Here is a 122,752-nt window from a genome sequence, read left to right on the forward strand (position 1 = left end):
TCGTTCTCCAATACCTTCCTAAGCTTGTTCTTAGATGTGTTCTTGAGAAAGGTCCTAAGAAAAAGTCTACGTCAGATTCATGACGTGTTCTTAAAGCGCAGAACTGTTCTCACCTTTGTGCTCTTGAGTGTGTGTAGATTCTGTTCTTACCTAAGAACAAATCCCAGACAAGAAAACATGGGTGAATGTCAGAATCTTCGTGAAAACTGCTTAGAGAGTTTTAAGGAGAAACTTCTTCTTAAGAACGTTTGGTGAATGAGGCCCAGTGTTAGCAGATGAAATGTAAAGAGAAGGAAAGAAAATGTCTGGAGCACTTTTTGATTTTAAAGAATGATCTTTCTGCACATAATCCCTTTTTTTCTTTCCCATGTTCCCATTTTCACTGAATGTTTACAAATTTGAACAAGTCACAAAAACTGTGAATCTCGTGTAAATAGTAAATGCACAGAAACTATATTACAGACGACTACATTTGTGGACTCTTTTGTCGACAGCTGTCGAGCCATTTGAACGTTTTTACTTCTTACTTTGCCACAAACAGAAAATGGACACTTTTAAGATCACATTTGACCGACAGCCGATTTGGTCAGACTCTGAAGGTGAGACAAACACTAAATTCCCAAACTGTCATCACCACTGAGCAGCTTTCAGTCGGCAGCTGAAACAGAAGAACAGCTAAACAACCTGGAATCAGCCAGAAATGAACCCAACACCATTCGCCAAACAAAAATGGGCTGTAAGATGCTTTACAGACTGGCTGGAATAAAACAACATTAATACTGATCTGGCAAAAAATGACAAAACTGAGCTAAACCTGATATTGCGGCAGTTTTATGGCTCAGTCTGTACTTCAAGGCGAGGTTTACAGCAGACTGTGCAGTGAGTGAGCGGAGTTCTTTACTCTGACATAGCAACAAGCTGCTTTTTAAGGAACTATAATTTGGCGGAAGGAACTGCGAACATTAAAACATATTAAATGCTGCGTTCACAGCCCAGTTTATTAATTTCTTACTTTATTTATTTAACTGTTGTGTAAAAGCAATAGAACACTCAAGGTTGTGTGTTATCGCGAATAACTTCACGTGATGATCTATGACACTTGCCTTCGGCTTGTGCCTACGACCAAATCACAGCCGTGATGTTATTTTGGAAAAAACACACTCCCTGTGTTCTATTGCTTAATTGAGTTCTCGTCAGAAACAGTAGAAAAACACAAAACCTCTTAGTTTCTATAAGGAAACAGAAAAACAGAACAACAAATGTTCTAATTAAATTAATAGATAGAAATATAGACTTGAAATGACAAAAACAGCAAAAATCTCTTTACTAAAAACATGAAACCCTTTAAACATGTTGTAATAACTGCTATGATTATAATTTTACACTATGAATTACTTCTGTATCCACCAAAACATGAGCAGTTTTGCTACACACACACTAGTACTCACTCAGATGTGTCCTTCAAACAAGATCAAATCTAGCACTGGACCTACAGGGGCTCTCTATGCTTTTAGCTCACCACACAGAGTCTGCTACAAACGTGCTTTTTGTTGCGAGCAGCAGGTGGAGGTTCAGCTCCGTCGGGCCCGCGGCGGACGGCGTCCTCATTCAGCTCAAACGGCTCATCTTCAGACCTGTTTCCGCTGTGCAGACTCCCGTAGCTCTCAGAGTCCCGTGATTTACCTGTTTTTTGGATATAACTGCACATATTGTTGCTGTTGGAACAAAACCTTGTGTTTAAGTTATTTTGGAGCATTTCTATTGGACACAATGTAATGGGGCAGTTAGTGATTTCAAACTATGTCAAAATTTGAAAAACGACAAAACTGGAGAAACGAGTTTTTTTTCCTGAAAGCAACAATATGCAAAAAAATCTGATAACTGCAAAAAATGAATGCAACTCATCCATACAGCTCTTTGCACTTTGAGTCAGTCAATAACCAGATTTCTTTCTAAAGCCAGTCTGGGCAAAAGTTTGAACACCCCCTGGTCACATGACATGTTTTGTTGATTTCCTAAATGAAAATAAGTGAATACATCCTCTACAGAGAGCTCACTTTAAAATATGGAATTTTCCTGTAAATTTTAGTGCACAATTTCTATTTATTTGCTCAGTTTACCATATTGGGAAAAAGAATAAAACATAACATTTAAAATGTGCCATAACATTTGCACAGGCCACATTTTAGGTTAGATTTTTCCCAGTGTGTTAAATTCAGCAAATAAACAGTAATTGTGCAATAAAATGTGCAGAACTGTGTCTCTGTAGAAGATGTGTGACTTATTTTCACTCAGAAAATCAACAAACAGATGACCATAGTGCCCAAACCTTTGCACACGACTGTATATGGTGTGAAGAAGAATGTGACATATTGGTGCTGATGTAGTCTCAAAAATTGTGTCCTAGAGAATAAATAGAAAAAAAAAACAAATAAAAACAAAATAAGGAATGAAAAAAATATAATAAAACACAGCTTAATTGAGAAGTGTGTGGGCGTGGCCTAATATTCTAATGAGTACCTGTGACTGACCACCCAGCTTGCTACGCCAATGAAGCAGAACTAAAAACAACAGCACAAGCTGGAAGAAATTAGCAAAGGGGGCTCTATATTTATATATATTTATATAGACCTATATACACCGGTCAGGCATAACATTATGACCACCTCCTTGTTTCTACGCTCATTGTCCATTTTATCAGCTCCACTTACTATATAGGTACACTTTGTAGTTCTACAATTACAGACTGTAGTCCATCTGTTTCTCTGCATACTTTGTTAGCCCCCTTTTACCCTGTTCTTCAGTGGTCAGTACAGCTGGAGGTGGTTCATATTGAGCACTTGTAAAATTACATAATAAACTTTATGCTCAGTTAAACCATTTACAGTTTACTGCATTGATCTATAATGATTTACAGTGATTTACGGTTTTAAAATCGAATGAATCTTTTTGAATCACCCTGTAAAATGGGCTTTTCTTTGCCAACCCTCATTTGGAGAAGACCACCTTACTAGAAGCCCCCAGGTAATTTGAGTTTGAGACCCCTGCTCTTTCTGTAACATTTAATTTGCAAATAAAGTGAGATGTTAGAAAGATACCTGTTAGGCTTTTAGCACTGGGCAGGGCTTCAGTAAACGGAGCTGGAGGCTTGTCGTCTGTCAGGCTGTCGCCGTATCTCATGGCTACAGTGGGCCGTCTGTCACTGCTCTGTATAGCTTTAGGAAAGCAGGGAGAGAGAGAGCTTCAGTAGAGCAGTTACTGAACCCATTTGAGAGGGAGAGGAAAACAGTGACAGGATAACACAGAAGCAGTGGCACCTTTAGGATGACAATAATAAATAATAAAAGAAAAAACTTTAAAATAAAATATTTTGATTGTAGTGAAGACCTATGTGTGCTATTGAAGGGTGGAGCTTTTATTTTCTTTATTCAAAATCTGATTTAGCCTAACGCTTTCCTGGACAATAGTCAGGGCTGGTTTACTTATTATTATTTATTTAACACGGGCAGATACATGAGCATAGAAGGAGCATAGAACAGTTTGAAACAGGTCAAAAAAGGTTCAAAAGTAATACATATATTTTTAAATAAAAAAATCTACTCAGTGTATTTATCTTATATCATATGTTAATATTTTAGTATAAATGTTTTAAATGTTTATTTTAGCCACTGTAACTACTCCCTCTTGATGTCTATTTAAGTTTAGACCTCTGAATCTAAGCCATTCTTCTCTATGGGCAAAATTGACAGCATTATTAAAAATCAGCACTCTGTGGTAAACAAAAATGTTTTACACTTAATCATTTTTGACCTATGTACATTTTTCCCTGAATCATCACTGGATCCTCTGAATTGAGTCAACATATGAATTTTGCTAACTGACAAGCTAAAGGCTAAAGAACATCATGCAAATAAACAAGACAAAAATGCTAAATATTGTGACAATTTTTTGTTTTAAAGCTATACACATCAAATGTGACCTTTTTTATTTTTGCTGTGTTGTTTAGTAAATGAGCATACAGGCTGAACCTTCAAACACAAAAACAAAATTCTTTGCCCCTCACAACATGAGCAAATGGAAACAACGGGTGGGCTGTTTACCATTTTTGGAAAAGTAAAAACTTCATGTCGAATGTTTGCAAACTAAACAATGTCACACACTGCAAAAAATGGTATCTCGTCATGTAAAATTATCTTAATAATCTTAAACATAATCAATAAATCTAATATTTCTCCTGTTGAGATTGTTGTAAACTTAATTTAAGATTATTTACCTTATTTCTGGACATTTTGGTTTTAAGCAATCGGTTTTAAGTAGTTTAATTAAGTAAAATTATCTCACTATACTGGCAGATAATTGTGCATATTTTAAGAAATGTGCTTGAAACCAGCAAAATTATCTGCCGCTGTAGTGAGATAATTTTACTTAATAATCTCAAAATGGGAAATGTTAGATATATTGACTAGATTTAAGATCATTTCACTTGATAAGATACCATTTCTTGCAGTGCATTTTTCATTAAATACAGTCATGTGTTCAAATTTGGGCACCCCTGGTGAAATTCCATATTTATGTCATATTTTGACCACTAAACCACATCGTAATTCAGTGGATCCAGGGAAATTTGTGGGAAAAATATAACAGCTAAGAGAAGAAACATGACCTACGTTCTAAAGAAGGTCTAAAGGAAGGAAGCTCAGAGCTGCAGTCAAGGCCGGAGTGAACCGACTCCTGACCTGAGCCAGCCTCCCTCGTGCAGCGGCCCATAATCTCACTGTCTGTAGCTCTCAAGTTCTTCAGGAGGAAGTAGGTCCGCATCCTGCCTTTACCCTTCACCTCGATCTCCCCGCGCTCCTCTAACTGAAAGCCCTTCTCCCGCAGAGCGCTGGAGAAACAGCAAGGAGGGAAAACAGGAGTTTGTGGCATCAAGAAGGATCTTAGGTTTCGTATGTGTCTATAATAACAACAATGATTAATCTCATTTTAGCTGTATTATTATTCAGCTATGTTACCATTTTTATTATAACTGTATTAAGCAAAAACTAGTTGCTTGCTGGTTAGTGTTATGCAAATGAATTCACATTAATTGGCTCCCTCTAGATCACTCTTATTGTTTGACAAGGCAGCATATTTGAGAGAAATGTGCCTTTAAAGGGCTCATATCATTGAAAACTGAATTTCCCCTTATAGAAAAGTTTGATGTGGTATGTAAACATTACTGAAGTTTCAAAAAGTGCTGTTCACTCCTCAGTCCATACAGTCGATATATAGACACTAAACTAAAAAACACCGTTTTGAATTCACTGCTTTTGTGATGTCACAAAAACCAAAGCATTTACATACATCTGTCTATTCAACCTACAGCAGTTTATCCCTGCCCATTCTCGTAGATGTTATAAGGAGTGTTTCAGCCTGAAAGAGGCACAATACAGGGCAGCCAATCAGAACAGAGCTCATTTACATACATCAGTCTTAAAGGCACTGTAACAAAAACAGCCTGTTTAACCCTTTAATATCCTAGGCTTATTACATACCAAGGCATATTATTCAGTAACTACAGGGACTTTAGTCTAGAACTAGTTTAGCTATTCCTGGGTTATAGAAGTGTGTAACAAAACTTTGGGCCTGTCGGCCTGTTAAGGGGTTAATTGTAAGGGATAAAGATGTAACAATTAATGTAAAAATGAATTGTGACTGTTTTTGGTACACTTTAGTGGATCTCTGGGGGAAAATCTCAAATGCAAAAGTAAAATATGATACGGAGCCTTAAATACACCTGAGAATGTTAACGATAGTAATAGAGGCTTTAAACAGAGACTTTAACTCACTGATAAACGGTGGGGCTGAGGTGGATCCTGTCAGGCAGGCCATGGCTCTCCATGCGAGAGGCCGTGTTCACCGTGTCTCCGAACAGGCAGTAGCGCGGCATTTTCTCCCCAACTACACCTGCGAGCACGGGACCACTGTGCAAGCCCACCCGAATCTGCAAGCAGCAAGACAGAAATCTTCACACCACACACATGACACCAACGTCATAGTCATGTCTACTGTTTTATTCATTTGTATATATTTAATAAGTCTATTGTATAACACTGTTCATTACACTTGAATAGAAATTTAAAGAAATTTGTGAATCATGTATTATTGTAACAGTTATATTCATATATCCGTTAATAACCATTATATCTATATATCATTGCACAGAATGTTGTGGAAACTCCCTAAATGTCAGCATTCAGACTATTCCACTCATTTTTCAGAATTTCAGCACAATTCAATTAAGATGCCATAGGAATGCCACAGGAAACAGACATCCGAAGAGTTAAAAGTAAAAGGAATGAAATTCATTTTTTTTTATTCCTGCATTATTAGATGGTTAAGATGTAAACAGAGTCGTTCAGAGTGGTTTAGTGCAAAATGCTCTGTTCTAGAGAAACTTACTGAGTCAGCATTGTTCACAGTGGTGGTGATAGGAACCAGACGTCCACCTCTAAAAGCTCCATCACATAAAGTTATTACATGAAATGGTTATAAATACGCTTTTTAAAAGATTTTCCACTAGTTAACCATCATCGACATTACATATAAAACATGTAAAGACATCTGAACCATTTCATACCAAACCACTCTGAATCACTCTGTTTACCTCTCACACACTTAATTATGCAGAAACCTTGAAAATTCTGAGGAATTCCCCTTTATAACCTGAGTACTACTTGAACCAAATTCCATCTGACCTGAATAGGGCCTCCTGTGATGGGGTTGGTGACTTCCTTAGCTGCCATAATCATGCCAAGGGCAAAGTTAGCCACCCGCTCTGCATGACTGGACACTGGGATTGGCACGCCACCCACCACCATGTAGGCATCACCTATTGTTTCAACCTATAAGATCAACAAATCTATAGTCAGAAGCAAATTGCTGACCACTAAGGGTGGTAGAACATTGTGGTACTCAAAGGCATTTTCACAATGTGTCTTATGATACTTTGTTTTTCTAAAAGTGGTGAAGATGTTGGAATGTAAAAAAATCGCCAGCATAAATGAATAAAAATACTTATTAAGGACCAGAAGGAAAATTTTAAACCAATAGTAAAAATAAATTAATAAAATAAGAAAACAGGATCATTGGTTGACATCCAATCAGCTACTTGGTACTATGCCGTTTATGCAGGTACTATTCACTGGTTGTTGTTGTTTACAGGCTCTCTATACTTGGTCTAAATCTGTATTTGCTGTTGTTCAGCGTTCTACATGTACTAATCATACGCAACATATACTTATAAGAATATCATGACATAATTTATCACAATAACATGATCCTCATGTTGCACACCTCTAATTGTTACTATATGAGGATCACAGGTTTACCTTGTAAACGTTGTGTACAGTGGTGAGGCGGTCGAACCTCAGGTACATGGAGTTGAGCATGAAGACGATCTGAATGGGCTCACACTGGGAGCAGATGTTGGTGAAGGTGACCACATCACTGAAGAGGATGGTGCACTCCTTAAACTCACCTAGAGAGAAGCACAAGACCAGAAACTATCAATTAAACTAAGGTATTCAATGTGACGGAGAACGGTCTAGAATATGCCTGTAATAGTAATGGCTTATTTTCTTATTTTCTCAAGATTTAGACTGATTTTGTCAAAATAATGACTTATTTTCAAGAGAGTGTGACCGATTATATTGCATTGTCTTAACCCTTGTGTGGTGTTGATGTGTTTGTTACTCCGTGGTCTGGTGGAGCCACTGCATTATTGTTTTTTTATCAATACAGCCATAACAACTTATGTAAAAATACCAGAGTCCAGCGTACGGTTCTCCTTTAGCAGCTGTAGCCAGTCAGCAGCCTGTTCATGTTGTCCATCCTCACGCGCACACACACACACACACACACACACACACACATATACAAATACATGCCAACAGACCCCAACACCACACCAGATTTTGAAATCTCGTCAAAATAATGGCTTGTTTTTTTCAAAATCATAACTGATCTACACTACTGCTCAAAAGTTTTGCACTTGTCATAGTAATAACTGTTATTCAGTAATAACTGATACAGTGGAGACTGAAATGCAACAGACATCAAAGCTTAAACCAACACTTTCTTAACAGTTTACAGTATTTTGGGAAGTTATGACATGAAAAAATGAAAGTGTTATTTTCTGTTTATTGGAATTTGTTGTCATTAAAACACTACAAATATCTGTTTAATTAGCGAGATTTGGTTATCATCTTTCAAATATGAGTCATTGTGGGTGTCAGTTTCTTTATCAGTTCGTTCTCAGTGCTGTACAGATTTCTCACTTATCATGAAATCACTTACGGTTCCGTTTATTATCATGAACGTCTTAATTTTTACAGCTTCCTACAAACTGTTTGAACCTTGTAAGAAATTAGATTCATCCTAGAATCATTTTATATGAATGAAATCAGTGACTTCAAACTTTTGAGCGATAGTGTATATTGAAATAATGGCCAAGATTGTGACTGATTATAACAAAGAAAGTATTATTTTCTCAAGATTAAGACTAATTACATCAAAACATCTTCCTTTCTTAAGATTTTGACCAATTATGTTTTTGAGAATTTGACTAATTCTCTTTGACTAGTGCACCAGCTCACCTCCAGGTACAATAACAATAAGACAATGCATGTAACAGATAATTATACCCCTATATTGTCAGACCACAATCATGTATGAATAATTATAGCTGACTAATATTTAATAGTTCACACGTTTCAGCATCACATCAAACCCACACTTTCATCCAAAAGCAGGTGCTCAGGTCTGTATCCCTAGTTTCTGTGCTGAACTCTGTTCTGGAGACTGTTTGTGGTTTGTGTTGTGGGGTAAGTGAGTACGTCAGTCTGTCGTTCGGTGCACAGAACGTTTCTCAGTTCTATTCTTTAAAGTTCTGTCTGGGAGCCGCAGGCTTCCCTCAGTGAGTTAGAGCTTCAGAGACGAGCCTCCTGGCTTCATTAATAATGAATGAGTCTGCGGCAGAGTCAGAGAAACAGCCAGCATCACTACACTTCACTCAGCTCGACTTTAGATATACAGAACACTCCCCAAGTGAAACGAGTGAATGTCCAGACATCTTCATCCTACTTTACTAAATGGCCTCCTTCTCTCTGTTAATGAACATTTCCTAATGTTGCATAAAGCTGTTCTTGCTGTTGTTTTGTTTGGTTTGATTTGCACTGAAACCAAACAAAGCTAACGTACAACCTTAAAAACGATGGTTCTTCACAGGTTCTTTAGTAAAGAAAACAGTTCTATACAGAACCATGAACACTCAAAGAACTGTTTGAGCCTGATTGAAATTGTTCTTTGCATGTTTTTTTTAGACTGATGGAGAATGTGTTATATATGGTTCTATGTAGAACCTTTTTGAAAAGGGTTCTATATAGCATCCAAAAGAGGTTCTACTATTGTTACGATGTCAAGTTTGTAACAATAGAAGAACCTTTTTGGGTGCTATACAGAACCCTTTTCAAAAAAGGTTTTATATAGAACCAAATACACTGATCAGGCATAACATTATGACCACCTCCTTGTTTCTACGCTCATTGTCCATTTTATCAGCTCCACTTACTATATAGGTGCACTTTGTAGTTCTACAGTTACAGACTGTAGTCCATCTGTTTCTCTGCATACTTTGTTAGCCCCCTTTTACCCTGTTCTTCAGTGGTCAGGACCCTCACTGGACCACCAGAGCAGGTACTATTTGGGTGGTGGATCATTCTCAGCATCGCAGTAACACTGACATGGTGGTAGTGTGTTAGTGTGTGTTGCGCTGGCACAAGTGGATCAGACACAGCAGTGCTGCTGGAGTTTTAAACACTTTGACCACTCACTGTCCACTCTATTAGACACTCCTACCTTGTCAGTCCAGCTTGTAGATGTAAAGTCAGGGACGATAGCTCATCTGCTGCTGCACAGTTTGTGTTGGTCATCCTCTAGTCCTTCATCAGTGGTCACAGGACGCTGTTGGCTGGATATTTTTGGTTGGTGGACGATTCTCAGTCCAGCAGTGACACTGAGGTGTTTAAAAACTCCAGCAGCACTGCTGTGTCTGATCCATTCAGACCAGCACAACACACACTAACACACCACCACCACATCAGTGTTACTGCAGTGCTGAGAATGATCCACCACCCAAATAGTACCTGCTCTGTGAGGGTCCATGGGGGTCCTGACCACTGAAGAACAGGGTAAAAGGGGGCTAACAAAGTATGCAGAGAAACAGTAAGTGGAGCTGATAAAATGGACAATGAGCGTAGAAACAAGGAGGTGGTCATAATGTTATGCCTGATCAGTGTATATAACACATTCTCCGTCAATCTGAAGAACAATTTCACCATGCAAAGAACCATTTAATGCTGAAAAGGGTTCTTTGAGTGTTCATGGTTCTATATAGAACATTTTTCTTTACTAAAGAACTCTTGTAGCTAACCAGTAATAGAAGCTTATATCCCTCCAACAAGCTTTCCTTTAGCCTCACTTTGAGATGTTTATGAAAGGTAATGCTATTTGAACATCTAGAAAATCTATATAGAGGAAATATATGTTTTGAATGCATTCCACATAATTAATATTGTGCTGTTAAAGACATAAATTCATATGCAAATCTTTGGGCACCCCTGGTCAAATGATATGTTTAGTTGATTTTACTTATTAAGTGTAAATATATCAACACATCTTTAATGGAGAACATTTCCTGTACATTTTAAACACACAATTGCTGTTTACTTACTGAATTTAACATTTTTGGGGGGGGCAGGGAATAGAGGAACCTTTTTTGGTGCTATATAGAACCATTTTCAAAAAGGTACTATACAGAACCAAATGAAGAGTTAATTTGCAAAAAACAATAAACGCCATCCTTTAAAAAAACGAGCTGTGGTAATTCTTCACACACAGCTCATTCTAACCCCAAATAGGTTTTCGTCACAAAAGCCATGACTGTCCGTTGTCCAGGTGTTTTAAGTTCACATTTTACAGCAGAAATGGTCAAATGCCAGCGCTGTTCTCCAGCAGAACCCAATAAATCCGTTCAGTCAATCAGGTCAGGTGACGCAGCACTGCTGCCAACTGTTTTAGGCAGAATCTCAAACGGCTCCCTGCTCCCTACAAAGTGCAGCACATAGGTCTTAAAATAACGGCTACTGCATCTGAACAGAGCACAGTGAGTCTAATAAAGAACCTCTTTGGATTCACCCATGTGTGCACAATTCGTATAGGTCATAAAGCGCAATATTTGTTTGTAAAAGCCAAAATTTCATAGCTCACATAGTGCACTGTATAGGGAGCGGTGAGCCTGTTGAGATTCAGCCTTAGGATTTTCTGAGGTATGATCTTGTGGATGGTTAATATTGAACATTTCTGTTACAGTTTATCTCTTAACCTTTTTGGTTTATGTTAAAGAATGTTAAATATTGCACTTAAAAGAAATTTATATCTAGTTAACAGCTTTCTTTGAAACATGAAAACACTAAAACATGAAATTACCATTGGAGTCATCTGCTTTTGCCAAAAAACAATATTTAAATTACAAAAAAAAAAAAAATGAGTAAAGTTTAATTTTACCTATATCTTGTTGTTGAGTTATTTTAACTTAATCAAAACAACTGCACTTTGATTGATATTGTCTGGAATGCACAATAAAAAAAATAAAATAAAATGCAAATGGTTCTATATAGAACTCATATCTGTATATACCCCATTCCCTTTACTAAAGAACCCTTGAAGACCCATCTTTTTTTAAGTGTGTAGTTCACCATAACAGTAATATTATTATAATATAAAAACTGTTGAGGGGATTTGAGCCTGTGTACCCTGATGAGCTGTAGATAGACCTGCAGACATTCTGCAATGCCTTTTCTTTGTTTACAGTAACCTTCTCCTCTCCTCCGCGTCTCATTCACCTGCCTCCACTTTCTTGCCCTCCTTCAGCTGGTTGGCCACGTGTTTAGGCAGCATGGCGTACAGCAGGTTCTCCGTCTTCTGCTTCTCCTGCTCCAGGTGCTGCGAGAGCTGCCGCAGCTGCTCCTTTTTGCGCTCCAGCTGGCTGGACAGCTCCATCTCAGCCAGCCGCTGCTGGTTGAGCAGGATGAGGTGGCGCGTGGCGTCGTGCGGGGCGATGTCGGACAGGTACATGCGCCTCTCCTCCAGCTCCTGCAGGCTGCGCAGCAGAGGGGACGCCTGGTACAGCATGCAGCGCAGAGAGGCCATCCACAACATCTGACCTGAGAAAAGAAAGAAAGACATATAAAAGAGTGCAAAGGGTGGAATAAAGGGGTTTAAATGTCCAAAAGTTTGTAGACACCAGTGTTTCTTCTGAAATGAAGGGTATTAATAGGTTGTTTGATCCCCCTTTGCTGCAGTAACAGCCTCTACTCTTCTGGGAAGGCTTTACACGAGATGTTGGAACACTGCTGTGAGGATTTAATTGAGCACCAGTGGGGTCAGGTACTGATGTTGGATGGTCAGTTCTGGATCACTCCAACTAATCCCAAAGGTATTGGATGGAGCTCCATCACTCCAGAGAACACAGTTCCACTGCTCCACAGCCCAATGCCCGGTGGGCTTTATACCCCTGTAGCCCACACTTACCATTGGACATGGTGACTTTAGGCTCATGTGCTGCTGCTCCAGAGCGTCCAATTCTATTTGCTCAGCGCTTTTCTATGCCGATTATTTGAGCTGTATGCCTAGTTGCACCCTAACATAGCTGAATGCAATCATTACAAGGGTGGTCCACATACTTTTGGACACATAGCACACACATAGAGTTATCAGTGGGCAACATCAGTCAGAACAAGACCTAATTTACAAATAAATAACTGTATGTTAAGGTATTAATTCAGCTACTTTAAATTCACCCATCTCCATAGAAAAGCAGTGACCAATAGAATGGGATGCTCTGGAGCAGCCGCACACTCATGTGCCTAAGGTCACCATGCCCAAGGTCAAGTTTCGGCTTGTCAGATTACTGTTCAGAAACTGAAAAACAAATCAGAGCAGTGAAATTATTGGCCACAGTTTGTGGGGATCCTGTATTAGACTAGATTTCTCATATCACAGCCTTATATGACCACATACCTCCAAAATTTTGACGAAACCATATTTTATATAAGTAAATCACATAGGTTCATTGCCAGATATGGTATCTTGGCAGCTTAATTCTAGTCGATATATCTAATGTTTCTTATTTAAGATTAATGTAAGCTTATTATAAGATTATTTAACTGATTTCTAGTCATATTTTACTTGTTTTAAGTAATTTTATTAAGTAAAATTTTCTCACTGTAATGGCAGATCATCTTGCTTGTTGTAAGAAATATGCTTGAAGCAAACAAAGTCATATAATTTTACTTGTCATATAAAATTACTTAAAACAAGAAAAACATCTAGAAATAAGTTAAATAATCTTATAATAAGCTTACATTGATCTAATAATAAGAAATATTAGATATACCGACTAGATTTAAGACGATTTCACTTGCCAAGATACCATTTCTGGCAGTGAACCCATACGATTTACCCATATAAAATATGGTTTCATTGAAATTTTGGAGCTATGTGGTCATACAAGGCTGTGATTTGAGAAATCTAATACAGGTTCCCCACAAACTGTGGCCAACAATCCTGCTGCTCTGATTTGTTTTCACTTTCATTTTTATATGAGTTCACTGCCAGAAAAGGTATCTTGGCAAGTGAAATCATCCTAAATCTAGTATATATATTTAATATTTCTTATTTTGAGATTAATGTAAGCTTATTATAAGATTATTTAACTTATTTCTAGACATGTTTTACTTGTTTTGAGCAATTTTATCAAGTAAAAGTCTCTCACTGTATTGGCAGATAATTTGCCTCATATCTCCAAAATGGTAACTTTACAGGAGAAGGAAAAAAACCTTCTTTTCTTTAAATATAAGTCAATGGAACCAGAATTTTTTCCAAGTAATTTTGGGCCATTTCCTTTAATTCATTCTTCATGAAATTACACAATGTGGGTACAATTGGTATTTTCAAACTATGTCAAAAACTGAAAAACAACAAAAATGGAGATACGAGGTTTTGTTCCAACAGCAGCGATAATTTTTACAGCAAGCAAAATTATCTGCCAACACAGTGAGAGAATTTATTTGATAAAATTACTTAAAAGTAAAGATTAAATAAAGTTAAGTAAAAATGTCTAGAAATAAGTTAAATTATCTTCTAATAAGCTTACAACAATCTCAAGATTAGAAATATTAAAGATATTAATATTTAAGATTTCACTTGCCAAGATCTAAGTTTTTGCACTGTTGACGCCCATGTGTATGTTGCGTTTTTATCGAATACAACCGAAATGAAAGAAAGTGTTCAAGTTTTCAGAAATTTGAAAATGGCCAAAAAAGAAATAAATGTAGGAGTAAATATTGTGTTAATGTATTTGTATATTAGCCTAGCCTAGTTCCAACTTCCCATAAGAGTAAAGGCTGTTATTGCAGCAAAGAATATCTTTCATTAAAACGCTGCAGAAACTGGTATCAAATGTTTGGACATGCAGTGTCTGTTTCTCCGTAGAAAAGATCAAAGTTGACCACATAGCTAAGGCAAATAAAGGCTCAGCTAGTGTTTATTCCTCATCTCCCACCTCTGAGCTCAAGCATGGGTGTCTCCTTCCAGCACTCGGGCATCATGTCTCGACGAGTCTGCAGAACAAAGTGACTGTTGATGAACTTGCGGATGCTGGTGATGGTGAAGGTGACCTCTGGGTGCAGGATGGTGAAGTACTGGTTCAGTTGGATCCCCATGGTCTGTAATCCTGGCACGATCTTCTGCACCGTCACTCCCGCCTGCCGCACCCTCAGCTGGATGGCAGGAAGAATAGCAGAAGAGCTCTAGTGCTATTCTCTACATCAGTAGTGTAGAGCTCGTCTTAGGTGGTACATTCAATCATATACATTCAATCAAAAGCTTTAAACTCTCAGCTATCAGTCTGAACAAACACACGTTACATGAGATGCTGTCTTACTTCTTCATCAAACACAATATGAAAAGGAAAGGCATTGCAGAAAGTCTTCAGGTCTATGCACAGTTCATCAGGGTACACAGGCTCAAATCCCCTCAACAGTTTACCTGAACAGAAAAGAGAAATATTCAGTACTGAACACAGAATGACATATGTTCATTGTATGTTACCGCTGTGGTGAACTACACACTTGGTTCTTCAAGGGTTCTTCAGTAAAGAGAATCATTTGGATGCTTAAGTGGTTCTTTGCATGATAAAACTGTTCTTCAGATTGATGGAGAATGTGTTGTATATGGTTCTATATAAAACCTTTTTCAAAATGGTTCTAAATAGCACCAAAAAAAGGGTTCTGCTATTGTTACAAGCTTGATATCATGATAACTATAGCAGGACTCATTCTGGTGCTGTTTCATCATGCAAAGAAACATTCAAGCATTGAATGGTTTTATAGAATTGTTGCCTTTACTAGGGAGCCCTTGAAGAACCGCACAGCATGTTTTTTTTTGTTTGTTCAGGTATATCATGTATTTAGTAATATATATAAATATATACTTATCATAAATATGTCTTAAATTGGTTAAATGGTTAAAATGCCAATTCTTTACCTAGATCTTTTTAAATTATGCATTATACATTCAAATTAAGTACTATCTAAGACACAGCATGCACTGGCTTTTACCTTTTCCCAGCTGCACCAAGCTTCTGACGGTCTCCCAGTGGTTCCTCCGTGCACCTGTATGTTTTTTGGTCTGCCTTGATTTTTCCACCTCCTGGGAAGAACAGTAGTGTAGAATAACAATCAGGGCTTAGAACAGTTAAATGATTCACTGAACAAAATACAAAGTAAAAATATTACATGCATGTCTTTACAAGCTGAAAGAGTCAGGTAGAATAGTTTTAAGCTGCTTTAAGTAGCATTAAAGGGCCCGTAACATGAAAAACAGAATTTTTCTTGTTTATATTATTGTTATTTTGTTTTATTGAAGGAGTTTGATCTACTTTTACTGCCCTGTTGTGGCTCTACAGCAGAATTACATTTATAGGTAAAAATAAAATAATCCTCCTTCAGAGTAAAATAAAACTCTGCTGATCGTTCAGCACAGTTTAACAATAAATAGTCTTAAACGCTGGAGTTAATGTAGAACTGCTAATTCACCCTTTAACTCTGAAGGTTGGTGCACAGACTGCTGGTCACCATAGCAACACAGACAATAATCTCGCCTAGCTAGTAGCTTACGAATCTTGCCTAGTTAACGAAAAGGCAGACAGAAAGATTTAAGATGAACACTGATAATTTGGAGACAATCAGACTTATTTGCATATATAATCACTCCAGCTGGTTTCCTGATACGTTTGATCTGCAGTGAGAAACTGACAAACACTAAAAAGTCACGAAGCTGAGGTCAGTTTCTCATTCGCCAGCTTCTCCTTTGAATTCTCTCGTTCCACCTTAAATGGTGCAGCAGTTACATTCCGGCGCCTCATGCACCACTTAAGGGGTAATGGGAAAATGTGAAGAAGAAGCTGGTGAATGAGAAGCGACTTCAGCCTCGTGAGAAGTCAAAGGTTTTACAAGAAACTGTTCTACCTTTGCGGAAAAGTTTCCTGTCAGAGATGCGAGAAAAGCAGCTATAGCTGAGCTAAAGTTTAAACCAGAGCAAAGTAAGTCTGTGTTTTTGTTTATATTATACTTTTTATCCTATACTAGTACATTAACACATACTGAGACATATTTACAGCCAAAATGGTAAAATGGACATAAAATGTTGTGGCTCTCAAGGTGGTTTGATTTTTGTTGCCAACCCCATTCACTCCCCAGTGCATACAGTCCATATATGGACACTAGGCTGCAAAAGCAGAGCCATTGTCTTTGCGATGTCACAAGAGCATACTCATTTAAAAATATCCTACAGCAGCTTCTGAGGGTCTCCCTTTGGTTCCAATAACAGTGTGAACACTGAACACACACGCACACACACACAAACACATAAACACACATTTTCTAAGCCGCTTATCCTTCTGGGTCATGGGGGGAGCTGGAGCCTATCCCAGAGGTCACTGGACAGTCATTCACACTTACAATTGCAGGACAAGCAGTACACCTGTAGGATGAAAACAATGCCTGAAGACTCAAAAGAGGTTTTAAAATCAGCCTAATAGTACCATGACGGCAGTCCAGGGGCCAATAGCAGCTCAATAAAGAGTGGTCAATCAATTCATGGCTTTAAATTCAATAAGAGCATTTTAAAGGGAACTCCAACTGTTAAGACCTGCATGCCTTTAAATACTGTCAATGTGTTCAATACTATTAAAATGTGATATATAAACCAAATTGAAATGTTTTATTATAAAATAAAGACAAATAGTTAAAATCCCTCTGCTAATAGGCTACCGCTGGCTCAGTGTGATGTCATATGGCTGCACAAGACTCAGTACATACTGAAGATCTTAAAGACAGCATTATTGATTTATGCAATGTTGACATATTGTCAGTTTTGCTCTACCTGTTTGTTGGTGCGTGCTGCGCCGTGTGTGCAGCCCGAGGCCTGAGCGCGCTGTGAAGGTGACGCTGCGTTTCTGCTGCACATTTTCTCCGAGAAGGCTGGGTGGTGGGTTATCAGGAAAACAACATGCTCCTTTTTCCCCGTCCTCTCCACCTCCTCCATCTGATTCACCACCTCCATCTCAATTCGACTGCTGAAGAAGTCTTTCGCTACGGCTCCAATGATGCCTGCAGTCATAATTGGCACGTAGTGAAGTTTGACCCAAAGATGCTTCCAGATACACTTTTAACCCCTTACCAAGCCACAGGCCCACCAGCAGGCCCAAAGTTTTATTGCACACGTATATAACCTAAGAATAGCTTCATTAGTTTGCATTGAAATCCCTATAGTTACTGAATAATTCGCCCTTGTATGAAATAAACCTGGATTGTCGAGGGGTTTAAGAATAACGGCTACTGAGTGGATCTTCACTCAGACTTTATTTAGTATAGAATCTTTACATCATGATACACTTTTTTTCAATCATCATGCAATTAGAAAGAAGTTAATCTCACCTGGCACAATGTGGCAGAGACCCCTGCGGTCAGAATAATAGTGTAAGAGCATGGTGCTGTCGCTGTTCTTTTCCACACGAAACGATGGAGCATTCATCTCCTATAACCATATAATGTAAAATATGTAAAGTATTCTTGCAAAACATCTCAGCGTTATTATATCATTATGATCTGAAAAAAAAAACAATTTTGAACTATAAGGGGAACATTTGTGAATGAACTTTAAGTTGGCTTGATAAAGCTGTTCCTATAAAATCCCAGCTGGTTGTCCTATGAAACCAGCCTTGTGACTGGAAGGTCACCAGTTTGATCCCCTGGGCCGACAAGTATGTGACTGAAGTGCCCCTGAGCAAGACACCTAACCCCCAACTGCTCCCCGGGCGCTGCCCCCTAATGTGTGTGTTCACTAGTGTGTATGTGGTGTTTCACTGCACAGATGGGTTAGACTGTGGAGGTTAAATTTCCCTGTTGTGGGACTAATAAGGATCACTTAATCTTAATAAGATTAAAAGAACAGTGGTATATATACATATTTGAATATATAAAAACTCATTTTATTATCTTATTTAGTGCTTTTGTTAATAACTGTGTGTATGTCTTATATGTGAAACCCGCACATTTAAATCAAGTAAATTCAAAAATCAAAAAACAAATAACATTCTTTTGTTCAGTCCATTATAAACACCCATCTTCTGATTAATTCTTTATAATATTAGCACAGGGCTAAATTATTCATCATTTCATCTGAATGCATCACTAAACAATAAACCTTTCATTTAAATTCTCCTCAAGACACAGAGGAGTGACCCCACACCTGCGCACGGTGCTCACCTTGTACGAAAGGGACAGGTAGCCGTGCAGAGCGTCCAGATTCTCCATAAACTCGAAGAGATTTGCTCCCAGCGTGCGCAACATGTGGTCATAGCCTGATCTTTTACAGAACTCGAAGAAGTATTCGCCAAACAGTCTCAGCACCACACTGGCTTCCACGTCTTTAAAAATGAAGAAAGAAAGCGGATCCATAAGAAAAGAGGTTTACAGAAATGCAGGGATTAAGCAGGTTTGAAAAGCAGAGCTCAGACTATTACAGTCCAGGTGAATCATCCTTTGAAACTGTCTTGGGGCCCAAAAAATGTTTTACACAGCAAACTTAAAAAGTACTTAGACATTTGTGCCATACTTAAGGCCCAATCCCATTTCACCCCTCGCCCCTACCACTGAGCCCTTAGCCCCCTGTTTTGTGCGTTCACGTCTAGGGGTAGGGAGTCCCGATTTTTGTTGAAATAGAGGGGTAGGGCGAAGTGTTAGGGCTACATGGCCCTCCAAACTGAGATTTTTCAAAGGCAAATGGCGTGATACGAGAAAAAAAGAAAAACTGGCGAGATGGCTGAGCAAGAGACCAAAGAAACCCACAAATGTGAGAATTTTCTCTGTTAAAAATGATCAGATTATCTTAGTTTAATGTAGTTTCAATGTATTATGATCCTTTTCTTTATAACAAGCATAAAAAATCGCTAATAGTATGCTAATGTCTCAGTAGCTAACTAGCTAAATTTCCCACTCCACCTTAAATAGTCCAGCAGTTCTGACGCCTGAAGCGCCAGAAATCTAACTGCTGCTTCATTTAAGGTGGAACCTTTTTGTGTTCCACCTTAAATGTTAATTCAGTTACATTTTGGCACCTCGGACATCAAAACTGCCACACCATTTAAGGTGGAACGGGAAAATTCAAACAAGAAGCTGGTGAATATCTGACTTCAGCTTCATATCACTGAAGAATTAGGGGTGGGTGATAATAAATAAGTGCCCTCTTTGTAGGCATATGACGCCCTAAATGTAACTAAAGCCCAGCAGTGAGGAGCTGAACTTTACCCTCCTCTGCTGTCACTGCAGACTGGCAGGGTCGCCTACAGAGGAGCGCTAGTAGCTATTAATGAAGTAATGCTCTTTTTTATTTGAGGGTCCCATTTCAGAGGGAAAATTTCAACCATTACCCCTGTAACTCAGTTCTAAGGAGCAAGGAGACACTCGAAAACAAGGGGTAGGGGTAAGAATAAGAAATGAGATTGGGCCTTAATAATGTATTGAGTTCACTGTATCAGGAAACAATATGTCAAAGCAAGCATCATTTATTTTCCTTTCAGTAAAGTTTCCTTTCAGAAAGCAGCTGGTGACTTTCAGACTTCTGCAAGTTTTCATCCAAAATGTCTTTTATCATTTATCAAAAATTGTAACTTTTTTGTGAAGTCCCACAAGGTCCAATCTTAGGGCCTTAGTTGATGTGATCAGGAAATATGATATCAGTTTTCACAGCTATGCTGACGGCAATTATACATCCCCATTCTGTCTGAAAATGAGGACTCTGTTGACAGGCTTACCAGCTGTGCGTCAGATATTTGAGTCATTCTACAGAAACTGTAGAATGTCTCAAATATCATTCTCAGCACTGCAGTAACACTGACGTGGTGGCGGTGTGTTAGTGTGTGTTGTGCTGGTACAAGTGGATCAGACACAGCAGTGCTGCTGGAGTTTTCAAACACGGTGTCCACTCACTGTCCACCCTATTAGACGCACCTGCGTTGTTGGTCCACCTTGTAGATGTAAAGTCAGAGACGATAGCTCATCTGCTGCTGCACAGTTTGTGTTGGTCATCCTCTAGTCCTTCATCAGTGGTCACAGGACGCTGCCCACAGGACGCTGTTGGCTGGATATTTTTTGGTTGGTGGACTATTCTCAGTCCAGCAGCGACACTGAGGTGTTTAAAAACTCCAGCACCACTGCTGTGTCTGATCCACTCAGACCAGCACAACACACACTAACACACCACCACCGCATCAGTGTTACTGCAGTGCTAAAAATGATCCGCCACCCAAATAGTACCTGCTCTGTGAGGGTTCATGGGGGTCCTGACCAGTGAAGAACAGGGTAAAAGGGGGCTAACAAAGTATGCAGAGAAACAGATGGACTACAGTCTGTAATTGTGGAACTACAAAGTGCACCTATATAGTAAGTGAAGCTGATAAAATGGACAATGAGTGTAGAAACAAGGAGGTGGTCATAATGTTATGCCTGATTGGTGTACATATTATCTTTATATCTTCAACAATACATTCTTTAAAAAGAAAGATGGTTCTTCAAGGGGTTCTTTCATAAAAAAAGGTTCTATAGAAAACCATAGACCATTCGCATGATTAAGGGTTTTTTGCATCATAAAGTTGTTCCTCAGATTGATGAAGAACGTGTTGTATGTGGTCCCATATAGAACCTTTTTAAAAAGGGTTCTACATAGCACCAATAAGGGTTCTTCTATTGTATACAAGCTCGACATTGCAACTATAGAAAACCCTTTTTGGTGCTATATAGAACCCTTTCTAAAAAGGTTCTATATAGAATCATAAACAGCACATTCTCTATCAATCTGAAGAACAATTTTATTATGAAAGAACTCTTTAAACATGCAAATGGTTCTTTGAGTGCTCATAGTTCTATACAGAACCACGTTCCTTACTAAATAACCCTTGAAGAACCATCTTTCTTTTCCAAACTATTGTTCAAAGCACACATATCATATATTGTTTAAACACTGACATATCATAAAATATTTTTGTCTATTTATTTATTTCTGTTTTGGACCCCAAGATTCACATGTGTATTTTTACTCCTTAGAAACAAGTTTAAAGCGTAAGTCTGCGGCACAGACTGCTTTACCGAGGAGCCTGCAGGTCTCCGCTACCAGCCGCATGGTAATCTCATCTTTGTACACTTCGTAAGTCATGAAGGTATCTTCAGCACCTGCTTCCTCCCTGAAAAACAGCAAAGGGGAGTTTCACCAATTTTTCAAAGTATCTGCATAATTCAGTGTGTGTAATGTAAACAGAGTCATTCAGAGTGGTTTGGTGTGAAATGGTTCAGATTTCTTTACAGTGGTGGTGATGGGAACCAGGGGTTGCCATGACTACAACACAAATATAGCCATTTTATCTACTATCCAAAACCACCAGTGAACCTCTGTGTCTTCTGAGTTTTATATGAAATGTTGATGATAGGAAAATAGTTGAAATCTGAAATAATAAGTTTTTTGGGGGACTATCTTGCCTCACAAAACCCTGCATGTATCCCTCCACCATGAATTAATGAAAACAATAAGCTTGAAGCTAAAAGCTTACCACATAACTATCATAAAATAATGTCTCAGACATGGTGGACGTCTGGTTCCTGTCACCACCACTGTGAAAAATTCGGATTGAGTAAGTTTCTCTAGAACGAATATTTCACACCAAACCACGCCGAATAACTCTGTATACGTCTTAACCATTTAATTACAGAGAAATTCTTAAAAAAGGGTGGAGTTCCCTTTCCAATTATTCAAATAATCAACTATGTGTACAAGCGGTGCATTCGGTTTTACTCCTACTTGAGTCAGCGATGACGCGGCCACTACCGCCACCTGGTGGACAGCGAGAGTAACTACAGCGCGTCATGAGTTCAAAAGGGAAAGCAAAAAGAAATTCACCTGAGTTTATTCCAGGTTTCTTCTCCAAACTTATCGATCACCAGCGACTTCAAACATGTGTTGATAAAACCGTACTGTCGACATTTAAGTGATATGTTAAGTGCAGTGAATAACAACACAGTACATATTCCATACTGAAGCAAGAATTGACCAGTAAAATGAACCAAATTCACTTAAAACTGAACATAAGCAGGTCAGTAAAGCTTGATAAAGAGATAATCAGGCTTAAACATTAGCCTGACTGAAGTAAATGAGATACACACCAGCGTTTATGTTTGGAATCACTTGTTTTTGCTTCTATTTTATTCAATATCGACTTACATATATATTTAATAATATATTATAAATATAATAATATTATAAACCAGATACCAAAATGTGTTTTAAGATTTTTATTCAATATTTCAATCAGTTATTAAATTTATAAACAACATTCTGTGATTATTCATTTGCATTTTGGGCTATGTTGAAGGATAAAGGCTAAATATTGGGAGGAAAAATAGCGAATCTTACCATTTCTCTGCCTTCTTCTTCAGTGATCTCTCCTTCCACACGTTACAAAAAAGTTATTCATATTTATTCTGTGTTGATATTCCGTCAATAAAACAATATAAGCCAAAAAATATCTCTAGCTAACATTACATCCAACAAGCTTCACAGGACACGCAGCACGCAGTGCTAAAAAACAATATTCCGGCATCAGTGGACAAATAAAAGTCATTTTTTTGTCCTTAAAGTCGAGAAATATGACGTGGAAAAATAAATATCCTGTTTGAGATTATTTCCCTGGACGCCTGTTGAGGTTTGTGTCCAGCAGTGGACGCTGAAAGCCCGAAAATGAGGCTCAAGTTGGCCAGTTCTGATCTAATTGTCCGTTCCACCTTAAAACTGAAGCACATACATTTACACTGGCGCCTCCATTTAAGGTGGACCGGAAGAAGCTGAGTTCAGCTTCGTACCCCGAAATGTGTGGCTCTGATTTTGATTATAAAATAAATTTCACTCATTTTGTGTTTATAATCACATTTTAGTGAAAATATTAGCAGATTAGCTGTTATAAACGCGCGGTCAGACTGATCGCCCTGCTGAAAAAAACCCATAGAAACCATTAAGTGTTGCTGTTGGTTCCTGATGTTTTTTCTAATGGGTTAACATCACAGTGTAAATGATCCTAATGGTTTAACAGGTGACCATTGACTGATTTTAAATGCATTTAATTGTTTCCTAATGGGATTTAAAGGTGTTCTACAGGAAAATAATGTTCACTATTGGAAACTATTAAACCAATTCCCATTAAAAGGAAAATCACTGGATTTTAATCCTAATGGTTTCTAATGGTCTTTTTCAGCAGGGTGGGGATATTGAAGGGGAATTCCACCGATTTTTAAAACATTTTCCTAATTCAGTGGTTGATGTGTAAACATTGTAGATGTCTTTACAGTGATGGTGATAGGAACCAGGGGTCGCCATGACTACAACACAAACATAAACTGAAACAAATCGATTAAAATATGTTTTAGGCCAAAAAATGTCTCAGACATCAGGCAGTGAATTCATAACCATTTCATGTAGTAACTTTCTGTGAGGGAGCTTTTAAAGGTGGACGTCTGGTTCCTATCACCACCACTGTGAACAATTCTGACTCGGTAAGTTGCTCTAAAACAGAGCGTTTCACACCAAACCACCCTGAATGACTCTGTTTACATCTTAACCATTTAATTATGTAGAAATGGTTAAAAATCAGTGGAGTATGTCTTTAATATTCACATATGAACATCCATTAAACCCATAGGGTAACGTTAGACCCAAAAGGAAACTCAAATAAAATATTAAATAAACAAGCTCTCATTTGGAATTCAACAACATGAAGTGACATTTACTAAATTATTAAGAAATAATATTAGTTTAATTATTAATCATACTATTTTAAAAAGCCACACCTTTCCACAGCCTGATGCTCCACCACACTCAAGTAGCCACATTCACAATCCCTTAGCTAACTAGCTAACCTTACAGGCTATTTTCACACCCTTACTGAATCCTTAACGTTACCATTGAGGGTAAAATTAGCTAATTAGTGAGGCTACTAATATTTATTTGATGCTTTTTGTTCTTGTAAAATGTTTCTTGCAAGAAAATAAGTAAAATATGGAATTTGTCTGTCTTGATGGCTAGCAAGCTAATTAGCTAGCTAGCGCAGTTTGGAGACTTACAGCTAACGGTGTTAGCCAGCTAACTGGCAGTTAGCTTTGGAGATTGGAGATAACATTTCACATCGCTGTTGTGTTTATTCTCATAAAATTTCATAAAACCATGAACATTAGAAGAGTGAAAATGTTACATGACTGAGGTATTGTAATATTTTATTAGCCATTAGCTACCTGCTATCAGCATTCATATGAGTTGGTAATGGTGGGTAATGCATTACAAAAGGTTAAAAGGGTTTTAATGTATATATATATATATATTGATCTGGATGGGTGAGTGAATACTTTTGGCAATATAGTGTATATACAGATCATTGAATTCAGGTGTTCCAATCACTTCCATGGCCACAGGTGTATAAAACCAAGCACCTAGGCATGCAGACTGCTTCTACAAACATTAGTGAAAGAATGGGTCGCTCTCAGGAGCTCAGTGAATTCCAGCCTGGTACCGTGATAGGATGCCACCTGTGCAACAAGTCCAGTCGTGAAATTTCCTCACTACTAAATATTCCACAGTCAACTGTCAGTGGTATTATAACAAAGTGGAAGCGATTGGGAATGAAAGCAACTTAAAATGACAGAGCAGGGTCAGCAGATGCTGAGGCGCATAGTGAGCAGAGGTCACCAACTTTCTGTAGAGTCAATCACTACAGACCTCCAAACTTCATGTGGCCTTCAGATTAGCTCAAGAACAGCGTAGAGAGCTTCATGGAATGGGTTTCCATGGCTGAGCAGCTGCATCCAAACTTACATCACCAAGCGCAATGCAAAGCGTCGAATGCAGTGGTGTAAAGCGCCGCCACTGGTCTTTAGAGCTTGTCACTCTCTGGAGTGACAAATCACGCTTCTCCGTCTGCCAATTCGATGGACGAGCCTGGGTTTGGTGGGTGCCACTAGAACGGTACTTGTCTGACTGCATTGTGAAAGGAACTCTTAATGCTTCAGCAGACCAAGAGATTTTGGGCAATTTCATGTTCCCAACTCTGTGGTTCCCAACTCTGTGGGAACAGTTTGGGGACGGCCCCTTCCTGTTCCAACATGACTACGCACCAGTGCACAAAGCAAGGTCCATAAAGACATGGATGAGCGAATTTGGTGTGGAAGAACTTGACTGGCCTGCACAGAGTCCTGACCTCAACCCGATATAACACCTTTGGGATGAATTAGAGCGGAGACTGCGAGCCTGGCCTTTTCTTCCAACAACAGAGATATATACATATATATATAGAATACAATTAGTTACTTGTTTTTAGGCAGCTGTGTAAGGCAGCATAGTTCACTACCAGCATAATGAGCTACGCTAAAGCGTTTGGGAAATGGAGACTGAAACTGGGTAGCAGCGACACTCTGATAACCAGCAGGGGGCGCTCTCACAGTATTCACAACTCACAGTTTATCACATTTTAGTTTTGTTTCTTTTTTACTTCAGTAACGGTGGCTGTAACTTAAATTTAAATTTTAAGGAGCAGAGGTCATATAGGACAGGGTGTTGGCTAATATAAAATAGGACATGTGGGACAGTTTTTTTATGGTAATGTATGCCCTAAATGATAAAGCAATTTTCATATTTTTATTCACTAAAAATAATAATAATAATAATAATTCTTATTATTATTATTATTATTGTGTTATGCTTTAATGACCTTATTTAGAAAGATTATGTAAGTAAGCATCATATGAAGGTTAAATATACAGCAGTTTATTAAAGAGAGCCCTTTTACCAGAAGGCCCAGAATACCTTAACATATATACCTTACTTGTGAATACCTTATTTGTGAATAAAGTATCGTCCAAACTGATTCTGCCCACTAATAACTTAAGGTTCTACTATATGTCCAAAAAAATTTTGACAACCCTTGACTAGTAAGTGAAGTCAGCTACTTTAGGGTACACCTAGGCATACAGCTTGCATAATCTCCATAAGAAAGCACTGACCAATAGAGACCATTGTGAAAGCAATTTACATATAGTACCTGTCTTAAAAGTATAGCAACAAATCAGCCTGTTTAATTCTAAAGAGTAAAGAGTGGTTGGAAAATGGTCATGTAAAAATGAATTATGACTTTTGTGGTACAAAAAATATAATAAATGTCATAAATAGACTCAGAGAAAACAATAAAATACAAAAACAATACAGATGCAGGATAAGGGCACCATGATTTCAGATGAAACGCTGTGTGTGTCTACAAACCTTTGGACCTGTTGTATAATCTAAAGACAACTTTCTTCATTTAATTGTTGCGGTGAAGCTGAGGGGAGATCACCTCTTCTTCTCGCATGTGTTGTTGTGAGTGAGATCTAGCAGCAGTGTTGCCAGATTGGGCAGAATTCCACCAAATTGGGTTTGGTTGGATTTTGTGGGGGGCGGGAGTGCTTTGGTGGGTGGACAAAATTTGACTGGTATGTCATTATCTGGCATGTTAAAAAAGAGTATATAACATATTTATAGTATTAATGTACTGAATTACTTAATCATACAGGTGAAATTTTAATAGGCCATACTCAGTGTATTACTGATCTGTTGGATGAGCATTCAGGAACAGATTATCTAGTTCACTCTGCATTACTGACTGTACACAGTTCAGCAATAATGGAAATTATAATGGCCAGTGATCTGTTCAACAGAACCTATAGGCTGAAGGTAAACAAGTTTTAAACATGTGCACGAGGAATAGTTAGGTTGGCAATGCTGTTACTATTCATTTGCCTTTCTGACTGTATGGCTTAATGGGTACTATCAGTTACAACACTTACAACAAATTATAATACTGTCAAAACTCTTAAAACTTATTATCTTATATTAACGAGGCAGACAGCATGCAGCCCGAGTTATGGAAAATCAAGTTATTTAATTATTTAATTTAAACTATTCATAGGTTATTTGTCCAGGCATATAGATGAAAACAAGGATACAAAAAACCTAGAAAAACAATAAAAACATTTTTTTCTTTTAAGCAGTGTACAATAAACACATTTGATAAAGACCAACTATTTTCAGAAGGTAAATTATTGTTATGATAATTGCTTTTCAGCCGGATTTTTAACAGCTAACTCATTGCTAATTTTTTGAGATTATGGACACCGTTCCAAATCTGGAATGTTTGGTGTGATCAGGAATGGCGTGCTCGCATTTGGTCCAATGTACAGTTTTTGTACAGTCAATGTTAAATTTTTCCCCCCATTGGAATGAATGGGGAGCGAATGTTTGCATTTATATCACAACCACACAAGGCCATTAGCATAACCCTATTAACTATGTGGGGTACTACTGCCACCCAGCAACACCCTAGTAACCACCCAGGATACCATAACAACTACCTATCAAAACCATAGCACCCACCTGGGATATCATGGCAACCACTGAAGTAGCAGCTCCTTACAAATCAGCTGGGACAACATAGCAAGAAACTAAAAGACCATAGTAACTACCTGGAAACAGCCTAGCAACCATTAGCAAATTGATTAAGATGTGCAATCACTCTGGGTTTTTTTCAGCAAAAGCACTTTTCTGGTTGATGTCATGTTGGTAAATTTCTCTATTAACGCAACACTATTGTTATCCAACAGTGTGTTCTTCTTCCTCTTCTGATTTGTCCTATTTTTCTGCCGCATTGTTGTCCGCTAACACGTCCTGCAGTTTTCAAGATATCAACACTGTTCCAACTCCAGAATGTTCGGCCTGATTTGGCCAGAATGGTGTGCTTGTATACAAATTTTTGATCAGACATATGTACAATTTCGTACAATTAAAGTGTGTGCAAAAGTGTGTGCACCCAGCTTATGATACAAGCCCATTAGCGACACCCTACTGAACATGTAGGGTACCATTAGCACCTGGGATATCGTAGCAACCACCTTGAAACACCCTAGTAACTACCTGGGATACCATAGCAACCACTTATCAACACCCTTGCAAACACCTAAAATGCCATAGTCAATCTGCATTTTCTTCAGGAAATTCACTCTTCTGGTTTCCTATTGTGATTAAAATGACCATTTGGTGTAATTTGGGCGTTTTTCCATGCGTTTTGGTGGGTTTTCAACATTTTCTAGCTGGAAACCGTAGCTAAAAGCAATCTGGCAACCCTGTCTAGCAGTGAGCGTCCGCCATCATTGGAGAGCAGCAGAGCCGAGGCGCTTGTCAACAAGTCCCGAACTCCTGGGATCTTCCACTGTTAAAGAAGGTCAAGTGGAGGCTGATCAGCAGCTCCACGGACTTACTCCTCCACCCCCTTTACCAGGACTAGACTTTCATGTGAGCGCGGAGGGAGAGGAACACCGGGGAGGCAGGCAAACATGTCAAATCTCAGCAAAGGCGGCACCAAAAAGGACACCAAGATGAGGATACGAGCCTTTCCTGTGAGTACCGACCGGCAGCGAGGCGCCGCGTCCGGCAAGGCCTTCACTCGAGCACCGAGGATCCGGTCTTTGACGCTGAAGGCCTGTGTGCTCTCAGCCAGGCTGCGCTAATGTTGTTATGTTGTCACCAATCCAAGAGCCACAGAATTATGAAAGATATAATATCCAAGTAATTGGCTGTTAAGCTTCTTCACAGCCCTTACTCGCCCCATATATAGGTTAACGTGAATCTGTTTAGCCCTCATTTGTTTTTGTCTTCCTATTCGAATTACCCGTTCCACCTTAAATGGTGCGGCAGTTGCGTTCGGCGCCCCGAGGCGCCAGAGTATAACTGCTGCACCATTTAAGGTGGAACGGGCAAAATTCGAATAAGAAGCTAACTTACGACGGCTAGTCTATTAGCTGCTGTTTTCACGAAGGTCATATACAAGTTCCCTACAACCTGTGTGCAAATAAAACGCGAATAATCATTCCTGACTTTTATAAGTCGGACTTGTTTCCAGTAAATGTAGCTGGACAGTTTATCTAGGAGGTTTGGTTAGCTTAGCTAACTAACGTACGCAGTTCGGAGACTTCTAGCCCCGTTAGCTAACTGACAGTTAGCTTTGGGTGTTTCAGTCTCAATTATTACGTATTTACTTTTTTAAGAATAAAAAGCTGCGTAAACTACGTATTTCATTAGCCCTTTGCTGTGTGCTAAGTTAGCAGCTTTGCCAGCAGAAACATATCGTTTGTTAACAGAAGTTCTTGGTAACATGCAGATTAGATTAGTGCTGGGCCGTATTGATAGCACTCAGTATCACGATATTTTCCAAATGTATCACGATATCAGGTTATGTTTAAAGGGGAATTCCACCAAATTTTGCTAAATCTCCGTATATTAAAATGGTTAAGAGGTACACAAAGTCACTCTGAGTGGTTTAATTCTTGAAAAACTTAAATTAAATGGTTGAGATGTAACCAAACTCGTTCCGAGTGTTGTATTTGGTGTGAAACGCTCTGTTCTAGAGAAACTTATCAAGTCAGAATTGTTCACAGTGGTGGTGATAGGAACCAGATGTCCACCTCACTCACAGAAAGCTATTTCATGAGATGGCCAGATATATGATGCCTGATGTCTGAGACGTTATTTTATGATGGCTTTCTGATAAAGTTTTGGCTTAAAATGTGGTGCACCATGCAGGGTGTTGTGAGGCAAAATAGATGTGTGTGTGTGTATGTATATATATATATAGTGTAAATTATATATACACACACACACACATATATGGGTTGTAGAGGTGGTGACCCCTGGTTCCTATCACTGTAAAGAAAGCTGAGCCTCTACAATGAACCATTTCACACCAAACCACTCTGAATGACTCTGTTTACAAAAATCGCTGAAATGCCCAAATTTCATAACGTGTAGATTAGATCGGCGCTGGGCTGTACCGATAACGCTCAGTATCATGATATTTTTCAAATGTATCACAACCATAATATTAAAGATAAATAAAAATAATATAAACGATAATTAAAGAGGAATTCAACCACAATTTCATATTCTTTTTTTACATCTACTACTATTTTGGCAACATCAACATACAAAACAATGTTGACATCTCGACTCCTGGTTCCTGTCACTGCCACTGTAAAGAAATCCAATTTGACAAATTTCTCTGTGTGAACCATTTGACTACAAATCACTCGAAATGACTTTGTTCACATCTCAGCAATTTATATATGCAGAAAGAAGTGTGAAAATCCCCAAAAATGGTGAAGGTCCCTCTTTAAGTGAGCTTTAGCGCAGTCATGGGCTGGGTTAGGGAACCAGCCCTGTGACCAGAAGGTCGCCGGTTCGATCCCCTGAACTGACAGTACGTGACTGAGGTGCCCTTGAGCAAGGCACCTAACCCCCAACTGCTCCCCGGGTGCTGTGGATAGGGCTGCCCATCGCTGTGGGCAAGTGTGCTCACTACCCCCTAGTGTGTATGTGGTGTTTCACTGCACGGATGGGTTAGATTACGGAGGTGAAATTTCCCCGTTGTGGGACTAATAAGGGTCTCCTAATCTAATCTTAATAAAGTTAATGAAGCCATGCTGGTAGCATTGTATGCGTAGTCATGCTTAGTAGTAGTCAACCAGACAGAAACACTTTTTATAGAAAGAAAACTTGCATATCAAAACAATCTGAAGATCTCAGATGACATATGACAAACATTGTTGTGAAATCTTGGAGAGCATTTATAAATTGCACAAAAGAAAATGGGCACAATGTTCATTATCTATTAACTATATTAGTGGCGTCACTGTAACTGAAAAGCAATGTATACTGGAATAGACGCTATGTCACCCAGCGTTATCAGCATTATCAGATATAAAAATGTTATTACTGTCATGAATGCGTTTAGTGCAGAGATTTAAGGCGTGCAGGCTGCATCTAGAACCACATACTGCTATACTACTGTACTACTATTCTGATGAATGCACTTCTGATGGTGCGGTGCTGTTTTTTATGGTAATATGTAGGTTTGGATGCAGCCTCAGTCGTTGCTCATTACGTACTGCAACTTCTGCCTATGTGGCGTTTAACATGCGTCTTTCAGGACAGAAAACTCAACATCATACAGAGAACAAATAAGGATCTAGGAGTGAAAGAATTTGACGGTGTGAACTGTTTCTAGTGATACACTTTGCTTTCTTGGCTCTCAAACTGTGAAACTGACAGGTTTCACAATACTTCACCTGAACCACTTCACCCTATTTTTCCTGAAACTAAGTTCCCGTGAACAGTACTGACATGTAACGTGCCGTAGTTTGCCTTTCAGTCGGCTTTGCCACAGTTTTATGTTAAGTTCTGCTGAACAAATAAGATCTTGGGTCAGAAAATGTGTCCCCTTTGCTTCCTGTGTAACCAGGTCTTCGTACTGGGTGATATTGACTAACATCGCAATCATTTCTGAATATATCTTATCCGATGATATTTAAAGGAGCATTAATAAATTTTGATTAATAAAGTAATTTAATTAATAAAAGTTAATGAGCCGGTTCTTCATTAATGCTGCTACTTTGTGCTGTAAGAACTTAACCCTCTACTGCATGCATTATAAGAGCAAAAAAATAATATTCAGTTCACTTTACATGCATAAAATGATCCTTGATTAATTTTTTTGGACATGATTACTAAATTCAAACATAAAAAAAATAATAATAATAACGTGTACAGGGGTCCTTTTGGAGTATGTTGCCTTTAGGCAACATTGTGTGACAATGGGAAGAAATGATATAGAGTTGTGTTCCCTGAAGTGGTGAGACCTGGCTTGTGACTGGCTAAATCCATTCTACTTGTAGTTGCCTCTAAGCCACAAACATATTTCTGCAAATTCACATAACAAAAAAAATTGATACTGAACTTAGGTTTAAAAGTGCTCACTAAGACAGAGTATGACCATGCTTTTTATTGACTCAGACTCCCTTTATTCGTAACCATATTGTTGTCTTTAAATATGTATAACGTTATTGTAAAGTGAGGAAAATGAGTTTGTTGTCCTGAGGCAACATCATGCAATAGAGGGTTAACAAGCCTTAATAAATTACAGATTTGACGGAGTTTGTTTTGACCTATTTTCTTCTCTTGAAATTGCACCAAAGGAAACCTTACACAGTGTAGGAGACGCTAATCATTCAGAAAACATGTTCACAGAAAGGAAACTTCCTATTTATTTCATTTTTAAAGCTTTTAAACAATTTTTTACGTTTTTCAAAACAGTCTGAAGCCCCCAGTAAATGAAAAACGTTCCAAGAATCCATAGATACCACAACTAAAGTGCACAAAATAAAATAAAGTAAAAACTAAAACTGCTTGGCAGCAGAAACACTCCTGTTTCATAATCACTGCAGTTGCACAAAAGTTTGAACGCCCTCAGTCACGTGACACGTTCGGTTGATTTTTCTAAGTAACACAATCTACAGGGAGAACACTTAAATATGGTATTTTTGCTCATTTGTGAACAATTTCTATTTATTTGCTGAGTGTAACATCAAGATATTAGGATAAAGCACAAAACTATATGCCGTAACTGCACAGACCACTTTTTTCAACTTATGTTGGTTATATTCAGCAAATAAACAGCACTTTTGCATTAAAATGTGCAGAAGTGTGTCTCTGTAGAGGATGTGTTCACTTATTTTCACTAAACTCAACAAATGTCATTTGACCGGGGCACCCAAACTTTTGCGTGCGACCACATACACCGATTATCATCATCATCACTTTTATGTAGCGCCTTTCCCATGCTCAAGGACGCTTTACAATCAATACATAAGGCATAACATTATGACCACCTCCTTGTTTCTGCGCTCATTGTCCATTTTATCAGCACCACTTACTATATAGGTGCACTTTGTAGTTCTACAATTACAGACTGTAGTCCATCTGTTTCTCTGCAAACTTTACGAGAAAATCTCCATTTTTGTCGTTTTTCAGTTTTTGACATAATTTGACATAGTTTGTTGCCCTTTACATTGTGTAATGAAGAATGGACCAACAGAAACGGCCCAAAATGACTTGGAAAAACATCTGGTTCCATTGACTTACATTAAAAGTAAAGTATGTTTTTTCCTTCTCCTGTAAAGTCGAGGTTTTCTTACAACAACAGCAATATGTATATATGTATGTAGCTTATTTCTCTCTCTCTCTCTCTCTCTCTCTCTCTCTCTCTCTCTCTCTCTCTCTTTTTCCCCTCTCTCTCCCCTCTCTTTTCTCTTCTTCTCCCTTTTTCCTCCCTCTCCCTCTTTTTCCCATCTCTCTCTCTCTCTCTCTCTCTCTCTCTCACCCCCTCTCACCCCCTCCTACCTCATTTCTCTCTCCCTCTTTCCCCCTCTCTCTTTTCTCTTCTACTCTCTTTTTCCCTCTCCCTCTTTTTCCCATCTTTCTTTTTCTCTTCTCTCTCCTCTCTCTACACACACTCTTTGCTTTTGTATCTATTATATCTCCTTCTCTCTCTCGTGCATATACTCTGTCTGTCTGTCCGTCTCTCTCTCTCTCTCTCTCTCTCTCTCAGATGACGATGGACGAGAAGTACGTCAACAACATCTGGGACCTCCTCAAGAACGCCATCCAGGAGATCCAGCGGAAGAACAACAGCGGCCTGAGCTTCGAGGAGCTGTACAGGAACGCTTACACCATGGTGCTGCACAAACACGGCGAGAAGCTCTACACGGGCCTGCGGGAGGTTGTCACCGAGCACCTCATCAACAAAGTAAGAGACTGGAGTGCGGAGTTTGAGCTCGGTTAGATGACAAACGATCCTCCATGCGAGTTTTGAAAGTTGCGTTAAGCAGTTCTGCAGGTGCATCGGACCTGCCTCATCAGCGGGAGCAGATATGGTGCTGCCTCATCTGTGAAATGCAGTTTATGGAAGCTCCTTCTTTTGACCCTGTAGGATCTGGAGTTATGATTTGATTTTTCTGTGTAGTGGAAAATGCATTTAGGACACACTGTATGTTCAGAAATTTGTAGATACCCACTCCTTCACCTGCTCCTTCCTGAAATTAAGGGTATTAATAGAGAGTTTGTCCCCTTTTGCTGTAGTAACAGCCTCGACTCTTCTGTAAAGGCTTTACACTAGATGTTGCAACCTTTGCTGTTTTTTAAAAACATTAATTTAATTTTGTTATTTCCCTCAAAACAATAGTTTTGGTTTGTATATGCAGGTTTGTTGATCAATTTGGAAATTGTTAAATCGATAAAGTTATATAGAAGGGCTTGGTGGATGACGACGACTTTGTAGAGCTAGTGAAGCTCACTGAGCCAAAGCTAGAACTGGTCATGGCAATTATGTGTGTTATGAATGATATATATAACTTGAGACTAAAAAGCTTTCAGTAGACTGTCCTTATATCGTCTCTGTCCAATGAAAAACAAGTATCTCCAAAATAACAACTTTACAGGAAAGGGCAGAATCGTTCTTTACTTTCAATGTAAGTTAGTGGAAAGAGTTTTTATTCTAAGCAATCTTGGAGCATTTCTATTGGTCCAATCATCATAAAATGTTCACACAATGTAACTGACAGCTGTTGAGCTAAAATGATACAGAAAAGTAAAAATCGCAAAAAATGGAGGTACATGTTTTTCTTTGGACAGTGACGATATGTTCCAGTTCGTTTTTGCTCACATAATCATGAACACTTTATAGTTCTGAGCCCCTTGGTTTAAACAGAACTAGGTTTTCTGTGTGGTATGTTTAAAGCTGTATACTTCATATACACACTGATGCACATACATTCCATACAAAGAAGACTTTTTCATAGCTATACACAATAACATCAGAATTATTTTGATTTCGGCAGATATTTGCTAAAGAATAATATCAGAATGGCACAGAAGTTTAAATTTGGCCAATATTTTAAACTTATAGTTGATGATGTATTTATTTTATGCCAGAAGAGCAGGATGTTAAGGTGACGCTGGGATGCTGAGCTAAAATATCTGATTGTTTTAACTTTCCTCAGGGTTAAATATTTAGACATACATCTTATATATGGTGATTCAAAAAGATTCATCCGATTTCAAAATGATTTATTTCACTTGTAAATCATTACAGATCAATGCAGTGAACTGTAAATGGTTTCATTGAGCATAAAGTTTATGTAATTGTGCAAGTGCTCAATATGAACCTCCTCCAGCTGTACGGACAACATCAACACCATAGTCAAATTCATCCCATACTCGATTGAGCATGTTGGGTGTTGCTGCACTCGCGGCTCTTTCAGTGCGATTTCGGAGATCACTCAGTGATGTGGAACCAACAACGAACACTCTGAGCTGTTGGAGGTTCACTGCTCACGAAAATCATGCTGCACAGTTATGACGGATTCACTCTTATTGAAGTGGAGAACACAGAACGCTTTCTGCTCAGGGGTCTCATCTCCTCACAGACTGAAGGGAGCCATCTTACGGTGACTGTCAGAAACTCTATGACCCCTTCTTTGAATTGGATTGTGATTGGCTCCTAGACGCCTCATGGTTTTGAAAATATAGTGCTTTGAAATCGGACGAATCTTTTTGAATCACCCTGTATTTTTCTTAGTTATATTCTCAGGTGAATTTAGTTCAAGTTTCTACTATTTAATGTGTCAGAATTCAGCTGTGTGTGGATTTCAGGTATTTTACCACAGTTTTGAATGTGGCTCAGCCAATCAGATTTCAGACCCAGAACTATCTGTTTTATAATTCAGATTTCGATTGGTTGCATCCTTGATTTTAGGCTTGCAGGCTAACAGGTATCAGTTAGAGGAATTGGCCAAAATTACTGTCCCAATCAGACACTGGTTGGATGGTCAGTTCTGGATCACTCCAACTCAACCCCAACGGTACTGGATGAAGCTCCATCACTCCAGAGAACACAGTTCCACTGCATTACAGCCCAATGCTGGGGGGCTTTATACCCCTCTAGACCACGCTTGGCATTGTGACATGGTGACTTGAGGTTCATGTGCAGCTGCTCCAGAGCACCTGATTCTATCAGTCAGTCCTTTTCTATGGAGATTATACAAGCTGTGTCAGCAGTGAGTGACCTTAAAGTTGCTGAATTCACTGGGCAGTCTGGATTCTTTTGTACATACATTGCATGGCATAGGTTTTTTTGATGTACATATCCTTTATCTTTTGAAGGTGCGGGATGATGTACTAAACTCCCTGAACAACAACTTCCTTCAAACCTTGAACCAAGCCTGGAACGACCACCAGACAGCTATGGTGATGATCCGAGATATCTTGATGTACATGGTGAGGTCCTCTCAGTAGCTGCCCTGTGGTCTTTTGTTTTGATTAAAAGGAACAATGAGGATCACACCTCTCTCTTTCTCTCTCTCTCTTGCTCTCTCCCCACAGGACCGAGTGTATGTGCAGCAGAACAACGTGGAAAACGTCTATAATTTAGGTCTCATCATTTTCCGGGACCAGGTGGTCCGTTACGGCTGCATTCGGGACCACCTGAGACAAACGCTGCTAGATATGATCGCCAGGGAGAGAAAGGGAGAGGTGGTGGACAGGTGAGATCCAATGCTGAAAAAGATCCTGAAATTACCTTTCAGAAATATCGGATACGGTTCACTTGAGTTTGCAGTAGATTACATTTTGTGTTGTTTGCATTATTTTGAGAAATAGTTCAAATTTACAGAGTTTACTTTAAATTTAGTGAATCACCAAAGACATTTTTGGTATCTAAAACATCCAGTTGGCACCAGGGAAAGTTAATACCCAAGTCATTGCTCCTTTCCCATAAACCAGGGGTGTCAAACTCAACCACTAAAAGAGCCATATTAAAATATCCCAGCAAATCTGTGGGCAAGTTGTGTTTTTATTTCGTTTTTACTCAACAGTTTGCCATGACCCCAACTGGCCACTGTTTATTCAAAATAGGCCAAAACTGCATCAGCACAAATAAGCATTAAATACTTATTCAAAAATAATTCTAAATAAAAATAAAATGTTTTAGGTAGTATTTTTAAAACTACCTGTTTGCTTGAACTAGATGCCTGCCATCTTTTCTTTTTGTGTAAGCGCTGGCTCATAGAGTGTTGTTGGGGAAGGGGGTCAGAACGCACACTATGTTGCAGTGCATGCTGGGGAATGTAGTGCATTTCAGGGTGAAACAGGCTAATAAGAATAGAAAATTAAAATAACTTCACGGACTGAATAGGACTGTGTCACGGGCCTGACTTGGCCCGTGGGCCCTGTGTTTGACACGTGTTGTGATCATATTCTTTGAAGAAGCACCACAGCATATTAAAGATACCCTGTAAGCAGCTAAGTTTGAAGTGAATGTTTTTCCTTTATCAGGGGGGCCATACGTAATGCCTGCCAGATGTTAATGATCTTAGGCCTCGAAGGCCGGTCAGTTTATGAAGAGGACTTTGAGGCTCCATTCTTAGAAATGTCTGCAGAGTTCTTCCAGGTTTGTAGAGACTTATCGAACAGTGTCACATATAATTCGGTCTCCTGGATAATTATTTGATCATAGAGTTTCTGAATGTTCTCCGGGTAGTTTTTCAGTCTTTGTCTTTTCTGCGTCGTCAGATGGAGAGTCAGAAGTTTCTGGCGGAGAACAGCGCGAGCGTGTACATAAAGAAAGTCGAGGCGCGGATAAACGAAGAGATTGAGCGGGTGATGCACTGCCTGGATAAGTCGACGGAGGAGCCCATTGTAAAGGTGGTGGAACGGGAACTCATCTCCAAGCACATGAAGACCATCGTTGAAATGGAGAACTCGGGCCTCGTCCACATGCTCAAGAATGGAAAGACGGAAGGTACGGTCAAGACATGGCTTTCAGTGGGTTTTTTTTTATTTTATGGTTTCGTTGTTTGACTCTTGAGTCAGAAACGTGGTTTCTTTAAATTATGTAAAAGGAATTGCACATTTCTTCTTACTCCAACTGCATTCAGTCAGAGCAGAACGCTTAGGTGATGCTGGGTTACTGAATTAAATATCTGATCGTTCTTACTGCATTTGTAACCCTCCAGAAGTAAATGTTATATTTCTTTGTATTGCTGATTACAATCCAGGTGGATTTAGTTCCAGTTTCTACTTTTTACTGTCTCAGAGTTCAGTTGATGCTTGCAGATATGAAGTACTTTACCACGGTTATAAATGTGGTTCAGCCAGATTTTAAAACCAGTACTATCTGTTCATAATTGAGATTTTGGTGTGTGATGTAGCTAACAAATAACGGACGCTCATAACCAGTAGCAGCGCCAGGACTTCAGTTTTGGATGCGCACTACGGATTCACCAGTGGGCTGAATCTCACTTCCCTTGATGGGGGGAGTTAAGCACAAAACACAAAGGATAATAAGTGAGGCATTTGCTAAGTGTCATTTAAACACTGCAGTAGGGAAGAAACTGCAGAAGTAGACCCCCCCATTTACTAGTCGATCACAGCACTGTGCTTACCACAGCTAAACTAAAGCACCGACACTGGTTTTGATGATAATGATTTACGTCTGAGGGAGTGAATTCAAGCAGCTGCAGCTACAGTAGTGCCACACAGCACAGTACAGGTTTTATTCTGACTGAGTGCTGCTCTACTGACACAAGTGTAGATGATGAAAACTAATGTCTGAGAGAGTAAAATTGGCTGGTGTTGAACCAAACGTGTCACACAGTACAGTCTCGGTTCCAGCTAACTGAAGCTAAAATGACCCCCCCTTCAGAGGACATCAGAGGTCGCAGAGTCGAGTGACTGGCTTTAGAAAGCCCAAATCAAGTATGTTCTGTGGTTAGTGGAGCTTTTGAGCCGCTATGATGCTGAGTTTTGCAGACTTTTTCCCTGTCTCAGATTTTTGATGTCTTTCTATTAGCAGCACTTATTAGTGAGCTCCCACACCGCCAATCAGTGACACTTCTAAAATATAAATGAGTGGAATGTGTTGTAAGTATTTGGCCATTCAGATGTGAAGACAGTTTGACCTTATATTTTTAAAATGCTGTGACCGTGTTTAAAATTTTCAAGCATGTTTATTTTACAACTCAAAATATTAACAAGTCTTATAGTGCGAGATGGTCAGAAGGAAGAACATGCTGTAGTTTACCAGAAGCAAACAAAAGAGGTTGTTTTGGGTTTATTAGAGTTCTAATCATATAGGAATATTTGCAAACATTCAACCATTTTCATCAGCTACTTAGCATTTATTAGCATTATGCAAGTATTGGTATTGCGGGGTGTGTTTCACTTCATGTAAATACAAACATACTTTACTATTCAAAATGTTAACGAGTCTTAGTGTGAGAAGGTCAGAAGAAAGTGTTAACCGGTCAGAAGGAATGCTAACATTGCGCTTTGAGTGCCCCATCATGGACAGCTGCACACATGCATTTGTTGAGCTGAAGAACACATAATCCGCTCCGCATGCACGTGTGTCACACAGGCATATGGATGCGACAAATTACACTCAGTTTTGGTTGATTCTATGGGTAACTAACCGAAATTGTGAGTGTAATCTGAGTTACAAGGGGTAGTGGTTGAAATCTTGCCCTACGAAATGGGACCCTCAAAAAAAAACAAAAAAAAAAAACATTGCTTCATTATCAGCTACTAGCACTGCTCTGTAGGTGACCCAGCCCGTCTTCAGTGACAGCAGAGGAGGGTAAAGTTCAGCTCCTCACTGCTGGGCTTTAGTTACATTTAGGGCATCTTATGCCTTTAAAGAGGGGGCAATTATTTATTATCGCCCACTGCTAGTTCTTCAGTGATATGAAGCTGAAGTCAGATATTCACCAGTTTCTTGTTTTTTCCCGTTCCACCTTAAATGGTGCAGCAGTTACATTCTGGCGCTTCAGGCATCAACAGTGCTGGACTATTTAAAATGGAACGGGAAAGTTAGCTGCCGAGATACGAGCGTGCTATTAGCGTTTTTTTCTTGTTGACAAGAAAAAGAACATAACACATTGAAACAACATTAAACTAAGATAATACAGTGGTTATCGTAATTTTTAACAGAGAAGATTCTCACATTTGTGGGTTTCTTTGGTCTCTTGTTCAGCCATCTTGCCAGTTTTTCTTTTTATCTCATAACACTCTGTTTGGAGTCTCTGAAAAACCTCCGTTTGGAGGGCCGTGTAGAACACCTCTCCTCCGTTTGGAGGGCCGTGTAGAACACCTCTCCTCCGTTTGGAGGGCCGTGTAGAACACCTCTCCTCCGTTTGGAGGGCCGTGTAGAACACTTCAAACAGAGGGCCAAGCACTAAGTGGTAGGGGCAAGGGGTGAAATGGAATTAGGCCGAAGAGAAGTGGGATTCTGCCTGAAGGCCAGAATTCGGCACAACACTAGCAAAGACAACATCAGAAGAGACACGACCATGTTGATTTACTCCATAGGACAGGAATGACGGAGAGGGTTACAGCCTACGTCGCAGTGTTTCATAAATAACATTGGCAAGGTTGAACACTCTGCTGTCAGATTTTTGTTGTTTTCCCATTAGCTGTGAGACAGATCAATACAGCTAACATGGTGCCATAAAGCATTATGCAATTTTTTTTGAGGTCTTGTGCCTGCTCCTCCAAAGCTACATAGGACTATAACAGGCTAGGAGTGGAAGTTCTCCCTATTGTAAGTCAGTATATCATCATAAATGATTTTGAATTTATTTTAAGGTAAACTTGTTACATAGTGTTGCTTTAAGGAGCAATAACAGTAAATAAACAATTTTGTTGTGGTATTGTGATGCTGACCGTTTATGTTTTGTTTTGTTTTTCTGCAGACCTGGCGTGTATGTATAAGCTGTTCAGCAGGGTGCCAAATGGTCTGAAGACAATGTGTGAGTGCATGAGCTCCTACCTGCGGGAGCAGGGCAAGGCTCTGGTGTCTGAGGAGGGAGAGGGCAAGAATCCAGTGGACTACATCCAGGTATAAGCAACCAGGCCGAAGGACTTACTATAGAAAGCTTAGTCTTAGGGAATTATCTCCAATTTTGAATGTTCTCCTGAGTTTAACTCGTGCATTTTGAGCTGTGCGGTCCAGTTTCTTAAAGATCTCTCTTTTTCTCTCTCTCAAACAGGGCTTGCTGGACCTAAAGTCTCGCTTCGACCGCTTCCTGCAGGAGTCCTTCAATAACGACCGCCTGTTCAAGCAGACCATAGCTGGTGACTTTGAATACTTCCTCAACCTGAACCCCCGCTCGCCCGAGTACCTCTCACTCTTCATTGACGACAAGCTGAAGAAGGGCGTGAAAGGAGTGAGTCAGCTCTTTCCTCTGAACCCGGCCAGCGCCCATGCGTTATATATCTTTATCGATGTGAAATAAAAAGTCTAAACTAGACTAAACTACTTCCTTGTGGTTGTGTAAAGATGACCAAGCTAATGTTCTTTTATTTCACCACTGACTCACTGAGCTTCTAGAGACCCATACTTTCATACAGTTCACTAACCTTGTAATGCTCACTGTCCACACAGTGTGAACTGGTTTATCAGCTCCACTTACTATATAGGTGCACGTTGTAGTTCTACAATTACAGACTGTAGTCCATCTGTTTCTCTGCATACTTTGTTAGCCCCCTTTTACCCTGTTCTTCAGTGGTCAGGACCCCCATGGACCCTCACAGAGCAGGGACTATTTGGGTGGTGGATCATTCTCAGCACTGCAGTAACACTGACGTGGTGGTGGTGTGTTAGTGTGTGTTGTGCTGGTCTGAGTGGATCAGACACAGCAATTCTGCTGGAGTTTTTAAACACCATGTCCACTCACTGTCCACTCTATTAGACACTCCTACCTTGTCGGTCCACCCTGTAGATGTAAAGTCAGCTCATCTGCTGCTGCACAGTTTGTGTTGGTCATCCTCTAGTCCTTCATCAGTGGTCACAGGACGCTGCCCACAGGACGCTGTTGGCTGGATATTTTTGGCTGGTGAACTATTCTCAGTCCAGCAGTGACAATGAGGTGTTTTAAAAACTCCAGCAGCACTGCTGTGTCTGATCCACTCAGACCAGCACAACACAGTGGAGCTGATAAAATGGACAATGAGCGTAGAAACAAGGTTTTGTTATGCCTGATCAGTGTATATATATTTCTGTTATATATAATTTTGAGAATGGTAGAATAATGGTACATCTGAAAAAGTATGTTAAATTTAGGAACTATCTTGCCAACCAGCTGTTATCCCTTCGCATGGAAAGATGCTAAATATTAGAAATAGGCATCACATACAGTTCCCGTATCTGTGCATCTCTAGTTATGAACCACTATTATACTGCATAGGCAAGTAGAGTGGCTTTAGGTTTATATGAATTTACTGCAGAAAAGGTATCAGCGGTGTTCTCAAACCTTTTGTCTTTTTCTCTCCCATAGTTGACAGAGCAAGAAGTGGAGTCCATCCTGGATAAAGCCATGGTGCTGTTCAGGTTCATGCAGGAGAAGGATGTGTTTGAGCGCTATTACAAACAGCACCTGGCCAGAAGGCTTCTCACCAACAAGAGCGTCTCTGACGACTCTGAGAAGAACATGATCTCAAAGCTGAAGGCAAGTTCTGACCATTCACATCTACTGTTGTGCTGAACTGTGTGGAGGGAAAGTACAGAACTACATCATATGCTGGGTCAAAACATTTTTAATCTCTAATCATTTCACCAACATTTTTGATGAAAGATTGAAAATTACATAAAGCTGGAACGTTGGTGAACTATATAAACACAGTAGCTACAAATACAGTGTAGTATCAACATATTTTGCCACATAACTAAAAATTAAGGTACAGTTGAGCTACAAAAAACATGGTTTAGTGCCGACACCGCTTCCTGGAATACGTGATATTTGTCATTTGAGCGACAGACGTCAGAGTCAGAGTCCGCACTTCATTTAATTAATTTACAGTCAAACAGCCATTAAGTACAAATTTGTCAGAGAGATGTTTCTTGGGAGATTAGATATAAGTTAATCCGCTTGAGAAAGGAAGGAGACAGTCGAAGGATAATAAGTAGGAAAAATAGCAGCTTCCAAAAATGGTCCTCCTAACAACCACCTGGAAGACCTGGTAAACACCAAAACTGCCCCCACCAGATAAACAGCACTTAAAGCTTTCATCTTTGAGAGACAGGTGAAAATCAAGCTGCTTCAGATCTGAAAACATCCACAGGTGTTTCTGTCCATCCTTCCACTGTGAGAAGACGACTCAGCGCTATGGTCTGAAAGGATGTGTAGCTGTCAAGAAGAACCTCGCTGAGAAAAGGAGACGGACACACCAAACAAAGAAGCTGAACAATGGACTGACCACCCCAGAGTCCAGACCTCAGCACCACTAAATGTGTTTGATTACTTCAGAAAATGATCAACCAGCTTCTAAGACTGAACTTTGGAGGTGTGGAAAAGTATCTTTGCCGGTTCTTAGGAAGAACAAAAGCTGTAATAAAGGCAAAGGGGAGTGGACACACTAAATACTCGGAAATTTGATATTATATTTAATGTAGGCTTTTCTGTGATCATCTGTTAATTATGTTTTCTGTTGTTTCTTGTGATGCTGAAAAATGAAGAACTTGGACTTAATTGCTTTTCTGATTGTAAATTAAATAAGAAAAAAGGTATTTCTGCACTGTAAATCTGACTAGATATCTCTCTGGCTGTGTGCTGTTTTGCAGACGGAGTGCGGCTGTCAGTTCACGTCCAAACTGGAAGGCATGTTCAGGGACATGAGTATCTCAAACACAACCATGGATGAGTTCCGGCAGCATCTACAGTCAACGGGGGTAAGAAAAAGAGCACTTTCTCACTGCTTAGCTCACCCAAGTAATGATGTACAACAGAAGAGGCACTGCAACGAAATCCCAGCCTGATAGAAGATATTAATTTTTATTTTATTGGAATTCTGCAGAAAGATTGCCGAATAGTGATGTCATTTTTTTCTTTCTAGGTCTCCTTGGGTGGTGTTGACCTCACCGTCAGGGTGCTGACGACAGGTTACTGGCCCACTCAGTCCGCCACGCCCAAGTGTAACATCCCTCCATCACCACGACACGCATTCGAGGTGTTTAGAAGGTATATACACCAGTGTTGTAACTGGAAAGGAAATTGTTCCTGTCTTATTTATTTCCAAAAATAGCATTATCATTTTTACTCAAAGTGAAACACTAGAGACTGTGGAGAGTGCGATTCTGTATGAGGTACATTGATTCTCTCTGGGTTTCTTCAGGTTTTATTTGGCCAAGCACAGCGGCCGGCAGCTCACACTGCAGCACCACATGGGCTCTGCAGACCTCAATGCCACCTTCTATGGGCCAATCAAAAAGGTATTAGTGACTGATAGAACTGGGTGATTCTACAAATGTAAAGAGCTTAATATTTTCTTGTTAAAAATAACATACACATAAGATCTACTGCAACTTAGACCTACTTTCTATGTTATTTTTAGCGTATGTGCTTTTTTATTGTTAACTAGTTTAATGAAAAATAGTAAGTACATTGTAAATAAGGCTTAACATCACTTTGAAAACTGTCCCCAAACGTTTATAGGGTTACTGGACACTCATGTTCATGAGCTCCTGTTGGATATTTGCGTTATAATAGCACCAAAAGCCATGTCTGCAGTTTTTTTCTGATTTTTCTATCTTTTTTTGTGATTTTTCTATCTTTTAGGAGTAAATAAAACATATTACCATCTAGGCCCAATCCCATTTCACCCCTTGACCCTACCACTTAGCCATTAGCCCTCTGTTTTGCGAAGTTCATGTCTAGGAGTAGAGTGTCCCGACTGTTGTTGAGATAGAGGGGTAGGGTGAAGGGTTAGGGCTACATGACCCTCCAAAGGTTTATAGAGACACAGTCCAAACAGAGAGTTATGTGAAAAAAAGAAAAAACAGTAAGATGGCTGCGCAAGAGACCAAAGAAACCCACAAATGTGAGAATTTTCTTCTGTAAAAAATTATAATAACAATTGTTTGGTCTTGGTTTAATGTCATTTCAGTGTATTATGGTCCTTTTCTTCATAACAAGCATAAAAAATTGCTAGTAGTGCTGATGTCTCGGTAGCTAGCTAAATTTTCTGTTCCACCTTAATTATTACATTCATTTACATTCTGGCACCTCAGGCATCAAACCTGCTGCACCATTTAAGGTGGAATGGGAAATTCGAACAAGAAGCTGGTGAATATCTGACTTCAGCTTCATATCACTGAAGAATTAGGGGTGGGCTCCAAGGTTGCAATTGAAAACAAAGGATAGGGGTAAAAATAAGAAATGGGATTGGGTCTTAGACAAAAATAAATAAATAATAAAAATAATTTTACATAACAGTGGAGCTTTACAATTCAGAATTTAACTGTTTCTAATTAAAGCATGACAGTAAAACAAAGACATATTTGACTTTATTACAGTCTGTAGTCATTTGTTAATTTTAAAGTAAATTTTCTTTTTAACTTAAAGCTTATTTGTCCTTTTTTATTTTGTTTGTTATTTGTTGTGACTTATTGACTTTTTGGACAGAAATGTGTGTGTTTTTGCTCTCAGGCTTAGAACAGCTGAACAGTTGACCTAAAATCTCTTACTGGTATTAAATTCTTTTTGAACGTTGTTAGTTGATATATATCTACAGAAATACTGAACTCAGTTTGTTTGTTTGCATATTATTTCTTGAGGTTTTTTATGTTGATAATCCAGGAAATATTTTTTCCTTTGAAACATTTTGCATTTGGTGCATCTCATGTTTGTCTTTTCTATGTTAAATCTGTAGCCCTGATGTTGTTCTCTGTTAACCTCTCATCTTCCTCTTCCTCACCAGGAGGATGGCTCTGACATGGGTGTGGGTGGCGCCCAGGTGACCGGCTCCAACACCAGAAAGCACATTCTGCAGGTGTCCACTTTCCAGATGACCATCTTGATGCTCTTCAACAACAGAGAGAAGTCAACCTTTGAGGTATTTATTAATGTGATTCAGATGTAACGTCAGGAGACAGTTTCCCCAAAAGTAAAGCAGCTCCTCACTCATACGCTTTCTTTCTGTCTCTGCAGGAGATCCAGCAGGAGACGGACATCCCGGAGCGAGAGCTGGTGCGGGCGCTGCAGTCTCTTGCGTGTGGGAAGCCCACCCAACGAGTGCTCACTAAGGAGCCCAAGTCTAAGGAGATAGAGAACGGCCACGTATTCACTGTCAACGACCAGTTCACTTCCAAACTGCATAGAGTAAAGATTCAGACAGGTAAAGATAGACAGATTATATCCTTGTATTCAATCCTTAGAACATGGTTTGCTATAGAAAATAAAGTCAAGGCGTATCATAATTTTAAAAACTTGTGTAGGCATTTTATTTGGCCTGCCAGAAAGCTGCCATAACCCCACCCCCCTCATCCAGTTATAGAACAAACGTATTTTAGTGCTTGATGTAACTTATTAAATTCATATTTTCCATTTCCATTTTTATTTTTGAAATATTTCGTTAACAAAATGTAGTGGAATGTTATCAAACTCTGAAACCTACAGTAGTTACTGAATAATATTTTAATTTCTATTTTGCTTTCTCTTTTTGGCCCTCGGGCCACCACAGACATTGCATTTAAATGCAGTTATTATTGTAAATTATTCAGTAACTACTGTGAAACTAATGCAAGAACTTGCAGCTTTTAGTCTATTAATATTTTTGTGCTGTATGATTCAAACCTGCCCTTGTCTGTCTTTGCTGAGCATGTAAGTCTGAAGTAAAAGCTGACAATATCAGGTCAGAGTAACAAGTTTTGTCCTTAATATTGTGACCTGGTTGGGTTATGGCAGAAAAAACAGTCCCCATATAGATATGCCACAGATACGTGGTGAAGGGTAGTAGAACTTTGAAATATGTTTTAAAGCTTAGCTCAATGCAGTGGAACAGCAAACATATCTTTAAAGCTCATCCAGGTGGGCGATTTTTATGATATTTCATCACTAGTGTGATAAACTACGTCACAACATGCTGTTCTGAGCATATTGTGGATAACACTAGTTCTTAAAAGGCACCAACTGGCTGCATGTTTTATTACAAAGAGATATATATAATCAGTTGTGTTTGAATTTAGTTTTTAGAAATTATTTTGTCACTTGTGCCTTTAATGTCTTTTCCAGCTTATCAAAACATTTTAATGGTTATTATTGTAATGTATATTGTGTGATGGCATATCGAAGATATGTGTAAATATATGTAGATGTATGTACCTTTTGTACCTTTTCTACTTCTGCATACTCTTCCAAAGCAGTATTTGTGATGCAGTATTTATAATGTAGCCCCAAGCTAAGGATTTTTTATCCATTATTATCTCGAATGCTTGGTTTTTGAATTTCAATGTGACAAACCTTTCCATACACATCTCACTCCATGCTTTTCTCATGGTTCCACAGTTGCTGCTAAGCAGGGTGAATCGGACCCCGAGAGGAAGGAGACACGGCAGAAAGTGGACGACGACAGGAAGCATGAGATCGAAGCGGCAATCGTCCGCATCATGAAGTCCAGGAAGAAGATGCAGCACAATGTGCTAGTAGCAGAGGTTAATAAGTGCTTTACAGTACACAAATTTGGGAACTTGCAAGTTGAAAATCTAATTTACACTGTTTTCTCCTTATCCTGGACGTAATCGATCGGCTAAGACATGTTGAGCGTCTGAAGTTTGCTTGTTTAGCGTTACTATTAGAGTCTGTGTTACCTGAAATGACTGCGGTGAGGTAGACTTTAAAACAGGGGTGTCAAACTCAACCAGTAAAAGGGCCATATTAAAAAATCTCAACAAATCTGTGGGCCAGAAAAAAAAAAATCTTTATTTTATTTTTAATTAATGTTGTGCTGTGACCCGAACTGATCACTGTTTATTCAAAATATGCAAAAACTCCAGCAGTAAAATACAAACACTTGTAGGAGACCTTAAAATATTACATGGACACTTAAAATATCTAAAATTTAAATGTCCCCAGGTGCTCAGTCTTTTAAACCTACCTATTTGCTTGAACTAGACACCCGGCATCCTCTCTTTGCTGCAAGTTTATTATAACTTGGGCTCAATTTCTGAGCTGCTGAGCTGACATTTGGTGTTTATGTTGATTAAACTGCAGCTGAAATGCATTTGGTGATATGACTGGTGTGGAATTGTGTAGAACTGAGGTGTAACCATCCCATAGACTGTTGTTGGGGTCGGAGAGTCAGAGCACACATTACATTGCAGTGCATGCTGGGGACTGTAGTGCAGCGCATTGTGAAACAGGCTAATATTAATAGAAAATCAAACTACTTTTGTGGGCCGGATAGGATTGTGTGGTGGGCCTGATCTTGTATTTGACACATGGGCTTTAGAAGCTCCAATACAAAACTACAGAAGCAAACTTTAGACACCAGACATGCCACGTTTGGGATAAAAGTGTCAATTTTATTGTTCCTAATAATAATAATAATAATAATAAATCTAACTAATAAACACTCTTTGGGGCGAAAAAATAAAAAGCTTTTAATATTTGGTGTAGCTCATTATAAGCAATAATAACATTGCCCTGAGGGGATGTTTGAAATTAAAACCAGTGAACTTCACCAAACAACAGAAACATTTCTCGTGCCTTGCCCCTCCCAGCTTAGTAGCTGCGGTGATTTGAGGGAGCTATCGGGTTGAACCGGACACAATCAAATTTAGTGTGTCCCAATTTAGGAGCTGGATCCTTTGAAGGACGCTGCCTACAAAGGCTGCTTAGACCCGTGAAAGCTGAACTGAAATGAGATGGTCTGCCCTACGGCGGATTTCCTGTTTGCGTCACAGCATAGCTGTTTCTGTCCTTACCGCTGTATCACAGAACACCACTCCTGTGAAGTTCTTTTGAAGTTCTTTAAAGATGGAGCCAGAAACTCTGATTTTAGTTTTTATTTTTTCGTTTATTAGAGCTGGAGATGCTTCACCGTCGGCTACTGATGGGATTGTTATTTTTATTTATTTTTATTTTTTTTATGTTTGTATCGTTAGCCATTCCACTCAGTTTCAACCCAATGCTTCCATTTAAAAGTGTCTCTTCAGCCGCCGTTCGCTTCTCTGTTGATGCCGCCATGTTGTCGAATCCTCGCCGGCACGCAATGAACCTCGGGATATGTTGGCTGGCAAAGGACCCACCCAATGGATCCTTCATTCCCATGGAAAAGAAGACCCCGTTTCTCGGCCACGTATGAAGGAGCCTTCGAAATGGGACAGCCTAGTCGCGCCAATGTGACGCACTTGGCCTTCAAATGCAGCCTCTGAAGGACGCAGCCCCTGAATTGGGACACACTGATTGGCTGTAAATTAGATTGGAAGAAAATATCTATATGTTTGAAAGACATCCTTTGAGCAGCTCTTCGGAAGCATGGGCTCATTAACGTTATTAATGCAAATTATTAATGCAAAATATCCTATACTGTGATATATTTGGAAAACGTCATCAAATTTAAATTGAATCTAGTAAACAAACTCCATTTGGTAGCCAGATGTGACTGCATGTAATGTTGTACTGGTTGTGCTGCGTCAGACTGAAACGTTTTCTCTCTTTTCTTTTCTTTCTCTGCAGGTCACTCAGCAGTTGCGGGCACGGTTCCTCCCAAGTCCAGTGGTCATTAAAAAGCGCATTGAAGGACTTATTGAGAGGGAATACTTGGCGAGAACGCCAGAAGATCGCAAAGTGTACACTTACGTAGCATAAACGTGGCGTGAATTTCAAACGAAAACCTGGTGTGGTGTGAAAGGGAGTGAGAGAGAGAGAGTGAGTGAGTGAGAGAGAGAGAGAGAGAGCATTATTTTTGGGACTTGGTCATGCGCATGAAGTGGGAGGTTGTCTTTTTTTGGGTGTTTTTTTTTTCTTTTTGTTTTGTTTTTTCCATCGTTACTGGGGAAAACTGAGAAGTTAACCTTTAACCTTCCGTGTGGACTCGTTTTAAATAGCTCTTAGCGATTCACACAAAAGCCTTCCAAAGCCCCCCCCGTAGAGCTGGATGAGATTCGGCTCTGGGCTGGTAGACGAGGTGTCCGTCTCTGTGAGAGAACTGTGATAGAGTCGCGCGGAAGCCTATAAACCTAACCTAGAAATCCAACAAAAGTGCCCAAATAAAACAAGAGTGATGATGCGTTCCAGCGTGGGACGGATCCTGAAGACCATTCAGCTCACAGTGAAATACGCGCACCTTCCCAGATTTAGTTTTGTTTTTTTTGTTTTTTTTGTTTAAAGCTTTTTTTTCCCTCTCAATGTCAGTGTAAACGTGTTTGTAGTCTGTGGCACCATGTCGGTTGTACAGGTCGTTTAACACTATCGGCTGCCTGCAGAGGGTTTTAAAACGGAGGTTGGTGTTGTTGGGTAAGAGCCATAGTCGCTTTTGGGGGATGCCTTTTTGAAGAGGGGTGGAATAACTTTTTCAAGGTTTATTAAAGAAGTGGGTTGGCCGTCTCTTATTTTTTCTTTTGAGATTTGGCATGGCCAAATGTAAAATTTAAATATTAGCTTTTTTGTAGGGAGTCCTTCCAATGCAGTTCTTTAAGAGGGTTTTTTTTTTCCTTTTTTTTCTTCTAGCAAAAGAAGGAACTTCTGGAGCACCATGTCTCAATGTGTAAAAATTGTAAAATAATTGTTATTGTACTCACTGAAGTGGACTGTACAGGGCCTTGTTTTCATCATTATTAAATGTAGAAAAAGGAGGAAAAAAATAAATGGATTTGCTGCTTTGAGTCTTCCTTTTTGCTTTATGATGAATCTCTATACGATCTTTACTGTCAAACATAAACAAAAATATGAATTAATGAAGCCGCCCAAACGTCCTTCCCTGAGGTTGGTAACAAATAGAGCAGCAATTTTAAAGCACTGCATATCAAGGAGTCGGTTTCAGTTAAACAGTACTGTGCAAAAGTCAAAGACCACGCTTCACATACAACTTCAGGAAACTGATGATCAAACCTGCAGAGAAAGTGTGCCTCCTAACAACCACCTGGAAGACCTGGTAGACACCAAAACTGTCCCCCATCAGATAAACAGCACTTAAAGCTTTCATCTTTGAGAGAGAGGAGAAAATCAAGCTGCTTCAGATCTGAAAACATCCACAGGTGTTTCTGTCCATCCTTCCACTGTGAGAAGACGACTCAGCGCTATGGGTCTGAAAGGATGTGTAGCTGTTCAAGAAGAACCTCACTGAGAAAAGGAGACGGACACATCAAACAAAGAAGCTGAACAATGGACTGACCACCCCAGAGTCCAGACCTCAACATCACTGAATGTGTTTTATTACATCATAAAATGATCAACCAGCTTCTAAGACTGAACTTTGGAGGTGTGTCTGCAGATTTACTTGAGGAACTGAAAGTGAGTCTCCTGAAAAGAATGGAAGCTGGAATAAAGGTGAAGAGTGACTCACTGAACACTCAAACAGCTGATAGTAGAATTAGGTGTTGAGGCCTCTTTAATTTTCTGCTGATTGTATGTTGTTGCTTTTTTGTGAGGCTGAAAATGAGCTTGTACTTGGCCATTTTGACTAAACTTAATAAATAAACATTTTTAAGCCTGTGAAGTAACTTAAGTTCCAATTTAAATATCACTGAATAAAACTGGAATTAACATTAAACCTTTGCCCTGCTTAAATGTATATCTTATTTCTACATCAACACAAAATACATTGATTAATTATGAAAACATTATTAAGCAAAATCAGTCACACTGACTTATTTAGCCATAAAATGAATGTAGTGTCACATTAAATGATGCGACGGAGGAGGTGGCATCATTTAGGGCTTTTTTCATAAATGTTGTATTTACTTAGCATTGATAATTTTGTTGTTTTCTGCATCTGTACCTGGGTGTCAAGCACTGTCATACCATATATATATATATATATATATGTATGTATGTATATACATGTGTGTGTGTGTATATATATATATGTATATGTGTATGTGTATATGTATATATATATATATATATGTATGTATATACTATTGAGCAATATTCACAGTAAAGTCGTCATTTACTTGAAGAACTAATGTTACGTGGCTTTTTTTAAAGCAATATTTAGTTGAAACTATTGGAGTACAAACGTTCTTTACATGAAGAAAGTTCAAATTACTTGGCACTTAGCCTGTTTTGTGATGTCATAAACATCAAAACACTCATTTTTTTCTCTATCAACCTAAAGCGGTTTTAGCTCTGCCCACTCACACTGAAGTTATAAGGAGTGTTTCAACATGGGCTTTTTGAACAAAGCAGGTAATCAGAACAGAGCTCATTTACATATATAAGAGTCTTAAAGGCACAGTAACAAAAACAGCCTGCTTAATTCTAAGAGGTAAAGAGAGTCATATAAAATTTGGTTAATGGCAAAAAAGTGTGTAGGGAGAAAAATAAAATGCAGCATAAACAATGAGATTTAAACAGAGTGATTCAGAGTGGTTTGGTGTGAAATGGTTCAGATGTCTTTACAGTGGTGGTGATAGGAACCAGGGGTCACCATGACTACAACACAAATTTAGACATTTTATTTACGATCAAAACCACCAGTGAACCTACACGAGTCTTCTGAGTTTATATGGAATGTTGATGATGGGAAAATAGTTGATAATCTAAAATTAAGTATATACAAAATAATAAATAGTTGATAATCTAAAACTAAGTATATACAAAAACAAATGTTATAAGTGTTTCAGGCATGGTGTTGTGTATTTGTTAGCATTTTAATGTAATACCTTTCTGTGAGCTTTTAGAGGTGGACGTCTGGTTCCTATCACCACCACTGAGAACAATTCTGTAAGCTTCTCTAGAAGTTCCTCTTTAGCTTGGCTATAATGTTGTGGATTCATAGCACTTTTTAAGAGGAACTCCACCCATTTTTAAAAATTTCTGCATAATTAAATGGTTAAGATGTAAACAGAGTCATTCAGAGTGGTTTGGTGTGAAACGCTCTGTTCTAGAGAAACTTACAGAGTCAGAACTGTTCACAGTGGTGGTGATAGGAACCAGACATCCACCTCTAAAAAGCTCCCTCACAGAAAGTTACTACATGAAATGGTTATAAATTCACTGCCTGATGACTGAGGCATTGTTTTATGATATTTTATGATCTGTTATTAACTTATATTAACTTATATATTCATCAACATTCCATGTAAAACTCAGAAGACTCGTGTAGGTTCACTGGTGGTTTTGGATAGTAAATAAAATGTCTATATTTGTGTTGTAGTCATGGCGACCCCTGGTTCCTATCACCACCACTGTAAAGATACCTGAATCATTTCACACCAAACCACTCTGAATGAGTCTGTTTACATCTCAAACACTGAATTATGAAAAAATTCCAGAAATTTTGAAAAATTGGTGGAATTCCCCCTTAATGGGACGGCTCCTCTGCTTGTGTGTCTATGTAAGGGGGGCGGGTTTAATCCAGCAGACAGTGTCTAAAACTCGTCAGATAAATAATACCTCAGGTCATGTCACCCTACTTGTACTTTAAAATCTATTTAAGTCCAGTCTGCTGCCCTTTTGTCTCAGCCATCTGCCTGCATTGTAATTCCCAGTTTGGGAGACTGGGGGTACCCTTTCCCCATCCAGCTGGAAAACTTCATTTTTTGGAGCTGCGGTGTAGACTTTGCATCACGCAGGCTGTTAGAGAAGCTTATGAGAGGTTATATCCATATTTTTGGGCGATAGCTATAAAGGCGCCTCTAAACTGAGGCCCATTAGGGCTCATTAAGCGACAAAAACAAGCATAGTGAAGAGCGGAGCGCTGAGACCGCTTGGCTACTGTTATTCCGCGATGGAAAGTTCGTGTGTCACTTAAAAAAGGATCCAAAAAGGGGTTAAATGGTGGAATAATGCTGCGAAAACCGTGTCTGTTCCACCACAGGGGGGATGATGAGACCACTGACTCTGGAGCGGAGACTGCGGGGTGAGTACGAAGCTGAAATTAGCTTCTTTTTCGAATTTTCTCCGTTCCACCTTAAAAGCTGCAGCGGTTGTATTCTGGCGCATGAGTCGCCAGAACGTAATCGCTGCAGCACTTAAGGTGGAATGGGAAAGTTAGCTTTAGCTTGAAAATGCTACAGAGAGCCGCTCGGTCACTTTGTTTGTGGTTTCCAAGAGGACGACGGAGGAGCTGAGAGAGAAACGGATAAACTCTGAATTAGCACTATATGCAGTTTTCAGCAGCATTTAATGATTTATACTGTAAAAAGCGGACATTCTGTACAAGAAAAGGAAGAAAAGAAGGGGTTTATACGGTTTATACACGATAACAAGTCTCAAGAGTCTTCTTCATAGAGCCCGCACACAAACTTAAAGGGGCATTCCACCGATTTTTCAGAATTTCTGCCCAATTTAATGGATGTAAACAAAGTCATTCAGAGTGGTTTGTTTGGTGTGGAATGCTCCGATTTAGAAAAACTTACCAAGACAGAATTGTTCACAATGCTGGTGATGGGAACCAGACGTCCACCTCTAAAAGCTCCCTCACAGCAAGTTATTACATGAAATGGCATTTTTTCCATACTTACCACTATTTCACCATCATGTAAAGACATGGAGATTCTTGTTTCCTGTCACCACCACTGTAAAGATCGGAGTATCTACAATGAACCGTTTCACAACAAAGTACTCTGAACGATTTTTACATTTCATTTTTGTGAATTCTGCAAAATCGGTGAAATTGCCCTTTAAGCCAAGAACATTAGGTCATGTGTTCCACTGCAGTAAACTGTAGCTGAAACTTTCATGTTCTATGTTATAATGTTATGGTTTGGCAACACTATTTTCAATAATATTAAATCAATGTTGTTGCTATTTGTTAGCAACATATGAATATGATGCTAATATTAAGCCAAAAACATTTAAGCCAAAAACTTAACAGTCCATTTTCAATGATGAAAAGAGCTGTAAATAATTCCATAATCTTTGAGACAGCTGAATAAATTTATGATAAAATTTATGTCCCTCATATTTGAAAGCGTTCAGCAAATTATTATTCTTCAAAAATTATTATTAATTAATAACCATTACTCATAATTTCTTGTAATTTCATTGTGAATAGTGAATAAACCATCACTTCCTGTTCATTACAGTTTAATCTACACTGTATGGATTATTATTGAATAACATTTGTGTCTGTGTGTGTGTGTGTGTGTGTGTGTGTGTGTGTATGTGTGTGTGTGTGTGTGTAGATCGGACTGCAGCAAAATGTCCGGCAGCAGCAGTGAGTACAGTTTCTGCTCATTTTTAAACTGGATTATGAACGTCAGTCATGTGTATATTGCAGTAATCAGCTTGAAGCCACAACCTGTTTTTATGCTTCCAGCACTTTCTATAATCCTCCCTCTTCCCCGCCTCTGCCTCTTTGTGCCTTTCGTGATTAGTTGACCTCATGGCGGGCTTGGGTCAGGAGCCCCCGCTGGTCACCATGCACCTGCTGGCCAACCCTGGAGACTCTCTCCTCCTGCAGCACACCCTGGACCGCCTCCTTAAGTGGGTGTGCCCGGGCCTGCGCCTCTTCCACGTGTCCGAGCGCGCCTGTCCGGTGCGCGATTACACCCTGCCGCCCGTGGCTGGCTACCCGTCGCTGGCGGTCACCCTCTTCCTGCACGAGTCATACGGAGAGGAGCGGATCCTCCGGGTTTTGGATTTCCTCCAGTGTCCGCCGTGGCAGTACCACCACACGGAGAGCTGCGGGAGCAGGGCGGGGCAGGGCGTCCACATCAGCTCCGCCGGCTCGCCCTCCAACGCCCTGCTACGGCCCTACCTGCTGCCCAGTCGGGACTTCTACAGCCTGGGCACGGGCATGCCGGTGTGGGGGGTGCGGCCGGTGCACTGCGGAGGGGAGGTGGTGCGGCTGACGCTGCACAGCAGCTACGACAACTTCGAGGACGCCGTGCGGCTCTACGAGATGGTGTTGCGGAGGCGGGCTGAGGAGCAGAAGGCCGGCTTCTGCTGGTTCACCCTGTTGACAGAGAGGGGGCTCAGTCTGCAGCTCGCCCTCAAGCAGCTCTCGCCCGGGGTCAGGGTGGAGCCGTGCCACTCCGCCGTGCTGCAGTTCAGGGTGGGCGAGATCGGGCAGCTGGTGCCTCTTCTGCCCAACCCCTGCTCGCCGATCAGCGCCACCCGCTGGCAGACTGAGGACCTGGACAGCAACAAGATCCTCTTTCAGGTAAGATTTGGGAATATCCATCTAGAAAGCTTACTGAAAGCTCATATCAGGCCAGGGAGCAAGTTTCAATAGGCACCTTTTCACAAGAAACAGAAACGCCTAGATGGCGGGTAAAACCAATTCCACACTGCAAAAACACTGTCCACTCTATTAGACACTCCTACCTTGTCAGTCCACCTTGTAGATGTAAAGTCAGAGACGGTAGCTCATCTGCTGCTGCACAGTTTGTGTTGGTCATCCTCTAGTCCTTCATCAGTGGTCAGAGCTCGCTGCCCACAGGACGCTGTTGGCTGGATATTTGTGGTTGGTGGACTATTCTCAGTCCAGCAGTGACAATGAGGTGTTTAAAAATTCCAGCAGCACTGCTGTGTCTGATCCACTCAGACCAGCGCAACACACACTAACACACCACCACCATGTCAGTGTTATTGCAGTGGTGAGAATGATCCACCACCCAAATAGTCCCTGCTCTGTGGGGGTCCATGGGGGTCCTGACCACTGAAGAACAAGGTAACTAGTATGTAGATAAACAGATGTACTGTACTGTAACTGTAGAACTGCAGAGTGAGACTATATGGTCAGTGGAGCTGATAAAATGGACAGTGAGTGTAGAAACAATGAGGTGGTTTTAATGAAACCGGTCAAGTGTACAGCTAACTTTATCTCCCCTAACCAACCCAGTCTTTACACAGTCAAAATACAGTGAAAACACCTCATATTACTGCATATTATTTCAGCTAACCCTTAGAAACCTAAAATTTTGAGCATTTTTTGGGTCAGTTACAATTATAAAGTATTTACATGTGACAGTCACACCTGCCATATGTTGTTATTTTCAGGAGACCCTGGGCTGCTCAGATATGCCATCGTTTGGCATGTAAATGCTAACAGAAATTTGATTCATCTTTATGAATTTGGGTCATTCCTGATCAAAAATGTACCTAGTGCCCGTTAAATTTAGTATTTTTTTAATTATAGAGATCTTGAAAACAAGTGTAGTTGTAGTTATCTTTTCAGAACTTGTTAGTCTGGAGTGTCTGTGAGCTGAAAGTGCAATCATTTTGATGGTGATTCATTTTATTAGTTATTATGAGCAAAAATAAACAATTAGCATGAGGCAGACATTTTTTTTTTTTTATTGTTTTTCTGTCCTCTTGGATTCATGCTCAGTGCTAAAACTCTGATACACAGCAAGACAGGCATTATTTTTAATTACAAATTGAGTTGCACATTTGATATCAGATATTTTTAATACTCAAAATCAATGTAAAACTGAAAGTCCTTTGTTTATAATATGAAGGTTAAAAGCAGAGATGTAATATAACAGTAGCGAGTGGGGTTTGGGTGATTTTGGAGCTGGATTGCTGGCTGATGGATGGTCACAGATGGAAGAAATCACTTTGGATGGTGAGGCAGAGTCTGACGAGTGATCTGGACGGATGAATCATGTCGCTGTTTTAACCCTTTGTTGCAATATGAAGGCCAAACAGCAGAGCAATAATATATATGGATTTTAGGTGATTTTCTGAGCCGAATTACTCACTGATGCTGACATCACAGCTCGATGACGTCATGCTTGCTTGTTAGGGGCGGGTCTGCTGAATGTCCTGATATGTGGATCATATTTGTATCTTAATCCGTTCTGAAGTTATGAAAGCTAGAAGTGACCCACCGTCTCCAGATCCCAAGGCCTAACAGAGCTGGCTGCACATTGTTATCTGGTGCTGGAAGTGTGTTAGTTTTGTATGTATGATTCATTACATCTACTTTTCATCCTTTACTTCACAAAGATAATTACTGTGTTGAAATCTACTCTGATGATACTGTTGAATGTTGCCTCACTAGAGTGAACCGAACCGCCTATAAATGTTTGCATATCGTCACATACCAGTCAGCATCGCTGTTTGTGCCCCCAGAATCTGCCTCAAAGGACTGTTTGGCCCACCGACTTGTTTTTGCGAACATAAAACCGTCATGTTGAAAGGATGCGAGCAGAACCCCAAACAGCCTCTCCTCTCAGATGTAAATACGCAGTCTTGTGGGTAGTGGGGGTTTATGGTAAACGGCTCACCAGAGTGAGGCCGCTGTGGTTTTTCGTGCCGGGCTGAGCTGCCAAGAATGATCCTGAGTGTCTGAGAAGACCCAGAGTGCTGGACGACAAGCTGTAATTACTCAGTGGGTCTGCTGGGATGAACCTCTACGTCGGTTCCCCTCCATTCTGTCTCATCAAAGCGTTCCAGGATGGAAAAGGGAAGAAAAAGATTCTCTGGAAATCTACCAACTCGCAGACCACCATAGAACCCGAGACTCTGCAGCAAGCATGAAAAATGTATGAAAGCGAATTTCAGGACGGATTCTCACCGCAGACCTCAACCACTGGGAAGGTTCTATTAATGAGTTTTGAGTTTTGCTCCAGACATTCAAGCCCTGGTTTACTAAAAGCTCAGTCAGAGTCAACTTTAAGTGTAATAATAAGATTCATGACTGTTTTTTCCCCTGATTTCAAGAAGGCACGTGTTTTTAACTCTTTACAATCACTGCAAAAAAAGTGACTGTTATATCGTTAATCACAGGCGCCTGAGCAGTCGAGCACATGCACCCCTACCCCCACCCCAGTTTTTCATCAAATGAAAGTTTGACTGCCAGTGGAAACAACAAGTTTAACATGTGTTTATATTTTTGTGTAATTTGTTTTGCCTCCTGTAAAACAAAGCCGTTAAGAGGAAGATCCTCCACATGTGAGATGCCTCACATTTAGCTGAGATATTTAAGCAGGAAGGCGCAACACAACACAGAAGAGTTTATTCATTTGCAAGCCCATTCCTGCCAGCTAGAGGAGGAAACACTTCAGCTAGAGAAGGAAAAAAATCAGCGAGAGGAGAAAAAGTTCAGTGAGAGGAGAAAAAGTTCAGCGAGAGGAGGAAAATTTTCAGCTAGAGGAGGAAAAAATCAGCTAGAGGAGGAAAAAAATCAGCGAGAGGAGAAAAAATTCAGCAAGAGGAGGAAAATTTTCAGCTAGAGGAGGAAAAATTCAGCTAGAGGAGAAAAAAATTCAGCTAGAGGAGGAAAAATTTCAGCTAGAGGAGAAAAATCAGCTAGAGCAGAAAAAAGTCGGCTAGAAGAAATAATTTCAGCTAGAGGAAAAAAAATTCAGCTACAGGAGGAAAAAATCAGCTAGAGGAGAAAGAAAATCAACTAGAGGAGAAATAATTTCAGCTAGAAGAGGAAAAAATCAGCTAGAGGAGAAATAATTTCTTGAGATTTTGTTTGATGGTGAAATAATGGCTCATTAACCCATTAACATTAAGAATTTGACTGGCTATGTCGACATAACATCTCATTTTCTCAAGATTTTGACTGACTATGTTAAAATAATATCTTAATTTCTCATGATTTTGACTATGTAGAGATAATGTCTCATTTTCTCAAGATTTTGACTGATTATGTTGAAATAATGTGTTAATTGAAACAGGACATTTCTTCAGTGCCATAAACAGTAAATGTAGTCTTACACCCCTAAATCATTAAACACAAAAATATCTACAAATAATTAAGTTACTAATAGATAGTTACACATTTTACCATCAGTTAACACCCTCATTCCAACCTCCACCCCCCCCAAACAATTGCCCCCCTTCGCTTTAAAAAAAAAAATCATCGTATTAGTCAAAATGTTATAGTTTGTACAGGATAGACAGTGTTGTTTAAAAACAAACCTGTCAAATCTCACAAACTGAAATGAAATTTGTTAGTAGCACAATTTATCAATTCATCATATCATATATAAAAGACCAAGTTCATGTTAATCTTCTACCCAAATGTAGTGATTCAAGCCTCTAAAACACCTGATTTTTGATGACATAACTGTGCATCAGTGGGTGGGGCAAAATAATATTAACCATCAAGTATCATGTATCACATCCCCCTCCCTCCCCCAGCTGTCATGTAGAGAAAACGCTCAGCCTCTCAGAGACCCTCTCTGACCCGCGATCCGCTCACAAATATGACACGCAAAATGAGTTATGATTTTATATTCACACTAACTATAAGCACCAGTGAGACCCGTCTGACCCAGTACTACTACAGATCTACTCTGATTACTGTCATTAGGCTCATTATACATTCGATTTACATTACTTAACAAATTACATTTATGTTCAATTTATGTTCTGTATAAACAGCTTTTAACATAAGGATGACAAAAAAAATCCAGGATGATTTTTCATTTTGGCTAAACAAGACTAAACAATAACCTTTCTTTCAAATACAAAACATAATAAAATATCTCCTCTTTTACTTGTCACTTATACTTTCGATTGAAAGTGTAGAATCTTCATTTCTCCAGTTTTTTCTGTGAGCTTTGGATCAGAAATAATTCCTTGATTTCAAGGCGAATGTGAATTCTTTCTGATCAAAAAGTTGCATAATAATAGCACAAAAATGCTTAAAGGGGAACTCCACTAATTTTTCAAAATTCCTGTATAATTAAATGGATAAGATGTAAACAGAGTCATTAGTGTGAAACGCTCTGTTCTAGAGAAACTTAGTCAGAATTGCTCACAGTGGTGGTGATAGGAACCAGACGTCCACCTCTAAAAGCTCCCTCACAGAAAGATATTAGATGAAAGGGTTATGAATTCACTGACTTGTGTCTGCGTTTTAAGTTGCTTTAAGGTAGTTTTAAGCTATGGTTTGGCCTTTAAGTCATGATGGACTTAATATGTACAATTTTTCTTTTTACAATTTCATTTGGTTGTGTTGGTTCAGCTCCTGCTTTACTGTTGCTCTCACTTTGGAGCTTTAGCGTTTTACTTTAGACCAAAAAGTGAAGAAAAGCCATTCCTGTACTGACAGACGCTGTACAGACCAAGACGTTCCACTGCAGTTCTCAGTACTTGAGTACTTTTTTGACCTTCTGGGTTGCAAAGTTGTTTTTTATGGAAGGTACTTTTACTTCTGTGTGAGTCTTTATTTGCCTGAATTAACAGTATTTTATACTGGAGTCTGTGTTTAGGCTGCTGTCCAGGCCTCTGTCTGAGAACGAGCTGTTAAATTGGGTCGCAGTTTAAAGGGTTACCGCTCACCTCTCTTTTGCAGGTTAAAGGAGCAGCGCAGCCGGCGAGACTCTTCACCTCAGCCTTTCCCCTCAGCTGCCCCAGCCTGCCGCCGCGATCGCTGCTGAGGTGCCCGGTGCCCACCCAACTCCACTCGGCCCCTCCCGGCTCCTTCAGCAGGCTGTCCCAGCTGAAGGAGCGCACTCTGACCAAACTGCCCTCAGACGGCTCCCCTGGGGTTCAGAGACTAGGAGGAGAGAGCCTGGGCTCGGGCAGCGCCTGCAGCACCCCTCCAGGGAGCTCCTGCTACTCCTCCCAGCGCAGCAGCCCCGCCGCCCTGTCCGTCAACCCCTCCATCACCCGCCTCCTGCTGGAGGAACCAGAGGAAGATGAGGAGGAGCCGGAGACCAATGTGGATACGGGCCGAGCTGTCAGCCCCCAGGTTCAGAGACCCGCCGCCGTGGGGGCGTCGGCTCTGGAGACGCTGGCCAGGGACCTGCGGCGCGGCCTGGCAGAGGCACCAAGGAGTCCGCCAGAGCCGGCAGCCCAGATGCTGGAGCCTGCAGAACAAGTGGACGAGTTCTTCATCTGACCAAACTACGAATGTAGGAACTACGTGTCTGTTTTTGACCTCTTTAGCAAACAATTCAGTGCACCATTAAAAGTCTTTAAAGGCTTAGTTCACGCAGCAGGGCAACAAACATGATTCTTACATCTGATTTGTAAACTAACTGCAACTTAGAAAAACATACAGAAAAACTATATAATTGAGTAAAAGTCAAAAAGTAGTTGCATTTAAACATATTTATGTAATACAGTATATTTTAGATTGAAGTAACATTAATGCTGGACATAAAACCCAAGTAGCGAATCTGCTGAACCCTTCAAAAATCTATGTGCGCTGTGGGGAGTAATGGACGTTCAACGTATATTTTTCGAGATAACAAAAATAAGGAGTGCCTGAAAACGTGCTTCGTGTTCATGTGTTCATGTTAATATCGTAATGTTTGCACCAAGCAACACAATTTTCAGTTCTGAGGTCAAGATTCATTTAGATTTTCGATATTCTGTTTGTTATAAATGGTTCTACAAAGTTCTAATTCTATTCTACACGGGTTGATTTGGTTCTCTAATAGAACTTTTTCAGCGCCCGCCCTCTAACAACATAACCCCCAAAAATCACAACCCTGAGAATTTATAATCGATCTGTAAGTCATTTGAGCGAGCATAACATAAGCCCCGCCCTTCCCCGCCCACTTTACACCAAGACTACGTTCACATTACCAGGTCAAAGTGGCACAAATCTGATTTTTTGCGCTGATGTGACTCAGATCTGATGTTTTCAGGGCTGTGTGGACACGCAAATCTGATCTTTTCAAATCCAACCTGAGTCACTTTCATATGTGGTCCTAGATTGGATACGTATCTGATTTGTGGCCATGCGACCTTAATGTGATGCTCAGATCGGAATTCATGTGCTCTTTTTTCACTGTGCATGCGCCATCATTCAGCGTTACCATGGCAGCAGCACCAAACATCTCACATCTCATATCACATCACATCTCACCTTTTTCTCCTTCATCTTGCTCTAATAATGAATCTGAGAGCTGATCAGAGTTAATTATCTTCTCAGCGAAGCTCGTTCTGCTCATTAGTTTGTTGCTGATGATGCTCGTGATTCATTCATGTCACGTTACTGAGTAGGATGTGCTCATGCGGGTCATTTCAGGACGCCGGTTTGTTCACATTAATGACAGATTTGAATCACTTACCTAAACGAGTGTGAACCATCGTGTCAGAGAGATCGGATTTTAGCAAAAAAACAGATTTGAGCAATGAGGCTTGTAATATAAACGTTGCTCAAGATGCCTAGTTTTCGTGATGAACAGTGGCTACAAAGGAGCCAAAGTACAAGTCTTCCAAATTTCTCAAGTATAGTAATGCAGTAGAATCCGTATTTCAGTATTTTTCAGCCCTGCAAATGACCAAATCTAATTTGTATGGTCACATCTGTTCCCATAGAGTGGGATCCAAAAGTCTGAGACCACATTGAAAATCTAAGATATTTATTTTTTTAAATTAAGAAATATTCAAGATTCTGCGCTGTTTCAAATGTAAGCAATTGTGTGAAATTGACCGTGTTGAGGCTTTTATCTGAAAGGCTCAGATTGTCTGATTTCTTCCAGTGAAGCTCATGTTCAGACTTTTAGTTGGATTTGATCTACTGATCAGAGTTTTTGCACAAACTTTTGGCGCCCATGCAGCTCGAGTGCTCACTGTCACTGAAGCAAAAGAACATATCACCAAAAACTAAAATTCTGAAATTCATGCTAAAGTTTTAGAGATTCCACTTTGCACTCAAATTGTCATGCTGATAATAGAATTTCTAATGAAAATATTTCTATTAAATATTAATAAATTAGAAACAAAAAAAAGCAGAAGCGGAAGCTTTTTCAGTGGTGGTCCCAGACATTTTGATCCCACTTTGTCCACACCGGTTGTTAGTATCAGCTGGACACTGATTATGTCTGGGCTGCAAACACATGATTTTTGATTAAATGTCAAAGAATAACATGAAAAAAAATCTGGTCAGCTTGAATCTCATGTCCAGAGATGTGGTTTGAACCTTTGACGTGGCTTGAATCCGATTTGATGTCAGATTGCATGTAGCTTTTTGCTATTCAGACAAATTGGAAATCCAGAAAAGGTGGAATTGAGCTGCCGGTATTAACAATTATTGTTAAGATTAATTTGGCACAATTATTTTTACAAAAATACTAAATGCACAAGACCAAGTAAACCAATATACAAATTCTTTTTTTTTAATTTTTATGTTTAGAGAGTGTTTTATTTTGGCCAAAAAATCTTTATTATTATCTATAATAAATAATTATAATTGATAATAATCAATACTAATGTTCCAAAATCAATGTTAAATCACCAACTTCAGGTGCGTCGGTGCATTTTTACTCCACTAGAAGGAAGATAACACAGTCAGCTCTGTGGACACTGTTTGTGATGTAATGGCTTTGCACAAAAAGGATCAACAAAGGCTGAAATATAAGCCCTCATTGCTCCACCTGTGATAAAGACTGCAGATCAGTTTCTTTATCGCCCACTGATGACATAGCAGTTCCCAAAAGAATGGGGCTGTGGTGCAACCTAAGGTTACATGAGTCTAAGGTCTCCATGTCCAATGCCAAGCATGGGCTACAGGGGTATAAAGCCCCCCAGCATTGGGCTGTGGAGCAGTGGAACTGTGTTCTCTGGAGTGATAGAGCTCCATCCAGTACCTTTGGGATGGGTTGGAGTGATCCAAAACTGACCATCCAACATCAGTACCTGACCTCACTAATGCTCAATCAAATCCTCACAGCAATGTTCCAACATCTAGTGTAAAGCCTTCCCAGAAGAGGATGAGCAGGTGTCCACCAGCTCTTGGACTAATAGTGTTCTAGTGTTCTTTAAATATAAAAGGCAAAATCAGATCTAAAATCAGGACTCTTATTCTGAAAGGTCTGATGAAGCTTGTTTATTAAACAGTATTTCTCTTGTAATTTAAAATTTGAGCATACACAATCAGGCACTGTACAGTCGTATGCAAAAGTTTGTGCACCCCTGGTCAAATTCTATCGATTTATTGATTTTCTAAGTAACCGTAAGTGAAAACAGCCTCTACAGAGACACATTTCTGCACATTTAAATGCACAATTACTGTTTATTTTGCTGAATTTAATATATTGGGAAATTTTTTTCCAAACGGTTTTGTGCATTTTATATTCTAGATCGTGTTTTTTTTTTCCAGCAATAAAAATTGTGCAGTAAAATTAGCAGAAAAATGCCATATTTAAGTGTGGTCTGTGTAGAAGATGGTTGTTTTCCTCTTAGACTGGACGTTCACACTATTGCATTCGACTGTATGTATCAGTGAACTAAATAGAGTAATAGTGCCCACTTGATGTTTTCAGTCTGTTGAGAGATAATAGACCTGTGTTTTAGAAGAATTTACCTCAGTATTGTAGATAGATGAAGGTTCTCTAGATTTACAGCACTATACTGTACCTTAACAAGAAACTATGTATTTAAAAGTGAGCTGAAAAGCAACGTATGTGTTCTTTATTATTATTTGTAAAGAGTGAGATCTTTAATGTACTTAATCTATAATGTATTACATTAACACAGCTTTGCCAAACACGCTGTACCAGTATGTGGTGTAGTTTAATAAATCTGGAAGGATTCTCATCTTCTATATTTGTGATTTTGAAGTTGAAGGCGTACGTGTATCACATTTAACCTTTTTTAATCTCTCAGCTTCTACTCCCTCTTCCTTCACCACAGGACAGAGGAGTTTCAGTCCAGCTCCAAACTGTGTGACTATTCAAATACTGATTCAGTCAAACTGCAGCTTTTTTGGTTTTCAGGGCTGCAAAATGTGGCATGTTTGTATTTGTTTCTATTTGTGAGTAACTGTGTGTTGTTTTAAAGTTCGCTACTACAAAACACGAGTGTTTTAAAGGGGAATTCCACCGATTTTTCAAAATTTCTGCATAATTCAGGGGGTTAGATGTAAAAAGTTATAGAGAAACATTTTTAAAAATCCATTCACTGGGGATACATGCAGGACCTTGAGAGGCCAAAAACACTTTTTTCAGATTTTCCACTATTTTCCATCATCAACATTCCATATAATCTCAGAAGACTCGTGTAGGTTCACTAGTGGTTTTGGATAATAAAATGTCTATATTTGTGTTGTAGTCATGGCGACCCCTGGTTCCTATCACCACCACTGTAAAGACATCTGAACCATTTCACACCAAACCACTCTGAATGACTCTGTTTACATTACACACACTGAATTATGCAGAAATTTAGAAAAATCTGTGAAATTCCCCTTTTAAAATTAGCATCTTGGAGATGGAATCCATTTTGTATTATGTCCAGCAGAGGTCGCCGGTGAGCTTCAGCTTATCTTTCCGTTACAAACAAGGCCCACTGTGTTCCTTCACCAGTTCAGTAAATGACCTCCTTCATGTGATGTTAATAATCATAACCTGCACACGGAGGCTCAGACAGCATAATAGCATCGTAGTCTCTGCACTTGCACAATCTACATTTACAGGTGTAGAAATGAGGCAGAGGCAGGACTGACCGTCTTGAGTTACAAAAACTCACTCTGTGTATCGCTGCTGTCAGAAAAAAAAGTCCAAAATTGTAGTTTTACAGGAGAATTAAAAAAATTCTTAATTCATAATCGAAGTTAATATAACAAGCTTTTTTTCCAAGTAGTTGTAGACAATTTTTGTCTATTCATAATTAAATTTATACAGTTTAAAGGGTAGACTGAGTTTTCAAAATATGAAAAAACTCAAAAACGTCAAAAATGGAGATACAAGGTTTTCGGCACAACAGCGACGATACTGTAAATACAATATTCACATTAGTTTTTTAAAAACTACCAAAACTAAACTGTTGCACTCATACAGCACACTTACACTGATCAGGCGTAACATTATGACCACCTCCTTGTTTCTATGCTCATTGTCCATTTTATCAGCTCCACTTACTATATAGGTGCACTTTGTAGTTCTACAATTACAGACTGTAGTCCATCTGTTTCTCTGCATACTTTGTTAGCCCCCTTTTACCCTGTTCTTCAGTGGTCAGGACCCCCATGGACCCTCACAGAGCAGGTACTATTTGGGTGGTGGTTCATTCTCAGCAGTGCAGTAACACTGATGTGGTGGTGGTGTGTTAGTGTGTGTTGTGCTGGTACGAGTGGATCAGACACAGCAGTGCTGCTGGAGATTTTAAACACTGTGTCCACTCACTGCCCACCCTATTAGACACTCCTACCTTGTCAGTCCACCTTGTAGATGTAAGGTCAGAGACGATAGCTCATCTGCTGCTGCACAGTTTGTGTTGGTCATCCTCTAGTCCTTCATCAGTGGTCACAGGACGCTGCCCACAGGACGCTGTTGGCTGGATATTTTTGGTTGGTGGACTATTCTCAGTCCAGCAGTGACACTGAGGTGTTTAAAAACTCCAGCAGCACTGCTGTGTCTGATCCACTCAGACCAGCGATTACCAGTCTGTAATTGTAGAACTACAAAGTGCACCATATAGTAAGTGGAGCTGATAAAATGGACAATGAGCATAGAAACAAGGAGGTGGTCATAATGTTATGCCTGATCGGTGTAGATTACACAGCTCTCACATATTAGCTTGCATTATTTAAAATACATCAGTTTTAAACTGGAATTACAGTACAGTTATGCTCATTATTGAGATTACATATATGCAACAAATGCAAATTTTCATAATAATACTTTTACAGTCCTATACACATGAACATTTTTTTATATTTTTAGGCTGCAGTTCACAAACAAAACAAAACTGTCCAGGTTGTTCAGACAAGGAAAAACATGGTTTTCCATGACAACTTTCCAAGAAAGTCTCAGGTTTTTACTGAATTGCACGTGGCCCTCTCCTTAACTGGAGATTAGAAATGACTTAACACAGGACAAAAACAGAAGACCAAAGAGGAACAATACTTTGTTTTAAAATGAGGTTAATAACATTATCATTTCTTGTTCAACTTGATTTGGTGTTATTGTGTTATACGCACAGTAGGCTTTATTAGAAGAACATTATTAGCTGTATTTTTAATTTTATTCTGATCAGAGTGAATAGGGAAGGTGTAGAATGCTGGAGCAGAACTGACAAAACACTGTTTCTTTTTAGTACGAACCAATAAAATCATGGATCCTATAAAAATAACCTGTAACAAACTTAGAAAGCTATTTACTAGCTGACCAAGTTTGTAAAATAGCTTGATTTTGCTGCTGTTCTCAGTTACATTCTATGAAAAATATTGTTCTTTTTCAGTTTTCGATCCCTTTTATTTCGTTCTAATCAAATCAGTCTTCAGTCCGGATCATCAGAGCCTCACAGACAATCCACATTTTTGCTACAACCTAATTCGTAAGGATGATAAGCATAAGGATGAATGGAGACCATCTGGAGGACCACTGCCTCAAGTCAATAGCTGTTTCATGTCTCTGGCTCCCCCTGCTGGTCACAGTGTGTCATTGCTTTGTTCTGAGAGAGTCCTGTGGCAGCCGGTCCACTCTAACGTCTCGGCCCACTGCCCGGTCCGAGTGACCCGCACCTTCCCTGGGTCGAACCTCCAGTACTTCTGCTCTCGGAAGAAGTAAAGGCGGCCGTCCGGCCTGGTCAGCACCCCGTTAGCCCCCCTGGGGACCCCCTTCCAGTCTGCAAGGCTGCGTGGATAGTACGGCTCAGAACGAAGCGTCTCTAGGTTGAGCACAAAGTAGCGTGAGCCTTTAAAAAGTACCATGCGGCCCAAAGGGCTGTAGAAGAAGGCACAGTCCAGGTGGCGCGGCAGGCCCAACTCGCTGCTCTTCCTGGGGAACCCCGGGTCCAGGTTGGTGCCGGAGTACCGCCACATTCGCTTACCTGGGAAACAAAGAGTAAAGATAAACATGTATATATAATGTAGATGGTGATGACATACGCACCACACAACTTTAGAGTCACTTATGATTTTATGTACTTGCGGTGGATCATTCTCAGCACTGCAGTAACACTGACGTGGTGGTGGTGTGTTAGTGTGTGTTGTGCTGGTACGAATGGATCAGACACAGCAGTGCTGCTGGAGTTTTTAAACACTGTCCACTCACTGTCCACTCTATTAGACACTCCTACCTTGTCAGTCCACCTTGTAGATGTAAAGTCAGAGACAATAGCTCATCTGCTTCTGCACAGTTTGTGTTGGTCATTCTCTAGTCCTTCATCAGTGGTCACAGGATGCTGTTGGCTGGATATTTTTGGTTGGTGGACTATTCTCAGTCCAGCAGTGACACTGAGGTGTTTAAAAACTCCAGCAGCACTGCTGTGTCTGATCCACTCGTACCAGCGCAACACACACTAACACACCACCACATCAGTATTATTGCAGTGCTGAGAATGGTCCACCACCCAAATAGTACCTGCTCTGTGAGGGTCCATGGGGGTCCTGACCACTGAAGAACAGGGTAAAAGGGGGCTAACAAAGTATGCAGAGAAACAGATGGACTACAGTCTGTAACTGTAGAACTACAAAGTGCACCTATATAGTAAGTGGAGCTGATAAAATGGACAGTGAGCGTAGAAACAAGGAGGTGGTCATAACGATATGCATGATTGGGGTATATATCATAAGGTAGACACCATTCAGGTTATTTGGGAGATGTTAGATGAAATAAAATGATAAATAATACAAAAATTATGTTTACAATTTTAGTTTTATCCACATTTAGTTTGTCCAATTTTAGTTTTATCCAGATTGAAATATGAGGCATTCTGGATATTATTATTTTTTTAGAACATAATCTCTGTCGGGGAGCGGCACGGTGGCGCAGTGGGTAGCACTGTTGCCTCACATCAAGAATGGCCTGGGTTCGATTCCCAGCCAGGCGACCGGGTAGTTTCTGTGTGGAGTTTGCCTGTTCTCCCCGTGTCTGTGTGGGTTTCCTCCCACAGTCCAAAAAACATGCAGTCAGGCCAATTGGATATGCTAAATTGCCCCTAGGTGTGAGTGAGTGTGTGAATGTGTCTGTCTGTCTGTCTGCCCTGCGATGGACTGGCGACCTGTCCAGGGTGTATCCTGCCTTCCGCCCAATGACAGCTGGGATAGGCTCCAGCACCCCACCGTGACCCAGAAGGATAAGCGGTTTAGATGATGTATGTATGTATGTATAATCTCTGTCATTTCAGAGTCTTTTACAGCTCTGTTTATCATTTTAGATGTTTATACAGCCTCCAATTGATTATCTACAATCTCTTCATCTAAGTTGTTTAGATGAACATATTAGAATCATTTCATATATTTATCTGCAACTAAATTGTTTTTTTATTGTGGAAAAATATGATTCCAAACTTGTACACTATACACTAGTGTACATATGACATTTGACCTCATAAAAAAAAATTATCTGAAGTAAAAATTGAACTCTTTAGCCACATTTAGGCCCAATCCCATTTCACTCCTCACCCCTACCACTGAGCCCTTAGCCCTCTGTTTTGCACATTCATGTCTAGGGGTAGGGTGTCCCGATTCCTGTTGAGATAGAAGGGTAGGGTGAAGTGTTTGGGCAACATGGCCCTCCAAACGGAGGTTTTTCAGAGACTCCAAACAGAGTTTTATGAGAAAAGAAGAAAAACCAGCAAGATGGCTGAACAAGAGACCAAAGAAACCCACAAATGTGAGAATTTTCTCGGTTGAAAAATTACGATAACCATTGTATTATCTAAGTTTAATGTTGTTTTAATGTATTGTGTTCATTTTCTTCAAAACAAGCATAAAAATCGGTAATAGCATGCTAATGTCTCGGTAGCTAGCTAGCTAACTTAAATAGTCCAGCAGTTCTGACGCCTGAAGTACCAGAATGTAACTGCTGCTCCATTTAAGGTGGAACAGGAAAATTCGAACGAGAAGCTGGTGAATATCTGACTTCAGCTTCATATCACTGAAGAATTAGGGGTGGGTGATAATAAATAATTGCCCCCCCTCTTTGAAGGCATATGATGGCCTAAATGTAACTAAAGCCCAGCAGTGAGGAGCTGAACTTTACCCTCCTCTGCTATCACTGCAGACTGGCAGGGTCGCCTACAGAGCAGCACTAGTAGCTGTTAATGAAGTAATGCTCTTTTTATTTGAGGGTTGTTCCATTTCGTGGGGAAGATTTTAAACACTACCCCAGTTCCAAGGGGCAAACAGACACTCGAAAACAAGCATTAAGCATGTTTTGCATGGGTAGATAAATGAATGGATTCCACTAAATATCAAATCAAAATAGCAAATTCTAGAAGCAAATATGACAGTCAGTCAAAAAAGACTGAAGCTGAATAGTAGCTGCCTTCTAAGCCCTGCCCTGCAAAGAAGGGTGGGGGGGGGGATTCTTAAACAAGATTAGAAAAACTGAGTCAGCAGACATCTGGGTTGTTGTGTTTACAGCATTAACAGCAGTATTTTACTCTCCCATGATTTAAATAGGAGAGCAATTTAAGAACGTAGGAGGCCTCAGCCAGTTGCTTGTTTCTCAAAGCTGTTTGAGGGTGGGAAACACTCTCTGGATCTCATATTCGAGCCTGCTTTATGTGTGGGATGGAATAAAGTTAGGACACCTGCAACAGTAATGATAGCCCACCTTTAAAAAAGTACAGCTTGCCGTCCAATGGGGAGAAGGCTGCAGCCTCGATGGCGAATGGGAGGTGAGGCCAGCGCTGCTGAAGAATAAGGGGGCTGCTTACATTTCCCTCAGATGACACCGTCCAGAACAGCCCACCCCTAAAGACCAGCACTGTCCCATTCCCATCTGTAATAAGAACGTGTGAACATGTAAAATCAGGGCCATTTTTCAAAGTTTACTTCTTCGGTCTTTCACAGCTACAGTACTGCTACAGTACAGTACAAAAGTCAAAGACCACCCTTCATTCAATTAATTTACAGCCAACACAGCCACTTATTCATTTTTCAGTGTTCAGAAAAAAACAGAAAATATACTGTATATTTAAGAGAAAATGCCTTTTTTACAGCTCCCATTCTTCTGTTTTTCCAAAGTTCAGTCTCAGAAGTTGGTTGTATTTTCTGCTTCTCGCAATCTAATTACAACTTTAAACCTGTTGAACTAAAATCTTAATCCACATCTCAGATGTCCAGTTTTCGTGTTCTAGTGCAGATGTTCTTCTTTTGTGTCCGTCTCCTGAGGTTCTTCTTGACAGCATGTATCATCTATATAATCGCCTCAGAAATATCTCTTTAAAATTGCTTGTACTCATTGGCTGTTTAGACTGGAAATAAAATAAACGAAGGATGGTCTCTGACTTTTGCATAATACTTTATGAGGTTAGTGTAGCTAAACAGTAATGAAAGTGTTTAGCCACTAGTTAGCATTAGCAATAACAATGTCAGAAACTACAAATTCAAGTCAGTTAGAAATTACTGAAACAACTTTGCATAGTTCGAGGCAAGTATGTGATGATTTAGGCCGGGGCCATATTAAAAAATCTCAACATGTCCATGATCCAGAGAATAAATAATGTTTTGCTATAACCACAACCCAAACTGGCCATCGTTTATTCAAATGATGCCAAAATGTCACCAGCAAAATTCGGGCACTTACAGTAGTCTTTAAAATCAATATCTGAAATAAATGAAAAAATTATACATACATATATATATATATATATATATATATATATATATATATATATATATATATATATATGCATATATAATTTTATTGGGCAGTACAATGCTAACTTTACTGCTACTGTGTGCTGATTGGTTGGTGAGCGGAGCAGCTCATTGGCTGTTCATGCTGACCAATGTCATGGACGTACATGAGACGCCGTTCTAAACTCCTGCAACTCGAGTTTAAATGCTCTTAAAAACATAACAGCAGTGTTAAAATGTTTTATGCTGTTCTGTGTTCAGGAACAAATTGTATTCTGTAATATTAAAAAAGTTTAAGCATTTATGAACTATGATTTTGCTCAAATGCTCCATCTTAACCCATTCATTTTGGACTCTCTCAGGAGCGCCCTCTAGTGTTTGAGAAACCCTGAAGACATTACAGAGCAGTAACTGTCCTGTCTACACGTTCTCTGATATGACAGGTGTTTTAGAATTGTGGGGTAACTGCTATCCCATTGATTGTTGCTGGGGAGAGGGGGGTGGGAGTGCACATTATGTTGCAGTGCATGCTGGGGATTGTAGTGCAGCACACTGTGAAACCGGCTAATATTTATAGAAAAGTAAAATCATCATCTATAAGCTTCCATTACCTGTTATCTACATTAGCCTCATTAGCGCCACTCCAAGACACGAAATGCCTTAGCTGATTCACTACATTGGGGGTAAAGCAGTGGTGTAAATTTGGTGCCTGTCATGTTCATGTTATAGCCTTACCCATTGTGATGGCATCGAACAGGCCTTGGCAATAGTGCGGCTGGGAAAGGTTCCTGTCTGTAGGTTCCTCAGCTAGTTCCCAGTCCTGCATGGCCCAGCTCAGAGCCCGGCTTGGTATCTGCACCGCAGCACCACCAGATGGCTTACCTACACAAACACACACAAACAGAGCTTGAAACTGTAAATCAGAAATGTAGAGTGATACAGTGCAGCTCTCATGCGACTGATATACTCTGTGAGACATGTAATCTCCTGATGATTGAAAGAAACTTTCAGCTATATTTAGTATGCAGGGGAAGGCCTGCACTGTGGGAAAGTAAACTTAAAGGCAACATCTAAATATCTTTGACTCTGTAGCTAAGCAACAGCTAGAAATTTCCCATAATACTCACTCATATATCTTAACATACTGTGAATACTGTAACATTTACAATGATAGTCAATGACAATAATTTTAGAAACTTAAATTTAAAAATAGATATATATTAAAAAATATGTTGTCAATGTTTTGGTATTTGTTTCATGGCTTTTATATTGCTAGAAATTTATGAAACAGGATCATCAGTTTTACCAAACGCAACCAAACATTAATAAAAAATATTGTTTTATAGAAAACGTGTATACACTAGTCTTTGTACTTAGACACCTGTATGAACCTCTATCCTTGAACACAAGGTTTTACATTTTTAAATAAACAGACATTATGATCATTCATCATAACACATAATACATAAAAACAAATTTTCATGTTTTTTTCTGGGGTCACACCACCTGGATGAACCTTAACCATGACTAAAAAGTGACTGCTGACTTTGGCATTGCAGCATGAAGGTCCCTTGAGGTCTTTTTTATGATGCAACATCCTGCCCACTCACTGTTTGCTGAATTTAACAAATTGGAGAGAAAAAAAAATCATACATACGAAAATATGTATGTTTCAATCAAATAAACAGAAATTGTGCATTAAAATCTTCAAAAACACCATAGTTGTGTAGAAGATGTGTTATTTGCAATTTGTTGTATAAAATATGCATGTATACACTATATGGCCAAAAGTATCCTAATAACTGAGTTCAGGAGTTTCAGCCACACCCATTGCTAACAAGTGTACAAAATCAAGCACATAGCCATGCAGTTGCCATAGACAAACACTGGCAGTAGAATGGGTTGTACTGAGCTCAGTGACTTTAGACATAGCTCTGCCATAGGATGTCAGCCCTGCCACATGTCAGTTCATTAAATTTCTTCCCTGCTAGATCTGCCCCTGTCAACTGTAAGTGCTATTATTGTGAAATGAAAGCATCTAGGAGCAACAACAGCTCAGCCTCAAAGCAGTAGAAACAGAGCAGGGCTGTGCTGAAGCACACAGCTAACAGAAATATTCTAGACCGAGGTTGGTAACACGCAGCTCTTTTACTGTCCTGTTGTGGCTCCACAGCAGAATTAGATTTGCAGGTAAAAATAAAATAATCCTCCTTTACAGTAAAATAAAGCTCTGCTGATCGTTCAACACAGTTTAACAATAAATGGTCTGGAGTTAATGTAGAACTGCTAAATCACCCTTTAACCCTGAAGATCAGCGCAGACGGCAAAGAGGGAGATTTCAGACGAACATTGATAATTTGGAGATGAATAGACTTATTTGTGTTTATAATCACTCCAGCTGGTTTCCTGATACGTTTAATCTGCAACGAGAAACTTTCAAACACTAAAAAGTCACAAAGAGCAAGTCTTATTAGAATCTTCCTGTTCCACATTAAAAGGTGCACCGGTTTCATCCTAGTGCCTCAGGCACCATTTAAGGTGGAACAGGAAGCTGGCTTCATCCTCATAAAAAAAACAAACATTGAGAGACATTTTACAAGAAACTGTTCTGCTTTTGTGGAAAAGTTTCCTGCCGGAGATGCGGGAAAAGAAAAGTGGCTATAGCTGAGCTAAAGCTTAAAGCAGAGCAAAGTCTGTGTTTTTTCATTTATATTATATTTTAGTCTATATTAGTACATCAGCAAATACTGAGACATATTTACAGCCAAGATGGAAAAATGGACAAAAATGTTTTGGCTCCCAAGGTGGTTTGATTTTTTTTGAAAGGACAAAATCTCCTTTGCGACCCCTGGTTTAGCCACGTCTTGGCTGACTGACTACACCTAAGTGAAAAAGTGGGTAAATGTAGTTTTTCGCCAAACTACTCCTTCAAACAGAGAACAGATACTGAAAACATGGATGTTTATGAATGTGAGGAAAACGTCCCGACGTTTAACACACGAGTATAACACAATGCTTCCTCTGATAAGGCCCAGGACGGCCGCACACCCATTTTGTTTGCAAAAGGCTGAGCAAACATTTGTTCAGGCCGCGGATAACATCTCCATCCCCAGAGGAGAGCTGTGGAGGAAAGACTCTGGGGCTGATGATATGGAGAGTGGAGCTGTCTCTCCAGAAGGAGACTACATGTCTCGTGTTTGGTTCTGGGTGGATGAACTCTGGATATGTGTCCAGTCCACAGGATATAGATCACTTCCACTGTTTGTCAGGCCTAAAGCTTAAGAGACAGTACATATGAATGAACTAGGTTGAGTGTTCGTCTACAAAACAGAATAAAAAGGTTTGTACTGACTAGCATTTGGTTAAAAGCTTATTGCAGACTTGACAGACCAGATCTAGAATGCTAAAATACAATTTAGGATTACTCCAAACATAATCAGTAGTTTGTTACATTGTAATCTGCTAATGATTTACCACCTTTGTTTGTTTAATTTCCAGTCATTTAGTACAAATTATTAATATAAGATCACCAATCAACTGAGAAAGAAAAAGGGAAATAAGTTACAAAAACAGGTTCCAAAACTGGAATTCAAAAAATCTACAGAGAAAATGTGTCTCCTAATAACCACCTGGAAGACCTGGTAGACACCAAAACTGCTCCCATCAGATAAGCAGCACTTAAAGCTTTCATCTTTGAGAGAGAGGAGAAAGTCAAGCTGCTTCAGATCTGACACAGGTGTTTCTGTCCATCCTTCCACTGTGAGAAGACAGCTCAGCGCTGTGGGTCTGAAAGGATGTGTAGCTGTCAAGAAGAACCTCACTGAGAAAAGGAGACGAACACATCAAACAAAGAAGCTGAACGAGATTTACACAGAAAAGAGGTGAACACTCAAAAGTTGTGTGAATTTCTGTTTGGTGTCCATAAGAGTTAGTGAAGGTCAGATACTGTGTGTGGGAGTAAAGCTATTTGGGTTGGTGTGGAGTCTGGTTGTTATCACTGAGCAGCAATTAGCCTGAGATCCAGGGAGAAGACACAGTCCTACAGGCATCAGAGACAAGCCTGCAGCGAGCACCAACAGGCTCCAGTGGGAATATGGTTTAAGGTGAGGTCAGGGCTGAAAACAATTCCACTCATTCTCTCTCAGAATGATGAGCACTGCAGGTTAGGGATAGATATGTTTTGTAGGTATGATAAACAATGTCAAACATGCCATGCATTTTTCTATGTGATGGATATGGTCATAAAAAAGAGCCTGAAACAATGACAACCAGCGTATGTCAACCGCATAAACTGCCAGCTGTGGTAAATACTAAACTACTGTACTTCATTACTGCATACATGCTTGTGTATGATTTTGTATAATCTGTACTTTGTACTCAGCACCGTTGCCTCACAGCAAGAAGGGCCTGGATTCGGTTCCCCGGCCGGGTGACCAGGGTCCTTTCTGTGTGGAGTTCTCCCAGTGTCTGGGTGGGTTTCCTCCCACAGTCCAAAGACATGCAGTCAGGCTGACTGGACAGGCTAAATTGCCCCTAGGTGTGTGTGTGTGTGTGTGTGTGTGTGTGTGTGTGTGAGTGTGTGTGTGTGTGTGTGTGTGTGTGAGTGTTAATGTATATGTCTGCCCTGCGATGGGCTGGCGGTCTGTCCAGGGTGTTGCCTGCCTTCCGCCCAATGACCGCTGGGATAGGCTCCAGCAGCCACCCCCCTTACCCGGAAGGACATGCAGCTTAGAAAATGTGTGTGTGTGTGTGTGTGTGTGTGTGTGTGTGTGTGTGTGTGTGTGTACTTTGTATTCAGGTATTATAGGAATTAAATACTTTGACTTATAGTCAGTTGCATTTCTTGAATAAAAACATGCATATTTTTAATTCTTATATTTTCATTTAGACCTTCAGAATTACCTGCTGCAAATCATGAAGGCCAGGATATGTTTACCTTTTTCTATTATTTTTCCTTTCGAGTCCTTTGCATTTTAATTTATTGGTTTTTATTAAAACATTTAATCAAGAAACAGTCCTAGTACAGCCCATCAGTCGCCGCATCACACACCACAAAATAAGAAAACATTTATTTGCTAAATTATTTAATGTGTGCTAGGGGTGGGAATCTCTAGGCACCTCACGATTCGATTTGATTATGATTGTGATTATAAAACGATTATTGATGCATCTTTTTCTATACAGGATTTCTATTTTCTCACTGTATGAGGACTTTTAAAGCAAAGTATTTATAATGATCCATAATGAATTTACTTCCAATATCTTTTATTAATAAATTAAATGGAAGTGATGTGGCAAGTGAACTGGAAGGCTCTCATTCACTGCTCTTGACTGGAGAACATGAGACACTGCTGTCACTCATCTGCCGTAAAATGTAGTTACAGTGACATAAGATGATATGGATGTTCACGCAGACATGAACTGGCGTGCAGACTGCAGGTCTGAAGTCGCTTCTCTTTTGAATTTGCATTTATAAGCAGCGCAGTTGGTTTCCTGGAATGTTAAACCTGCAACGAGAGACTGTCAAACACCAAAAAGTTGCGAAGCTGAAGTCGCATCTCTTTTAAATTTTCCCGGTCCACCTTAAATGGTGCTGCATTTACATTCTGGCGCCTCAGGCAGAATTTATGGTGGAACGGGAAAATTCGAACAAGAAGCTGGAGAATAAGAAGCGACTTCAGCCTCGTAAAACAGTTGAACGTGGTGGAGATGGGAGGAAAAGCAGCTATAGCTAAAGCTTAAAGCAGAGCGAAGTAAGTCTGCGATTTTGTTTATATTTTTAGCCTATACTAGGACATTATCACATACTGAGACATACTGGACATTAAATGTTGTGGCTCCCAAGGTGGTTTGATCTTTGTTGAAAGGACAAAATGGCTCTTCGTAACATTTGGGTTGTCGACTCCTGACCTAACCTGGCTTTTAATGCAGAGGGTGCTGGTCGGATTTCTCGCTCATCCAGCAGTGTTTTTGTTGTGTGCCGTCACAGACTGTCCGGGTGCTGCACTTCCGCACTTCCAAGTTCTGCTTTTTGCGTTCCGTCAACCTTATGTTATAAATTAAATATTTAGAAAATCGATTTTTGACATTTGTGAATCGATTCAGAATTGTTCACGTCCGCATCGCAATGTATCTAAGAATCGTTTGCATGTTTGTAAAAGGGGGTGTAACGATTCACTAAGTTCATTACGATATATGATACAGTGCAGTGGTTTCTTTATTTGATCATTTTTCGATACAGCAAAAATAAGGAGTGCCTCCTGTTAATATGCTTATCAGAGTGTTGTTCATCATTCAAAATGATGAAAGTACAATATTTTATTGCATATAATCCACTAGCCACAAGCTAATATATTAGCCGTGAGCTAACATATGCTGTGCTTTTTCTCCCTGCTCTCAGTTTAGAGGTAACAATGAAGTGATATTTTCAGAGGGCTTGCTTAGGTAATATTTACTATAATGTAATACAATTTAACATTAAAATATATTTATTATGTTAAATGTACGGTTTGTGTGCGTATTGAGTTGTGAGGCTCATACTGAATAATACAATACGTTGTAGTTGTATTGTTATACATCTTATTGTTTAAATGTCAATACTTTCTGACTTTTATGTATTTTTAGCTCCACATTTCCACTTTTAATTTAGTAAAACAGTGGTTTTCAACCTGTGGGCCCCCCAGTGGATCGTTATGGTGCTGCCAGGGGGCTGCCTGGAGTCATTCATTACAATACATAGAGGTTTAACCAAACCAGTAATGTCAAATATGACAACTATTAATGTTGTGATAATTATTTACAAAGATAATACATCAAATGTCAAGGTCGAGCTCAGTTACTGGTCCGGCAAAAAATCTGTACAAGTTCAGTAAAACACTTTTTCTTTGTATGGAATTCATTCAGCATAGATAAATGGCTTCAAACTGAAAAATCTGGGAATTGTTTTGCTGTTCCTCATGTTGCCTGATTATGTAGTCAAGTGAAATTCACTAGGCTACATTGATTATTGTGGGTTTTTTGCATCTGATAAGCCGATTAAATCTTCTTGTGGGCAGAGGAAGCTTCTGTGGTCGGTTGGGTGGTCGATGAGCTGCAAAAGGCAGGGAACTCCTGGAGTAAGATATTGCTAAAATACCACTTGCTAAAGTGCTAAAGTATCACTTCAATACAGTTTCTCTGTTCTTTTTCCACTCCTTCAAATTGCATAGTCCATTTTTGCCTTTAGCTTATTTTATCATTGCTTTTTACCAAATGTTTGATTTCTCCTCTTGTTTCTTCTTAAATAGTTTGTGTTTATTATCACAAATTCAAAAAACACTGTACTCAGTGCTCCACAGCTTTTATCCTGCTGGTGCATTTTGTTCATTCTTGTTTGCAAACCTCAGAAAAACTGACGTTGCCCAAGGCAATCGCCCAAGGTAATTCAGCTTCATGACAATCAGCATCTGGAGCTTTTCCCAGTCAAAATAAAGTGTGATATCACAGTCAGGACTGTGCATGTCCCCGAGGCATTACATTTGTATACATCCTTCAGTTATATAATCACAAAACAAGCCTCACTGAAAACAGTCCCTTCAGAAGCAGCTCAAATGGCATTTCCTATAGACCTCCTTCTGCAAAAGAGACCACATAAGTGACAACTCAAAAAACACTTAAAATGCCCATTCATTCTGTGCCCAAAACAGACAGACATCTCCTAAAATGTATCTTTGCGCTTTATCTGATCAGCATTGTCTGAATCCATCTGATAGGGCCGGCTATCCGAAAGCACACTCAAACATCCTCCTCTGCTGAAGAGAAGCGGGACTTTGCCCTAGAAGGCATTGAGGAAAGCAGAAGCATAAGTGTTTGTGCTCCAGAACGGCCAAAAAAACCAGATTCCCGACGCCTGAGCAGGTGAGTCCAGGTAGCGAGGTGTGCATTCCTCCACAAGAGCTGGAGGACTGACAGACGGACGTGTCAGGCAGTGCATGTGGAAACCTGCCTCATGGATGTTTGAGAACAGCCGAGTTTGACTGTTCGCCTGCTATGACTGCTAACTTTGAACTCAGCCTCACTCAGTTATCCCACAAAGAGTTCAGTTAAAAATGCACTGTAAGATTTTGTTGTTAAAACTGAAAGAAGTGTCATTACTAATAATTAAAACAGGCTAAAATATGATGAGTGTGCGCTGCTGCAAGTCTCCTGAAATGATCATTTAAAAGTCAAAGCCGTTGAATCGAGAGTTTTTCACACCACGTCGTACGTCTTTACGCACTAACATCACACACACAGATGATGTATAGATCTCAAATGATCTCTAGATCAACATTTTACTGATGAAGATATGATGACAGTAGTAGATAATTCACTCACATAATAATAATAATAATAAGTTCAACTTATGTAGTGTATACAGTGTCAAAAAAAATTCTAGAAGACTAGAGAAGAAGAGAAGAGAAGAAAAAAGGAAGGTTTTTAGCAGAGATTTGAAGGAAGACAAAGAAGAGCAATTACGAAGAGTGGAAGGTAGAGAATTCCAGAGTTTGGGGGCAGCAGCACTGAAAGATCTGCCACCCATAGTAGAGAGTCTACTTGAAGGAACTGTGAGGAGTCCAGAATCAGAAGATCGGAGAGCACGAGAGGGACGATATAATGAAATGAGAGCAGAAAAGTATGTCGGAGCCAGACCATGTAAAGCCTTGAAGGTAAGAAGAAGGATTTTGTGCTTAATCCTTGAACTAATAGGAAGCCAATGCAACTGTCGAAGAATAGGAGTGATATGAGCTGTGCGCTTGGTGGAGGTAAGAACCCTGGCTGCTGAGTTTTGGATGTACTGAAGACGATTGATTAGTTTAGCTGGAAGGCCATAGAAAAGTGAGTTACAGTAATCGATGCGAAAGAAGATGAGGACATTGATCAACATTTTAGCGTCAGTGTTACTCAGCATAGGGCGTAAGCATGCTATGTTACGCAGATTATAAAATGCAGTTTTGGTGACCAGCTTAATGTGAGACTCAAAAGTGAGAGATGAATCAAGAAGACAACCAAGGTTCTTAACAAAGTGGGCTGGCTTAATATCGACACCATCAATGTTGACTGAAAAATTCAATACCCGGGAAAGTAAGGTTTTAGCTCCAACTAAAAGAACCTCGGTTTTATCAGCATTTAGCTTCAGGTAATTGATTTGCAACCAAATTTTCAAATTATTTTTGAAAATTACATCTTTTTTTAAAAAAAGTGGCAAGACTAAGGTAATTTACATCATTTTCCACTTATTTCCCCCATAATGTTCCCTTAGAAAGTCAACAAAACATGTAATCTGACCACTGGTCTTTGCTTATGAACTCACAGTTTTTGGTTTCTTATAAAAGATATTATGTGTGTAAATTTGTAGTGGCTGTATACACAGTGGAGGTGTATTAAATATCAAAACAAAAGTGTCTGAATAATTGTTTTCCAGCCTTGTAATTCCAGTGTACATACTAAAAAAACTGCTGATATCAAATATCTGTAGTACTAAATTTCAGATAAGGAGGAAATTAATTTGTCGGTTTCATATGTCAGTGACAGGAAAATAGAAAAAACAGGAAAGAGTCATTTTGGACAGGAAAGAGAGCACAGAGAGCAGAGTGAAAACGTGGAGTGTGAGAATGTATGTGGTTCTGTGCCTTTTACTGAAAATATCCGGACAGTGAATTTAGTTACTTTTAGGTGCACCTCTTGCACAGGTGTTAACACAGCTTGTTTAATCTCGAGTAGAGCCTGTTACTGCAGCACAAACTCACTATTAATACTCTTGTAACTTTGTCTACAAACTTTTGCACATATAATGTAAATATAAAGCCCATAAATCACAAAGAAGCAGAAGTTTTTACCGTATAACTGTTGCACTGCTGTAATGTCGTCCCAGCTGAGCAGCAGGCTGCGCCCCATCTTCTTATAGTAGGGCGACATGAGGGCGTGACGGACGGGCGAGTGCTCTAATCCCAACGTGTGGCCGATCTCGTGGGCGGTCACCAGAAAAAGGTTATGTCCTTTATGGCCATTCAGCGTCCAGCGCTCCGCCTTGTCAAAGTGAGCCTCGCCCCGGCATGGGAAAAAAGCGTGAGCCAGGGCACCGCCTGGGAAACAAAGGCAAAGATGACAGAGAGGAGAGTCTGAGATGGAGCTTTATAGTCCCTCTGACTTGATTACAACATACCAGACATTTCTAACTGAAATGGCTTTGTTGCTTTGCGTGGTAATGTGCATCACATTATCAGATCTAAAATACTGGTTGTGTACTAGCAAGTAGAGTGTTCACACTGCTAAATGCAACGAAATGTAATGTACTATTACCAGCGAAAAACCGTGGCACAAGGCCAACTCTAGACTTTTGGGGGCTCTAAGCATGGGTTTATTGGGGGCCCATCCGCATAGGCACTCCCTCTAGACCTACACATTGTAAATGGTTTAAAAATAACACTCTGCTTGGATTGTGAAGGCTAATCTATCCATATCAACTACTACTACTCTTGTTTTCCAATGAATAGTCAAAACAAATGGCAAAAAAGATACTAATCTTTTAGCTTTTTCTGCTCAACTTCTCTATCTATTTCTATGTTTTGGCTCCAGATGAGTACATTCTTCTTCTGGAGGCATGATTCAGCAGTCATTTCATTTCATTTACCTCTGTTGAAACAGCACAGACCAGCAAGCATTTCATGCTGGTCTAAGATGGTCTATGCTGGTTTATGCTAGTCTGGTTCTGGTTTAGCTGGTCACCCCAGCATGGTCATGCTGGTTGACCAGCATAACAGCAACAAATTCAACATATGCTGATTTTGGTGATGACCAGCATATCAACTTCTGTTGAGCAGCAGACCAGCGTACAAACACGGTCTGTCGGAAGAAAACCTTGTATCTCCAAAATGGTAACTTCACAGACAATGAAAAGGACAACAGGCGTTTTCAAATCATGTCAAAAACTGAAAAACAACAAAAATGGAGATACGAGGTTTTCTTCCGACATCATCGATATGCTGGTTTTGCTGGTGATCAGCTATGCAGGACAATGCTGGGTTTTCTAGCAAGGCTAAAATTCGTTAGGGGTGCCCCAGGGCTCTAAGCAGCCGATTATGATGCTTATTAGGTAGAGTCGACACTGCTGAATGTCAAAATTCAGGCAAAAATTTTGAGCAAAAAACAATGTTTATGATAATACTCATTTCTAATAATTTCTATTAATTTCTATGGGATTTCTAGTAGTATGTTAGCACTAAGCTAATAGTGATGCAAGTTATTTTTATCGTTGTAGACTAGTGATGATCCATTTTGACATTTGAAGTTTGTAACAGACAATTATATTTCTGAAAGCCTAACCAATAGTAGAGCTCACATGGCTCTAGCTACCTAGATACCACAGAGAAAACAATTTTGATTGGCTAATTTTCGGTTGGTCGTTTCAAAGATTTTAGCCCTTTTGATTCCAACTAACACTTAACAATGACATAAGAGTATTACTGCAGAGTTTAAATACAACAAGAATGAAAAATTACAGACATGTATTTGGTTGGTTTGTAGAAACAATTAAAACGTCTCTGAATGACTAGAAGGTCCCGACGGTTCCTCTCTGACTATACCATGGACAATATACTAAAACTGATAATGACGTGTGGTCACAATGAATCATTTCACATCTAACCACTCTGAATGACTCTATTTACATCTTCACCAGTAAAACCAGTAACCAGAAAATCACAACCAGCAAATTATGAAAAAATTTTGAAAAGTCTGTGAAATTTCCCCTACAAATAAGCTCCTTTCCAGTGTGGTAACTGTAACACATTAGTATGGATGCTATTCAGATATAAATAAAGAGAGCACTGAACTGGGGGTCTTCGTACCTGGGCCGTCGAACGCATTGCTTGTTCCGTCGTTGTGCTCTCCCTCGTAGAAGGCCAGTCGGATGTCTGTTGGACTCTGGCTGACCTCCTGGAAGACCAGCCCGGACACATTGCTCCAAAGCTGGAAGGCCATCTGCACGGCCAGCCGCACGGGACCCTGCGAGAGGTGCCGCGGCCAGTTCACGATGCGGTACGTCAGGTGACGCTTGTACCACTTCTCCCCTTTAAGAGAGTGGACGATTGAAATCATTAGAAAGCCACAGTGATCTTTAAAGTCTGGAAGCTCGTTCCTGTCAGGTAGAGAAGAAAAGAATCACATACAAGTCTCAGTTTCTTCATTTCTTCATTTTGTGTCAAAATGTTAGAGATAAATAGATAGGTCGGTGGGTAGGTAGGTGGATGGATGGATGGATAGATAGATAGATAGATAGATAGATAGATAGATAGATAGATAGAACTTTATTGATCCCGAAGGGAAGCTTACGTATACTATGCAGAAAAATAGAAAAAAGAAATAAATCTAGACATAAGTTAAAGCAAAAGAAATAAAATAAAAGTATATCTATTTACATATTTCCATGGCATATGAGACAGATTTGTTGTATTTACATGACAGCAGGCATACAGTGATGTGGTTCAGCACAGTTCAGACAGCAGGAGATCAGTACCGTCTCTGCAGTAATGAGACTCGTTGTAGAGCCGTATAGCAGTGGGTAAGAATGATCTCACACGGCGCTCTTTAACACAGCACAGCTGTGTTGATGTACTATATTAAAATATGAACTTAGTATATCAAAACCAGACATTATTTCAAGATACTAAGTCAATATTACAAGAAAATGAATCTATATTGTGAGACTATACCCTAAATTCAGTCAATCAGCTGAGACGTGTTTGGTGTCTGAAGTTTGCTTCTTTAGTTCTAGCACTGGAGCTACGAGGCTAATGTTGCTAAGTCATAGAAGCTTATATCCCATCAATTAGCATGGTGCTAACTGCATGCCTAAATCATTACTGGTCTCAAAGCATGTGGAGGTGTTCACTAATCTCTGATAGGCTTGATTATGTTGTTTCTGACACTGTGTGATACATTGTTATCTATAAAAATGGACAAAAGTGCAGATATTGAAGCTGCAAGATGGCTACTACTGTTTTTAGCTATGCTAATGCGCTTTAGTCCATGTTTATAAATAACAGTGAGTTATACAGTTTCAGAAACCACATAATCAAGTCTATTAAAGATGCTGAACAACTCCACACAGAGATTTCTGTGAGATACTGTGGGGTATAAGCTTCTACTACTTGTTAGCTACATAAACCTCCAGGCTTAGAGCAAAACTAGGAAGCAAACTTAGAAGTGGACACCAAACATCTACCCAGATAACACACATATATCGGTCCCCTGGCTTGATAAGGTCGGCTTCAAACAAACTAAGAAAAACATTACAAACAAGTGAGAGGAAAAAAATAATGACTAGGCCTGATATAAAATGAAAATGCTGGATTAAATTTATTTACTAAACTAATTTACAAAGTATAACTAAAGAAAGGAAGGAAGGAAAAATCAGTAAATTGGACTGTGAGTGTAAAATGAGTGGTTATAAGTGGAATTTTGTCTAATACTCTTTGAAAAAAATAGGGGAAAAAAAAAGTTTTCCATAAAAAAAACCTTTTTTTCCCCTATTTTTTCAAAGTAAGTTTCATGTAGTTGATTACCCTGAAAACAAGAGGACAGTGGGCCACTGATGGCAAAGTTGGCGGTCCACTGGCGATTTGCTGAGTGTTTTCTGGGCGGCCCACCAGTTCTTACGCAGAGTATTAGACAAAATTCCACTTATCATCGCTCATTTTCCCTCACAGTCCAATTTACTTTCTTTCTTTAGTTATACTTTATAAATTAGTTTAGTAAATAATTTTAATCAGGCACAACATTTTCAATCATTTTATTTCAGGCCTAGTCATTATTTTTTTACATATATGAGAGTTTGATGTAGTGTTTCCATTCACACTAGCGATATAATGACTGTTTCAGCCTGGACTGCTTTTTGAATGAGGCAACAAATCAAAGGAGAGGTTTTTTACATACATCAGAATTAAAGGCAACAACAACAGCCTGTTTTCTTGTAAGGCATAAAGAGATCTTGGAAAATGGTCACGTAAAAATGAATTATGGCTGTTTTTGGTTACATAAAACCACACAAATGTCATAAACAGACCTCAGGGAAAAATAAAATGTAACCAAAATGTAGGATACACGCCCTTAAATGCATGTCAGAGCATATAAATTTTGAGATTTGCTCATTTTAATGATTAGCATGGGCAACAACATTTAATCAATGTGTCTTGAAAGTAAGGTCAGCAGTTGGTCCTGCATGCTTTTGGATACATTACGGCATTCTGGCTCACAACTAGCGTCTCTGCTGGGCTCCCTTGAGTTATAGGCCACTCTGTCAGCTGTGTAAACCATGAAGAGCTCCTCGCAGAGGGATCTGTAAACAATTTGCTCGACATGTACCCGAGGTTCTGTGACTTGAACATAATTACATGCTTCCCAAGCATCGAAATGACAGTCTTGTCTGAGGTATGGTATCCTTAGCACTTTGTGAAACGGGTTCATATCACCAGATCATTTGCATTGCTCACTGGGGTTCATGTGCTGTGTACACAACCACAAACAAAGAGCTTAAATACAGGAAAAAACTAACTGCCTGTCAAGAACACAGTGAGTTAAAGGGCGGAGAAACAAGAGACCACCGCAGAATCGCGTAGCAGGAGTTCAAGATGCACTATATGGATAAGAAAGTGTCCAAACAGTCCTTCTAATCAGGGAATTCAGGTGATGACACAGCTTGTATAATCGCCATCCTAGACGAGAAGAGGCTGATACTTCCTATTAAAAGGAAAAAGTTCGATGTAGTATATAAATATTAAAGTTTATGGCCCAAATGTGTGAAAAAAACAAATCATTAATATCAACTTATACAACAGTTAGTTCCGGCCACACAAGCTAAATGGTTGAGAAGCGTTCTAACTGTGCTGTTATTTCACCATAACATCACAGGTTTTTCACAAACACTGTATCACTCCGCTGAGACACTGTTACTAAGCAACGACTTTGACAGCTGTAGGAGACGCTCGAGCCATTTGAACGTTTTTACTTCTTACTTTGCTACAAACAGAAAATGGACACTTTTAAGATCACATTTGACCGACAGCCAATTTGGTCAGACTCTGAAGATGAGACTACACTAAATTCCCAAACTGTCAGCAGCTGTGACAGAAGAGCAGCTAAACAACCTGGAATCAGCCAGAAATGAACCCAATACCATTCGCCAAACAAAATGGGCTGTAAGACCAGAAACCAGAAACACCGGAAAAAAATGCAGAAAGAGCAACAAATTTTCAGCATAGAAAGAAACAAGTCGGGTGTTTAAAGTAGATGCTTAAAATAATTTGGCAAAAAATAACAAATAAAAACGTAAAAAGCATGTTGCATAGCTGAAAACAGTAGCGGCAAACTTAAAGCCTAAACCTTTTTCATCCATGTGTACAGATAAGTTGGAAACCAGTTAGCACAACACTAACTGATCATAACCCTTACCAAGACACATGAATGTTACATTCATGTGTCTTGGGGGGGGGGTGGCGTTTGGGTGTAAATTAGATTTTTCACTGAGGTTTGTACTTCAGGCCTCCAGATCCTGGAAGGAAGAAGTGAGATAAATCTAAGGGAAGTGAAGATATGGAAAAGAGTCCCTAAGAGGGCTGAGACATGGGATTGAAGGGGGTGTGAGTGTGCAAAGCCTGGAGCCAGCTGTGGATGAGGAAGCCACAGGAATGTGTGCAGTGATGGCATTGAGTAAAAACGCATCTAAACATCTGTCCTGCTGTGAGCAGATGCAGGCTTATGTACACTGATAAGATGTAGTGTGCTTAGTAACACTTTATAATTGCTACAGAACACTGACATAACCAGATGTCCAAAGCTTAAAGTCACATTATCATTAGCAGTAACTGTCAAGGGATGCTTGATGGCTTAGGTTTTACATTTGCTGAGGTGTTTTGTAACGGCGCATCATCTTTGTCTGATTTGAACTGTTATGTCTTCTTCCTTGTGTCAACGTGTCAGTGGTGAGCAGATGCCTGGTTAATAGTGAATAGTGTTGCAGTGTTGGGGTCATGTAAATCTAGCATCCTCAGCATCCTGACACTGCACTGGTGTCAGACTGCGGCCTTCACATGGTTATTCCACATGGTTATGATAGAGCCTGTGCAATTATGTATTACGACCCATGTAAAGTAGACATACTTGGAAATAGGATTCAGGATTCAGTGATAAATTCAGTGCAGCTGAATCTAAATACAAAGCTGCTATTTTCCAAACACAGGTTATCAGAACAGATAAGCATGTTGGTTACTGTTGTTTTGCATGTTTTTAATGTTGGCTGAGATGGTTGTATGGATAGTTCACTCTATAAATCTGCAGTGAATATCCTCGGGTGCTGCCACTCTGCCAAAACCACCACTGGTAAAATCTGCCACTGTTCAGACGCTGGACGTTACACAAGATCAAAGCAAGAACATTTGTTGACATAAGTGTACATTTATGGCATTTGGCAGACGCTCTTATCCAGAACCTTTAATTTTTCACAGAGGTAGTTTTAGGGGTCTTGCCCAAAGACTCTTAGTGTTATAGTGTAGGGTGTTGGTCCAGGTGGGGGATCAAACCCCAGTCTACAGCATGGAGGGCGGAAGCGTCACTTATTACACTGAATAAACCACAATAAATTAGCCTATAGGCTCTAAATGTGTGGCTTCACATTCTGGCACTGAAGTATTTCCATCTTGCACACACCGTATGTCCAAAAGCGTCCACACAGCCCTTGTAAGGAGTGAATTAACCTACTTTAAGGTCACCCACTGCTGGCACAGGTGTTCAATTGTGCCAAAGTCCTTATAAGAAAGTGTGTCCACTCAGCAGCCATCTTGGCAATGCCACTGGGCAGTTACTTTCACTCATACAAGACCAGACTTCTATATCGCTGAATGGGGAGAGACCTTTAAACCCAAAACTAAAAGACACATTAATGTTTCTGACAAAAATCTTGACAAAATCTGAAATATCAAAAATTTTTAGCGCATTTCACCAAAACAAAACACAAAAAACATGTCATTCTGGCTACTGTGTATGCACATATTTTCACAATAACAGAGGGCTTTTCACACTCGTGGCTTTACCAGCAAGCTGACTGGCTCTTTTTACTGAAGGGCAGGACTTTCCCAGTAAATAAACCCCATGTTGAGGCTGAAAAGCTTTCCCATTCATTTTTCAAGCAGACAACTGTCTCCTCCTCCTTTATAATGTATCTAATCACACAGCTTGCATAATAAAGCCAAGCATAGGCTAGAGGGGTATAAAGCCCCCCAGCATTGGGCTGTGGAGCAGTAGAGCTGTGTTCTCTGGAGTGATGGAGCTCCATCCAATACCTTTGGGATGAGTTGGAGTGATCCAGAACTGACCATCCAACATCAGTGCCTGACCTCACTAATGCTCTTGTGGCTGAATGCAATGAACGAATTTTGCAGAATGAATTTTAAACATGAATAAAGCACAACGAGCGTGTGAACACACCCCTGGTGTACCTAACATGAGCTTAAGTGTCATAAACAGATGCTGTGGTAACAGACCGAAGCCGTTTCCAGGCCAAACGAGGGAATTCTTGGGGCAGTTTGGCTGTAATCTAACCGCAGCACTTAACGCAAACCCTCAGGGAGCGCAAAGAGAGTGAGAGAGAGAGAGAGAGAGAGAGAGCATGTTGAATCAGAAAACATTCCATGACTTCCCTCATGGAAGCAATTACAGAGTCAAAAATGCTTGTAATGATGGTGTATGTTTGTGTGTGTGTGTGTGTGTGTGTGTGTGTGTGTGTATGCGTGTGTGTGTATGTGTGTGTGTGTGTTTCTACAATTCGTTCATAAAAACAAAAATACAGAAATATGGAGCAAGTTTAGAGAGAAGTCTTTAAAGGTGGGCCACTTGTCTTTGCTGTTTTCTGGCTGCATTTCACACTGTAAGAGCACAAACTGACTGTCCTCTTTGATCAAATAAAGGTCATTTTAATTTCTTCATTAGTCCACTGCTAGACAGCTGACCACTTCATTAGTCCACTAATGAACAGCTGGACAGGACTTCATTCTATTAACATTGTCCTTATTTATTCCGCAAATGTGTTTCTTCTGAGCATGTTTTGGGGATTTTATATTTTATATTCGGCTCAATCAAGTCATTTTAATCGATGTCAAAATATACTTACAAACATGTGGACTGAAACCCAGCTACTAACTATGAGCTTAAAAAGCAAAATATCAGGTATAGCCTGTTTCTTCAAACCCCTTGGTGGCTGTTCCATCAGCAGAAGCGTAATCGGCTCCAATATTTAGAATTTAAATAATTCTAAATATTACATTTTGTGCTGTAACTCTGTTTTCAGATGAGCTGGGACACTGTGTGTGAAATGTAGCTCTGTGTTGAGCTGCTAGCGAGCAATGAGGGGCGAAAGCGGAGGGGTGAGAACCCTCTGCTGTGAAAAACTATTAACACCTCTCCACAAAGTGCTGAGATAAAATGGACCCTGCAGCTCTCTTCATATCAACAATGCTGCACATCTGACACAATAAACACACAGCAGTTAAACACAATAACACTTTTAGAAATGCTGAACTGCTTGCGCACAAAATCCAGTTTGCTTCTGATTTTGTAAATAACACACATTTACGTCAAAATATATTCCATCAAAGTTATTGAAGAAAAACGAAGCACAGGAGGGGACTTTATGGCTGCTGTGCAACATGTAAATGCAAATAGGCAAATTAACATAATCATAAATAAACCTGTCAGGTTTAGTGCTGCTTTTGGTTTTGCGGCTGACGACTACCTGAAGTTTATGACTCACAGACATTTCCCAAATTCCTGCTGATGCCTAGCCAGGCTTGTAATGTGGCTCTTTTCAGTTCCAGCTTGTTTCAGAGGCTCTGGCCAGTCGAGAACATTCCACCTTTTGGCTGTGAGAAACTCCATAGTTGGTTTAGCTGTCTGCAATCACACCATCATCATCAAGGACAAGTGGACCGGGTCCACTGGCAGCTGTACATACCGATACCACCAAGTAAATCTTTTGAAGATTTGTATTTGTAATTGAATATTTGTACTTTTTATTACATTTCCAAGAACTAAACACTCTTTTTTACTGATTTAGACCTTTAAAATATGTGTTACAAATTTTAAAGGCAATGAGGCTTTTCAATCAGTACCTATGTGATTATTTATAAATTATTAATTAAATTCATATATAAAGGCAATAAAAAGAACTGCTGAACATTCTCACACTGAGGAAGATGAGGAGCAGGAGTAGTGAAGGACTGAAGGATAATACTATGAAATGTAGAGGTTATGACGTCTCACTATGCATGCATGCCAAGTTTATTCCGGGGTTTTGATGTTATAATATTTGTGCTGTTCTTAATTTTATCTGCTCCTTGAGTTCGTTTGAAGAGTATTTCTGGCTCCATGCTTTCACTTCTTACCGATTACCGACTGCTCACGGACTGCGCTTTACCTTCAAACCCCTCCAAACGTGTCCAGCATGGAAACTCACAGAAACACACAGAGCAAGCACTGCCCGCTCCACTTATCCTGGACGAAGATGATGGAATGCTGGCTCTGTAAATATGAACAGGAGCCACGGTCAAATTCCCACAACACATGAGAAATTCCTTCTCGATAACACAGGGTGTGCTTTCCATTTAGTGCTGGAGCTTCCACACGATCTCAAGTGCAGAGCGGACAGGGCCGAGCAGAGACCAGTAGAGGGGCAGGTGCTTTAAAAAGGCCTCATGGATCATGATTTTAAACATGAACTTCATCATAATCTGTGAACTACAGCAACCAATATTCAAGCTGAACACAGCATACAGCATAAAATGGCGAGTGGGCCTGTGCCAGGATCAGAGTCCTATTTGGGTAAATGTGTGGAAAATAACCTCAGCAAAAGGTTAAACTGGGTGGGAAATTTAAATGTGGATGCAAGAGAATAGTGTGTGAGCTGAGTCAACCTTTGCAAAATTAAAGAACATAATAAAGCACAGTTTAGTAAACGTTGTGGTTGTAGGATATTTTCAGCTTTAATTTGGTCACAAAACTGTAATTAAACTAGTAATAAAGAGCAGAATTGCAAAATTTGGTTGCCGCTTAACTAGCCTAATGACTAGCTTGGAATTTTTTTTTTTACCCAATTTTCTCCCCAATCCAACACATCCTCTACAGAGAAGAAACATAAACATATGGCATTTTAGTGCACAGTTTTATGTATTAGCTGAGTTGAACAAATTGGAAAAAACAGAAACATAAAATGTGCCATAACTTTTTGCACAGGCCACATTTTATATTTCGTTTTTTTTCTCTGACGTGTTTAATTCAGCAAATAAACAGCATTAAAAGTGCATAAGTGTGTTCTCTGTGGAGGATGCATTAACTTATTTTCACTTAGAAAACCAACAAAAATGTCATTTGACAAGGGCGCCCAAACTTTTGCACACAACTGTGCAAATGCAGTAAAATTGATAAAATGCAGATATTTGAGCAAAGTAACTCAGTGTCGCTTAAATCTTCTGCTCTTCCAGAGTACAATTGATACGCCATGAAATATCGGTTTGAAATATCGGCCAAATCCGAACATCTGTCTGATAACGATAATCTTTTCTGCCAGTACCGATGTGTTTCCGATATAATTGTGCATCCCTAAGGTTAGTAAAAAGTGGTAACAGTCTGAAAAAAACATTGCCTGTTAGTTTTGTGGTCTGACATCATAAAACTGAGTGATAACTAATATATTTGAGGGTGGACAAAATATTGGACACACCTAAGAATATTTTATCAGGTATGTAATAAGAAGTACAGGATTTCAGTCCTTCTTGACATGTGGTCTTGAACTGTATGTGATATGATATTGGATCTTTCCAATTTTCTCCCCAATTTAGTCACATCTAATCTAACCCATTAGCTGAGTCTCCTCCTATCACACAATGCTGTCAAGCTGGGAGGACGAAGGCTGTCACGATCTTCCTCCAAGACACGTGAAGCTCCACCACATCGTTTCAAACTGCAGCTAAAGCAACGTCACTGGAGCTCAACACGCTTGGAGGAGAACACTAACTGCTAATTCTGCTTTGTCAGCTAACAGAGGCCCCCGTTGCCCTCCGTTGAGTGATGGAGGAGAAAAAGGACCATCCTACACAGCCAGACAGAGCAAGGACAGTTTTGATCTCTTGGACTTATAGGTTTACTAACGTTTTCAAGGACATTTAACATGTACATCCCAAATAAGGCTTGTTTCGCAGTGAAAACAGATGGTTGTTATCAGGTACTGACATGAATATGAACAAACTCGCGCTGCTGCTGCTGCTGCATTCCTGCTGTATTACAAACTCCAAGAGTGACAGGGTGGAATTTACAGTTTTTACTGTTTATCAGACGCACAGTGCTGCAGTTTTTCTGCCAGGTTCACAACTGAACCTACTCTATTTCTTTGTATTTGTAATCTGTAGATGTGTGCTGCGTTTGAGGGACTATGGGTCAGTTTCCCAGACGCAAACTAAGTCTAAACCTATATTAAAAAGGTTTTTTATTGGCGAATCATCATTAGAATTGCCATTTAACTGGCTATTTCTCCGTGACATGCTCAGAAAAGAGTTTTGTGATATGACACTGTCACACTGCCAACTTCTAATGCCCAGCTACCATTATAACAGTTTAAATCTAGTTGCTTATAGCAGTTTTAGTACACTATCCAGGTATTAACAGTGTATTTGCCATGTAAATATGCTGCTTGTACTTAAAGTAGATAGAACACGTTGGACGAATTCGTTCTGAATCACAGGGACTCTTGTAGAAGCCGTGTTTTATGGACTCAGTGCAGGTCGTTGAGAAGTGCAGGTGAGCTACAGGGGCTGCTGAGTGATTTCGGGCCCTGCAGGTATGGGAGTGTGTCCTCTTTGTTGAGTGTGGGTAGTAATTACTCCTCCTCATGATGTTAGTCATCAGCTTTTACAATGAGACACACCCTGCCGTTGTTGCAGTGCATTTCCTTTAGACTTCATTAAACGACAACTGGTGATGGAGGAACCTGCGTCTGAATTACTTTGTCAACTCTTGGACAAATAACGTTCTGCAGATTTCTGCAGTGACAATCATACATCCAACACGTCCTCGACAAAGAAGAAACATAAACATATGGCATTTTAGTGCACAGTTTCTATGTATTAGCTGAGTTGAACATATTTGAACAAAATAGAACCATAAAACATAAAATGTGCCATAACTTTTGCACAGGCCACATTTTATGTTTTGTTTTTCTCCTCCAATGTATTTAATCCAGCAAATAAACAGTATTAAAAGTGCATAAGTGTGTTCTCTGTGGAGGACGCATTAACTTATTTTCACTTAGAAAACCAACAAAAACGTCATTTGACAAGGGCACCCAAACTTTTGCACACAACTGTGCAAATGCAGTAAAATTGATAAAATGCAGATATTTGAGCAAAGTAACTCAGTGTCGCTTAAATCTTCTGCTCTTCCAGAGTACAACTGATACGCCATGAAATATCGGTTTGAAATATCGGCCAAATCCGAACATCTGTCTGATAACGATAATTTTTTCTGCCAATAACGATGCGATTCTGACATAATCGTGCATCCCTAAGGTTAGTAAAAAGTGGTAGAAGTTTGAAAAAACATCGCCTGTTAGTTTTGTGGTCTGACATCATAACACTGAGCGATAACTAGTATATTTGAGGGTGGACAAAATACCAGAAACATCTAAAAATATTTTATCAGTTATGTAATAAGAACTACAGGATTTCAGTCCTTGACATGAGGTCTTGAACTGTGTGTAATGGGATATTGGATCTTTCCTTTAACCAAAAAAACACTCATAAAAGGGGTGTGGCCATGTGTAGGCCTGGGCTTCCCCAGATTGGTCACAAGCCCACCCAGTCGAAGGGGGAAAATATTTATTATGCTGATTTTTTTTAAATAATGAAATGTGTTTTGTTTTCCATGAGTCTGTATTATGACCAATCAAAATGATTAAGATCTCCGCTAAGCTCTGCCTTCTTTTCCTCAGCCTTCCAAGTTGGCCTGCCCACTTTTTCTTTTAGCTATGCTAATGTAATTTAATCCATGTTTATTGATAACAGTGTGTCATACAGTATCAGAAACCACACTAATAGACCACATGTCTATTAGAGAACATCTCCACAAGCTTTGAGGAGAGTGTGTGATGATTAAGGCATGCAGTTCCATTTTGAAATGAAAGGTGTTAATGGTGAGTTTGTCCTCCTTTGCTGCAGAAACGGCCTCTACTCTTCTGGGAAGGCTTTACACTAGATGTCCAAAAGTATCCAGACACTCCTTCTGTAAGGTCACCCACTGTATAATCTCCATAGAAAAGCACTGGCAAATAAAGTGGGATACTCTGGAGCAGCTGCACATGAGCCTTAGGTCTCCATGCTCAATGCCAAGCGTGGGCTAGAGAGGTATAAAGCCCCCCAGCATTGGGCTGTGGAGCAGTGGAACTGTGTTCTCTGGAGTGATGGAGCTCCATCCCATACATTTGGGATGAGTTGGAGTGATTCAGAACTGACCATCCAATCTAATCAGTACCTGACCTCACTAATCCTCAATCAAATCCTCACAGCAATGTTCCAACATCTAGTGTAAAGCCTTCCCAGAAGAGTAGAGGCTGTTACTGCAGCACAAACCCACTATTAATACCCTTCATTTCAGAAGAAACGCTCATATCTATAAACTTTCGGACACACAGTATGTTGTATGCAGTGGCTTTAACAGACCTGGCCGAGTGTAACGCTTCCTGCGTAGGTCCTGCCGGCTCCGGCCAGTGAAAATGGTGTTGACCCTTTGTGCCCAGCCTTCGTGACTACCCCTGTCATTCACCCCGCAGCGCGGCGAGGCCATCTTCACCAGGGTGGCGCTGTCCAACTGTCCAGTGACAGGCAGGTGGGACAGCCACTGGAACTCCCTGAACAAGATAAAAATCAAGATCGAGATCAAGAAGGAGAACCATCTACATGTAGGGAGTGGAACAAAACAATATTCCTCCAATAATATACAAGATAAGGACATTTACTGACCACACAGTACAAGTGCCAAGATATAAACCATATAAAATGCAATTAATTCCACCAAATTTTCTAAATTCCTGCATAATTAAACGGTTAAGATGTAAACAGAGTCGTTCAGAGTAGTTTGGTGTGAAACGCTCTGTTCTAGAGAAACTTACCGAGTCAGAATTGTTCACAGTGGTGGTGATAGGAACCAGACGTCCACCTCTAAAAGCTCCCTCACAGACAGTTATTACATGAAATGGTTATGAATACGGTGCTTGTTTTGAGAAGGTTTTGGAACAAAATGTAATTTTTTAAATACAAGCAGGGCGCTGTAAGGCAAAATAGTCCCCAAAGAAAACATATTATTTCAGATTTTCCCATCATCAACATTCCTTATAAACTCAGAAGACTCGTGTAGGTTCACTGGTGGCGACCCCTGGTTCCTATCACCACCACTGTAAAAACATCTGAACCATTTCACACCAAACCACTCTGAATCACTCTGTTTACATCACACACACTGAATTATGGAGGAATTTTTGAGAAATTGATTGAATTCTTCTTTAACTGAAATAATATAAGCACAGAGTAAATGAAATGTGAAATTTATATATAAACCATAACAGCAGCAGTACAAGAGATACATTTACAGACAGCAGCTTAATATATCACAAGCCTTATAAAGTCCTAAAATAGATTTTAAAAAGATCAGAAAATGTCTGAAAATGTCTCATCTTTATATTATTACATGCATTAAAATCCTAAAATGATGTCTAAAGAGTGGGTCATCGTGTATGCTGTACAGCGTATCAAGCTGGGAGAGATCCTGTGGTCGGTGACTGCAAAGTCAAAGGCTCTGAAAATATGCATATATCCATTATCATTTGATTTTCAATCAATCAGTTTGTATAAAACAGAAATGATTTGAATGCATACCACATTTCAGTTCATGTGTGCATTATTGTGCTGTGACAGCGGTGCTATTTTCCCTGTGTTGAGGTCCTAAAAAGGTTCTAAAAAGGTGTTATACTATCAATTTAATGAGGAGAGGTAATAACACATACAGAATAGTAAAAAATCACAAGTGATCCCATTCACTACTAATAAAGCACATGTGCAATCAGTGAACCGTCTTAAGAGCAGTTGAGAAACTCCTGACTCGGGAAATGTAAAAGCAATCATATCAGCTGAAATTCTCCTATGTGCACAGAAGAGTTGCAACAGTTCAGATCTAATCTCCATGCAAAAGCAGCAGGCTGGGCAGGAGCACATGATTTCACAGCAGTGTAGCCTGGGGTGGGGGGTCTTTCCTAATCTGAGGCAATGAATGAATGGCCTCCCCTGCAGACGCGTCCACCGCGGCTAATCATGGAGGTTCCAGCGTAAATAATAGTCATTAGATTACAACGCTGTGGGCCAACGTAAACACGCTGGCCTTATGCAGTGTTTAGTGTAAAGAGGAGAGAGAGAGAGAGAGAGAAAGAGAGAGAGAGAGAGAGAGAGAGAGAGAGAGAGAGAGAGAGAGACATGTCTACACTGTCATGAGTGTCTGAGGGCAGCTTAGCTTTTTTATAGCAGTTATTTTTCATTTTAATAAAAAAAGCAGATATTTCCCTCTAAATGAACCTGGCTAATCTTTAAAAAGCCCAAATCCTACAGCTTTCCTCTGAGGTCCACTTACGATATTTGTGAGGTTTTATGCACGAACGCTTTGTCACGGGAACAGAAGGTAAGGATGTGAATTTATAGGGCATTAGATTGGAAGAAGGAGGGGTTTCAGCCATGCTCCTCCCCCCAAACTTCAGTTATAACATAACTACATTCATAAGGAGGAAACATTATATCTTTTAATTTCCGTGTGAGTGGGCGGGGCTAAACTGATATAGACTGAAAAGGCGAACATATGTAAATGTGCTGGTTTTCGTGACATCACAAAAGCAATTTATTTAACGGGCTGTACAGACTGAGGACAGTACATTTAGAAAATTTAACAACAGGCTACATCAAACTGTTTTATTTAGAAAGGCAGTGAAGGAACAGTCGGTTTTCCACATTATGGGCCCTTTAATATCATCACTGTTGGAATAAAACCTTAAGGAAGGAAAAAAGAACTCTGAATGTAAGTGAGTGTAAAACGGGTTTATTCCTAGTTTTCCTAACTATTTGCTTTTGTCCACTCATCATGAAACTACAGTGCAGTTTGTACAGTTTGAACTGTACTGAAAGTACAGTTCAGTTGGTGCTTCTGTACATTGTAATAAAAAAAGGAAGACATTAAAAAGAAGTGACTGGAAAGAAAACATGCTCATGTGTATTAAAACCATTCTGGAAAGCGATGTGTGTCCAAACACCTGCAGAATTGAAGCCATTCGGAAAAGTGAAATGTGTCCACGGTGTTCAGGTATTCTCAACACCATGGACACACCTGAGAGGAGGTGTCCCTGCAGACAGCATTAGGAGAGTGATCACACTGTACAGCAGCTACATGGCTTATAATTATATGAGAATAGACCAGTTCTGGTACGTAGACTCTCAAAGATGAGCTGTTGACCCAAAGAAAAAGCAAAAAAGTAAAAAGTTAGTTGCTGGGCTGCCCTAAAAAATAAAAAAAGTTGTTTGAACTTCAAACAATTGAAGTTGAAAGGGCATAAAACACAGAACATGGTCTGTTAACTTGCTATTCGAAGTTTAATGAACTAATTATTTTTTACTTTTTTAAGTTAAGACCTCAAATTTGTTTACTGTGTATTAGTCCTAACCATTAACTACATCTGCAATGCAAGGACTTCAACATAAAGCCGACGGCATTTCTTTACGATTTACATTTGATTTGATATAATTTTCACTTGTATACAAAAGTGTAAACACCCCCCAGTCAAATGAAATGTTTTGTTGATTTTCTAAGTGACCACAAGTTAGCACATCCTCTACAGACAGCACACTGAAATATGGCATTTTTCTGTAGATTTTAGTGCACAATGTCTATTTATTGGTAAAACATGGCATATAAAATGTGCCATATCTTTTGCACAGGTCACATTATATGTTTTTACATTATTAGATTGTTATAAGAAACATTAATAAACAAATAAACAGTAATTGTGCATTAAAGTGTGCAGAAGTGTGTCTCTCTAGAGGATGTGTTCACTTATTTACACTTAGAACATCAACAAAACATCAAATTTGACCTAAACTTTTGCAAACGACTGTACTTATATGGGGCGGCACGGTGGGTAGCACTGTCGCCTCACAGCAAGAATGGCCTGGGTTTGATTCGATATGTATGTACTTATATGAACTGAGTGAAATGATGATGTTACCTGACAGCTGACTTGACCTCATTTGCACTGTGCGTGTGCTCCTCATCATGCAAGTAGCCGTATCTCTCGAGGAATCCCTGCACAGGAACACAGGGTGCACTTTTAAACTCCAATGCCTGTTTACTCAGGAGCTTCAAATGAACCTAAGTACACTGATCCAGACCAATACTGTACGTATGAATGTGTATATTCAAAATCATATGCTGTTTCTCAGCTCGCAGCCCCCTGTGAGATCTTCACTACATCACTCCACAACCATTAATAATATTCTGTAGGATTAGGGATGAACTGATATATTGTTATATTGATATATTGATGATATGATGAACAATAATTTGCATTGTGCAATGGCTTTTTTTTGTTTTTTTTTTTAATTTAAAAACACGTTCATGCTAAAATGCGTATGATGGCATACAGCCATATGCAAAGGTTTGTGCGCCCTTGGTCAAATTCAATGTATTTGTTGATTCTCATCCTCTACAGAGACACACTTCTGCACATTTTAATGCAGAGTTACTGTATATTTGCTGAATTTCACACATTAGAAAAAGGCTTTTTGCAAAGGTTGAGGCACATTTATATTTTTTATATGCATTTTTTTCCAGCAAAGAAAAACTTGTGCACTAAAATTAGCAGAGAAATTCATATTTAAGCATGTTCCCTGTAGAGAATGCGTTACTTACTTTCCCTTAGAAAATCAACTGTGTTCAAACTTATATGCACGGACTGAATATCCCTTAATCTGTGAATGACACAGTATAGCGACCATCAATATATATTGTGTATATATATTTCATAAAGCCCCCAGCATTGGGCTGTGGAGCAGTGGAACTGTGTTCTCTGGAGTGATGGAGCTCCATCCAGTACCTTTGGGATGAGCTGGAGTGATCCAGAACTGACCATCCAACATCAGTACCTGACCTCACTAATGCTCAATCAAATCCTCACAGCAATGTTCCAACATCTAGTGTAAAGCCTTCCAGAAGAGTAGAGGCTGTTACTGCAGTTAAGCAGGGCAAAGTCACTATTAATACCCTTCATTTCAGAAAAAATAAAGCAAGGAGGAGGCGAACTGCATCAACCTCGTTCTGACTTCACCAGAAAACTTGGCATTTTCCCATAGATATAGTGTCTGGCTATCGTCTCAATGCCCAGAGAGCATAAAAAGCCACAAAAGTATGTGCAGCCTGCTTCATGGGGGAAAATCCAGAACTCCCTGAACTCCCTCCATGCACGCAAACAATAACATGTTTAATATCTTCTTTGACTTCTTTTACGAGGAATGCAGCATTTTTCTTTCCGTGCCTTAGAGGCATGTCTTTTCATGTAAACTCCATATTGCCTTCGGTGACCAAGGTGTATGAACTTCCAGACCACCCATATGTGCAGAGTAGGAGGAGGTAATAGTAGCTGGAGAAGTTGCTCCTGGTCATGGCATCAACACATGCTAGTGTGATTACAGCTGTGCAAAAGGACGGAGGGAGAAATCCAAGACAAACGGCATCATCATTAGAGACGTACAGGTTTCCCAGGCTGAGATGAAGTTCTAGTACATGGAGAACATGTGCTTGTGACTAATCAAATGACAGCAGCTATGTAAGGATAACATTCATATGTGTCATTGTATAATATTAGGGCTTTTCTAATTAATTTCATGCATAAATTAAAGTTTGCCTTGAAATAAATGCATTAAGGTGAAGCACTAAAGGTGAATAGAGTGATTTTCTAAAACAGTAGACATCATTAATCTTTGCCAGTTGATTATTAATATTCTTCCAGATATTTTTGCAATGTCAGTGTTACAGATGATGATGATGGTGAACATTTAATAAGATGAATTAAATGTTTATATGTAATTTTAAAGAGATGCTTCAGAGAGAGAGGATTTTACACAACAGGTTACTGAAATCTTTGTTTTATTATTTAATCAATGCACTATTATTATAAAAAAAAACATTCTTTAGAACATAATGTAATACGTTTCCAGCAATATGAGCAATAAATTAAGAAATTCTTCTGTAATGTTCTTTAGAACAGGGAAAGAAATGAACATAATAAGTTTCCTGAATGTAGATTTTTGAAAAGCTGATGTTGAGAAAAAAGCACTTTTAAGAATCAGCCTCAGAACTACATTTCCCAGAAAACACTCAGCATTTGTGGGAATGTAGCTAGAGCAAAGGACACAAACATACATTATATGTCCAAAAGTTTGTGGACACACCTTCTTATTAGTGAATTAAGGGGTTCAAATACACACACATCTTGTTTAATCTCCATAGAAAAGCACTGACCAGTAGAGTGGGACACCCTGGAGCAGCTGCACATGAGCCTAAGGTCACTATGATCAATGTCAAACGTGGTCTAGAGGGATATAAAGCCCCCCCAGCATTGGGCTGTGGAGCAGTGGAACTGTGTTCTCTGGAGTGATGGAGCTCCATCCAATACCTGAGTTGGAGTGATCCAGAACTGACCATCCAACATCAGTACCTGACCTCACTAATGCTCGATCAAATCCTTACAGCAATGTTCCAACATCTAGTGTAAAGCCTTTCAGAAGAGTAGAGGCTTTAATTCTTTTGAATTCTTTTGAATTTAAAAGAAATATTGGATGAGCCCGTGTCCACAAACTTTTGGCCATACAGTGTAAATGGATTTCTATTGAGATTCTACAGGAAACAAGCTTTTCAGTGATGTCTGACATGATGTGGTTGTGCTGAGTGGGCAGAGCCAAGCCATCATTAAAGATGCTAACTGTTGGAAAAATACAACTCGATTTGAGTGAACGTGAATCGAGTTTTGACATTTTTATGATTGCAATTGAAGAGCAGACAAAGGTATATTTCACTACTGTCTGAAGAAAAAATCTCATATTTCCAAAATGGTAACTTTACAGAAGAAGGAAAAAACATACTCTAATTCAAAGTCAAAAGAACCAGACTAATTTCCTAATCATTTCTGGCTGTTTCTTTTGGTCCGTTCATCATGAAATTTAGACACAATGTAAACGGCAAGAGGCATTTTCAAATTAGGTCAAAAACTGAAAAATGTTTTCTTCGGACAGCAGTGATATATTAATATATATTATATTAATACACTAATATCATTTACCATTGCCAAAAAAGTTATGCTGCTGAACTGGAAGGACAGAACCAAAATCTCAACAAAGCATTGGCATAACCTCCTTATGGATCACTGCAACTTGGAAAGACTCACAGCAAATTTTAAAAATAACATAAAACCTTCCAAGGAAATCTGGTCACAATTTTTACAATATACTGACAAGCTGATTTATCTTTTTAAAGTCTTTTAGAAAATGTTAAAACCCACAAAAAACAATAGGTACCTTGTTTATGGTATTGTTTTGTTAAATGTTCTTGTTTGTCCTGTCCAGTTTGTCTATCGTCTGCCTTGTCTCTCAGGTATCTCTGTCTTTTCTTCCAATCGAAGGGGTGGGATGGGTGGCCGGGGGGTGGGGGGGTTGTGTGTGGTTGGGGTAGCACGTCACCTTATATCTGTATGATTATTAATAAACAATGAGTTGTGACACTAATAGTGAAACGAAAAAGAAAAATGAATGTCCCCGTAAAAAGGGGGGTGACGGGGTGGCCGAGGATCGCTGGCCCGAGGATTAAAAAAAAAAAGAAAAAAAGAGAGTAGACATATGTAGGTGTAATTAATCCAAAACTTAAACTTATCATTATTGTCTGTAGCATCTGACCTTATTTAATTATTACAATTTGGAGAAATGAACAGTCAAGTAGAGTGTTTAATACTGAACTTAAATCTTTACATTACAGATAAAGTCCTAGTATTTTTGGACAGGGGTATCATCATAATTACTGAGCAGCAAGAGAGTGACGTGGTACCAGACTAACCACAACAGAAATGGCACTGTGTTAAAAAGTTAATTTTACTTTTTAAACGGTCTCCCGTTTATGTGTTCCTGACCACGAGAAAAGCTCATTCTCCCCAGTACAGGGTGTGTCATGCTGCTGGAGGCCGCTGCAGGACAATACATGCCTCCAGAAATGGGCTGTACCCAAAGACTAGTCATTAGCTGCAAGTGTTTCCAATACAGACCAACATTAAAGGGTCCAAATCATAAAAAAACAACTCTCCTCATTTTTTAACCCCTTAAAATCTCAGGCTTATTCCATACTGAGGCTTATTATTCAGTAACTACAGGGACTTCAATGCAAACTGGCTGCTTACAGACGTGTGTAATAAACTTTGGGCCTGACGGGTGGGCTCTGGGAATTTAAGGGGTTCAGAAAAGAGTCTGATTTAGTACGTAAACATTGTTAAACTCGTAAAATGTACAGTTCACTCCCGAGTCCACATATAGAAGCTGAGCTGCCAACCAGATTTAAATTCATTGTTTTTGTGATGTCCATTTTATCAGCTCCACTTACTATATAGGTGCACTTTGTAGTTCTACAATTACAGACTGTAGTCCATCTGTTTCTCTGCATACTTCGTTAGCCCCTTTTGCCCTGTTTTTCAGTGGTCAGGACCCCCATGGACCCTCACAGAGCAGGTACAATTTGGGTGGTGGATCATTCTCAGCACTGCCGTAACACTGACGTGGTGGTGGTGTGTTAGTGTGTGTTGCGCTGGTCTGAGTGGATAGTCTCAGACTGAAAATAGTCGACCAGCCAAAAATATCCAGCCAACAGCGTCCTGTGGGCAGCGTCCTGTGACCACTGATGAAGGACTAGAGGATGACCAACACAAACTGTGCAGCAGCAGATGAGCTATCGTCTCTGACTTTACATCTACAAGGTGGACTGACAAGATAGGAGTGTCTAATAGAGTGGACAGTGAGTGGACACAGTGTTTAAAAACTCCAGCAGCACTGCTGTGTCTGATCCACTCGCACCAGCGCAACACACCACCACCACATCAGTGTTATTGCAGTGCTGAGAATGATCCACCACCCAAATAGTACCTGCTCTGTGAGGGTCCATGGGGGTCCTGACCACTGAAGAACAGGGTAAAAGGGGGCTAACAAAGTATGTAGAGAAACAGATGGACTACAGTCTGTAATTGTAGAACTACAAAGTGCACCTATATATGATAAAATGGACAATAAGTGTAGAAACAAAGAGGTGGTCATAATGTTATGCCTCATCGGTGTATATCCGCCTATTCGGCCAACAGCAGCTTAGCCCCGCCCACTCACACTGAACTTATAAGGAGTCTTTCAGGCCAGACTGCATTTTGAATAAGACGCAATACAGCCAATAAGAGCAGGCTCATTTGCATCAGTCTTAAAGGCACAGTAACAACAGTTTTAATGAAGAACCCCTTTTATAAGGGTGTAGATTTTTTTGTACTCCAAAAAGCTTAAAAAGAGTTAATCTTATATATGATACCTTTAAAACAAACAAACAATAAAGCAGAGGCGTAGCCAAGCGATGGCTGACCCCACTCAGTCATCGTCAATAAAGCATCACTTATGCTAAATATCAGGATCATTACTAATCAATTATAAGACAATAATGCTGCATTTAATAATCAGCGCATCTTGCTGTGATTGGGTGATTAGCTCAGCAAACAGGTGAGTTAATGTGCACTGCACTCTTATAGCACCAAAAAGGGTTCTGCTATTGTTATGATGTCAAGCTTGTATACACTAGAACACTTTTTGATGTTATATAGAACCACTGTGAACAGGTTCTATGTAGGATTACAGTTTCACCATGCAAGGAATCATTTAAGCATGAATTTGTGAGTGGGCATGGATCTGTATAGAACCACTGTCTTTACTAAAGAGCCTTTAAAGAACCATCTTTTGAAGCATGTGGGTCACTTCAGCACTGCTGCTCTGAGAGCTACATTATGAAGTCGGCTATTAAAGGTAAGATGAGTAACTACTAAAAATAAGTCATCTATAATCATTTATCCTGCTACCCAGTCACTTTTTACAGCTGAATACAGGGGTGTTGTAGGTTCTCTTATACAGAGCTGAGCTTTCTAATCACTCACATATAACTTGTAGTGAATGCAACCTGGAATTAATAATTATATAACTTGTCTGTGAATGTTTTTCTTCAAGTTAACATGAGTGACTAAAATCCATCCATCCATCGTTCCCAGCAGTGTGTATAACACCTCTGGGTTTTACCTGGTCAGCCCATTCTAAATGTTCCAGCTTCACTCTTAAAAACATTGGTCCTCCAAGGGTTTTTTTAGCAAAAGGAATGGTTCTATTTAGAACCACAATTCCTATATAGAACCATTTGCATGCTTTAATGGCTTTTTGCATTGTGAAATCGTTCTTCAGATTGATGGAGATGGGCTGTATAAGGTTCTATAAAGAACCAAAAAGGGTTTAATGACAAGCTTGTTACAAAATATACATAATAATAATAATAATAATGAAAGTATAAATAGAAGTACAAATAAAAATACAATACAAATACAACTAATGATAAAGTAATATATTTAAAAAATATATAAAATATTAAAAACATTTAAAAACAGAAAAACCTTTGTTTTTGGTGCTCTATAGAACCCTTTTCAAAAAAGGTTCTACAGCACATTCTCCATCAATCTGAAGAACCATTTTACCATGAAAAAGTGTTCACAGTTCTATGTAGAACCATTTTCTTTACTAAAGAACCCTTGAAGAACCATCTTTTTTAAGACTGTATAGAAACTTTTTGAAAATGATTCTCCGTAGCACCAAAAAGTGTTGTTCTATTGTTACAAGATTGACATTGTAACAATAGCAGAACCCTTTTAGGAGCTACACAGAATCATATATAACACAATCTGAAGAATCATTTCACCATGTAGAGAACCATTTAAGCATGAAGTGGTTATATATATAACTCCAGGTTTTAAATAGGACCGTTGCCTTTACTAAAGAACCATCTTTTTTAAGACTGTACATCCCTGCAGTAAAATAATGAGCATTAAATGTGATGCTCACCTCCGCTTCTGCTGGCTGAAGGTGCCGGTTTAAGAGAGGAGAACTTCCAGCTGTGCTCACAAACAGAGACAAAGACAGAGAGAGAGACAGAGAGAGAGACAGGAGCAGCCTAAGAGTGTCTGCCTTCAGGAGGAGCAGAGGACAGTCCTGAGCCATCACAGAGCTGCAGCTTCCACTGACAGACAGCTGAAGACCTTCAGACTGAGCTCCTCTTCCAGCTCTTTCATACTGCTGCCTGTCTCCCTTCAGCGCGAGCTGTGCACTCTCAGGGATTTAAGCGCGCGAGGGAGGGAACCGCCTCACAGGCGTGACCATCGGCCTTCCAGCCAGACGGGTCCTAAACGGAGTGAGGAACGACTCGTGTTCTCCGGAGTCGACTCTGAGTCTCGACTCCTGCCGAGGGACTCGATCGAGTCGACTCCTCGACTCCACTTCAGTTTCACCATGGCGGCTCCAGAGCGGGAGATAAAGGAACTTTGTGAATGCACCAGGTCGATGTTCACTTGCTCCTCTGTTCACGAGGCTTAAGCTTATTGCTCAACTAATCCGGCCCACTTTAAGTGGAACAGCAGTTACTTTAATGGTGTGCCGGCGTCAGAATATAACTGCAGCGCCATTTAAGGTGGAACGGAAATTTGACAAGCAGCTGGAAAATAAGGAGCAAAACTCAATCTCTTTTTTTCACAACAATCTTTGAACAACAGTGTTTGCTTTTAATTTTCGTTCCGTTTCTGATCATTATTTACTGCAGCACATCATGAAGAAAATTGGAGCCCTCAAGGCAACATGAATATTTTCACGAGTTATACCTGAATTACTACCTGATTTACTTACTATATACGTGCACTTTGTAGTTCTACAATTACAGACTGTAGACCATCTGTTTCTCTGCATACTTTGTTAGCCCCCTTTTACCCTGTTCTTCAGTGGTCAGGACTCCCATGGACCCTCACAGAGCAGCTACCATTTGGGTGGTAGATCATTCTCAGCACGGCAGTAACACTGACGTGGTGGTGGTGTGTCAGTGTGTGTTGCACTGTTCCGAGTGGATCAGACACAGCAGTGCTGCTGGAGTTTTTAGACACTCCTACCTTGTAGATGTAAAGTCAGAGACGATAGCTCATCTGCTGCTGCAGTTTGTGTTGGTCATCCTCTAGTCCTTTATCAGTGGTCACATGACGCTGCTGGCTGGATATTTTTGGTTGGTGGACTATTCTCAGTCCAGCAGTGACGCACAAGGAGGTGCTCATAATGTTATGCCTGATCGATGTATATACAGTATTGTGAGAAAATGCTACAAAAACGCAATAGTAGGTGTTTCAGGTTAGAGCATTTTCTCACTACAGTTGATAGTGTGTTAATAAGTCTAACACTATTGTATTTTATTGCAGAGTAAAATAACTCATTTAAAATTACTGTATTCATGATTATGCTGTACACAGGGATTACCTGCTTACCACAGCCACAAAAACAGTCTCAAATTGTTTTAGATCCTTTTTAATGAGCGTTTTGAAGAGGAAAACCCCTCAAATGCTTCCGGTGCAAAGTGCCAAAACGAATCTCTCTCCAAAGCACCCATCTATGGCATAACAAAGGGCCCATTTAACAGACAACACTCATTTTAATTAAGACTGATGCGTTTTGTAAATAAGTTTCAAAATACTCACTTCACACATTCATGCAAACGAAGATGCCAAGTTAAATTCTTTGCTTTTGTGACACCAGAAATGTCACATCAAGATGCATCTGCCTATTAGTGCATTAATACACGTCACAGTGGAATCTCAGGAAAATAAACAAGAATACATAAAAGGTGCCAAAAATATTGACCTAAAACTTACAGTAGAATAAGTGCCAGAAGAGCCAAGTCATTCATCTGAATTTGCTGAAATTTATGCTGTAATTCTGCAAGGTGTGTTAATCTTTGGGTATATTGGAAAGAAAAATTAGGAAGGAACATCATTCCTCTTACGGAATTATGTCCTATGCCGGCAAGCAATAACATTCTTCTGTGAAGAGCATCACCGGATCCTCCAAATAAACACCGAACCAGACATTAAGATCAGAACAATGTTTAATATCATTTGCAAAAAGAAAAACCCAAGTAAAACAGTTCATTTCAATCTTACAAAACAATGATATGAAGTCTTCGACAAGTCTAACACACTAAATGTGAATTCTACGAGTCAGGGAAATTAAAAGGGAGTAACAAAAATAATCACCTCTAGCCCCTTCATCCCATCCTCTAAGCCCCAGGAGTCCTCAAACAGTAGATTCACATTGACGCTTCAGCGCAGAGGGAGCCACTGGAAGCAGTACATGAGACGCTCTGGCAGAAAAAGTACACAGACTGTGGAAAACTGACCTCTCCTATCACTTTTACCCAAATGTTATAACCTTCCCCCCCACCCCCACCCCCCCCCCACCTCACTCCAACTTCTCTTACAATGGTGCTTTTGCTTGAATCCTTTAGTATGGCCGGCCTCTCCTCTCATCTCTGTGCTCCCCTCTGGAAACAAAAAAAGAGGGGGTGGGATTCAGGTGGGTTTACTCTCATGAACATGACAAATACTCTGACGAGTGAGGAGGTCAGGACAGCAGTCTTAAATCAGTCTCGTCTTGACGATATGACAAAATCAACCATGTTTGATATCCTAAGTTTTGAGTCTTGGCTCACGCAAATATGGACGTGCCAGAACCGCGCATGAGAGCGATTTAACAAGTTAATTAAAAAAAATTCTGGGTGATTTGCCGGAGTATACAGTTCTACAGTGAACTGGGCTGAGTCCCAGATCTTTTAGTTTTGTTTTCACTACCAGACAGCCACTTTAAATAAACTTGTGCCCCATAACATTTGGCCTAATTACCCAACTATTCTTAAGAAATCTCTCAAAACTCACTTGCACAGCTTTAAAGATCGAGATTCGTTCTTAGGTAAGAACAGAATCCACACAAACAAAGGTGAGAACAGTTCTGCACTTTAAGAACACGTCATGAATTTGACGTAGACTTTTTCTTAGGATCTTTCAAGAACACATTTAAGAACACAAACTTGAAGATACTGATGAATGAGGCCCAATGTTTTGGTTCACTCTTATAGTTAAGAAGTATTAAAGAGATTCTGTTAAGTAATATAAACTGATTTTTCCTAATGGGAGTAAAAAAAATAACAGTAATGAGAAACATGGACACTGCAGTAAAAGATGAGGTTTAAAAAGCCAATAAACTTTACAGCAGAAAAATGAATGTGCCTTTTATTGAACAATACTTTATTGTTCAGCTCCAGAAAACGATGGCAAGCATCTCACCTTCCTCCCATCTTGTATCCACCACCATAGCCACCGCCTCCACCACCGCCACCAAAGCCCCCGCGGTCTCCGCCTCGGAAGCCACCTCTACCACCTCTGAATCCACCGCGGTCGCCGCCGTAGCCTCCTCTACCGCCACGGTCTAAAGCACAGGAGGTAATGGAGAATGAAAGGGGGAGAGAAACTAATAATTAGTTAAAGTCTCCAAACACGACTGGTGACCTTGTGTAAAATATTAACCTGCACTTTCAATGTTCACTTAACAAATAGTACCCAAGATGTAACAATTAACATTTAGAAAAGGTGCTTCAGAAAGTTTTGAAAAAACTCTTCTTTCTAGACACAGCAAACATCACAGCAAATTTCAAGTTTGACCAGAAACACTGCATGAATTTCATTAATAAATCTAGTGTAATTATAGTAATATTCTGAAAATCATTTTTAAAATCACCATGTACTACATCAACCTGTCAAACTACGGTTCTTCAGAGTAAAGGGGCCTTGAAATGAATAGCAACAGTGCCCCCTACAGAACAAAAACCATTAGCACATGTAAAAAGTGCACCATTCCTTGCCCTTCCCACTAACCTCCAAAACTGTCTCCTGGTTTTGGTGCACCACATTTGTTGCATTCGAATCGCCGTGCAAAGTTCATGTTGCCGCATGAGCTGTAATAAAGAGCACAAACAAGGTTAGTATGTAAAATTTCAAAAAGGCAGAAATGTGTAGATTTAAAAAAAACTAAATTTATAATCCATCTGACAGCATTTTAAATACAGTGCCTGAAACTTATCACTTGTGGGACTGCTTGCTTATTAATTTATTATACATCACACCATTTTAATATTAAACAGTATTTTATTTACTCCAGTATTTTGAAAGTATTTGATACCTGCACATACCAATTTGAGAAGCCTGTACTGAAGACAGTGTATGGTTACACTACTATCTGAAGACATTTCATTCAAAAATAGCCAAGGGACATCGTCACCGGTAGGTTTATGTTAGATGAGGCCTGAGCCACAGAATTTGCCCCTTCAGATGAGATACAATCACTAGAATTGGTGGAGCCCTAGATAATGATTCAAGGGCTTCAGCAACTGTCTTGTTTACAGCAACACTGAAAAGAGTCTCTTTGGATTGTAGCCATTATCTAGACATGTTAACAAGTCCTTGGCAACTTGAGCAAGTTGAGGCACTCGTCCCACAACAGCAAAGTAATAGCAAATACAAGCAATACTGCTGCAATTTTCAGTCCTGTTTAAACTTAAGCATTTCCCTACACCAGGGGTATTTAATTAAAATTCAATAAGGTCCAGTTAAAGAAAATTTCCTCAAGCAAAGATCCAGATCATAATGTCTAACTTGCATTATGACTCAGTGCCATATACGGTATATGGAAGTAGCCTAATAGTTATAGCAACATCTTGTACAGTCAACAACAATGCCAAATCAAATAAAGTAAAATTTAGCAATATTTCAACATTTGTCAGTTCTCTTTAGAGCACGCCATGTGATATAATCTGGCTCACTTTATTCTCCGACTGCTGTTTCTCGCCTTGTCCCACCCTTGTGCATGAGTAACTCATTCGAGTCGCAGTGCGCATCGTAATGCACAGATCTGACTGGCTGAGTAGTCATGTGATATTCACAACATATGCGATTGGTCTGTGAGTTTCCCAGGCTTCTAAAGCTACCATAAAGGCTACGTTAAGCCGATTAAAATAGGACCACCCCGTTGAAATTAAATAATTCTCCATAGTTTATCGGTTCTAGGTCCAGGTCTGCATAGGTCAGCGTCTGGGTCCGGACTCTGTAGGACCTCTGCACTACACTGTTGGCCCACCTTCCTGTGACGTCAGTATTCAAACACTGACACTTGGAATGATTAACAGTATTTGAATTGGTACACATCCCTAGAGGCGGTGACTCGACTCCCACTTTCACTAGTAAAACCTGACCCAGTGAGTTAATTCAGGTTTTTCCACACTCACCTGTTGGGACAAGGCCAATCTCCTCCTTTGACATCAAAGTTTGGACCACCACCACCAAAGCCTCCTCTACCTCTGAAACCTGTAAAGCCGATTAGGAACCAAAGTTTAACTGCAGTGTAACAGCCAGGAGTAGACAAAGCTCATTTAACCTACAATAATACAAATAAAACAAAAGATGACAAAATATGTTAATGCACCTCCACGCCCTCTGCCTCCTCCTCCTCCTCCTCTTTGGGTGAATTCAGCCCTTCTGGTGGCAAATGACACTTTAATGGGTTTACCATTGAACTCCTTGCCTGGAATCAATCAAGAAAATGGTTAAGAATCAGCATACACATGTATTAGGGCTTTGTAGAAGTCACTGCACAGTTTTCAACCACAAATGTTTTAACAGTAGAGCAACACAGACTCCCTTACCATCAAACCAATCAATGGCAGCTTTGGCAGATGGAGGGTCATCAAACGAGACTGTGGCTTCACCCTTCAGCCTGCCAGTGGCTTTGTCAGTGTAGAGATTGATCATGGGTTTGCCAGTCTTCTTATTCACCTGAAATGAAAACGAAGCAATTAGACAGGCATGACAAGCTGCACAGGGAAACTTAATTGTTAATGGCAAAATTTTATCTATTAGACAGCTAGACAAGAACTGGTTTGATGAAACGCTTGACTAATTTGCAGTTTTGGGGAAAGGACATAACTCGTTAAAAGGGGAAGTTTTTTTATTTCTGAATAATTAAATAGTTATAATGTAAACCAAACGATTGGGGAAAGGTCCTTATTTTTTAGGTTTACCACCATTTTAACCATCAACCTTGCAAATAAAAACTTAGCAAACCATAAAGTTCAAAAGCAAGTTAATTAAAAACTATTGATTTTTAAATCTACAGAAGATGCTGCTTGAATAAAAGCATGGACAATTTAATTTTAATTACATACAACAGGCAATATTAACTATACACATTTTTTTTATTTTTCCCCGTTTTTTTCCCCAATTTAGTCATCTCCAATTCCACCCACTAGTTCGGACTCCCCAAATCACACGATACTACCAATGCTAGGAGAGTGAAGGCCAATACAGGCTTCCTCTGAGACCTGTGAAGCGGCACCGCATCTTTTCGAACTGCCGCTCACGCAACGTCTCTGGACGGCAAACACGCTCAGAGGAAAGCGGCAACTGCCAGATCTATTACGTCAGCTAACAGATGCCTGCTCTGACTAGCATCGCGTTGAGTGATTAGGGGAGAAGGGGGGCCATCCTACCCACCCAGAGAGAGCGATGCCAATTGTGCTCTCTTGGACTCCTGGCCACAAATGGCTGTAGCATCACCAGGGATCGAACTTGCTATCTCCTGATGATGATGGGGCCAACACTTAGATGGTTGCGCCACTCAGGAGCACTAACTATACACAACTTTAAGGCAACGCTGGTTAAACCTGCCTTAATGATTCCAATCTGTTTGAAGAAGTCGCTGACTTCCTGAGTGGTGACGTCTTCCCCAAGACCTTGGACAAAGATGGTGTTGTTGTCGGAATTGTCTTGCTCTTCTACAAAACATGACAGAAAATAAAATTCTGAATTAGTAACAGAGTTTGTGCCAAATAGCATCTCCACCATCCACTGTACTGATAAACCAGGACTACCAAATGGCAGGAAAACATGTCTGTGCCTCAGTGACAACTCAAAGGCCAGCAAACTTACCTGAATCATCCCTTTGACTGTAGTCTCTGGGTCCTGAAAAACAGCAAGACAGGACAGGAAGAAGACAGCCGTAAGCAACCTTAAGATACTAATTAAGAAAAATAACCTGTATTAATTAATTTTGAAAAGGTGTGAGCTAAAAATACGACTTTACAGCTATGCCACAATTCTGTCTGAACACCTTGTAATACCAGCACCAATGTTCTGGTGAGTGTTTAGTAAATAAAAAAACCACCAAGTATTCTTCAGCTAAAGCATGTGTCCCTTCTTCGCCATAGGCACTGCTGGCATCCACAACGTTGGCTTTTTTCTCTTTTTTTAGGCCAAAATTCCTCATGCAACAATACCATTACCAGTAAAATGAGGGATTGGATCTTAAACCAACAAGAGCATTACCAGAAAGGAAAACCTATGACAATAGAGGGGCGTTTTGAGTTTGTCACACCAAAAAAAAGAAGTGGCTGTGAAGAGTTCACTGCTCTTTTGCCAGATAAGCTTTCTTTCTCTTTTCATTCTCTCTCTCTTTTTCCCCCACTGAGACAGTTCTGATGCTCGTCACTTACCACCGTAATTTTTGTAGCCACCACGGTCACCACCACTGCAGAGGAAAAATGGAAGATATGATGGCTTTCCTTTGTCGCAACCTGGGAGCGCAAGGCTCCCCTCTTATGTGCATTGTATTCTGTCATGGTTCAGTATTGCAAAGGACAAACGTCTCCTGTTGATGTATGCAGGCTAAAGAGCTGGGCCAATATTGCAGGACATTTCAATTGGAAAAAATTGAGAATTATGAATGGACTCCATTTATTTCCAATTTGGGAGATGGATGATTTACTTTGGAATTAAAGAGTGGTTGCCAGAACCAAGCGGAGCGTGGAGGATTTCCTCCCAGCTCCCTCATATGAGGATTACAGTTAGATTTAGATGTCTACATAAGAGCTGAGGCACTCAAAGCTGAGCACACTTTGGTACTTTCTTCCACTGAGTGCTTATGAGATCCAATAGTTGAGGTCCAAGTTTAATTTCATTCACTTTGATACCTGTAGTATAAAATGTAGACCATGTTAACACAAAAGCATACGACTCCATGTGAAAAATAAACACAATACTACAATGATACCGTTTCATGGGGAGCGACTGAATGTTGAATTTCACCTTCCGAGGCATTGAAATCCAGAACAGAGTCTCCAAAACAAACACAGGGGAGGGGTTTCTAGCAAGAATGGGAAGGGCAGCCAACAGTGACATACAATCTTTATGGATTATTTCTTAATGAGGTGACTGATTCATCACTTTAATTTTAAATGGGGTAAATGTATAATAAAGGTTTAGCGCTGACCCTTCAGTTAAAAGAGAATTCCATCGATATTTTTCAAAGTAATTTCATTGTTGAGATGTGAAAAATACTTTCTGGTAAATTCTTTCCACCCCAATCCCAACTAAACCCAAAATAATCAAGGCTACAACCCACGCAACATTAAGGGTAACTTTTAGATCAAATGGTCCCATATTGAGCAACTATTCTGGTAATAACTTAGCGAGACTTTAGAGCCAATAAACAATGTGATCCCATTCACAGTTGTGAACCTCTGACTTCGTAAATTTCTCTACAAAAAGAAGCTTTCACATCAACCCATTGACCTTGTTTACATCTTAATGAATGAATTATCGATGGAAAACCATTTTGATTCCTACGTGCTGCATTTTAAACAGGTCTGCTGAGTAAGACAGGTTAGCCATGGGATATAGTTCAACTAGAGAACCTCAGCACAAAAAAAAGAAAGCTCAAGGAATTTTAAACAGGCACTGACACCATTTTAATGGGGAACATAAATCCAATTCTGGTGCATCAGATTGAAGGTGAGCTGCAACAACCTAAACTGAGCTGACAAAGAAAATGGATCCTGTCTATCTGCAAATATCAGTATTTTTGTTGGCCTGCATAAGACAAACAAAAATTAGGGAAAGCTTGCACTAAATTTAGTTCTGATACTCCACCAGGTGTTTTGCAGGTTAACTAGGAATGTGCAAATCACTAAATCATACTGTATTAAATTATTATTATTAGATACTTCCTTCTTCCTCCTCAACATCAGATTATACCTGACTGATGTTCAAATTGTTTAAGGCAACACTGGGCTACTGTGTTATTCAGTCATTGTTCTTAACTTCTAACACTGCAAATATAAGCTCCTCTAATGCTGACAGAGGTGGCCTCAATTTCTACATTTGATTATTGCACCAGCAGATATTTACATCAAATAATTATTGGCTTTGGTCCAGAAATCTCCATATCTGCGCATCCCTAATTTTAACCATCATTAGGTGACAGTGAATTACCAAAGTTGCTACATCCTTAGAAATACAGTACTCCAATGCTCCTTGGCCTAGCTCTCCATGTGTCACCATGTTTACAGTAGATTAATAATGGAAACAATGCCCATAACCACAGTAAACTGACAAGATCAAGCGAATGACATACACGATGAAATGAATTATCTATGTATCTAGGTAGACTGAATTATGGTGTGAGGACTCATGCAATTCCATGAAACAGAATTAGCAGTGGGTAATAGTACCTGTAGGGTGGGCACACTTTGGGACTTACCCCATACCAAAGGGTGGGCCGCCTCCTCCTCTTCCACCTCGGTCAAAGCCTCCACGGTCGTAGCCGCCACGATCATACCCCCCACGCCCTCTGCCTCTGAACCCTTCAGACCTGTCTCCACCATCATCCCCGCTATACCTCCTGGTGTCCCCTGGAGAGAATTAGACAAGCACAACCACGGGTTGAAATACAAACATGACAGATTGTCAACTTTTAGCTTCATGCACTAGATGTGAACCACTCCCTTTCAGAACATATGCATCTCACAGTTTACAATACAAGACAAAAATGATAAACAGTTGACGATTCAATACACTGAATCACAGAGCCAAAACAATTTGGTTCACCATGGATATGAGTCGATTCAGGTCAGGTGCAACATGTTTGTCAAGTTAAATTCAACATGTATTGACGGGTCCCAGTTTCAATTCGAAACACTTCTTCACTGACTATTTTGTCAGTCAAAAGGTTTGTCAAGATTTCCTGCTGAACTTTTGCCGAATCCAAAGTATTTCCAAACAGTTGACCTGGTTGCAAAGCACCTCGTCCATTTTCCAGGGTATAAGTAAGCAAGAAAAGAATTAAGCTGGAGTTCTGTCTCGGCAAGGTTGCTCAACCCACACTGACCTGCACTTTTCAAATTTAATATTCAAACACTTTAAAAGGCATTACAGTGCTTAGTTGAGCTGTTACCCCAGAGAAATTGAAAACTGGACTGCGTCAAATATCAGCTGTTGAAATCTAAAAGGCATTTAAATTTCTGAACACTAAAACATTTAAAAGCTTTACAGCAAATAGTTACACCTAAACATTACAACAAACCATGACTTCATATTCAGAAAAAAGCATTTTACATGCATTACCATCATTCCGCCTTCCGTAACCTCCCTGAGAGCCCCCATATGAGCCCCCAGACTGACCATATCCTCCTTCAGACTGCTGTTCAAAAGAGCTCTGCTGCCCATAAGACTTGTCTCCATACCTTTACAAGAAAGAAAGCAATATGAAGATGAATTATGCATCTGAAATTCAGTTCAAGTCTCTCTGTAAACCAGCATGCATCCTTTCAAAGAACTTTGAAAAACAAAACTACACAACTCACCATGAAGAGTCAGACCCTTGCTGACCATAATTATCATAGCCTTGCTGCTGCTGCTGCTGCTGCTGCTGCTGCTGCTGCCCATATCCACCAGATGAGTAACTCTGGGATGTCTGTCCATATCCCTCTGCAAAGTTAAACAAACATGGAGAGAATGAGGACTGTACAGAACCTGCTCAGTTTTAAGCACCTTATAAAACACTTCTTCTGCAGCTAGATTGCCACCATACATACCTGATGATTGTCCATATCCTTCATAAGAGCCACCTCCATTACCTTGACCATAGCCCTAAAAGATGACAAAGCCATTCAAGTACTTAGCTACAAATTAAGAAAAGCTTACGAGGGCTCTAAAAGTTCACTGCTCTTACCTGCCCACCTTGCTGATAGCCTTGGGACCCCCCATAGGATCCATAACTGCAAGATGCAAGAAAACAAGAATACAACAATCAAATAAACGAAAGAAAAACACCATGGATAAAGGAAACGTCTAACACTACTCAAAGCTGTTAGAAAAGCAGCTTCACTTGCCTTTGTTGGGCTCCAGGCTGCCCATAGCCTGAATCTACAGCAAAAGAAGAGATCACATTTTAGTGATGTGAATTTGTTTACTGCTTAAACAAGTGCAGCCTATTTTTCCTCTGTGAACATAGAGATCTTGACTAAAATTAACCCTGAAGCAGCTCTTTCTGCTCAAACCACAAACTAAGGCATCAGCATTTACACCAAAATAGTGCCCTGGCTGCATGTCTACCACAGACTCACTTGGTACTTCTCTGTGGTCTATAAGCCTCCCTATTGGACTTGGTGCACTACTTGGGTGTAGAATACATCACTTCATGACCTACTTTGTGCACTACATAGGGAGTAGGTGGAAATTTGGGACTCATAACAACCAGCTAAACATCATACTTCTTAAGCACTTATCGTTTTAAGGACCATGGACCAATGTTTCAAAATCTACACATAATTAAATCACTGACTAAGATGTAAACAAACAAGTCATTCACTAGTGGTTTTGGATAGTAAATTTAAAAATAAATATCTTTGTTGTAGACATGGTGACCCTCCTTCCCATCACCACCACTAAAGAAATCTGTTTCTACAACCATCCATTTAGTTAGCTAACACTAAACCACTCAATGCCTGTTCAACGCCAATTTAAAAATCACATATGTGGAAAAATAACACAGAAGTCTGTGACTAGAGTATCGTAAAGGCCTTTATCGGCTCGGCTGAAGGGTAACAGATTTTAGCGAGTTAGCACGAAGGCTAACACCACGCCGCTGAACGAAAATGGCGGTGAACAGCACGAATTTTCAGTCTGGTTTTAACCTGTAACGGCCACTAAAACGCGACACCTGCTTTCAATTGGAATGAGTCTTTCAAGAGATGTATGATATGATATGTTGTGTCAGCAAATGAGAATCAGCTCTGCTCAACCAGAACTAACTTAACGCGACGGGGCTGAAATTAGCTTCCCATCCGAAATTTCCCGTTCCACCTTAAATGGCGCAGCAGTCAGATTCCGGCGTCCCGGAGCCGGAATGTAACTTACCTGCTACCCCCTTCAAGGTGGATTCGAACAAGAAAGTGGCGAATGGGTGCTTCAGGCGCCAGAATGTAACTGCTGCATTATTTAAGGTGGAACGGGAAAATTCGAATAGGAAGCCAAATCCAGTTTCGTGCTAATGCGCTAGCTATTTGCTTAGCTAGCTAAGCTACATCACCCTCGCGACTTCGGCTAACTGGCTAGCCGGCTATCTAGGTCACAAATAAACCAGCCTTATAGAACAATATTGCCACAAAAGCAGCATTATTACACAAGAATGGACGCTTTTCTTACCAGAGGCCATAGTTTCAGATGTAAAAATAAAACTGAACCTCCACTTCAGACCCAAAAAGACCCGCTACTGACACAGACGCGCACTGCAGTACTTATAAACTCCGGCCTGCCAGTGGGGCGGTACCAAGTCATCCGCTACAACGTGTTTACATTGTTGTACATAAACAAAGAAGTGGCAAAAAATAAACACATAGACATATCGATCTGTTTATTTAATATCGTTTAAAGACAGATGGGTGAAACATGATGCAGGTTTTAATCTTTTTCTTAAACTAAAGATCACCCCTCTTCGCTGAAAGTGGTACAGCCATAGCGCCTTTTTTTGTCATGTGATTTCATCGCCACAATTCGTAGCATTGTGGCCGAGTCTAAGTTGCGACTGTCGAAATGGCAAAAATTAAAATTTCATGATACAAAATATTCACTACTGTAGTTTTTTTAGATTAAATTTGGAATGGATAAAATATAACTTGCACAGCCACATAAAACAACAACAACAACAACAATAAACTTAATAATAAACAACATTTTTTTGCGGTGATCTGATTATTCAAGTGGTGGTGTAAACAGCATACTCTAATTTGTTAGATCGGATTAAGGCCTAGAAATCCAAATAAGAAATCTAATAAAGAGAGCTGGATTTGTACGGAGCCCCTAAGGGGCCGTGGTAAAAAAAAATGTTAATGACATTGCGTTCCCTCACAAATGTTTTGCATTCCCTTGCAAAGAATGCGTCCCTTGCAAATGTTTTGCAAAATCATGTTTGATTTTGAGAAGCAACACTATGTCTTTATATTTCAATCCAAGATCAACATGAAATTCAATGAGCTGCTCAATCTCTGAGCACAGCTTTTGCAAGTGATTGCAAACTGTTTGCATTGTAATGCAAAACTTTTGCGAAGGAACGCTGAACATTTGCCAGGGAACGCAATGTCTACCTTTTTTTTTAACCACGATTTGAGCTCAGTAATGTTGTTTAAAGTGACTCAATATTTATAAAAAAATGAGCATGAGTGTTACATCATGTTTATGTCATGTTATTCAGTGAGTTTATTGGCCAGTTGCAAAGCAGAATTCTGATTACTGCCTGATTCATGTAGGCACAGAGTTTCCTATTATCTGATTACCTAAGTGCATGTAAACACAACCAATTACTCCTCATTGCTCATTAGCAGCTCACACATCGTCACACACAGCGTCACAACATTCAGCCAACAGGTTCCTGATAACAGAGTTACAGGGGAAATAATTTATTTGATCTGATTAATTCAAAATGTCTGAACTAAAGTCTAATGCAGAACTTAGTATGTCTCTGCTATTTCGAACTTGTAAGTAAATGAGTGAATCCTAACTGTTTGTGTATTCAGAAATGGCATTAAATAGAACATGAGAGGGAGTGTGTTACTGCAAAATAACATTACGGCTGTGATTTGGTCGCCGTAGATCATCACAGCCGTGATGTTATTTGCAATAACACACGACCTCGAGTGTTCTATTGCTTTTATACAACAGTTAAATAAATAAAGTAAGAAATAAATAAACTGGGCCGTGAACGCGGCGTTTAATATGTTTTAATGTTCGCAGTTCCTTCTGCCAAATTATAGTTCCTTAACAAGCAGCTTGTTGCTACGTCAGAGTAACGAACTCCGCTCACTCGCTGCACAGCCAGCAGTTCGTTCCCCAGCTCCTTACAGTGACCAACTGACAGTTTGGGAATTTAGCGTAGTCTCATCTTCAGAGTCTGACCAAATCAGCTGTCGGTCAAATGTGATCTTAAAAGTGTCCATTTTCTATTTGTGGCAAAGTAAAAAGTAAAAATGTTCAAATGGCTTGAGCATCTCCTATAGCTGTCAAAGTCATTGCTTAGCAACAGCGTCTCAGTTTCGCCGTTAGAACGCTTCTCAACCAATCAGCTTGCGAGGCCGGAACTAACTGTTGTATAACAATCAGTAACTAATTCTGTGATTTGTAAGCAACTGGACAAACACAAGCTGCCAAAGCAGCTTCAATGGGCCTTGTCATTGACTCTGGACGTCTCTGGAACTGTACCGGACAGACGGAACACCGTTCTTCTGAAAGATATTCCCTCAGTTGGTGTTTTGATGATGGTAGTGGAGAGCGCTGTCTAAAACGTCGCTGCAAATTCTTCCTTAGGTGTTCAACTGGGTTGAGGTCAGGTGATTGAGAGGGCTTTCATAGTTACCAGACCCCAACCCAGTTGAACACCTTAGCGAGAGTTTGGAGACCACTCCCATCAGTATAGAACCATCATAAGACAAATGTGAACCACTGTTCTCCGTAGACCGGCGCTAATGATTTTTGCACCACTGACCTCTCAGATGGTCACTGGTCTTTGTAATGAGGGGTTTATACACTCCAGCTCTACTACAGCATCCCTCCCTGTGTAGTTCTGGATGGACTGTTCTTGCTGATCACCTCCTGCATTGAGGTTCTCAGTCACCTGAGGAACAGCGGCTCTTACATCTCACTAATGCAAAAGCATCACACTCACTGAATGTGTATTTTCCAACCATGTTTACTGTCAGCATTTTTATGCATGTCGCATAGCATGGTAGGATATTAATTGCTTAAAGAGCCCATATCCTACACCTTTCTTGCATGCTATTTTCCCCACTCAAGTCCATTTAAAACATTTGTGAGGGTTTATGTACCAAAAACAGCCATAACTCATTGTTACCTTATCGTTTTAAAACCCCTAGAACTAAACAGGCTGTTTTTGTTACTGTGATACATGTAAATGAGCTTTTTTTGGATTGGCTGCCCTGTTGTGCCTTGGTCTGGGCTGAAACACTCCTTATAGCTTCAGTG

At 39.8% G+C, this 122,752-nt stretch overlaps 5 protein-coding genes across 6 annotated transcripts; 2 read left to right on the forward strand and 3 right to left on the reverse strand.

The window, feature by feature from the left end:
- Nucleotides 1-1,510: 1,510 nt before the first annotated feature.
- Nucleotides 1,511-23,152, reverse strand: LOC118797491 (guanylate cyclase soluble subunit beta-2-like). Its single transcript, XM_036556865.1, has 16 exons — nt 23,125-23,152; nt 22,612-22,685; nt 21,807-21,901; nt 18,930-19,090; nt 18,099-18,198; nt 17,545-17,771; nt 15,720-15,810; nt 15,044-15,147; nt 14,663-14,879; nt 11,943-12,263; nt 7,371-7,519; nt 6,738-6,884; nt 5,829-5,983; nt 4,668-4,885; nt 3,099-3,215; nt 1,511-1,683 (listed from the first exon to the last, which is right to left on the reverse strand). The coding sequence occupies exons 1-16, from the start codon at nt 23,125-23,127 to the stop codon at nt 1,511-1,513; spliced, it is 2,352 nt and encodes a 783-aa protein (XP_036412758.1). The 5' UTR covers nt 23,128-23,152.
- A 5,962-nt stretch (nt 23,153-29,114) lies between these two features.
- Nucleotides 29,115-50,560, forward strand: cul3b (cullin 3b). The gene is made up of 16 exons (XM_036556153.1): nt 29,115-29,177; nt 34,220-34,417; nt 36,832-36,945; nt 37,051-37,211; nt 38,002-38,116; nt 38,239-38,467; nt 41,418-41,563; nt 41,715-41,891; nt 43,002-43,172; nt 44,285-44,392; nt 44,557-44,681; nt 44,836-44,932; nt 46,420-46,554; nt 46,650-46,836; nt 48,006-48,151; nt 50,178-50,560. The coding sequence occupies exons 1-16, from the start codon at nt 29,115-29,117 to the stop codon at nt 50,307-50,309; spliced, it is 2,304 nt and encodes a 767-aa protein (XP_036412046.1). The 3' UTR covers nt 50,310-50,560.
- Nucleotides 50,561-54,129: 3,569 nt separating this feature from the next.
- Nucleotides 54,130-62,517, forward strand: LOC118797215 (protein FAM124B). The gene is made up of 4 exons (XM_036556487.1): nt 54,130-54,525; nt 55,793-55,824; nt 55,985-56,772; nt 61,870-62,517. The coding sequence occupies exons 1-4, from the start codon at nt 54,452-54,454 to the stop codon at nt 62,416-62,418; spliced, it is 1,443 nt and encodes a 480-aa protein (XP_036412380.1). The 5' UTR covers nt 54,130-54,451; the 3' UTR covers nt 62,419-62,517.
- A 5,475-nt stretch (nt 62,518-67,992) lies between these two features.
- Nucleotides 67,993-107,525, reverse strand: mmp28 (matrix metallopeptidase 28). The gene is made up of 8 exons (XM_036556714.1): nt 107,370-107,525; nt 100,433-100,509; nt 96,837-97,024; nt 84,930-85,151; nt 82,920-83,165; nt 73,798-73,944; nt 72,035-72,202; nt 67,993-69,302 (listed from the first exon to the last, which is right to left on the reverse strand). Exons 1-8 carry the CDS (start codon nt 107,523-107,525, stop codon nt 68,902-68,904), a joined length of 1,605 nt encoding a protein of 534 aa, XP_036412607.1. The 3' UTR covers nt 67,993-68,901.
- A 2,071-nt stretch (nt 107,526-109,596) lies between these two features.
- Nucleotides 109,597-120,037, reverse strand: taf15 (TAF15 RNA polymerase II, TATA box binding protein (TBP)-associated factor). 2 transcript variants are annotated; one of them, XM_036556186.1, is made up of 16 exons: nt 119,924-120,037; nt 118,609-118,642; nt 118,449-118,494; nt 118,312-118,366; nt 118,081-118,204; nt 117,842-117,960; nt 116,979-117,129; nt 114,934-114,968; nt 114,371-114,403; nt 114,110-114,216; nt 113,089-113,218; nt 112,869-112,967; nt 112,672-112,750; nt 111,266-111,345; nt 110,678-110,819; nt 109,597-109,878 (listed from the first exon to the last, which is right to left on the reverse strand). In XM_036556186.1, exons 1-16 carry the CDS (start codon nt 119,931-119,933, stop codon nt 109,839-109,841), a joined length of 1,284 nt encoding a protein of 427 aa, XP_036412079.1. In that variant the 5' UTR covers nt 119,934-120,037; the 3' UTR covers nt 109,597-109,838. The 2 variants fall into 2 exon arrangements, with proteins under 2 accessions (XP_036412079.1, XP_036412080.1); XM_036556187.1 differs by lacking the exon at nt 114,934-114,968.
- Between the last annotated feature and the right edge of the window lie 2,715 nt (nt 120,038-122,752).

Source organism: Colossoma macropomum, unplaced genomic scaffold, assembly GCF_904425465.1.
Source record: "Colossoma macropomum unplaced genomic scaffold, Colossoma_macropomum, whole genome shotgun sequence".
NCBI lineage: Eukaryota > Metazoa > Chordata > Actinopteri > Characiformes > Serrasalmidae > Colossoma > Colossoma macropomum.

Coding starts and splice junctions, on each gene's coding strand:
- mmp28 (XM_036556714.1), bottom strand. CDS start 107,525: ATGGCTCAGGACTGTCCTCTGCTCCTCCTGAAGGCAGACACTCTTAGG. Junction 97,025..100,432: donor GAGGTCAAGTCAGCTGTCAG/GTAACATCATCA, acceptor TATCTTGTTCAG/GGAGTTCCAGTGGCTGTCCC. Junction 85,152..96,836: donor GAAGCGTTACACTCGGCCAG/GTCTGTTAAAGC, acceptor ACTCTCTTAAAG/GGGAGAAGTGGTACAAGCGT.
- LOC118797491 (XM_036556865.1), bottom strand. Junction 12,264..14,662: donor ACCCATGCTTGAGCTCAGAG/GTGGGAGATGAG, acceptor TTCTTTTCTCAG/GTCAGATGTTGTGGATGGCC. Junction 7,520..11,942: donor GGGCAAGAAAGTGGAGGCAG/GTGAATGAGACG, acceptor GCTTCTCTCTAG/GTGAGTTTAAGGAGTGCACC.
- taf15 (XM_036556186.1), bottom strand. Junction 114,404..114,933: donor TGGCTACAAAAATTACGGTG/GTAAGTGACGAG, acceptor GCTGTTTTTCAG/GACCCAGAGACTACAGTCAA. Junction 109,879..110,677: donor GGATACAAGATGGGAGGAAG/GTGAGATGCTTG, acceptor TTTTGTTTCCAG/AGGGGAGCACAGAGATGAGA.
- LOC118797215 (XM_036556487.1), top strand. CDS start 54,452: ATGCTGCGAAAACCGTGTCTGTTCCACCACAGGGGGGATGATGAGACC. Junction 54,526..55,792: donor TCTGGAGCGGAGACTGCGGG/GTGAGTACGAAG, acceptor GTGTGTGTGTAG/ATCGGACTGCAGCAAAATGT. Junction 56,773..61,869: donor GCAACAAGATCCTCTTTCAG/GTAAGATTTGGG, acceptor TCTCTTTTGCAG/GTTAAAGGAGCAGCGCAGCC.
- cul3b (XM_036556153.1), top strand. CDS start 29,115: ATGTCAAATCTCAGCAAAGGCGGCACCAAAAAGGACACCAAGATGAGG. Junction 43,173..44,284: donor ACATGATCTCAAAGCTGAAG/GCAAGTTCTGAC, acceptor GCTGTTTTGCAG/ACGGAGTGCGGCTGTCAGTT. Junction 44,682..44,835: donor GCATTCGAGGTGTTTAGAAG/GTATATACACCA, acceptor GGGTTTCTTCAG/GTTTTATTTGGCCAAGCACA.